The following is a 116854-nucleotide window of genomic DNA, read 5'->3' as shown; positions in this document are numbered from 1 at the left end:
GCAACCACCCCTCTATTGGAGGAAAATCGATACAGATGATTGGGAAAGACCCAATTAGTTGAAGCCAAGTTCAAGGCCCGCTCAAAAGCGCGCAAAGCCCTTTTCCGTATAAAAGGTATCCCCCAAGGGAGAAACGCTCTCCTTTTGCTTTGGCTCTCACCGAAGAGAGAGGCCTGCCTAGCAGCTGCACCAGACCAAGTAAGTCTCAAGTCAACGCACGCTACGAGATAGACGCTCCTAGTTGCTACCCTGTAACAGCTCAACCCAGCACCTCAGAACCGAGCAATGGCCATTGTTCCTCTGAATGAGTGGGTGCCCAAAGCTAAGTATAGGCTTTAGTAATAGTGGTAGTTTAGTTTGTAGAGTTTATGCATGAGTAGATTTGACTGTGTAAATAAATGAGCATTGCTTTTGAACTTACTAACTGGTGTATCGAGTCATTGATCAGTATTCGGTTCTGAACCTTGTGGCGGTGTCGAAAGATACCTGGCGACTCTTGAGCAAACATGATTAAATAGAGCCAAATTAAGAGCCAACCAAAAGTTAGCAACACCGGCTTTTAACTATGCCGGCTGCGAGTTTTGCACATGCGCATTGATGAGCGGGCACGCATGCGCAGTGCAGCCGCAATTTTTTATATGGTAAAAAGACCACTCGCATCCGGCATAGTTAAAAGCCGGCTGCTGCTGCTGTTGCTTGTGAATTTGCGCAATCGGGAGCACCGCGACGGACAGCTCTGCGACCCTGCCGACACATGCCCACGAGCCACCCGCGGGTCGCACCCCCAACTTTGAAGATCAGTGACCTAGCGGATGACCTTTGAAAGCAGAACCACAGAAAGTGTGGACTCTGTCCTTGTGTTGATGAACCCCACATGATAATGTTTAATGTTTGTAGCATTTCAACAAATACCTAGAAAGTTGTAATTGCTGTCACACTCCTCAGTTCTTGATCACTGGTCCGCTAAATTGACCAGAATTCTCCTGCCGTTGGGATTCTCTTTCCCCGCTGGCAGCACACCCCCGGTTTTCCGGCAGCGTGGGGTGGTTTCCATAGGAAATCCCATTGACAACCAGAGGGAAGAGAGATTCCCGCCATCAGAAAATGGTGCATTGCCAAGAAACATGCGGCTGGGGGGACTGGAGAATCTAGCCTAACATATAGTTCTAAACCTAATGTTGCCCATTCTGTGTATGAGGACTTCTGGGTAAGAATGGCTATCTGTTAGCCCGTATCTATTTCTTCAAAGCTAAGGTATAATATCCAAAATACTTATGCATTCTATCTATTTATTTGGTGTTTCTGTCACAGGGTAAATAGAACGCAGGTGCTGAAGGGTAGTGAAGATTTGGACTTAGTTTTGATGGAGGGTGGAGGACAAGATACTGGTGAGGATGATGTTGGATAAATTAAATCAGGGTGAATAAGTATAGATTATGATTTCAGTTGTGCTGGAAGCAAAATTCAAAAGAATATTGAATAATTCTGAAAGGAAATGTGAAAGAGTGTTATTATTATACATCTTATTTAAATCCATTGATGATGTCATCAGTGAGTGATGTGATGTCATTGGTTCTTGTTACCTGTGTATATTCATATTTAACTATCATTAGTTCTAATCCTATTTGGTTACTGTTATTTCAATGTTTAGCTTGCTGCTTTTGAGTCCATATCCATACTATATTTTAAATTGCATTATTTTTGGATATTAAAGATTAACTTTATTAACAACGCGTTTCGACTATCCTTTGTTGGTCAAGTTACCACAGAAATCTAATAAAGCGCAGCAAATAAAAAAAGTCGAGACAAGTATTCAGATGGATTTCTCAAACACCTTTGCTAAACAGGCTGCTTATAAATAATGTTCAGTGTTACAAGGTGTTGGTCCTGGGTACTGAACTTTAGAGTCCATTTAAAATTAGTAAATCCCCGGGTCCTGATGGACTTAATCCTAAAATCATAAAAGTGGCGAGTGAGATAGTTGATGTATTGGTTTTGTTATGGGCCAGGGTTTAGAGAACCCCAAAGTGTATCATGGAGTTGACCTGATCCACAACTTTTAATAGATTGTGGTATGGGGAGCACACGGCCCACTCTACAGGTGTGGTACAGCAAAATGGAAAAGTATTTTTTAAAGCAAAACAATGTTTATTCTACGAACTCAAGTTAACCTTTTTAAAACATACAGTGAACATCTTAGCAACCATCAATTCAAATACAACCCCCAAAGAATACAACACTAAGTAATCCTTAATAATTTCCCAAACAACATCCAGAAAAAAAAAAAAAAACCCTTCAAACAGAAGCACATCAGGTTAAAGTCACTACTGAGAGCAGTTATTAGTTTTAAATCACCAAAGGGTCGATTTACAGTCTTTAGATTACAGACGGAGACTCTAATACACCTTCTGGCTGTGACTGCAGCTATCCAGCTCTGAAAACGAAACTAAAACACACCCTGCAGCAAACAGCCTAAAACTAAAGTAAAAAGCTGACAGGCAGCCCTGCTTCACCCACTCTCTGACATCACTGCAGTAATAAACACCCATTTCTTAAAGGTACTCTCTCTACAGATCCTTACATACACACCCATTTATAAACACCCATTTCTTAAAGGTACTCTCACATGACACCTCCCCCCAAGAAAAAAAAACCATCAACTTCAAGATGGTTTCATTTTTCACCTTTTCACCATCCTTTAAGAAATGCACACAGTAAATATACTTTATTGTTATAAAAAAAACACACGCAAATAGGTATAATAATATAGTCCATTTTTTTTGTTCTTCTTCCTCCAACTGAAATCCTTCTTCATTGACAGTCTCTTTGAACAAGAAAATTATCAGGTCTTCGATGTATACCGCACAATTGGGTAATCCTGAAACGACCCGTCCATTTCTCTACGCCACGGCATTTCTCTTTAAAGTAAGATACTTTAGTTCAATCTGATCACAGTGTCCCTTGTAATTCTCCAACACATGAGCATTGGTTATCACAGCTTTCAGGCCGTCAAATGCCTGTTGAAACTCCGCTGTCCACACGCTTCTTGAGCAAGTCTGTCAGTGGAGCAATCACGCTACAAAAACTTTTCACCAATGTTCGAACAAATCCACTCATGCCAAGAAATCGCATTATTTCCCTTCGTCTTGAGGGTATCGGAAACTCCTCAATAACTAGGTTTCAAATCCCGTGTGACGATTCGACCCTGTCCAATTCTATGGCCAAGGAAAGTGACATGGGCTTTTCCAAATTCACTTTTGGCTAGGTTTATCACCAAAACCGCCTCCTGAAGTCGTTCGAATAACTTCATCAGATGTTTTAAATGTTCTTTCCATGTCTGGCTGAAAATTATCAGATCGTTGATGCACAATTGGGTAATCCTGAAACGACTTTGTTAGTTAACTGTTGAAATGTGGCTGGGGCGTTTTTCATACCAAATGGCATAACTTTGAATTGGTATATACCATCTGGAGTCACAAAAGCTGAAATCTCCTTCGCCTTTTCGGATAAAGGTACCTGCCAGTAATCTTTAAGTAAATCCAGTTTGGAAATAAAAACTGATTGTCCCACTTTCTCAATGCAATCCTCCAAACGTGGGATGGGACAAAAGTCTGTTCTTGTAACTGCATTAACCTTTTTATAGTCCACACACAACCGTTGGGTACCATCTGGTTTTGGTACCATCACTATGGGTGAGCTCCATTGCTGCAACCCACTTCAATTATGCAATTTTTAAGCATACTCTCAATCTCTTTGTTAACCTGTGCCAATTTTAACGGGTTAAGTCTGTATGGATTTTGTTTGATTGGAACATATCTACATCATGTATAGCCATTTTAAGGGCAGAACGGTGGCGTAGTGGGTTAGCCCTGCTGCCTCACGGCACCGAGGTCCCAGGTTCGATACGGGCTCTGGGTCACTGTCCGTGTGGAGTTTGCATATTCTCCCCTTTTTTGCATGGGTTTCGCCCCCACAACCTAAAGATGTGTAGGCGAGGTGGATTGGGCACACTAAATTGCCCCTAAAATTGGAAAAGAAATAATTGGGTACTCTAAAAAAAAATTTTTTTTTTTTAATGTATAGCCATTTTAGTACTTCCCAATTCATCTCTGCAAACTTGCCCACATGATATCAATAACTCTTTCAGGTCAGTCCATTTTTCCTCCGGAAGGTAACTCAACAATTTATCCCAAAGTCTTAAGAACATCCTCGTTTTCCAATTTAATTTGAGGCAGGTCAAATTCACTGTCATCTGGATTTGGTTCGTCACTTTGAGTTAGAATCATTAAAATCACCTCCTTTTTCTCTCCTTCCCTTTCAAAGTACATTTTAAGCATATCACATGACACACTCGGTGAGTCTACCTTCTATCTGGTGTTTTTATCACATAATTCACCTCACTTAATTTCCTTTCAATCTGATACGGTCCACAAAACCTAGCTTTTAAAGGCTCACCTACCACTGTAACAATACTAAAACTTTATCTCCACTGGCAAAACTACGAACTTTGGATTTCTTGTCCGCTACCCATTTCATCACATTTTGTGCAACTTTTAAATGTTGTCTAGCCAATTCACCTGCTCCGTTTAATCATTCCCTAAAATTTGACACATAATCCAATAATGTACTTTCCGATTTCTCACTCACCTATTTTTCTTTAATCAATTTAAGTGGTGCTCTTACCTCATGACCAAAAATTAGTTCAAAAGGATTAAATTTGGTTGACTCATTAGGTGCATCCCTAATTGCAAACAGTACGAATGGAATTCCTTTATCCCAATCCTCTGGATAATCGTGACAATAAGCCCTCAACATTATCTTTAATGTCTGATGCCACCTTTCTAATGCTCCCTGCGATTCTGGATGGTATGCAGTTGATTTAAATTGTTTTATTCCTAAGCTATCCATAACCTCTTTGAATAACCTTGAGGTAAAATTTGATCCTTGATCCGTTTGTATTTCTGTGGGTAGTCCATATCTCGTAAAGAATTTAAGTAACTCCTCCACAATCTTTTTAGCTGTAATATTACATACTGGAATGGCCTCTGGAAACCTAGTAGACACATTCATTATAGTCAAAAGATATTGATTGCCACTTTTTGGTTTTGGAAGTGGTCCTACACAATCAAATGCTGGAATGGGTATTAAGCGCATTGGTTTTGCCACTGCTTGAGGTTTCCCTATTACTTGACATATGTGACATGACTGACAAAATTTAACTACATCTTTATGTAGTCCAGGCCAATAAAAATGTTTCTGGATTTTAACTTGAGTTTTCCTTATTCCCAAATGACCTCCCACTGGTACCTCATGTGCAACTCACAACACCTCCTTTCTTTCCCATACCGGCAATACTACTTGATGAACTTCTGCCCACTTTTCATCCGCCTGCATATATTTCTCATCAAGTCATCACTTTTACGGTAATAACACTCTGGTATACACTCAGATTCCTCTTCTGTGTATGCTTTCTGATACATCTGTTTTATTTCTATATCTTTTTGTTATAACTCCACCAATTCTCCTGAACTAAAAATATCCGCCTCATCCACCACCTGTTCTTGTTCTTTTTCAACCATCTGATAAAAATCCTTTCTGATAATTGCACTTCCACTTCATCTTCACTCTTTGATTTATCCTCTTGTCTTAACCTGTGACTTTGTGACCTTGTTACTACACAATCCAGAAAAATCCCAGGATACTCGTGCTTCAACACTTCAGTTGTCTGATTTTCCACTGGCTTTTCAACCACAGTAGGCATCGCTCCCACCTGGGATCCAGCTATCTTATTATCCAAGATAAACTGTATTCCTGGACAAGATAGTTTCTCTATTACTCTTACGACCACTTCACCACTCTTCACTGGACTTTAAATTCTTTAAAGAGATCTGGCACCTTCTAATCAATCACCTCTTGATCAGGCTCTAGAATCTTTTGCACCTCCTTCGCTTCACTTGGGCTTTCCTTTACCACTTTAACAAACCCCACTGTCTTATCCTGTTTTACCACATCAGCCTTCCCAGTGCTTTTCTTCTTTTTTTTTTATTAAATATTTTATTGAAAATTTTTGGTCAACCAACACAGTACATTGTGCATCCTTTACACAATATTATAACAACACAAATAACAATGACCTATTTTATAAACAAAAAATGAATAAATAATAAATAACAAAAATGAAAACTAGCCCTAATTGGCAACTGCCTTGTCACAAGTAACACTCTCCAAAAATATAATTTAACAGTCCAATATATAATTATCTGTAGCAACGACCTATACATACTATACAGTATATATTAACAACCCTGAGAGTCCTTCTGGTTCCTCCTACCCCCCCCCCCACCCCTCCCCCCCCCCCCCCCCCCCCCCCCCCCCGATCCTGGGCTGCTGCTGCTGCCTTCTTTTTCCCATTCCGTCTATCTTTCTGCGAGGTATTCGACGAACGGTTGCCACCGCCTGGTGAACCCTTGAGCCGACCCCCTTAGGACGAACTTAATCCGCTCTAGCTTTATAAACCCCGCCATGTCATTTATCCAGGTCTCCACCCCCGGGGGCTTGGCTTCTTTCCACATTAGCAATATCCTGCGCCGGGCTACTAGGGACGCAAAGGCCAAAACATCGGCCTCTCTCGCCTCATGCACTCCCGGCTCTTGTGCAACCCCAAATATAGCCAACCCCCAGCTTGGTTCGACCCGGACTCCTACTACTTTTGAAAGCACCTTTGTCACCCCCATCCAAAACCCCTGTAGTGCCGGGCATGACCAAAACATATGGGTATGATTCGCTGGGCTTCTCGAGCACCTCGCACACCTATCCTCCACCCCAAAAAATTTACTGAGCCGTGCTCCAGTCATATGTGCCCTGTGTAATACCTTAAACTGAATCAGGCTTAGCCTGGCACACGAGGACGACGAGTTTACCCTGCTTAGGGCATCTGCCCACAGCCCCTCCTCGATCTCCTCCCCAGCTCTTCTTCCCATTTCCCTTTTAGTTCATCTACCATAGTCTCCCCTTCGTCCCTCATTTCCCTATATATATCTGACACCTTACCATCCCCCACCCATGTCTTTGAGATCACTCTGTCCTGCACCTCTTGTGTCGGGAGCTGCGGGAATTCCCTCACCTGTTGCCTCGCAAAAGCCCTCAGTTGCATATACCTGAATGCATTCCCTTGGGGCAACCCATATTTCTCGGTCAGGGCTCCCAGACTCGCGAACTTCCCATCCACAAACAGATCTTTCAGTTGCGTTATTCCTGCTCTTTGCCACATTCCATATCCCCCATCCATTCCCCCCGGGGCAAACCTATGGTTGTTTCTTATCGGGGACCCCCCCAAGGCTCCAGTCTTTCCCCTTTGCCGTCTCCACTGTCCCCAAATCTTCAGTGTAGCCACCACCACCGGGCTTGTGGTGTAGTTCCTCGGTGAGAACGGCAATGGGGCTGTCACCATAGCCTGTAGGCTAGTCCCCCTACAGGACGCCCTCTCTAATCTCTTCCATGCCGCTCCCTCCTCCTCTCCCATCCACTTACTCACCATTGAAATATTAGCGGCCCAATAATACTCACTTAGGCTCGGTAGTGCCAGCCCCCCCTATCCCTGCTACGCTGTAAGAATCCCTTCCTCACTCTCGGGGTCTTCCCGGCCCACACAAAACCCATGATGCTCTTTTCAATCCTTTTAAAAAAAGCCTTCGTGATCACCACCGGGAGGCACTGAAACACAAAGAGGAATCTCGGGAGGACCACCATCTTAACCGCCTGCACCCTCCCTGTCATTGACAGGGATACCATATCCCATCTCTTGAAATCCTCCTCCATCTGTTCTACCAACCGCGTTAAATTTAACCTATGCAATGTGCCCCAATTCTTAGCTATCTGGATCCCCAGGTAACGAAAGTCCCTTGTTACCTTCCTCAACAGTAGGTCCTCTATTTCTCTACTCTGCTCCCCTGGATGCACCACAAACAACTCACTTTTCCCCATGTTCAATTTATACCCTGAAAAATCCCCAAACTCCCCAAGTATCCGCATTATTTCTGGCATCCCCTCCGCCGGGTCCGCCACGTATAGTAGCAAATCGTCCGCATACAAAGATACCCGGTGCTCTTCTCCTCCCCTAAGTACTCCCCTCCACTTCTTGGAACCCCTCAACGCTATCGCCAGGGGCTCAATCGCCAGTGCAAACAATAATGGGGACAGAGGGCATCCCTGCCTTGTCCCTCTATGGAGCCGAAAATATGCAGATCCCCGTCCATTCGTGACCACGCTCGCCACTGGGGCCCTATACAACAGCTGCACCCATCTAACATACCCCTCTCCAAAACCAAATCTCCTCAACACCTCCCACAAATAATCCCACTCCACTCTATCAAATGCTTTCTCGGCATCCATCGCCACTACTATCTCCGTTTCTCCCTCTGGTGGGGCCATCATCATTACCCCTAACAACCTCCGTATATTCGTGTTCAGCTGTTTCCCCTTCACAAACCCAGTTTGGTCCTCGTGGACCACCCCCGGGACACATTCCTCTATTCTCATTGCCATTACCTTGGCCAGGACCTTGGCATCTACATTTAGGAGGGAAATAGGTCTATAGGACCCGCATTGTAGCGGGTCCTTTTCCTTCTTTAAGAGAAGCAATATCGTTGCTTCAGACATAGTCGGGGGCAGTTGTCCCCTTTCCTTTGCCTCATTAAAGGTCCTCGTCAGTACCGGGGCGAGCAAGTCCACATATTTTCTATAGAATTCGACTGGGAATCCATCCGGTCCCGGGGCCTTTCCCGCCTGCATGCTCCTAATTCCTTTCACCACTTCTTCTACCTCGATCTGTGCTCCCAGTCCCACCCTTTCCTGCTCTTCCACCTTGGGAAATTCCAGCCGATCCAAGAAGCCCATCATTCTCTCCCTCCCATCCGGGGGTTGAGCTTCATATAATTTTTTATAAAATGTCTTGAACACTCCATTCACTCTCTCCGCTCCCCGCTCCATCTCTCCTTCCTCATCCCTCACTCCCCCTATTTCCCTCGCTGCTCCCCTTTTCCTCAATTGGTGTGCCAGCAACCTGCTCGCCTTCTCCCCATATTCGTACTGTACACCCTGTGCCTTCCTCCATTGTGCCTCTGCAGTGCCTGTAGTCAGCAAGTCAAATTCTACATGTAGCCTTTGCCTTTCCCTGTACAGTCCCTCCTCCGGTGCTTCCGCATATTGTCTGTCCACCCTCAAAATTTCTTGCAGCAACCGCTCCCGTTCCTTACTCTCCTGCTTCCCTTTATGTGCCCTTATTGATATCAGCTCCCCTCTAACCACCGCCTTCAACGCCTCCCAGACCACTCCCACCTGGACCTCCCCATTATCATTGAGTTCCAAGTACTTTTCAATGCACCCCCTCACCCTTAGACACACCCCCTCATCTGCCATTAGTCCCATGTCCATTCTCCAGGGTGGGCGCCCTCCTGTTTCCTCCCCTATCTCCAAGTCCACCCAGTGTGGAGCGTGATCCGAAATGGCTATAGCCGTATACTCCGTTCCCCTCACCTTCGGGATCAATGCCCTACCCAGCACAAAAAAGTCTATTCGCGAGTAGACTTTATGGACATAGGAGAAAAACGAGAACTCCTTACTCCTAGGTCTGCTAAATCTCCACGGGTCTACACCTCCCATCTGCTCCATAAAATCTTTAAGTACCTTGGCTGCTGCCAGCCTCCCTCCAGTCCTGGACTTCGACCTGTCCAGCCCTGGTTCCAACACCGTATTAAAATCTCCCCCCATTATCAGCTTTCCCATCTCTAGGTCCGGAATGCGTCCTAGCATCCGCCTCATAAAATTGGCATCATCCCAGTTCGGGGCATATACGTTTACCAAAACCACCGTCTCCCCCTGTAGTTTGCCACTCACCATCACGTATCTGCCCCCGTTGTCCGCCACTATAGTCTTTGCCTCGAACATTACCCGCTTCCCCACTAATATAGCCACCCCCCTGTTTTTCGCATCTAGCCCCGAATGGAACACCTGCCCCACCCATCCTTTGCGTAGCCTAACTTGGTCTATCAGTTTCAGGTGCGTTTCCTGTAACATAACCACATCTGCCTTAAGTTTCTTAAGGTGTGCGAGTACCCGTGCCCTCTTTATCGGCCCGTTCAGCCCTCTCACGTTCCACGTGATCAGCCGAGTTGGGGGGCTTCCTACCCCCCCCCCCTTGTCGATTAGCCATCACCTTTTTCCAGCTCCTCACCCAGTTCCCACGCAGCTGTATCTCCCCCAGGCGGTGCCCCCCCGCCCATCCTCTCCCATACCAGCTCCCCCCTCTCCCCAGCAGCAGCAACCCAGTAATTCCCCCCTCCCACCCCCCCCCCCCCGCAAGATCCCCCGCTAGCGTAATTACTCCCCCCATGTTGCTCCCAGAAGTCAGCAAACTCTGGCTGACCTCGGCTTCCCCCCGTGACCTCGGCTCGCACCGTGCGACGCCCCCTCCTTCCTGCTTCTCTATTCCCGCCATGATTATCATAGCGCGGGAACCAAGCCCGCGCTTCTCCCTTGGCTCCGCCCCCAATGGCCAACGCCCCATCTCCTCCACCTCCCCTCCTCCCCCCATCACCACCTGTGGGAGAGAGAAAAGTTACCACATCGCAGGATTAGTACATAAAACCCCTCTTTGCCCCCCACATTCGCCCCACCACTTTGTTCGAACGTTCTTTTTAATAAACCGCTCATTCCAGTTTTTCTTCCACAATAAAAGTCCACGCTTCATCCGCCGTCTCAAAGTAGTGGTGCCTCCCTCGATATGTGACCCACAGTCTTGCCGGTTGCAGCATTCCAAATTTTATCTTCTTTTTATGAAGCACCGCCTTGGCCCGATTAAAGCTCGCCCTCCTTCTCGCCACCTCCGCACTCCAGTCTTGATAAACGCGGATCACCGCGTTCTCCCATTTACTGCTCCGAGTTTTCTTCGCCCATCTAAGGACCATTTCTCTATCCTTAAAATGGAGGAATCTCACCACTATGGCTCTGGGAATTTCTCCTGCTCTCGGTCCTCGCGCCATCACTCGGTATGCTCCCTCCACCTCCAACGGACCCGCCGGGGCCTCCGCTCCCATTAACGAGTGCAGCATCGTGCTCACATATGCCCCGACGTCCGCTCCCTCCACACCTTCAGGAAGACCAAGAATCCTCAGGTTGTTCCTCCTTGCGTTGTTTTCCAGTGCCTCCAACCTTTCCACACATCGTTTCTGATGTGCCTCCTGCGTCTCCGTCTTCACCACCAGGCCCTGTATATCGTCCTCATTCTCGGCTGCCTTTGCCTTCAAGACCCGAAGCTCCCGCTCCTGGGTCTTTTGTTCCTCCTTTAGCCCTTCGATCGCCTGTAGTATCGGGGCCAACAGCTCTTTCTTCATTTCCTTTTTTATCTCTTCCACACAGCATTTCAAGAACTCTTGTTGTTCAGGGCCCCATGTTAAACTGCCACCTTCCGACGCCATCTTGGTTTTTGCTTGCCTTCCTTGCCGCTGTTCTAAAGGATCCACTGCAATCTGGCCACTCTCTCCTCCTTTTTCCATCCGTATCCAGGGGGGATTCCCTTCTGGTTTACCGCACAGTGTTTTTAGCCGTCAAAATTGCCGTTGGGGCTCCTATCAAGAGCCCAAAAGTCCGTTTCACAGGGAGCTGCCGAAACGTGCGACTCAGCTGGCCATCGCCGCACCCGGAAGTCCCCAGTGCTTTTCTTCAACCACCAACACTGACTTTACATGGCCGAGTTTATTACAGTGAAAACATTTGAAATTTTTCACTTCTTTTCCACCCTCATGGATTTCTTTTTTAATCTGAGGTACACTCTCCTTATTATCTCCCATCAGATCACCTTTACCTTTACCACTTGAGTATTTCTCATGTCGCCAGTTTCTATCCATCACCGGCTGAAACTGATGTCGGAAACCAAGCTTTGATTTATGAACTAATTCATAATCATCGGCCATTTCTGCTGCTAATCTTGCAGTTTTAACCCTCTGCTCTTCCACATGAGTTCTCACTACATCAGGAATTGAACTTTTAAACTCCTCCAAAAGTATAATTTCTCTGAGAGCTTCATACGTTTGGTCTATTTTCAAAGCCCTTATCCACCTATCAAAATTACTCTTTGATCCTTTCAAACTCCATGTATGTTTGACCAAATTCTTTCCTTAAATTTCTAAACCTTTGTCCATAAGCTTCAGGCACTAGTTCATATGCACCTAAGATTTTTTCACCTCCTCATATGACCCAGATACCTCCTCTGGTAGTGATGCAATCACTTCATTAGCCCTACCTACCAGCTTTATTTGAATCAGTAATACCCACATGTCCTGTGGCCATTTCATTGTTCTCAAATGAAATGAAAAAGGCTTCCACCTCCTTCTCGCCAACCTTGGCAATGCTTGGACATATTTAAATAGATTCCTCTAAGCCTTCGACTTTGATGCTCTTTCTCACTATCCTTATCACTATCAACCAACTGTAGGTTTCCCTATACGTCTGCCAATTTTAACTGACTGTCATGTTTCATGGCCATTTTCTGAAGTTCAAACCCTCTCTCTTTATCTTTTTCCCTGATCTGTATCTCCCTTTCTCTTTCCTTTTGTTCTCCAGGGGCTATTCTTCCTGTTTTCCTTTCTTCATTCTCTTTTTCCTCTCTCTCTCTTACTCTTTCTTTTTCCTCTCTCTCTCTTTCGTATTCAAGCTGCTTTAATGCTTTCTCGTGTTCCATTTATTTCATTAGTAACTGAAGTTTTGCCATTTCCAATGAGACAAACTGTATCGCAGGCAAGTTTAAATGCTTAGCCACCACCATAATCACCTCATCTTTTCGCATTTTGTCAGGTAATGTTAACTGCAATGTTTTTTGCCAAATCTCACTGTCTGCTTTTAGTCTCTGTCCGTAAGGTACTGCGTGTGACCACCTCCATCCCCAAAATCTTCAGAGCCTCTGAAAGAGCCATTGTCCACAACACACTCCCTACTTAAACTAAAATACCACACCTGAAAAGCAACCACAACATGCTCACCCCTCACTGTCTTTAAGTTCACTAAGTCAATCCAATAGATAGACTTTTATCCCGGATGAGCCCCCAATTTGTTATGGGCCATGGTTTAGAGAACCACAAAGTGTATCATGGAGTTTACCTGACCCACAACTTTTAATATATTGTGGTATGGGGAGCACACGGCCCACTCTACAGGTGTGGTACAGCAGAAATGGAAAAGTATTTTTTAAAGCAAAACAATGTTTATTCTACAAACTCAAGTTCTCCTTTTTAAAACATACAGTGTACATCTTAGCAACCATCAATTCAAATTCAACCCCAAAGAATACAACACTGAGTAATCCTTAATAACTTCCCAAACAACATCCAGAAAAAAAAACCTTTAAACAGAAGCATATCAGGTTAAAGTCACTACTGCAAGCAGTTATTAGTTTTAAATCACCAAAGGATCGATTTACAGTCTTTAGATTACAGACGGAGACTCTAATACACCTTCTGGCTGCGAGAGCAGCTATCCAGCTCTGAAAATGAAACTAAAACACACCCTGCAGCAAACAGCCTAAAACTAAAGTAAAAAGCTGACAGACAGCCCAGCTCCACCCACTCTTTGACATCACTGCAGTAATAAACACCCATTTCTTAAGGGTACTCTCACTACGGGTACTGATATACACACTCATTTATAAACACCCATTTCTTAAAGGTACTCTCACATGACAGTTTTAATGTTCTAAAATTCGCCAGTGGGGGTGAGCAGGTGGTTAGAGTGTTGGGGGTGGGGGAGGCGGGTGTCCCCCAACCAGGCTGATCACATGGAGCATGAGAGGGCTGAATGGGCCAGTGAAGAGAGCTCGTGTGTTTGCGCATCTGAGAAACCTAAAGGCATTCTTACAGGAAACTCACCTGAAGATTGAGGACCGAACTAGGCTCAGGAAAGGGTGGGTAGGGCAGGTATTTCACTCAGGATTGGATTTGGAGATGAGGGTGTTAACAGTCTTGATAAATAAACGGGTAGCTTTTGAGTGGGGAACATAGTAGCAGACTCCGGGGGGGAGGTTCGTTCTGGTGAGTGGAAAATATGAGGGGGTGCCGGTGGTGTTTATGCCCCAAACTGGGATGATGTAGAGTTTATGAGGCGGGTGCTGGGGAAGATCCCGGACCTGGAATCGCACCGGTTGACAATGGCGGGGGGGTTTAAACACAGTTCTGGAGCCAAAATTGGATCGGTCGAGCCCGAGGTCAGGGAGAGTGTCGGTGGTGGTGAGGGAACCTAGGGGATTCATGAAACATATGGGGGGACCCGTGGAGGTTTGGTAGGCTGAGGACGAAGGAATTCTCATTTTTCTCCCATGTGCATGGAGTGTACTCCTGGGTCAAATGTTTTGTGTTGGACAGGATGTGGGGTTGGTGCGGAGTATTCGGCAATTGTGATTTCGGACTATGCGCTGAATTGGGTGGGCTTGCATGGTCACTCGGCCGTGGGGGGGGGGGGGGGGCATTGCCCGCAATGGAGGTTGGATGTGTGTGAGCTGAATGGCTCGGGTTAGGTTTCAGCCCCCACGTTGTGGGAGACACTGGCGGCAGTAGTAAGGAGGGAGTTTATTTCCATATGGGCGCACAGAGACAAGACGGAGAGGGCCGAGATGGCGAGGCTGGTGGATGAGATTTTGCAGGTGGATAATAGGTTTTCGGAGATCGGGAGGCGGGATTGTTGAGCGGACAGCAGAAGCTCCAGATGGAGTTTGGGCTGATACCCACAGATAATGCGGTGGGGCAGTTCAGGAGAGCTAAAGGAGTGGTCTATGAAAAAGGGGAAAAGGCGAGTAGGATGTTGGCACATCAATTGAGGAAGCAGGAGGCAGCGAGGGAGATAGGAAAGGTGAAGGATAGGGGAGGGAATACGATCTTAGACCCGGTGGGGGTGAATGTGGTGTTTGGGGATTTTTATAAGGGGTTGCATGAGTCGGAAACCCCAGCCGGGATGGAGGGAATGAGGCATTTCTTGGAGGGGTTGGAGTTCCCTAGGGTGGAGGAGGACCTAGTGAGGGATTGGGTGCCCCTATTGGGCTGGTGGAGATTGTGGAGGGTATGGGGATGAAGCAGGCGGGGAAGGCCCCAGACCTATATGGTTCCCAGTGGAATTCTGTAAACGTTTTAGGGGGACCTGGGGCCCCTGCTGGTAAGGGCGTTTAATGAGGCGAGGGAGCAGGGGATGCACCCCACTTCCGATGCTGTCGCAGGCCTCAATCTCCTTCATTTTAAAAAGGGATAAGCAGTGTGGGTCCTATAGACCAATTTCATTGTTAAATGTGGACGCTAAGTTGCTGGCCAAGATTTTGGCTTCAAGGATTGAAGACTCAGTGTGCCGGGGGTGATGGGCGAGGACCAGACAGAGTTTGTTGAGGGGAGGCAATTGTCGTCTAACGTTAGGCAGCTGTTAAATGTTACAATGATGCCCCCGGAGGGATGAAGTGTGGAGGTGGTGGTCACCATGGGCGAGGAGAAGGCCTTCAACCGGGTGGAATGGGACTATCTGTGGGAGGTGCTGGGACGGTCTGGGTTTGGGCAGGGTTTTGTGTATTGGGTCCTGCTGTTGTACAGGGCACGGGTAGCGAGTGTGGAATATTTCAGGCTGCATTGGGGGACAAGGCAGGGATATCCGCTCTCCCCACTGCTCTTTGCCTTGGCTTTAGTACCACTGTCAATGGTGCTGAGAGTGTCAAGGGACTGGCAGTGGATAGTACGGGGGGAGGGGAAGCATAGGGTCTCATTGTATGCGGAATATCTGTTGCTCTACATATCAAACCCTTTGGAAGGTTTTGGGGGGAATTCTGGGTATTTTGGAGGAATTCGGACGGTTCTCGTGATATAAATTGAATATGGGGAAGAGCGAGATTTTCCCTATCCAGGCGAGGGGGCAGAGAAGAGGCTGGGGGAGTTGCCGTTTAGAGTGGTGGAAGCGAACTTTCGGTATTTGGGTATCCAGGTGGTGCAGGGTTGGGAGCAGCTACAAAAGCTGAATCTGGCTCAGTTGGTGAAGCAGATGAAGGGGGATTTTAGGAGGTTGGGATGTGCTCCCGCTGTCACTGGCGGGACGGGTGCAATCGGTGAAGGTGACGGTTCGCACGAGGTTCTTGTTTGTGTTCCAGAATCTCCCAATCTGTATCCCTAAGGCTATTTTTAGGAGGGTGAATGCGCTGATTTCGGGGTTTGTTTGGGCAGGTAAAGCCCCGTGGGTGAAGAAAATGCTGCTGGAGTGGGGGCAAGGGGGGGTGGGTTGGCCCTTCCAAACGATGAATTATTACTGGGTGACGAATATAGCCATGGTTAGGAAGTGGGTAGTGGGGGAGGGATCGGTGTGGGAGCGGACGGAGGCAGCCTCGTGTAAAGACTCAAGTTTGCCGGCACTGTTGACGGTGCCTCTGCCATTCGCCAGTACTCTGCCAGTACTCCACAGGCCCGATAGTGGTGGCGGCCCTGAGGGTGTGGGTACAGTGGCGGCAGCACCGGAGGCTGGAGGGGGCCTCGGTTTGTCACCGATCTGTGGGAAGCATAGGTTTGCTCCGGGGGGGCTGGACCGGTTCTTTCAGGGGTGGCAACGGGCAAGGATTGAGCAGTTTGGGGATCTAGTCGTTGGGGGCAGCTACTCGAGCTTGGAGGGGTTGGTGGAGGAATTTGAATTGCCCGCCGGGAATGGGTTCCGGTATTTGCAGGCGAGGGATTTTGTTCGGAAGCAGGTATCGTCCTTTCCTCACCTGCCACCCCAGAGGCGGCAGGGCAAGCTGGTGTCAAAAACAGGGGTAGCGAAGGGGAGAGTGTCCGAAATTTACATGGAGTTGATGGATTGAGAGGGAGCCCTGATCGGGCTTGTGAAGCGGCCGGGGTGTGGGAGGAAGCTTTGAGGTGGGTTGAACGCATCCTCGTCGTGCGCTAGGCAAGCCTTCTTCAGTTTAAGGTGGTCCACAGGGCACATATGACTGTCGTCAGGATGAGCAGGTTCTTTGAAGGGGTGGAAGTTGGATGTGGACGGTGCGTGGGTGGGCCCGCAAATCATGTCCACGGGTTTTGAGCCTGTCTGAAGCTTGGGGGATTCTGGCGGGGGTTTGCCGCGTTATGTCGGAGGTCCTGAAGGTGAAGGTGGGCCCGAGTCCAGAGGTGGCGATCTTTGGTGTGTCAGAAGACCCGGGAGTCCAGGGGGGGCAAGAGAGGCCGATGTCTTGGCTAATAAGACAAATCTGATGAGAATGGAGCAACTCAAGGCCACCAAAACCGGGGTTGTGGGTGAGTGACCTGGCAGGGTTTCTTAGGCTGGAGAAGATAAAATTTGCCTTGAGAGGGTCTGTGGAGGGGTTTGCCCGCAGATGGCAGCCGTTCATCGACTTCTTTGAGAACAGATAAGATGTCAGCAGTGGCGTGGGGGTAAAAAAGAGGCAGGGGATTCGGGACGGTGGGGTGTTAGATATGTAGTTGGTTTGATTATTTCCAGCCCTGTTGGCTGGTTTTGTTTTATGTGTTTGATGTGTAAATATATAAATATATAAATGCCTCAATAAAATATTTCACTGACATGGGAAGGTTCCATTAGATTGGAAAATAAAAAACAAAGGGGGCTGGGGGTACAGAAAGCAGAAAACTACTGGCCAATTAGCTTAACATGTGTCATAAGATGTTATGTCATAAAGATGTTATGGCAGGGCACTTAAAGATTTCAGGTGTAACCTATTCTTATAATTGGATCCTGCGCTCATTCCTAACCAGTTCTCCAGTTACAGACAAGTACATTTTCATAATTTGCATTGTAATTTCAGGTATTTGGCTGCTGATAAGCTGGAACACGCGAGAGCTTCGATATTCAAATAAATGCATCTGTAATGACGTAAAGCTCATCCAGTCAGCAATTTTTCCAGCAGTTTTCCAAATGTGTACAAGCCTCCATGTGCTTTATGGGAAAAAGCAGGTCCTGCCAATATTGGCTCATTCAGATACCCACATGGGCGACTTCAACACTGACTGGGGTTATTGAGCACCAGATAGTGATGGTGAAAAGCTCCTAGAGTGGGCCTCCGGTAACAATGGAACTTCCGGAAAGCAGATTGGCCAAAATACCACAAGACCTTGGACCTCATCATTGTAACTGTACCTATTCATAACGTTTGACGCAGCATCAATTTCGAGAATGGCATAGGGGGAATAGTCATTCTCGGTGTGAAGCCTCAAATGGAGCAGTTGATGAGCTTCACCAGGGAGGAATTTCACCAGCAAAGAAAGGAGATGCACGACAACTGGATGAAAGGCGATTGAGGGAGCAAAGGCACCGCTGTGGGGATCATTGGACTAGGTGGAGAAGTGCCTCTTGGCACAAGGGGCGACAATACATGAGGCAGAGAAGGTGGTGTCCAGCCAGAGGGATGTGTCTTTGGAGGTGGAGGTGGAGATCATGGGCGATCTGTGCAAGTCGCTGCGGTGAAGCTGGATGAGCAGGAGAACGGGTCCAGATGGCAGAACTTGCGGATTGTGGTTCTGCCAGAGGGTGTGGAAGGAACGAGCGCCATGATGTGTGTTTCAAGGATGCTAGCCGGGTCAGTGCGGAGGAAGGTGCTGGAGAAAGCCCTGGAGGTGGATCGGGCCCATCGGTAGTGATTGTACGGTTGCACAAGTTTATGGACAAGAAGAAGATTCTGAGGTGGGCCAGGGCAAAACAAGTCGGCAAATGGGAGGGTAATCAAGTCCAGGACATTAGAGCTGGCGATGAGGTGCACGGGAGTCAACAAGGCCAAGCTGTGTTGTACTGACAGAAGATTGTTTTTTGGGTGGTGTATTCATTGAGACTTTGGGTTCTATTCAACGGCCGGGAGCATTTTGAGATGCCAGTGGAGGCAAACGACTTTATAAGGAACCAAATTTGAGGAGAACTGAGGGTTGATATGAGATGGAGGGATTAAGTCCATAAAAGTTGGGTGTATTGTTTACTGTTGCCGAAGGGGGGGGGGGGGGGGGGGGAACTTGGGGTGGAGTTTTGTCTTAGTTTTTTGGAGGAGGTTATTTGTGAATTTGGGTGCTTTCTTTTTCATGTAAGAGATGTGTATGACATGGCCCTTTGGGTGAGGTTAATTGGGTTTGTCAGTATTCAGGTGAGTAAGAGGCTGGTTGCTCAGGCTAAGGAGGGACTGGTGGGGGGAGGGGGGGAACTTTGTGCGCAAAGTTTTGCCACACTAGAAAGCAATGATAGTGAATGGAGGTGAGGTGGGGGAGGAGGGCGTGGTGGGATAGGAGATGTGTCAGTAGAGTTTTGGCAGTGCACTCTTGAGGTTGGCCTTGTTGAAGTCCCCGACCACAATGAACAAGGCCTCCAGGTGTTCTGTTTCATTGTTGTTTATAACTGTGTACGGTTCATCCAACAGAGGGCTCTGTTGCAGAGATAGAAAGGGGGTTGGGGCTCCCAAACCTGCTGCATTATTATTGGGTGGCGAATGTGGAGAAGGTGAAGTGATGGTGGGTGGGTGGGGGGAGCAGGGAGTGGAGTGGGTCAGGTTGGAAGAGGAACCTGCAGGGGATCCAGTCTGAGGACCATGGTGATGGCTCCGCGGCCGTTAGCTCCGGCGAGGTTTACTGGGAGCCCAGCGTTGCAATTGGCGGTCGGGGTTTGGAACCACTTGAGGAGGCATTTTAAGTAGGAAAGAATGTCGGTGCTGACGCCATTGTGTGGGAACCACACGTTCAAGCCGGGGAGATGGATTGGATGTATGGGAAGTGGAGGGAGGCGGGGCTGGTGTGGGTTAGGGACATGTTCTCGGGAGGGAAGTTTGCGGGACTAATCGAGCTATGGGAGAGGTTTGAGCTGCCAGGGGGGCAGTGAGTTTAGGTATATGCAGGTGCGGGACTTTGTGTGAAAGGGGTGGAGGTCATTCCCCAAGCTCCCAGAGTACACACTGTTGGAGCAACTGCTCCTTCCTGATTGGATTTAGGGAGGGCAGGATTGGAGATATATACAGGTGGTTGGGGGAGCAGGGCAAGTGGTGAGGATCAACAGTAAACAGTGTTGCTAACTTTCCGGTTGGTTCAATTGCTCTGTTTTATTACCTTTGCTCTCGAGTCGCCAGGTATCTGTATGATACCGCCACGAGGTTCAAGTCCAAGTAATGATTAATAACTCAATACACCGATTAGTAAGATTCAAACAAAGCACATTTATTATACACAGTAATCGCTACTCATCCACAAATTCTACGTCTAAGCTACTTTTACAACTAACAGGCCTATACTTAACTTCGGACTGGCCCACCAGGTCAGGGGAACAAATGGCCTTTCGTTCGGGTTCTGAGTCTGCGGGATTCGAAGTTGGTCCGGATTGGTAGCTAGGAGCGCCCATCTCGTAGCAAGCGTTGAATTAAGACTTACTTCTTTCGGTGGTCACTGCACCGGTCACGGTCAAGGTTGGTTCACGTTGCTGGGTGACCCGGGCAGGACGAAGAGAGCGAGTTGAACTTGGGGGCTTAACTTTATAGTCCCCAGGGGCTTCCCGCCTTTTGGGGAGGACCCTGTACCTGGTTCTAGGTGATTGGACTTCGTTCCAATCGCTTGGTTCGATTTCTCCAATACTGGAGCAGTTCCCTGATCGATGGGCAGTCTTGAGGTGTTCGTTAACCTCTTTTGTGTTGGCTCCTGCTGGCGCCGGTGAGTCTGGCTTAGTTTTGTGTGTCCCAAATGTTGCTATAGTTCCCGGGGATTGCTCATTAGTATGTAGATGGCTGCTAAATTATTATGCTGATGGTCGCTGGTATCGATGCTGTCTGGGCTTTGCAGAGTTAAATACACAGTAAACCTGCATCTGCTGGTTTCTGTCTGTGTTGGCTGAATTTCCCTTCAGTAATTGCCGTTCGCCATTTTAAATCGGGAGTTGGCCAATTTAGGTGGCTACACACCCTCCTTGTGATCCTAACACAAAGCGTGAAGGATCACATAGCTGCGTTGTTTTCATTCCCTGACCCGGTGAGCACTTCTTTCATGGCCTCTACACTGACCATAACTATGCAAAAAAATTTTAACTGACAATTCTAAGGGGCCCTATGTCAAACAGGGACATGCATTACAAAACAAGAAAATGGGAACCTCTAACTATCCTTAATACACTACACTCACTTAAACATTTCATCACTCTAACTTCCTCAACCATACAAACCAAATCATAGCAGTTTATACACATTTTTCCTGGCTTGGCGGTCAAGCTCAGGATCGTACAATTGCTCATGAACATTTCTTTATTTACAACAAAAACGCAAAGGAATGCTCTTTATTATAGATCGCGGGGGTCGGGGGTCTGGTCGTATCCGAAAATAGGGGATCTGATCCTCTATACCGGGGTTCGAGCGCAGTAGGCCCTCCTTCTCCATTTTCTCAGACGAATAGTCTGCACAATGCAGCAGAATATCGCCAATACTAGTAGGGAGTCTATCAAGTAGGACAGGGAGTACCAGGTTATAAACCTGGCACACCAAGATGGTGTGGTGTCGCTGGTGACTGGGCTCTGGGTACTGCGGGGAAGTGAATCATTAACGGCTGGGGGGCTTGAGGTCAGGGGGTTCGCGTTCGCACGCAACCAAATGTCTATTATAACGATGAACCACGCGGAGGATGTCCTCATGGTGCGTCTTCTTTCACTTCTCTGCTCTTCTCTTCTCTTGTCCTGGAGCTTCTGGAGTTCTGTGGAAACAAGCATAGTATCTGTTACTATCTTGGTTTAATATCTCGTATGATAGCCTGTCTGCCCTTTAGTGCCAATTACTCCCTTTATAATTGGTCACGTGTGACTCCCTCATTTCTTTTTTCAAGAAAAACAAATTTTAGGACAAGACACACGTATAAATAATGAACCAGTGCAAGCCGTCTCGCAGACTGTGCGATTTACCATCCCAAAGTTTCAGGATGTAAATAGCATGTGGTTGGCAACCTAAGGGTTACCTGAAACAAAACAGAACTTTTTGAACTAAAACTTTCCAAAATGAGGTGCGTATGGGCCGCGACGGGTAAGAGTTGGATGGAGTCCCCGGGTAGGACGGCGACCAATGCCGTGTGTGCCCTACCCGAGCGTAGCTGACCAGAGGGGGGGTTCCCAGGCAGGGCGGGTCCCAGTGCCGTTTCTCCACTGCCTCAGTAACCGACAAGAACGGGCAAAAAATGTAGTCATCGTGGGGGGCTGCCGTAGTGGTTCTTCCCTCGAACCAGAAGAGCAGTTATGAATGGGCGTCTGTCGACAGACAAATTCCTCTGAACTGGCGTCTGGGACAGTAGCAAGTCTCTGTGGGCAAGTCCTCAGAGGTTTCGGCCGAAAAGGCGTGGGGCTGTGGAAAAAAAAAATTCCGGTCTGACATACAACATGTAACAAAACACTACAAACAACATAAAACATGCTGCAGGTTCCATCAGAAAGGACACCGTTTTCTCCCAAGCAGTTCCTTTTAAAACATCATCTGGACACCTCAGTTATCGGTTGCGAACAGGGTCGCAAAGGGGTTCTCGCTTTGGGAGTCAGACTCAAGGTCGTCATCTTCTCCCGGATGCCAAACTCCCGAGTGTATCAGGGCTGATAGGGCTGCATGGTGTGATTTGGGATCCCTCTCGTCATTCCGGACGAGTCTGTACGAATTGTCTCGGTGCCAATAGGTGGTGTCTAGTTGTGTGGGGACGGAATCGGGGTCGTCATTGTGGGTCGGTGGTGGGGTTTGTTTAGGAAAGTGATCGTGAAGGGATCACTCGAATCGTGGTCGGATTCGCTGGGTGTGGGTCCTGTTGCATGGGGATAGTAGGGAGGCATGCTGTGGCTATCGTCCGAGTCATAGTCGCTGTCTCTGCTGCTGCAGTCTGTGGGCATTCCGGGGCGGAGTGTATATTTTGGGGGTGGAGTCGAGGTTGAGTCCGTGGCTGGGCTGGACGTGTTGGGAGATGGTAGGGTTACGTTGGCTGTGGGCGGGGCATGATCTGCTGCGTCGAGCATGACGTGGTGTGCGTGGTTAGATTGTGTTCCATATGCCTTCAGCTGGTTGATATGGAACCACGCAGTCTTTCCATTGGGATACTTTATTTTGTAGACGGAAGGGCTTACTTTGTCCGCAATGGAGTACGGACCCGAGTACTTTGGTGACAGGAATGTGCTGGGGTTGTATACGGAGAGCATGACTTGCTGTCCTACACTGTACTCAGTCGCATGCACTGTCTTATCGAAACAAGCCTTGCTCTGTTTCTTTCTTGTGCTTAATTTCACTGCGGCTGCTAGCTGAGCCGTTTTAACATTCTCCACTAATTGTTTTACTGCGTTCTCGTGTGTGAGGGCCGTCACTTCGGGGCTGGTCAAGTCCAAACCTAATAAAAGTTCTGTGCCTTTCATGGGGCGTCCGGTCATGAGAGTGTGTGGGGTGTAACCTGTGGAAGTTGAAACTGTATTGCGCACAAACATCAGCGCAAAGGGGAGGACTGAGTCCCTAAGTGGTGTTGTTTTGCTGGACCATTTTTCTGAGGGTGGATTTTAGGGTCCGATTCATGTGCTCCACGATACCACTCGACTGGGGGTGGTATGCTATGTGGAATTTTTGGGTAATGCCAAATATCGTGAGGACGTTCTGCATGACACGTCCCGTAAAATGGGAGCCTTGGTCTGATTCAATGCTGCGGGGGAGTCCCCATCTTGTAAAGATATGGTGGGTCAAAATCTTGGCTGTGGTCTTTGCCGTGTTAGTTCTGGATGGGAATGCTTCCACCCATTTTGTAAACGTGTCTATCACCATGAGTACATATTTATAACCATTCCTGCAAGGGGGCAATGGTCCTATAAAATCAATCTGGAGGTTAGTCCAGGGGCCATTAACGGGTCGGATGTGACTAAGCTCAGCCCTTTTGGCATATCTGTCCGGATTATTCTGGGCACAGATAAGACGATTCTCGATGTAGTGATTTGCATCGTCATTTAAATTCGGCCACCAACAAAACTGCCTGAGGTGGGCTGTAGTGGGATTGATTCCCTGATGTCCATGACCATCATAGAACAAACAAATGAGCTGATTCCTGTCCTGTTCAGGAACCACATAAAGGGCGTCTTTTAACACCACACCGTCATGTGTGGTCAGAGCATTTTTAAACCTCTCGTACGGTGCTGGATAGTTTCCTTTTAAAATCTCCCTGAGATTGCTGTCCTGCTTCTGGGCCTGCACTAGATCCTCGATCTTAGTCTGCGAGACCTGAACTGCATTCACTGGTGCGCTTTCGGGGGGTGTCCAAAAATATCCATGCCTGGAACCTGCTTTAGCCAGTGCGTCGGCCTTTACATTTCCAGGGGGGGAGGAACGATTGTGACTTCGAACTTTGACTATACCAAAAGTCCTGTTCTGTGCTCCCTCTAAAATGTGACGGAGTAATGGGGCTGAGGGGAGGGGTTTTCCGTCTGCGGAAACAAATCCTCTTGCTTTCCACAGTGTAGGAATCCTGTGAGGCTAATGCAGACATAGAGGCTGTCCGAGTATATGTCTGCTGGGCTGGGGAAGGAATCTGGGTGTTCCACTATATACACGATGGCTGCAAGTTCTGCTGCCTGCGCGCCTAAGTGTCCTGGAAGTTTTATTGCTATTTCTTCTAGGGCGCGTCCCTGCGCGTCCTCGACATAAATACCGCATCCTGTTATGCGCTTCCCTTCTAATATTGTGGAAGATCCATCCACATATATGTTAATGGGCTCGCACGTGTCTGTGTGCTGGGGGCTCTGGGTTGAACTACATATCTTTCTGGGGGGGGTGGGGGGTCGCAATAAAGGGGCCTGTGTTGTGGTGTGGAGAGATAATTTCAGATTCATGGGGGGTTCCGGGGCACTGTAGGCTGTCTGCTAAAAAGGTGTGGGTCTTTGTCCATTTCACAGTGATGTCCCGTCCCTGCAAAAGAAGGGTCCATCTGGCTGCTCTTATCTGACTAACTGTACCGACCTTGAATCGTCCGTCCAGTAAAAGTTGGGTGGGGGTGTGTTCTGTGAGGATTGTGATGAGGTTCAGTCCGGTAATGTACGAAAAATACTGAACTGCCCAAAATATTGCGAGCAGGTGCCTCTCACAGGCTGAAAATCCCTGCTCCACAGCATCTAAAAGTCTGGCGGCGTAAGCTACGGGCCTTAACTGTTCGTGCCATTCCTGGAGGAGCACGGCTGAAAGGGTGCGGTCTGTGGTTGCTACCTCTATAGCGTAAGGGGAAAGTGGGTCTGGAACTTGTAGTGCGGGGGGCTGCTATGGTCAACTTGGAAACGTTCTGGGGAAGGGGCAATTTAGCAATTGAGTCAATCCTTTTATGCTCAAGCTCGCGTTTACCATGCGTGATAATTGTTCCCAAATATATCACCTTTTCTTCCAAAATCTGGGCCTTTTTGGGGTTAACTTTACAACCAATTGAATGTAAAAGTTCCAGGAGTTCGGACAGAAGCTCAGTGTTCTCTTCCTTGGTGTCTGTCTGCAGTAGTAGGTCGTCTACGTACTGGACCAGACATTCGGGGCGAGAGAATTTGGCTAATCCATTTGCCAGCTGTCGGTGGTGTGAGAAACATCTCTCACTTGATAATAATTTACACTTAGCCAAATTCTGAGGAAGTATTTTATTCAGTCGATCTTGCAAGAACGGGTGCCGCCTGTCAACATTAGCAGCCACTCTGAACAAGCACAGCATTATTTTTTCATATACAATCTCTGAGAAACACACCCCGCCCTCTGCCTCGCCTAGCAGTTATTCCTTATTTAGACTTGTTATGTTCACTTTAGCTTCCGCATTGCTTTGCCTAGCAAGCAGTTATTCCTGTGAGCTCCTGGTACATCCTTGAACCGTCAGCTAAAATGATTTAGAATGAGGCCCCCATCCCCACCTGCAACGTGTTATTGCAAGTTCTGTTCATCCCGAAGGCCAGTCACGTACACAGTTACAAAACTTTGGCACTGCAGTTTGCACAAAACTCCACTTGACATCTTATTTCCCATCAAGCACTATTATGTGTGATTCATGTGAAAACAACATAAAATGCTCATTTCTCATAATTTCCCCTTTTTTTTCTTTTTACTCTTGTTGCTTTTTCACACACTGTCGCCCCTTTTAGCCTTCCCCATAATTGTCCAACATCCTCTCAACCTCTCTTTCTATGGGGTCGTCCTCCCCTTCAGTCTTCCCTCTTTCTAGTAGGCAAATTGTTTCCCGGCCTCCTTTACCCAGGGGTAATGGCATCTGCTTGGTCAAGGCTGTTTCGATGAGCCGCTGCACCAAGCCTCTTACGCACGGGATGATGCAACAGCCTATTGCCACCAATGCCCCTATCACCACGATGATGGAGGTGAGGATAGATACAATTAACCCTTTCCATTTCCCAAACATTGATTCAAGCCACCCAGTCATGGATGTGTCTGCCCCAGAGTTGTCTGCCATTTCCTCAGCCAGAGTGGTTAACCCTTGTAGCGCACGGGTAATCGATCCGTCGGGTGCCGTGTTGTTGGGGATAAATGTGCAACACTGTCCCTTGAGCATAACGCATACACCACCTTTCTCTGGCAAAATCATATCCAGAGCCAATCTATTCTCCCAGGCCATTCTACTGGTTGCGTCCAGTTGTCCCGCTATGCCCTTCACGGCGTCTCTGGTATAATTTATGAACCTTTGTTGATTATAGTATATATAGTTTATCCAATCCACATTCTTATTGATCGTAACCCACCAGAAGAGGGACTCGAACCCAGCTGCGATCTGATTTTGGGCTTTGAACTCGTCTGGTACTCCTCTGGAAATGCCAACGGAGTCCAGGTAAATTTTGTCATCAAATGAGGTGGGTATGCCCCGTTCAGATCGTTCCCCTTTTACACTCCCCCTCTCCTCTTGTCTTTCATAGGCTATGCTAAACAGTATGGCTAGCTGAACTAATGCGCATGTCCCTTTCCATTGGGGGGGCAGAGTGGGTCTTGGGATTTTTCCTCCGCAATACCACCATATATCTGCACGTGGTATTTTTAGTGATGAGTAATTGCCCTGGGTGGTCACGTTCTTAGTCTCAAGACTCGTCTTGAGTTCTCCCATGTCTTTACTTAGCCCCGTATCAGAACGACTTATACACGATTTATGATGCGTCACGGTAACCAAGGAGGGAGGGTTTGCTGATTGTTTCTGCTGAACAGGAGGAAACATCAGAGATAGGGCAGTGCAGGTCTTGTTGCCCCAGGCGTTCTCATCTTGGTACAAGGCCATCATACATTCCATGCTCCCTCTATTGTCTGTCCACCCCCAGTGGAAAGGGCTCCAGATGGGCCTGTGGTCTACCTGATGCACAAGTGTAACAATTGTCTTTCTCCAGCGACTGGGCCGAATACCTCACCCACTCAATCCACGCATTCTGTCCCTCATAGCCGGTCTCGATCTCAAAGGCTTTCTCTAAATCTTTTACTTCAATTATTTTGACTCCCTGTCCTCTTGTCGTTCCTAGCTCCATTAGTGGGAGTTGCCCACTGGTCTATTGAGATACGGAAGCAGCATTTAGTCGCGCTATTTCTCATTTTTACCCCGAATATCTCATTTCTTAGTGAACAATGCTTATTGCCTGCCTCGGTCCAGGCCGTGTGTTTCACGGTGATGTATACGGGGTTACAGGTTCCAGCCTTGCACGTTGAGGGGGAATTGGCACTAATCTGGTGAATGGATACGACCGGTGGTGCCCCTCTGCGATTGGGCGACTGGCACAACCTTTTCAGCCAACCCCCTCCCTCGGTAATCATCCCCCCTCGGTAATAATCAACTTGGGGGCTTAACTTTATAGTCCCCATGGGCTTCCCGCATTTTGGGGCGGACCCTGTACCTGGTTCTAGGTGATTGGACTTTGTTCCAATCGCTTGGTTCGATTTCACCAATACTGGAGCGGTTCCCTGATCGATGGGCGGTCTTGAGGTGTTCGTTAACCTCTTTTGTGTTGGCTCCTGCTGGCGCCGGGGAGTCTGTCTTAGTTTTGTGTGTCCCAAATGTTGCTATTGTTCACGGGGATTGCTCATTAGTATGTAGATGGCTGCTATATTATTATGCTGATGGTCGCTGGTATCGGTGCTGTCTGGGCTTTTGCAGAGTTAAATACACAGCAAACCTGCACCCGCTGGTTTCTGCCTGTGTTGGCTGAATTTCCCTTCAGCCTTTGCCGTTTGCCATTTTAAATCGGGAGTTGGCCAATTTAGGTGGCTACAACAGGAGGAGGAGTTGGGAGGGAAATAGGTTGGGGATTGTGGTGTGAGGCGATGCGGAGGGTGAACTCAACCTCCTCCTGCACGACGCTGAACTTGACTCAGTTCAAGGTGGTGCACAGGGTACACATGACTCAGGCGAGGATGATTGACTTCTTCCAGGGGGGTGGCCGATGGGTGTAAGAAGTGTAGGCGGGGGCCGGCCAACCATGCACCTATGTTTTGGGGCTGCAAGAAGCTGAAGAGCTACTGGGAGGCGGTGTTTGGAATACTGTCTAGGATGGTGAGGGTGATGGTCAGGCCAGACCCTATGGTGGGGTTTTTTGGGGTCTCGGAAGTGCCAGAGTCTCTGGAGTGGAAGAGGGCTGATGTTATGCCCGGCAAAGGATCCTGTTAAATTGGAGGTCGGACACGCCGCCGCGGTAGCAGATTGGCTGGGGTAGATCTACGACATTCTCCTGTTGGAGAAGATTAAGTTTGAGATGAAGGGGTCAGGTGAGGGCTTCGGGCTGCAGTGGGGGCTGTTCATTACACTATTTGATGAGTTATTCATCACGGGGGGAGGGGATAAAAGGGGAAAAGCATTGTGCCCAACCCGCTAATCACATTTCAATGCATGCCCCCGCCGGCAAAGGGCACAAACCTCCATATTTGCAGGTTGCCCGATTCTCCACCCAATCAGGATTCGCATTTCCGGCATCGCGGGGCAGAGAACCCAGCCCTAAATTTTATTTTGGACGGCAACCGCAGCATGATTCCCGCCGGGTGTTTGGGCGCGATCCAGATTGCAATGCACCCACACTTAGGGTGGGTTTTACCACCAACCCGCCGCGTGTTTCCCGGTGACGCGCCGTTCACTGACGGCGGGATTCTATCCTCCCCCCGCTTGTCAGTGGAATTTCCCATTGAACCCACCCCATGCCGTCAGGAAACCCGCGGGAAAAGGGAATCACGTCGCCGGAGAATCCCGGACAAGGTGATTGGCACAGTACTGGGTTTGAACAGATGATTAATAATTCCAATTTCACACAAAACTCTGAGATAACAATGGGACAACAATAACTTTTTCAAAAGAAGTCAAATAACACAATCGTTGCTAAGCAACAGACAAGTTTCTTGGAGGTTTACCTATTCTTATAATTGGATCCTGCGCTCATTCCTAACCAGTTCTCCAGTACAGTACATTTTCATAATTTGCATTGTAATTTCAGGTATTTGGCTGCTGATAAGCTGGAACACGCGAGAGCTTCGATATTCAAATAAATGCGTCTGTAATGACGTAAAGCTCATCCAGTCAGCAGTTTTTCCAGCAGTTTTCCAAATGTGTACAAGCCTCCATGTGCTTTATGGGAAAAAGCAAGTCCTGCCAATATTGGCTCATTCAGATACCCACATGGGCGACTTCAACACTGACTGGGGTTATTGAGCACCAGATAGTGATGGTGAAAAGCTCCTAGAGTGGGCCTCCGGTAACAATGGAACTTCCGGAAAGCAGATTGGCCAAAATACCACAAAACCTTGCACCTCATCATTGTCAGGGCAGCGCGATGTCCGTTCATTCGTTGACCCCACACCCCCACACCACCTCCAAACAACCGCGCAACCTCAAACGAACCATTGTTTGCAGCAAACTAACCAGCCTTCAGAACAGTGACCACAACACCACACAACCCTGCCATGGCAATCTCTGCAAGACGTGCCAGATCATCGACATGGATACCACCATTACACATGAGAACACCACCCACCAGGTACGCGGTACATACTCGTGTGACTCGGCCAACGTTGTCTACCTCATACGCTGCAGGAAAGGATGTCCCGAAGCGTGGTACATTGGCGAGACCATGCAGACGCTGCGACAACGAATGAACGGACATCGCGCAACAATCACCAGGCAGGAATGTTCCCTTCCAGTCGGGGAACACTTCAGCAGTCAAGGGCATTCAGCCTCTGATCTCCGGGTAAGCGTTCTCCAAGGCGGCCTTCAGGATGCACGACAACGCAGAATCGCCGAGCAGAAACTTATAGCCAAGTTCCGCACACATGAGTGCGGCCTCAACCGGGACCTGGGATTCATGTCACATTACATTCATCCCCCACCATCTGGCCTGGGCTTGCGAAATCCTACCAACTGTCCTGGCTTGAGACAATTCACACCTCTTTAACCTGGGGTTACCCCACCTATGGATCTGAAAAGTTTTAATCACCTGCAAATGCTCACATTCGAAGCATTGCCCCCACCCTAATTGCTGAGAGGCAGTTCTGGCAGTCCCCTGAGGCCTGTTAAGGGGCACAAAGGTACACATTGTATTCTTCTCTTTGAAGTTTTAGTGTGAGTCATCCTAAAGTCTGTATAAAAGACAGACAGAAAGCGCAGACAGTAAGCATTGCGCTGGTCAAGGAGACACAGCCTGAGTGAGTGAGACACAGACAGAGTGAGAATTTGGTAATTTGGTGCAGTGAGGTAATTCGGTGAAGAGTGGGAGAAGGTGCTTTTTCCTGACTGTTTTGTTCTCTCTCTTTCTTCGGACCTAATTTTGGGAGCCGTTCGGAGGAGGAGGAGCAGTCTCTGTGAGTATAAAAACCGAACGGTAACTTCCTGTTTTCCAGTTGTTGTTTTTTTCTCCAAAAGTGACATCAGAGGGCAGCTGTGATCTGATTGGTTGATAGCAAATCTGCCCCAAATTTAAAAATAAACACAGCTAAACTCGTAAACTTAAATTAAACTAATTAATTAATTAGTGATGGCTGGTCAGGTGATGTGCTTGAGCTGCTTGATGTCGGAGCTGGCAGATCCCATTGCGAGCTGCAGTGACCACATCTGCAGTAAGTGTTGGCTGCTCGAAGAGCTCCGGCTCAGAGTTGATGAGCTGGAGTCTGAGCTTCAAACACTGAGGCACATCCGGGAGGGGGAGACTTACCTGGACACTGTGTTTCAGGACGCAGTCACACCTGTTAGAGTAAGTAGTTTAAATCCTGCCAGTGGCCAGGGACAGCAGGGTGTGACTGCGAGTCAGGCAGGTAAAGGGAACCAGCAGTCAGGACCTCAGGAGCATCAGCCCTTGACTCTGTCCAACAGGTATGAGGCACTTGCTCCCTGTGTGGATGGCGAACAGGGTTGCAGGAAGGATGAGTCAGCTGACCAAGGCACCATGGTTCAGCAGGCCATTCAAGGGGAGGGAGTAAATAGGCAAGTTGTAGGGGATTCTATTATCAGGGGGATAGATAGTATCCTTTGTGAGCAGGATAAATAGTCCCGCATGGTATGTTGCCTGCCTGGTGCTAGGGTGCGGGACATCTCTGACCGGCTTGAAAGGATACTGGAGAGGGAGGGGGAGGATCCAGTTGTTGTGGTCCATGTCGGTACCAACAACATAGGCAAGTCTAGAAAAGAGGACATGTTTAGAGATTATAAAGAGCTAGGATTCAAATTATAAAACAGGCCCTCAAGGGTCATAATCTCCGGATTACTGCCCGAGCCACGTGCAAATTGGCATAGAGAGGCAAGAATAAGGGAAGTTAACACGTGGCTGAAAGAGTGGTGTGGGAAAGAGGGGTTCCTTTTCATGGGACACTGGCATCAGTTTTGGGACAGGGGGGACCTATACCGTTGGGATGGTCTCCACCTGAACCGAGCTGGGACCAGTGTTCTGGCGAAAAGAGTAAATAGGGTGGTCAATAGGACTTTAAACTAAAGATTGGGGGGGAAGGAAAGTCAGGGAACCAAGAGGTGAAGTAATCAGTGGGAAGCGTAGCTGCTTAGGAATACAAAAAAGCACGAAAAGACAGAACTCAGGAGAGGTTATGATAGTCCCCATCCCACAAAATATGACACAGTGTATGGAAAGGCTCAGTAAACCAAGGTCCACCACACTAAAAAAACAAAAAGGGACGGTCAATCGAGAATTAAAGGTGCTTTTTTTAAATGCACGCAGTGTACGGAACAAGGTAGATGATCTTGTGGCCCAGATTGTGACTGGCAGGTATGATGTGGTAGGCATCACAGAGACGTGGTTGCAGGGGGTTCAGGACTGGCATTTAAACATCCAGGGATTCACAACCTATCGAAAAGACAGAGAGGTGGGCAGAGGGGGCGGGGTTGCCTTGTTAATTAGGAATGAAATTAAATCAATAGCACTAAACGACATAGGGTCAGATGATGTGGCGTCTGTGTGGGTAGAGTTGAGGAACCACAAAGGCAAAAAAACCATAATGGGAGTTATGTACAGGCCTCCTAACAGTGGTCAGGACCGGGGGCACAAAATGCACCACGAAATAGAAAGTGCATGTCAGAAAGGCAAGGTCACAGTGATCATGGGGGACTTCAATATGCAGGTGGACTGGGTAAATAATGCTGCCAGTGGACCCAAGGAAAGGGAATTCATTGAATGTTTACAGGAGGGCTTTTTGGAACAGCTTGTGATGGAGCCCACGAGGAAACAGGCCATTCTGGACTTAGTGTTATGTAATGAGCCAGACTTGATTAAAGATCTTAAAGTAAGGGAACACTTAGGAGGCAGTGATCATAATATGGTAGAATTCAATCTCCAATTTGAAAGAAAGAAGGTAGAAACAGATGTAAAGGTGTTACAGTTAAATAAAGGTAACCACAGGGGCATGAGGGAGGAACTGACGAAAATCGACTGGGAGCAGAGCCTAGTGGGAAAGACAGTAGAACAGCAATGGCAGAAGTTTCTGGGAGTAATTGAGGACACAGTACAAAGGTTCATCCCAAAGAAAAGAAAGGTTATCAGAGGGGGGATTAGGCAGCCATGGCTGACAAAGGAAGTTAGGGAATGCATCAAAGCAAAAGAGAAAGCCTATAATGTGGCAAAGAGTAGTGGGAAGTCAGAAGATTGGGAAGGCTACAAAAACAAACAGAGGATAACAAAGAGAGAAATAAGGAAAGAGAGGATCAATTATGAAGGTAGGCTAGCCAGTAACATTAGGAATGATAGTAAAAGTTTCTTTAAATACATTAAAAACAAACGGGAGGCAAAAGTAGACATTGGGCCGCTCCAAAATGACGCTGGTAATCTAGTGATGGGAGACAAGGAAATAGCTGAGGAACTAAATAAGTACTTTGCGTCAGTCTTCACAGTAGAAGACATGAGTAATATCCCAACAATTCAGGAGAGTCAGAGGGCAGAGTTGAATATGGTAGCCATCACAAAGGAGAAAATGCTAGAGAAACTAAGAGGTCTAAAAATTGATAAACCTCCGGGCCCAGATGGGCTACATCCTCGAGTTCTAAAGGAGATAGCTGAAGAAATAGTGGAGGCGTTAGTTATGATCTTTCAAAAGTCACTGGAGTCAGGGAAAGTCCCAGAGGATGGAAAATCGCTGTTGTAACCCCTATGTTCAAGAAGGGAACAAGGAAAAAGATGGAAAATTATAGGCCAATTAGCCTAACCTCGGTTGTTGGCAAGATTCTAGAATCCATTGTTAAGGATGAGATTTCTAAATTCTTGAAAGTGCAGGGTCGGATTAGGACAAGTCAGCATGGATTTCGTCAGGGGAGGTCGTGCCTGACAAACCTGTTAGAGTTCTTTGAAGAGATAACAAATAGGTTAGACCAAGGAGAGCCAATGGATGTTATCTATCTTGACTTCCAAAAGGCCTTTGATAAGGTGCCTCACGGGAGACTGCTGAGTAAAATAAGGGCCCATGGTATTCGAGGCAAGGTACTAACATGGATTGACGATTGGCTGTCAGGCAGAAGGCAGAGAGTTGGGATAAAAGGTTCTTTTTCGGAATGGCAACCGGTGACGAGTGGTGTCCCGCAGGGTTCAATGTTGGGGCCACAGCTGTTCTCTTTATATATTAACGATCTAGATGACGGGACTGGGGGCATTCTGGCTACGTTTGCCGATGATACAAAGATAGGTGGAGGGGCAGGTAGTATGGAGGAGGTGGGGAGGCTGCAGAAAGATTTAGACAGTTTAGGAAAGTGGTCCAAGAAATGGCTGATGAAATTCAACGTGGGCAAGTGCGAGGTCTTGCACTTTGGAAAGAAGAATAGAGGCATGGACTATTTTCTAAACGGTGACAAAATTCATAATGCTGAAGTGCAAAGGGACTTGGGAGTCCTAGTCCAGGATTCTCTAAAGGTAAACTTGCAGGTTGAGTCCGTAATTAAGAAGGCAAATGCAATGTTATCATTTATCTCAAGAGGCTTGGAATATAAAAGCAGGGCTGTACTTCTGAAGCTTTATGAAGCATTAGTTAGGCCCCATTTAGAATACTGTGCGCAATTTTGGGCCCCACACCTCAGGAAGGACAAACTGGCACTGGAGCGGGTCCAGCGGAGATTCACACGGATGATCCCAGGAATGGTAGGCCTAACATACGATGAACGTCTGAGGATCCTGGGATTATATTCATTGGAGTGAAGGAGGTTGAGGGGAGATCTGATAGAAACTTACAAGATAATGAATGGCTTAGATAGAGTGGACGTAGGGAAGTTGTTTTCATTAGCAGGGGAGACTAGGACCCGGGGGCACAGCCTTAGAATAAAAGGGAGTCACTTTAGAACAGAGATGAGGAGAAATTTCTTCAGCCAGAGAGTGGTGGGTCTGTGGAATTCATTGCCACAGAGGGCGGTGGAGGCCGGGACGTTGAGTGTCTTTAAGACAGAAGTTGATAAATTCTTGATTTCTCGAGGAATTAAGGGCTATGGAGAGAGAGCGGGTAAATGGAGTTGAAATCAGCCATGATTGAATGGCGGAGTGGACTCGATGGGCCGAATGGCCTTACTTCCGCTCCTATGTCTTATGGTCTTATTGTCTTGCATCTTTGAATTTGTCTATATATATGTTTCTGGAACAGACCTCTTCATTCACCTGAGGAAGGAGCAGCGCTCCGAAAGCTAGTGACATCGAAACAAACCAGTTGGACTTTAACCTGGTGTTGTAAGACTGCTTACTGTGCTCACCCCAGTCCAACGCCGGCATCTCCACATCTTGTCTACAAGAGGCAGGGAAGTGAAGCGTCATTAATGACAAAAGCTCTGGTGTTTTCAACATTGACTTGTAAACGTGGCATTTCACCAAGGACATTCAAGATCACAGGGATTGTTCCAAACACACATTGTCCGAATTTAAAGGCAGTGGGCCAGATTATCCGTTTGGGAGACTAAGTTCTCCCGCCGGAGCTGAATTGCACTAGTTTTACGATCCCCTTGCAGTCTGAAAGCGGGATGCAATTCCGTGTTCCATCCCATGTAAATTTATCTCAATGACCCATTTGCATCCAGTTAGCAGGCCGGGCACCATACCCTCCGAGCCCACGTGAACCTCCTGTCCTCTGGGCTGCGGGTCACGTGGGTGAGGATCGCCACAGGACAAATGTGTACCTGGCGTGATGGATCTCACGGTGGGCCAAGGGGGTGACTCCTTAGTGACGTTGCTATCAAAATCCATCTGAGAGCCACCCTCTTCCCCACACAATGGAAGACCTGCACACCCCACACCCCGCCCCCACTAGCCGCCCGCACCACCCAACCAGAGACCCTCTAAACAAAGAGAGCACCCAGAAATCCACAGGCACTGTCTTGCCTTGACCCCGAACCCCCGGGGACTCCAATGGCCTCTGAGACCCCCAGCATGTGCTGCTGGCCCGATGAATCCCAGGAGTTTAATGACTCATTTACATATGCCGATAGATCCCGCCCAGCAAGGGATCGGCGCCTGGCACCAGGAAACCAAACCCTTTATGTTTAGAAAGTACAATTTTCTGAGATTAATTCCTTCTAGTTGCTGACTGTGTAAATTTATGGAATATTTACCCACATCACACTAATCAACCCAAGCCCCTCCACCTCAACAAAACCTCTTTCTCCACCTAAATATCTGGGATGCTGTGTCGAGCAAAGGTTTCTTTACAGGCACAAACGACTGCAGACGAGGTGAGGCCGTGCAACCGTATCACCTCCGGGTAATTCGAAAAGTAGTCCACGATCAGGACATAGTCTCTACCCAGCGCGTGGAACAGGCCGATGCCCACCTTGGTCCATGGTGACGTCACCAACTCATGGGGCTGCAGGGTCTCACGTGGTTGGGCCGGCTGGAAGTGCTGACAAGTGGGGCAGTTGAGCACTGTGTTGGCTATGTCCTCATTAATGCCGGGCCAGTACACTGCCTCTCGGGCCCGTCGGCGGCACTTTTCCACGCCAAGGTGGCCCTCGTGTAGCTGTTCCAGGACAAGCTGGCGCATGCTATGCGGGATGACAATGCGGTCCCGTTTTAGAAGAACCCCGTCTACTACCGACCAATCATCTCTGACATTATAGAACTGCGGGCATTGGCCCTTGAGCCACCCGTCCGTTAGGTGGCGCATGACACGCTGTAGCAAGGGGTCAGCCGCCATCTCGCGGCGAATTTGAACTAGGCGTTCATCCGAGGCAGGTAGATTGGAGGCCGCGAATGCCACATGGGCGTCAACCTGGCAGACAAATCCCACTGGGTCACATGGAGTGTTGACTGCCCTGGAGAGAGCGTCAGCAATGATGAGGTCCTTGCCTGGGGTGTATACCAGCTGGAAGTCGTATTGCCGGAGCTTGGGAAGAATACGCTGGAGGTGAGGAGTCATGTCGTTCAAGTCTTTCTGTATTATATTGACCAGCGGGCGATGGTCGGTCTCGACGGTGAATTGAGGAAGTCCGTAGACATAATTGTGAAACTTAACCACACCGGTCAGAAGGCCCAGGCACTCCTTTTCTATCTGCGCGTAGCGCTGCTCCGTGGGGGTCATCGCACGTGACGCATATGCAACGGTGGCCCATGATGAGGCCTCATCACGTTGAAGGAGCACTGCCCCAATGCCGGATTGACTGGCATCGGTCAAAATTTTGGTTTCCTTTGCTGGATCAAAGAAAGCTAAGACTGGGGCCGTGGTCAGTTTTGCCTTCAGTTCTCTCCATTCGCGCTCGTGGGCAGGGAGCCATTGGAAGTCTGTCGTCTTCCTGATCAGGTTCCTGAGAGCCGTGGTATGAGAGGCGAGGTTAGGGATACATTTCCCTAAAAAATTGACGATGCCCAGAAATCGGAGGACCGCCTTCTTGTCCTCTGGTGTTTTCATAGCTGTGATAGCAGCCACCTTGTCCGCATTCGGCTGCACACCCAACTGGGAGATGTGGTCCCCGAGGAACTTAAGTTCTGTCTGACCAAAAGAGCATTTGGCCCTGCGGAGGCCATGCTCATGTATATGTCTGAATACGCGCTGGAGGCGACTAACATGCTCCTGCGGGGTGGTGGACCAAATGATTATGTCAACGACATAGACGCGAACACCTTCAATACCTTCCATCATTTGTTCCATAATCCTATGGAACACTTCTGATGCAGAGATGATCCCAAACGGCATCCTGTTGTAACAATATCTCCCAAAGGGGGAGTTAAATGTGCAGAGTTTCCTGCTGGATTTATCGAGCTGGATTTGCCAGAATCCTTTTGAGGCGTCGAGTTTGGTAAAGAGCTTGGCGCGAGCCATCTCACATGTGAGCTCTTCGCGCTTGGGAATTGGATAATGCTCTCTCATAATATTGCGATTTAGATCCTTGGGATCAATGCAAATTCTCAATTCGCCGGAAGGCTTTTTTACACATACCATGGAGCTGACCCAGTCGGTCGGTTCCGTGACTTTGGAAATCACTCCTTGGTTCTGGAGGTCCTGCAGCTGCTGCTTGAGGCGGTCCTTAAGGGGTGCTGGGACCTTGCGAGGTGCGTGCACCACAGGCGTGGCATTCGGTTTTAATAAGATCTTGTAGGTGTACGGGAGCGTGCCCATGCCCTCGAAGACGTCGTGGTACTTGTTGATAATGGCGTCGAGCTGCGCCCTGAAGTCAGTGTCCTGAAAGGCAGACGCGTCAGCAAGAGAGAGAGAGTGGACTTTCTGAACTAGGTTCAACAGCTTGCATGCCTGCGCGCCAAGCAGGGAGGCTTTCGAGTAGCCCACGATTTCAAAGGGAAGGATGGCTTTGCGTGACCTGTGCGTCACTTCGAGCTGACACGAGCCGCTGGCAGCAACGGCATTGCCATTATAATCTAATAGCTGGCAAGCTGATGGCAGGATGGCTGGTTTGACACGAAGGCTTTGGAGGTCAGACCGCGCAATGAGATTGGCGGAGACACCGGTGTCCAGGCGGAATCGTATTTGGGACCGGTTGACCGTCAGGGTGGCACACCACTCATCATCCGGATCGATGCTGTATGCTGATAGAGGCTGGATTCTTTGCTTCGGGGACACCCTGTTTTTTGTAACGATACCGACTCGAAAAGGCGCCTTCGGGTCCTCGGTGTCAATATCGGGTAGCAGGTCCGCATCAAACTCGGTGACCGTGGGGTGAATGGCCCGGACATTCCTGCGGGGCTGGCTGGAGCGACGAGAGTTGGCAGGCTGAGCTGATCTGCATAAAGCAGCATAGTGGCCAAGTCTGCCACATCGCAGGCATCGTCGGGATTTGGCAGGACATTGCCGCTTTAAGTGGGCGGAGCCACAGTTGCCGCACGTTGTAGCGTCAGTACGTTCGCTGCACCACCACTCATGCGTGGTGCGGTCGTACGTGGTGTGCGCCTGCGCAGTAGGTTCAACGACGTCCCCTCGTTCGGTGCGCACAAACGCGGGAGTCCGCGAAAAGCGCACAAAATGGTCGCCCTCATCCAGGCTGAGGCCCTGGAGTTGCTCGATTGCTTTGGCCCGTTCTGCCTCGTGGGGACCTTGCCGCGCAGTTTCAGCCGCTTGGTTGTGGGAATACCGACTAGTGGCGTGTTCATGTAGCACGCAGGTCTCGGTGGCGGTCGCTAGGGTGAGCTGCTTTACTTTGAGGAGCTGCTGACGTAGGGGGTCCGACTGAACACCGAAAACGATCTGGTCGCGTATCATGGAGTCGGAGGTGGGCCCCTAATTACAGGACTGCGCAAGGATGCGGAGGTGGGTGAGAAAGGACTGGAAAGGTTCATCCTTATCCTGCAAACACTGTTGGAATACATAGCGCTCAAAATTTTCATTCACCTCGATGTCGCAGTGACTGTCAAACTTAAGGAGGACCATCTTGAATTTTGATTTATCTTCACCATCAGCAAAGATGAGAGAATTGAAAATGTGGATGGCATGTTCCCCGGCCGTGGATAGGAAGAGAGCGATCTTCCTGGTGTCCGAGGCAGCTTTCCGGTCTGTAGCTTCAAGGTAGAGCTGGAAGCGTTGTTTGAATATTTTCCAGTTGGCCCCCAGGTTAACGGTGATGCGGAGCGGCAACGGCGGGCGGACACTGTCCATTTTGCAGGATGGCTGTATGCTGGTTGAAGGCAGATCACTTGCAGGTAGGTCTAAGAAGTTCCAACATCCCTCAACTACTGGTACCATGATGTGTTGGGTGCTCTGGATCCGTGGAACACATACAGGCCACCAACACTTAAAATAGTGCAACACTATTTTATTAAGTTAGAAACTGTTGGACATACCTTCACTGTGGATTAACACGATGTTAGATTAAACTAAAGACCTATGCCTCTCCTAACCAGTCTATGCACTCAGCGCATGGTGAAGATCCGTGCTGTAATATGTAAGCTCTGTCCTTCTGAGAAGCTGCATCCCGAATGAGCGAGAACTCTGATGCCCTCTGTCTTTATAGTGCGTGTGCTCTAACTGGTGATTGGCTGCGGTGTTGTGTGTGTTGGTTGGTCCCGCTGTGTGTCCGTCAGTGTGTGTATCTGCACCATGATATACTGGTGTATATTATAACAATTGCCATGTGTGGTATACGCATGGGAGCAATGTCGATGACTCGCTGAACCTCGTGTATGACAGCATCTGTGTACGGCATTTTCACTCGATCTGCAATGAGTTTGCACTGAGTGCTGAATTTGGTGCTTTTTGAGTGCGATAGTGAGAGTTTGGTGACCGAGGGAGTATAAGGCTTCATTTTTATCTAAAGTTTAGTCTTTCTTTTATTTAGTTAATTAACTTAAAAGTTGCTGTTTGGTTTAGAAGAAGGTGAATTTTCAATCAGCTTTAAACAGGCTTCTACTTCTGGGCACTTGCAGCTGGAGCTTGTTAATTAGTTAATTGGATTAGGCCAGTTTTTCAGAGGCTAGATTCACAGTATAAAAGTGATCCCCTACAATGCAGACTTTGTTTGCACTGAGTGCTGAATTTGGTGCTTTTTGAGTGCGAGAGTGAGAGTTTGGTGACCGAGGGAGTGCTGAATTTGGTGCATTTGAGTGCTATAGTAAGAGTTTGGTGACCGAGGGAGTGCTGAATTTGGTGCTTTTTGAGTGCGATAGTGAGAGTTTGGTGACCGAGGGAGTTAGGTGAGGAGGGAGTAAGGTGCTCCTTTCATTTTGTTTCCGACATTTCCGCAAAGAGTGCGAAGAGAGCCAGGAGTTTACAGGAAGTGTAGCTGACTGGGAGCAGAGTCGGAGGGCGGAGATCTAGTTAGTCCACACAGCAGCTATATTCTGTAAGGTAAGAGGGGATGGAGGCTAGGCCAGTTACATGCTCCTCCTGTAGGATGTGGGTGGTGAGGGATACCACCGGTGTCCCCACTGACTATACCTGCGGGAAGTGCACCCAACTTCAGCTCCTCAAAGACCGTGTTAGGGAACTGGAGCTGAAGCTGGATGAACTTCGGATCATCCAGGAGGCAGAGGGGGTGATTGAGAAGAGTTACAGGGAGGTAACCACACCCAAGGTACTGGACAAGAATAGCTGGGTTACAGTCAGGGGGAAAAAAACAAACAGGCAGACAGTGCAGGGATCCCTCATGGCCGTTCCCCTTCAAAACAAGTATACCGTTTTGGATGCTGTTGGGGGGGATGACCTACCGGGGGAAGGCCCTAGCGGTCAGGTCTCTGGCACGGAGTCTGGCTCTGGGGCTCAGAAGGGAAGGGGGGAGAATAGAAAAGCAATAGTTGTAGGAGATTCAATGGTTAGGGGAATAGATAGGAGATTCTGTGGTCGCGAGCGAGACTCCCGGAAGGTATGTTGCCTCCCGGGTGCCAGGGCCAGGGATGTCTCGGATCGTGTCTTCAGGATCCTTAAGGGGGAGGGTGAGCAGCCAGAAGTCGTGGTGCACATTGGTACCAACGACATAGGTAGGAAAAGTGGTGTGGAGGTAATAAACAAGTTTAGGGAGTTAGGCTGGAAGTTGAAAGCCAGGACAGACAGAGTTGTCATCTCTGGTTTGTTGCCGGTGCCACGTGATAGCGAGGCTAGGAATAGGGAGAGAGTGCAGTTGAACACGTGGCTGCAGGAATGGTGTAGGAGGGAGGGCTTCAGGTATTTGGATAATTGGAGCGCATTCTGGGGAAGGTGGGACCTGTACAAGCAGGACGGGTTGCATCTGAACCAGAGGGGCACCAATATCCTGGGAGGGAGGTTTGCTAGTACTCTTCGGGAGGGTTTAAACTAATTTGGCAGGGGAATGGGAACCGGATTTGTAGTCCAGCAACTAAGGTAGCCGATATTCAGGACGCCAAAGCGTGTAATGAGGCAGTGGGGAAGGGAACACTGACAAAGGAGAGTATTTGCAGGCACGGAGATGGGTTGAAGTGTGTATACTTCAACGCAAGAAGCATCAGGAATAAGGTGGGTGAACTTAAGGCATGGATCGGTACTTGGGACTACGATGTGGTGGCCATCACGGAAACTTGGATAGAAGAGGGGCAGAAATGGTTGTTGGAGGTCCCTGGTTACAGATGTTTCAATAAGATTAGGGAGGGTGGTAAAAGAGGTGGGGGGGGTGGCATTATTAATTAGAGATAGTATAACAGCTGCAGAAAGGAAGTTCGAGGAGTATCACCCTATTGAGGTAGTATGGGTTGAAGTCAGAAATAGGAAAGGCGCAGTCACCTTGTTAGGAGTTTTCTATAGGCCCCCCAATAGTAGCAGAGATGTGGAGGAACAGATTGGGAAACAGATTTTGGAAAGGTGCAGAAGTCACAGGGTAGTAGTCATGGGTGACTTTAACTTCCCAAATATTGAGTGGAAACTCTTTAGATCAAATAGTTTGGATGGGGTGGTATTTGTGCAGTGTGTCCAGGAAGCTTTTCTAACACAGTATGTAGATTGTCCGACCAGAGGAGGGGCAATATTGGATTTAGTACTTGGTAATGAACCAGGGCAAGTGATAGATTTGTTAGTGGGGGAGCATTTTGGAGATAGTGACCACAATTCTGTGACTTTCACTTTAGTAATGGAGAGGGATAGGTACGTGCAACAGGGCAAGGTTTACAATTGGGGGAAGGGTAAATACGATGTTGTCAGACAAGAATTGAAGTGCATAAGTTGGGAACATAGGCTGGCAGGGAAGGACACAAGTGAAATGTGGAACTTGTTCAAGGAACAGGTGCTACGTGTCCTTGATATGTATGTCCCTGTCAGGCAGGGAAGAGATGGTCGAGTGAGGGAACCATGGTGGACAAGAGAGGTTGAATGTCTTGTTAAGAGGAAAAAGGTGACTTATGTAAGGCTGAGGAAACAAGGTTCAGACAGGGCATTGGAGGGATACAAGATAGCCAGGAGGGAACTGAAGAAAGGGATTAGGAGAGCTAAGAGAGGGCATGAACAATCTTTGGCGGGTAGGATCAAGGAAAACCCCAAGGCCTTTTACACATATGTGAGAAATATGAGAATGACTAGAGCGAGGGTAGGTCCGATCAAGGACAGTAGCGGGAGATTGTGTATTGAGTCTGAAGAGATAGGAGAGGTCTTGAATGAGTACTTTTCTTCTGTATTTACAAATGAGAGGGGCGATATTGTTGGAGAGGACAGTGTGAAACAGATTGGTAAGCTCGAGGAAATACTTGTTAGGAAGGAAGATGTGTTGGGCATTTTGAAAAACTTGAGGATAGACAAGTCCCCCGAGCCTGACGGGATATATCCAAGGATTCTATGGGAAGCAAGAGATGAAATTGCAGAGCCGTTGACAATTATCTTTTCATCCTCACTGTCAACAGGGGTGGTACCAGGGGATTGGAGAGTGGCGAATGTCGTGCCCCTGTTCAAAAAAGGAACTAGGGATAACCCTGGGAATTACAGGCCAGCTAGTCTTACTTCGGTGGTAGGCAAAGTAATGGAAAGGGTACTGAAGGATAGGATTTCTGAGCATCTGGAAAGACACTGCTTGATTAGGGATAGTCAGCACGGATTTGTGAGGGGTAGGTCTTGCCTAACAAATCTTATTGAATTCTTTGAGGAGGTGACCAAGCATGTGGATGAAGGTAAAGCAGTGGATGTAGTGTACATGGATTTTAGTAAGGCATTTGATAAAGTTCCCCATGGTAGGCTTATGCAGAAAGTAAGGAGGCATGGGGATAGTGGGAAATTTGGCCAGTTGGATAACAAACTGGCTAACCGATAGAAGTCAGAGAGTGGTGGTGGATGGCAAATATTCAGCCTGGATCCCAGTTACCAGTGGCGTACCACAGGGATCAGTTCTGGGTCCTCTGCTGTTTGTGATTTTCATTAATGACTTGGATGAGGGAGTTGAAGGGTGGGTCAGTAAATTTGCAGACGATACAAAGATTGGTGGAGTTGTGGATAGTAAGGAGGGCTGTTGTCGGCTGCAAAGAGACATAGATAGGATGCAGAGCTGGGCTGAGAAGTGGCAGATGGAGTTTAACCCTGAAAAGTGTGAGGTTGTCCATTTTGGAAGGACAAATATGAATGCGGAATACAGGGTTAACGGTAGAGTTCTTGGCAATGTGGAGGTGCAGAGAGATCTTGGGGTCTATGTTCATACATCTTTGAAAGTTGCCACTCAAGTGGATAGAGCTGTGAAGAAGGCCTATGGTGTGCTCGCGTTCATGAACAGAGGGATTGAATTTAAGAGCCGTGAGGTGATGATGCAGTTGTACAAAACTTTGGTAAGGCCACATTTGGAGTACTGTGTACAGTTCTGGTCGCCTCATTTTAGGAAGGATGTGGAAGCTCTGGAAAAGGTGCAAAGAAGATTTACCAGAATGTTGCCTGGAATGGAGAGTAGGTCTTACGAGGAAAGGTTGAGGGTGCTAGGCCTTTTCTCATTAGAGCGGAGAAGGATGAGGGGCGACTTGATAGAGGTTTATAAGATGATCAGGGGAATAGATAGAGTAGACAGTCAGAGACTTTTTCCCCGGGTGGAACACACCATTACAAGGGGACATAAATTTAAGGTGAAAGGTGGAAGATATAGGAGGGATATCAGAGGTAGGTTCTTTACCCAGAGAGTAGTGGGGGCATGGAATGCACTGCCTGTGGAAGTAGTTGAGTCGGAAACATTAGGGACCTTCAAGCAGCTATTGGATAGGTACATGGATTACGGTAAAATGATATAGTGTAGATTTATTTGTTCTTAAGGGCAGCACGGTAGCATTGTGCATAGCACAATTGCTTCACAGCTCCATGGTCCCAGGTTCGATTCCGGATTGGGTCATTGTCTGTGCGGAGTCTGCACGTCCTCCCCGTGTCTGCGTGGGTTTCCTCCGGGTGCTCCGGTTTCCTCCCACAGTCCAAAGATGTGCGGGCTAGGTGAATTGGCCAATGATAAATTGCCCTTAATGTCCAAATTGCCCTTGGTGTTGGGTGGAGGTGTTGAGTTTGGGTAGGGTGCTCTTTCCAAGAGCCGGTGCAGACTCAAAGGGCCGAATGGCCTCCTTCTGCACTGTAAATTCAATGATAATCTATGATTAATCTAGGACAAAGGTTTGGCACAACATCGTGGGCTGAAGGGCCTGTTCTGTGCTGTATTTTCTATGTTCTATGTTCTATAGCAGGCCTTCGAGAGGAGCCAATCACTTCACAAATCTCCTCATAAATTTTCTCTGAAAGGGAGGAACTGCAATTCAATCTTTAAAAATATATTTTGTTTACCAGCATCTCTTGGCTCCAGGCTGGGTCTATATTACATCGTTTGACTCCCTGTTCATAGGGAAGTCTCATCCAATCACAAGTACAGTGAGGAATGAGATCATATTTAAGCTGTTTGTTGGCTTTTCAGATTCAAAAGCTGGGAATGACCATTGGCCTTGTCCCAGCGTTAAGTACATCAGGTTTAGGTTTTGAAAGCCTTTAGGAGGAAGGGGAAATTGAGGGGCTAAGTAATTGCACTGATTTGAGGTGCTGTTTTGGTACATTAAAAGATATTGAGCTGGATAATCCGGTCGCTGGCGCCAAAATCGCGTTCGGCAATCGGCCAGAGAACCACCGTTCCCGACCAAATCGGGGGCAGCGCCGCTTTTGTGATGTTCTTCCCCCTCCAAAGCAGCGTACTCAGAGTACGCCGCCTGAGGCCTGCCCCCTGATGCTCCGTCCCCGAACGGCCATGTTCTCGACGCCGCCGGTTGCGTGTGGTTCCATTCTGTCGGCAACTTGGCGTGGCGGCTGCGGACTCAGTCCAGCGCCTCCAGTCGGGGGAGGGTTGATCCACAGGCAGGTGGGTCTTTATCGGGCTGGGGGCACTCTGGGGAGGGGTGGTCTGGGCACGCAAGCCAACCAAAAGGCGGGCGCTATTTCGCGGGCCAGGTCCACTTGCGGCTGCCACTATGCAGCATGGCATGGCGGCTGCAGGCCGCCACCGTGCGCATGCACGGCCACGGAACCGGCACTTCTCCAGGCCATATCAGCAGCTATGGCTGGCATGCTAGCCCCAGCCAAACAGAGGATCAGTGGCCGTTTTATGACATTTATTCGATCATAAAAGGCCATCCAGCCCATAGTTTGCTTTCCGGAAGTGTTTAAATGGGGTCAGAATTTCAGGGAAAGCCAGTCTTATGCAAGTGAGAATGCAGAGTGCTGGGTCACGCCCTTGAAATGGGCTTTTTGGTTTATGGGATTCTGTTTTTGAATTGGAACAGTTGAGGGGGAATTCATTAAGGGTTATACATAGATTACTGTAGCTGTGTGGGGTCTTTATGTTTGTAATGGATAAAAATTCTTCCTGTTTGTTCATATATAAATGTTAACTCAATTCTTAGAATAAAGCTTATTTTGATTAAAGTGTCTGGGAAGACTTGAATTACACCTCAAGCTCTTGTGCTCATCCTAGCCAAATTCAACAAAACGTTAGAGATCAGGTGACCTCCATAATACTTTGGAGTTTCTAAGCCCTGGCCCATAATACCCTGAAAACATCCCAAATCTCTTCAGCAGCCCTGTTAAACTCCCCACTGAAGAGCTCAGCTCCTAAGTACACAGCAGCAAATCATCTGCATATAAGGACACACTATGTCTCCCCCCCCCCCTCCCCCCCACTGTCTCCTTCCACAACCCCATGCTCCTTAGTGCAATAGCCAAGGGTTGTATAGCCAAAGCAAATTCTTTGTTCTTTCGGACCCAGGAAGTGTAGAAGATTGTAGTTTAGTCGGGCAGCATGGTCGGCACGGGCTTGGAGGGCTGAAGGGCCTGTTCCTGTGCTGTACGTTTCTTTTTTCTTTGTTCAAATGAAGAGGGGACATGGGGCATCCCTACCTCGTACCCCAGTTAATGCAAAATACCAGGGGCGTCATTCTCCGACCCCCCGCCGGGTCGGAGAATGGCCGTTGGCCGCCGTGAATCCCGCCCCCGCCCCCGCCGAAGTCTCCGCTCCCGGAGATCGGGCGGAGGCGGGAATCGGGCCGCGCCGGTTGGCGGGACCCCCCGCTGGATTCTCCGGCCCGGATGGGCCGAAGTCCCGCCCAGGAATTGCCTGTCCTGCCGACGTAAATCAAACCTGGTATTTACCGGCGGGACCAGGCGGCGTGGGCGGGCTCCGGGGTCCTGGGGGGGGGCGCGGGGCGATCTGACCCCGGGGGGTGCCCCCACGGTGGCCTGGCCCGCGATCGGGGCCCACCGATCCGCGGGCGGGCCTGTGCCGTGGGGGCACTCTTTCCCTTCCGCCTCCGCCACGGCCTCCACCATGGCGGAGGCGGAAGAGACTCTCCCCACTGCGCATGCGCGGGAAACTTTCAGTGGCCGCTGACGCTCCCGCGCATGCGCCGCATTTCCGCGCCAGCTGGCGGGGAAACAAACGCCATTTCCGCCAGCTGGCGGGGCGGAAATCCCTCCGGCGTCGGCCTAGCCCCTCAATGTTGGGGCTCGGCCCCCAAAGATGCGGAGCCTTCCGCACCTTTGGGCCGGCGCGATGCCCGTCTGATTGGCGCCGGCTTTGGCGCCAGTCGGCGGACATCCCGCCGTTGGGGGAGAATTTCGCCCCATGCGTTCATATTATTTGGCCGCACGCTCGCCATCGGCTCTTTATACAGCAGCTGCACTCACAACACAAACTTCGGCCCAATCCCAAATTTCTCCAATCTTGCCATCAAATTCCACTCCACCCGATCGACCACCTTCTCCACATCTAGTGCCACCACCACCTCCGTCGGCCTCTCCCCTGTCGGAGAAAGCACCATGTTAACAACCCCCTCACACTCAAGCACAATTGTCTTCCCTTTACTAACCCCGTCTGGTCCTCCCCAATCACTAGTCCAGAGACCTAGGCTAATCCTCTTGGGGCCTCAGTTCTGGCAGCTGGTGTAATTTAAATTCAATGAATTTTTAAAATCTGCAATTATAAACGAGTCCATGGTGACATGAAACTGTCATTGATTATCATAAAAACCCCTCTGGTTCACTAATGTCCTTTGGGAATTAAATCTGCCATCATCAGCTGGTCTGGCCTACATGTGACTCCAGATCCACAGAAATCCGGTTGACTCTCTGGCTCGGGAGCCAATCAGTTCAAAGGCAATTAGGGATTGGCAATAATTCAAAAAAGAATGAAAGCCTTCAGGAGAGATGGGACGTGAGAAGTTTCTGATGTCTCTATGATGCCAGGGCCACCCATCAGTAATTATACCATCAGAGGTTTCCAGTGGAACCATTTCTCTACGGGAACTTTACTAACTCCTATGCCAATCACTGGGTCACGTTACACAACTGGCTCCAGTAGCACTCCTGTCAAATCAATGGGAAATGAATATGTTTTTGTAGTAATGGAAAAAAACATGTCCAGTGTATAAATGAGGCTAGATTACTAATCTCGCCCTCTTCAGCCTCTCCGTCAAGGGATGATAGAAATCTAATAGGGCTTGAGACTTACTGTTGGAAAGTAGAGGCCCATCTTCGTGAGAGGTCTTCGAATGTCAGAGTTTTGGAGTCTTTGCCAACTTATACTAGTTTCCTAGGGTAACAGATGCAGGATATGAAACAAGACAGACGTAGAAACACCACAGGGTGGCTCCACCATTGGTTCAGACTTTCCCGAGCTGTATCAAAGTCTGAAGAGGAACTCCCCTTTGACAATCACGGAACAAATTGCTTCATTTCCCAATCAAATGTGATTGAAGGACGATTTGCTGCTCTGTAAGGTTTTTATTCTGAAAACTCCTGGCTTTGCTGTTTATAGTGTACATTGAACTTAGTTTTAATCAAGTGAAAGTTACTTTCTTGTTGTTCTGCCGCAGCAGACAGTGATTCAAGTCTCGCTATTAAATCACAGTATTTACTGCTGTTGTTGCTGGAACCTCCCTGCATTCCTAACCCTCCCACCATGGATTTAAGCAACCCAGAAACAACTTTACTTGTTGCTTGTCTAAGTGTTCTGCTTATTGTGTGGTTCCTTAAAAACAAACAGCCTCAGAAAGGCAGGCTTCCCCCAGGGCCTCCTGCCCTCCCACTTCTTGGAAACATATTTCAAATGGATATGAAAGCACCTCACAAATCTCTGATCAAGGTAAGAAAAACTTCTGTTTCTTTAAATAAATAATTCAAACTAATCTTCCTCCTTGACTCACCCGGAAGTAAAAAGAATAATAATCTTTATTAGTGTCATAAATAGGCTTACATTTTTTTTTAGAAAATATTTTATTGAAACATTTGTAATTTTCACAGTTCAACACATTAACATTTCTTAAACAACCGCGCGGGCCGTCACACGCAAAACGCCTACAAAACAGTAAACAACGTCCCCTGCTACCCCCACCCTATCCCCTAATTACCCATACACTACGTTCCCTGTCCTTATCTAACATTGCCATGCCTCCTGTTTTCCCCTCTCCCCCCTTACTGCTGACTGACGTTCAATTTTCTTTGACGAAGCCAATGAACGGTTGCCATCTCCGGGCGACCCCCTGAATTGATCCTCTCAAAGCGAACTTGATTTTTTTTCCCGACTGAGAAACCCTGCCATATCGCTGAGCCACACTCCTGATTTTGGGGGTTCCGAGTCCCTCCATCCCAGCAAAATCCGTCTGCTGGCCACCAAGGAGGACAAGGCCAGGACATCGGCCTCCCTCCCCACTTTGGCCCCCGGATCTTCCGATACCCCAAATATTGCCAGTTCTGGTCTCGGAGTTACCCTCCCTTCCAGGACTTCTGACATAACGTCCGCAAATCCCTACCAGAATCCCCTCAATTTCAGACATCCCTAAAACATATGTACATGGTTCGCCGGGCTACCCCCACACCGCCCACATCTGTCCTCCACCTCCTCAATAATCCTGCTCATCCGGACTACCGTCACGTGGGCCCTGTGGACCACCTTGAACTGGATCAAACTAAGCCTGGCACACGACGAGGATGAATTGACTCTCTTCAAGGCTTTTCCCCACATTTCCATTTCCAGCTCTCCTCCCAGCTCCTCTTCCAACTTCCGCTTCACCTCTCTGATAGGGGCCCCTTCCCACTCCATCAACTCCTTGTATGTCTCCAAAACCCTCCCCTCTCCAACCCCTATTTTTGACATCACCTTACCCTTGTCCCCACAGAGGGAGGCGAGGGAAGGGTGGAACCTGCCTCCGTACAAAGTCCCGCACCTGAAGGTAACGAAACCCGTTCCCACCGGCAACTCAAACTCCTCTTCTCGTGCCTCCAAGGTCGGAAAGCCCTCCTAGATGAATAGGTCCCCAAATCTGTCAATCCCTCCCCGCTGCCATCTCTTAAAGCCCCCATCCAGCCCCTCCGGGGCAATCCGGTAGTTGTCACAGATCAATGGCCACACTGACGCCCCCTCCAGTCTCATATGCTGCCTCCATTGCCCCCACACCCTAGGGGTGCCACCACCACAGGAGTTGGAGAGTACCGAGCCGGCAAGAACGGCAGAGGCGCCGTTAGTAAAGCCTCCAAACTCGTACCCTTGCAGGATGCCGCTTCCACTCACTCCCAAACCGACCCCTCCTCCACTACCCACTTCCTGACCATCGATATGTTGGCCGCCCAGTAATAGTAAATAAAGCTTGGGAGGGCTAAGCCCCCATCTCCGCGACCCCATTACAGGAGTGCCTTCTTTAAAGTGGGCTGACATTAACACTGCAATGAAGTTACTGTGAAAATCCCCTAGTCGCCACATTCCGGCGCCTGTTCGGGCACACGGAGGAAGAATTCAGAATGTCCAATTCACCTAACCTGCACGTCTCTTGGGACTTATGCCTCTTTAGGGGCAGCACGGTAGCATTGTGGATAGCACAATTGCTTCACAGCTCCAGGGTCCCAGGTTCGATTCCGGCTTGGGTCACTGTCTGTGCGGAGTCTGTACATCCTCCTCGTGTGTGCGTGGGTTTCCTCCGGGTGCTCCGGTTTCCTCCCACAGTCCAAAGATGTGCAGGTTAGGTGGATTGGCCATGAAAAATTGCCCTTAGTGTCCAAAATTGCCCTTAGTGTTGGGTGGGGTTACTGGGTTACTGGGGATAGGGTGGAGGTGTTGACCTTGTGTAGGGTGCTCTTTCCAAGAGCCGGTAAAGACTCGATGGGCCGAATGGCCTCCTTCTGCACTGTAAATTCTATGTCTATGTCTATGGGAGGAAACCGGAGCATCCGGAGGAAACCCACGCAGACATGGGGGGAATGTGCAGACTCCGCACAGACAGTGACCTAAGCCGGGAATCAAACTCGCGTCCCTGGCGCTGGGAAGCAACAGTGCTAACCACAGGGGCAAGCCACCAGAGTAAACCTGCAAGCTTGTGTAAGTGATTGTGATTTTTAAAAGGGCGGCGCATTGGGGGTGCTGTGGTGTTACAGACAAACCCAGTATTGGGCCGTTTTAATGGAGTTGGGAGACTCCATGGAGGTGTGAGAATGTTTGCTGGGAACCGATTCCGCAATTCATGATGTCATTCCCAATTTTCACCTGTGCTGTTTTAAGAGTGGGTTTTAGTGGGTCAGCAGCCCACACCTGGCACCCCAGGTCCATTGCGGGCTTTGGGATGTCCCAGTTCTCCACTAAACATAGAGTTGGGCCAACTTTTAAAGGGCCCCTCAGAGTTGTTATGAAATACAGTCTGGATAGACAGGGGGCGAGATTCTCTGACCCCCCGCCGTCGGAGAATCGCCGGGGGCTGGCGTGAACCCCGCCCCCGCCGGTTGCCGAATTCTCCACCACCGGAGATTCGGCGGGGGCGGGAATCGCGCCGCGCCGGTTGGCGGGCCCCCCCCCCCCCCCGCGATTCTCATGGCCAATGGGCCGAAGTCCCGCTGCTAGGATGCCTGTCCCGCCGGCGTGGATTAAACCACCTCTCTTACCGGCGGGACAAGGCGGCGCGGGCGGGCTCCAGGGTCCTGGGGAGGGCGATCTGGCCCCGGGTGGTGCCCCCACGGTGTCCTGGCCCGCGATCAGGGCCCACCTATCCGCGGGCTGGCCTGTGCCGTGGGGGCACTCTTTTCCTTCCGCCTTCGCCACGGTCTCCACCATCGCGGAGGCGGAAGAGACTCCCTCCACAGCGCATGCGCAGGGATGCCGTGAGCGGCCGCTAACGCTCCCGCGCATGCGCCGCCCGGAGATGTCATTTCCGCGCCAGCTGGCGGGGCACCAAAGGCCTTTCCGCCAGCTGGCGGGGCGGAAATTAGTCCGGCGCGGGCCTAGCCCCTCCAGGTTGGGGCTGGGCCCCCCAAGATGCGGAGGATTCCGCACCTTTGGGGCGGCACGATGCCCGACTGATTTGCGCCGTTTTTGGCGCCAGTTGGCGGACATCGCGCCGATACCGGAGAATTTCACCCCATATTCATAAGACCATAAGAATTAGAATATGGCTAGCCCAATTCAGTTTTTGTTCAATGGTAACCACCAAGGATATTGGTAGCTGGGGATTCAGTGATGTTAATGCCATTGAATGTCAAGGGGTGATGGTTAAAGTTTCTCTTTTTGCAGCTGGTTTGTGCCTGGCACTTGTGTGGCACAAATGTTACTTCAGTATACTAACAGATTAGCTGATGTGCACAGAATGTTGGACCTTTCGGGTTCTGTGTGACGCAGTATCACAGATCACTGTTGTCAGTAAGCCCTACAAATATTTATTTTCTCTGATTCGCCAAACAGGTTCACAGTAATAAAGACAATTCAACAGACAAAATCTCGGCAGGTATTTGGTAAAATAACCTTTCACCCATGGTTTCAAATCTAGCCTTGGATGATGCAGGTAGGATTCATTGTGTCCAAAGAGAAAATGCTGGAAAATCTCAGCAGGTCTGGCAGCATCTGTAGAGAGAGAAAAGAGCTAATGTTTCGAGTCCCTGGGGCGAAATTCTCCGTTATCGGCGGAAAGTCCGCCGATTGGCGCAAAAAACGGCGCAAATCCGACTTGCGTCACGTCGGAAAAATGGGTCGAAAGTCTCCGGCCCAAAATGAGCTAGCAGCGACGTAACGGGATCCGCGCTTGCGCAGTGGTTCACGCCGTGCAGCGTCATACGCGCCGCACTGCGTGACGGCTCATAAGGCCGCGCTGCTCCCCCCCACCCGACCGGAACACCCAACCGCAACACCCGACTGGATGGCTGGCCGCCGCTCAGCCCCGAGGTTCGAGTCACGCGATGTGGTGGCGCTCCTGGACGCGGTGGAGCAGAGGAGGGACGCCCTGTATCCCGGGCAAGGCGGCAGAGTTGCCCCACGCCACAGCCGGTGTCTGTGGAGGGAAGTGGCAGAGGCCGTCACCGCTGTGGCCCTAACACCACGGACAGGCACCCAGTGCCACAAGAAGGTGAACGACCTCGTCAGAGCAGGCAGGGTGAGCCTCCCCCATATCCCCCCTCCCCCATATCAACCCCTCCCCCATATCCCCCCTCCCCATATCCCCCCTCCCCATATCCCCCCTCCCCCATATCCCCCCTCCTCCATATCCCCCCTTCCCCCATATCCCCCTCCCACATATCCCCCTCCCCCATATCCCCCCTTCCCCCATATCCCCCCTCCCCCATATCCCCCCTCCCCCATATCCCCCATATCCTTCATCCCCCATATCCCCCATATCCCCCATATCCTTCATCCCCCATATCCCCCATATCCCCCTCCCCTATATCCCCCCTCCCCCATATCCCCCCTTTCCCATATCCCCCCTCCCCATATCCCCCCCCTCCCCCATATCCCCCCTTCCCCCATATCCCCCCTCCCCCATATCCCCCTCCCCATATCCCCCTCCCCCATATCCCCCCTCCCCCATATCCCCCATATTCCCCCCTCCCCCATATCCCCCTCCCCATATCCCCCTCCCCATATCCCCCCTCCCCCATATCCCCCCTCCCCATATCCCCCTCCCCATATCCCCCCTCCCCATATCCCCCATATCCCCCCTCCCCATATCCCCCATAATCCCCCCTCCCCATATCCCCATATTCCCCCCTCCCCCATATCCCCCCTCCCCCTTATCCCCCCTCCCCCATATCCCCACTCCCCCATATCCCCCTCCCCCATATCCCCCCTCCCCCATATCCCCCATATCCCCCCTCCCCCATATCCCCCCCTCCCCCATATCCCCCGTATCCCCAAGTGAATCCAGCCCTAACCTTAACCTCTGCAATGCACGCGCAACCGATGGCGTGCATTGATATACCTGCCTAACACTGTTGCCTTTTACCCCTGCCACCACCACCCCCCCACCCCCCCCCAGGAGAAGCGCGCACACAACAATAGGGAGCATGTGAGGACTGGAGGAGGCCCCGCTGATGAGAGGCCACTGACCGAACACGAGGAAAGGGCCATGGAACTGGCTGGCGGACCTGACGACCGGGAGGTTGCTGATGCAGAGGTCGGGGGCGTAGTAGCAAGTGAGCCACCCACAGCCCGTCCCCATATCCCCCCTCCCCTATATCCCCCTCCCCCATATCACCCGATCACTGCCTGATGTCTAACCATGCATGCTTCATTGTGTATCGCAGGACCAAACGTCCAGGCACCCATCCCCGCAGATGCAGACCGCCCGCAGGATGCCCCTCGGAGGCCACGGGAGACGGAGAGACCCGGACCCTCCAGCATGCGACGCCCGCAGGATGCCCCTCGGAGGCCACGGGAGACGGAGAGACCCGGACCCTCCAGCATGCGACGCCCGCAGGATGCCCCTCGGAGGCCACGGGAGACGGAGAGACCCGGACCCTCCAGCATGCAACGCCCGCAGGATGCCCCTCGGAGGCCACGGGAGACGGAGAGACCCGGACCCTCCAGCATGCGACGCCCGCAGGATGCCCCTCGCACACCACGGGAGACGAAGAGACCTGGAGCAACAGGGAGACGACACCCCCGTCACGTGCGGGAGCGACCACCCAGCAACGAGGGGGGCAGCCACAGGCCCCCGTCACATCCGAGCCAGGACACCACTACCCAGGACACCACTACCCAGGACACCACTACCTAGGACACCACTACCCGGGACACCACTACCCGGGACACCACTACCCGGGACAGCACTGCCCAGGACACTCCTACCCGGGACAGCACTACCCAGGAAGACGAAATACCGGACAGTGACTCAGAGTAGATGGGTGGAGACAAACCCCCACCCCAAAGTGCCATGGACTCAGAGTGGGACGAAGAGCACGACACAACGCCACTGCTGTCACCAACACCCTCCACCATCGCAGAAACACTCACCTCGGTTGGGCACTTTAGTGATGAGGCGTCTGGTACACTCACTGGTGCGCACAACACAGCCATCCCGGTACAGCAGGTGGAGGTAGGAGCAGCAGAGGGGCCGGGCGGTCGGAGGGCAGCCCAGCCCAAGCGAACATCTGCCGCCCAGGTGGATCCCGGGTTCCTGGAGTTACCATACCCACACATAGATCCTATGCAACCACCGACCCGGAGACGAGCGAAGAGGGTGACGGGCGGCTTGCGGCGGCTGCAGTCGCAGGTGGGGGAGTCCACCCGCGTCCAGGAGCTGGGAGTGGTGCCGGTCATGCGTGCCACCCAAGCTGACACCGCACGGGTGGCGTCCGCGGTGGAGGCAATGGGTGCGACGGTGTCAGACATGGGGAACGGTTTGCGAGGCCTGGGGCTTTCCGTGCAGGCGGCGTCTGTGGCCCAGGAAATGGCTGCCCTCTCACAGGAGGCCATGAGCCAGTGCCAGCGCCAGATGGCAGAGGCGCTCAACACCATAGCCCAGTCTCTGCAGGCCATGGCCCAGTCTCAGCAGGCCATAGCCCAGTCTCTGCAGGCCATGGCCCAGTCTCAGCAGGCCATGGCCCAGTCTCTGCAGGCCATCGCTGAGGGCATCGGCGCCAGTGGCCATGTGCGAGCCGGCGTCGCACTGTCACAGACAGGGTTTGCCAACCCCCTGGGCTCCATGGCTGCAAACCTGCAGACCCCTGTCGATACCAGCACGGGCCTCCAGGACTGGCAGCGCCAGATGTCGGGGGGGCGTCGGATGGCCAGTCCGTCCGCATCCCCCACCCATGTAGAGGCCTGGGGGCCATCGGGCACCCCGAGGGAGGAGGAGGTGGTGTGGTCCGTCCCGGCTCCCCCTGCAGTGGAGGTCCCGGTACACCGCGACACCTCGGACTCCCCCCCCTTCCGTCCCAGGTGCATCGGGTGGGCAACGGGCAGGACAGGCTGGCAGCTCGCCATCCCAGTCGCCCGGGCCGCAGCCTGGCCCACCTGGGCCAGGACGCCCCAGGAAACGGCCGCCAAAGGGATCCAGTGTCAGAGGGCAGGAATCACAGGAGTCAACCTCAGGTTCTGCTGTACCGTCTGGGGAACCACATAGACGTAGTCAAAGGGCCCGTAAGGCCAAACAATTAGACACTGAGTAAGTTGGCACGGGTGCAGGGCACAGATGAGTTTTAGGGGCTAGGGCACGTGCATGAACTCCTTTGGTTATTAAAGTCAATGTTACACCTACAGAAGCTGCCTTTGTGCTCTGTCCAAAGTGTGCGGGGGTGTCATGTACGTTGAGCGCAAGTGTGTGTGTGACGGGTGGTCTTACCTCAACCCCAGGTGAGTCTGCCCCCTTCCCCCTGGGCCGCCATCAACATCCCCCGGGCAGAGGACGGGACCGTGCGCTGCAGTGTCACAGCCACATGCAGGGATGGTCCGGGTGGATGGTGGTACTGTGGCCATGGGTCAGACATAGTCCAACGATGTAGAGCCAGGAGCTCACCGCAGGGCGGGTTGTCATCATCCTCCATGGCCTGCAATAGACACGCGTCCACCCGCAACTGTGTGAGCCCGGCCCGTTGTGCCGCAGGTGGATCGGCAATGGGGGGGGGGTGTGGTGTGCATGCGGGTGTGGTGGGTGGGGTTGGGGAGGGGGGTGAGGGTGCTGGGTGGGTGGATGGGTGGGGGTTGTGGGTGGTCGGCTGTTGCCATGGTGTGCGGTCTGTGGCCATACTACCCGATTCCCATGCCCATCTAGTCAGTGAAGCGGGCGGCTATCAGTCTGTCCCGTGCCCGCTGGGCCAGCCGGTAACGGTGGACAGCCACCCGCCTGTGTCTACCCCGTCTGCCCTGACCATTACCCCCATCCCCCTCATCTGGGGAGGACTGCGCCTCTTCCTGCTGCTCCTCCACTCCGCCCTCCTCTGCCTGCGGCACATCGCCCCTCTGCTGGGCTATGTTGTGCAGGACGCAGCACACCACAATGATGCGGCCGACCCTATCTGACCGATACTGGAGGGCGCCCCCAGAGAGGTCCAGGCACCTGAAACGCATTTTCAGCATGCCAAAGCACCTCTCTATCACTCCCCTTGTCGCTACATGGGCATCATTGTAGCGGTTCTCCGCCTCATTGCGTGGCCTCCGTATAGGCGTCATCAGCCACGATCGCAATGGGTAGCCCCTGTCGCCCAGCAACCAGCCCCTCAGCCGGGGATGGCGTCCCTCGTACATGCCGGGGATGGATGACCGCGACAACACGTATGAGTCGTGTACACTGCCTGGGTAACGGGCGCAGACGTGCAGGATCATCATGCGGTGGTCACAGACCACCTGTATGTTCATCGAATAGGTCCCCTTCCTATTGGTGAACACGGCCCTGTTATCTGCAGGTGGCCGCACGGCGACGTGCATCCCATCGATCGCGCCCTGGACCATGGGGAACCCGGCCACGGCAGAGAAGCCCACGGCCCGGGCATCTTGGCTGGCCCGGTCCACGGGGAAGCAGATGTAGCGGTGCGCCATGGCATATTGGGCATCTGTCACTGCCCGGATGCACCGATGCACCGATGTCTGCGATATGCCGGACAGGTCCCCACTCGGTGCCTGGAATGACCCCGTTGCAAAAAAGTTCAGGGCCCCATCCCCCTCCCCGGCACGGACCACCCCCCGCATCCCCCTCCCCGGCACAGACCCCCCCCCCCCCCCATCCCCCTCCCCGGCATGGATCCCCCCCATCCCCCTACCCGGCACGGACACCACCCATCCCCCTCCCCAGCACGGACCCCCCCCCAACCTCCACCCTAGCACGGATCCCCCCCCCCCAACCTCCACCCCGGCACGGACCCCCCATCCCCCTCCCCGGCATGGACTCCCCCCATCCCCCTCCCCGGCACGGACCCCCCCCCCCGTCCCCCTCCCCGGCACGGACCCCCCATCCCCCTCCCCGGCACGGATCCCCCTCCCAACCTCCACCCCGGCACGGACCCACCCCCCAACCTCCACCCCGGCACGGACCCCTCCCCCTAACCTCCAACCCGGCACGGACCCCCCCCCAACCTCCACCCCGGCACGGACCCCCCCCAACCTCCACCCCGGCACGGACCCCCATACCCCTCCCCGGCACGGACACCCCCCATCCCCTTCCCCGGCACGGACCCCCTTCATCCCCCTCCCCGGCACGGGCCCCCCCCCATCCCCCTCCCCGGCACGGACCCCCCCCAACCTCCACCCAGGCACGGACCCCCCCCCCCCCCAACCTCCACCCCGGCACGGACCCCCTATTCCACTCCCCGGCACGGACGCCCCCCCCAACCTCAACAACGGCACGGACCCCCCATCCCCCTCCCCGGCACGGACCCCCCCCCAACCTCCACCCCGGCACGGACCCCCCCAACCTCCACCCCGGCACGGACCCCCCCCCAACCTCCACCCCGGCACGGACCCCCATACCCCTCCCCGGCATGGACACCCCCCATTCCCCTTCCCCGGCACGGACCCCCTTCATCCCCCTCCCCGGCACGGACCCCCCCATCCCCCTCCCCGGCACGGACCCACCCCAACCTCCACCCCGGCACGGACCCCCATACCCCTCCCCGGCACGGACACCCCCCATCCCCTTCCCCGGCACGGACCCCCTTCATCCCCCTCCCCGGCACGGACCCCCCCCATCCCCCTCCCCGGCACGGACCCCCCCCAACCTCCACCCCGGCACGGACCCCTCCCCCAACCTCCACCCCGGCACGGACCCCCTATTCCACTCACCGGCACGGACCCCCCCCCAACCTCCACACCGGCACGGACCCCCCATCCCCCTCCCCGGCACGGACCCCCCCCCAACCTCCACCCCGGCACGGACCCCCCCAACCTCCACCCCGGCACGGACCCCCCCCAACCTCCACCCCGGCACGGACCCCCATACCCCTCCCCGGCACGGGCACCCCCCATCCCCTTCCCCGGCACGGACCCCCTTCATCCCCCTCCCCGGCACGGACCCCCCCCATCCCCCTCCCCGGCACGGACCCCCCCCCCAACCTCCACCCCGGCACGGACCCCCCCAACCTCCACCCCGGCACGGACCCCCCCCAACCTCCACCCCGGCACGGACCCCCATACCCCTCCCCGGCACGGACACCCCCCATCCCCTTCCCCGACACGGACCCCCTTCATCCCCCTCCCCGGCACGGACCCCCCCATCCCCCTCCCCGGCACGGACCCCCCCCAACCTCCACCCCGGCACGGACCCCCCCCCCCAACCTCCACCCCGGCACGGACCCCTATTCCACTCCCCGGCACGGACCCCCCCCCCAACCTCCACACCGGCACGGACCCCCCATCCCCCTCCCCGGCACAGACCCCCCCCCCAACCTCCACCCCGGCACGGACCACCCCAACATCCACCCCGGCACGGACCCCCCCCCAACCTCCACCCCGGCACGGACCCCCATACCCCTCCCCGGCATGGACACCCCCCATCCCCTTCCCCGGCACGGACCCCCTTCATCCCCCTCCCCGGCACGGACCCCCCCCATCCCCCTCCCCGGCACGGACACCCCCAACCTCCACCCCGGCACGGATCCCCATACCCCTCCCCGGTACGGACACCCCCCATCCCCTTCCCCGGCACGGACCCCCTTCATCCCCCTCCCCAGCACGGACCCTCCCCATCCCCCTCCCTGGCACGGACCCCCCCCCAACCTCCACCCCGGCACGGACCCCCCCCCCCAACCTCCACCCCGGCACGGACCCCCCCCCCAACCTCCACCCCGGCACGGACCCCCTATTCCACTCCCCGGCACGGACCCCCCCCCCAACCTCCACACCGGCACGGACCCCCATCCCCCTCCCCGGCACGGACCCCCCCCCCCCACAACCTCCACCCCGGCACGGACCCCCCCAACCTCAACCCCGGCACGGACCCCCCCCAACCTCCACCCCGGCACGGACCCCCATCCCCCTCCCCGGCACGGACCCCCCCCCATCCCCCTCCCCGGCACGGACCCCCCCCCAACCTCCACCCCGGCACGGACCCCCCCCCAACCTCCACCCCGGCACGGACCCCCCATCCCCCTCCCAGGCACGGACCCCCCCCAACCTCCACCCTGGCACAGACCCCCCATCCCCCTCCCCGGCACGGACCCCCCCCCAACCTCCACCCCAGCACGGACCCACCCCAACCTCCACCCCGGCACGGACCCCCCCCAACCTCCACCCCGGCACGGACCCCCCATACCCCTCCCCGGCACGGACACCCCCATCCCCCTCCCCGGCACGGACCCCCCCATCCCCCTCCCCGGCACGGACCCCCCCCATCCCCTTCCCCGGCACGGACCCCCTCCCGGCACTCCCTCGGAGCCCAGCCTACTCTAACCACCCCCCCCCCCCCGCCGCACACACACACACACAACCCGAGACACACCTCTCCTCACCGCATTCAGACTGCGGCCACGCCATCGCCTGCCCAGAGCCAACCCCCCCAGGCCGTCACTCACCTCCACGCTGGTCGGCGTGAACCTGGAGCACAGGGTCACGCCGATGAAAAGGAGGTTTGATTGACGTCGACGTGAACGGTCATCACGTCGACGGGACTTCGGCCCATCCGGAAGGGAGAATATCGGCAGGCCGAAAATCGGCTGCCTTGCGCAGACCCGTGACATTCTCCGCGGCAGCGGCGACATTAACGCCCCGCCGACTTTTCTCCCTTCGGAGACTTCGGCAACCGGCGGGGGCGGGATTCACGGCGGCCAACGGCCATTCTCCGACCCTCTGGGGGGTCGGAGAATGACGCCCCAGATTACCATTTGTCAAAGATTAATTGTGTGCTCGTTCTAAATGTCCCATGTTGAGTAAGTAGGCAGTCGGAAGCTTCTTTCCAATAGGATCAAGACAATAAGTAGAAGTTGTATTTACATAGCACATTTAGTTTAGCAAAAGTTCTAAGTTCCTTTTTTATAATTTTTTTAAAAATTTAGAGTACCCAATTATTTTTTACAATTCTTGGGCGACATTCTCCGACCCCCCGCCGGGTTGGAGAATCGCTGGGGGCTGCCGTGAATCGCGCCCCCGCCGGTTGTCGAAGTCTCCTACACCGGAAATTCGGCGGGGGCGGGAATCGGGCCGCGCCGGTTGACGGGCCCCCCCGCTGGATTCTCCGGCCCGGATGGGCCGAAGTCCCGCCGATAAATTTCCTGTCCCGCCGGCGTAGATTAAACCACCTACCTTACCGGCGGGACAAGGCAGCGCGGGCGGGCTCCGGGGTCCTGGGAGGGGCGCGGGGCGATCTGGCCCCGGGGGTGCCCCCACGGTGGCCTGGCCCGCGATCGGGGCCCACCGATCCGCGGGCGGGCCTGTGCCGTGGGGGCACTCTTTCCCTTCCGCCTCCGCCACGGTCTCCACCATGGCGGAGGCGGAAGAGACTCCCTCCACTGCGCATGCGTGGGAAACTGTCAGCGGCCGTTGACGCTCCCGCGCATGCGCCGCCCCGACATGTCATTTCCGCGCCAGCTGGCGGGGCAACAAAGGCTGTTTCCGCCAGCTGGCGGGCGGAAATTCCTCCGGCGCTGGCCTAGCCCCTCAATGTTGGGGCTCGGCCCCCAAAGATGCGGAGCATTCCGCACCTTTGGGGCGGCGCGATGGCCGTCTGATTGGCGCCGTTTTGGGCGCCAGTCGGCGGACATCGCGCCGTTTCGGGAGAATTTCGCCCAAGGTCTTTGGGTTGTGGGGGTGAGACCCACACAGACACGGGAAGAATGTGCAAACTCCACACATACAGTGGCCCGGGGCCTGGATCACAACCGGTTCCTCAGTGCCGTGAGGCAGCAGTGCTAACCACTACACCGCCGTGCTGCCCAAGTTCTAAGTTCCTTAAGTCCCAGCAAAATGCCTTCCCAGTTGTTGACCTAACAAGTTAAGACAAGGGGGTCGAAATTCTCCCGAAACGTCGCGATGTCAGCCGGCTGGCGCCCAAAACGGCGCCAATCAGACGGGCATCCCGCCGCCCCAAAGGTGCGGGATGCTCCACATCTTTGGGGGCTGAGCCCCAACATTGAGGAGCTAGGCCAGCGCCGGAGGAATTTCCGCCGCGCCAGCCGGCGGAAACGGCCTTTGTTGCCCCACCAGCTGGCGCGGAAATGACATCTCGGGGCGGCGCATGCGCGGGAGCGTTAGTGGCCACTGACGGCATTCCCGCGCATGCGCAGTGGAGGGAGTCTCTTCCGCCTCCGCCATGGTGGAGACCGTGGCGGAGGCAGAAGGGAAAGAGTGCCCCCACGGCACAGGCCCGCCCGCGGATCGGTGGGCCCCGATCGCGGGCCAGGCCACCGTGCGGGCACCCCCCGGGGCCAGATCGCCCCGCGCCCCCCCCCCCAGGACCCCGGAGCCCGCCCACGCCGCCTTGCCCCGTCGTTCAAAAGGTGGTTTAATCCACGCCGGCGGGACAGGCAATTTATCGGCGGGACTTCGGCCCGTCCGGGCCGGAGAATCCAGCGGGGGGGCCCGCCAACCGGCGCGGCCCGATTCCCGCCCCCGCCGAATTTCCGGTGCCAGAGACTTCGGCAACCGGCGGGGGCGGGATTCACGGCAGCCCCCGGCGATTCTCCAACCCGGCGGGGGGTCGGAGAATGACGCCCAAGTTTACTTACCAGTTGCTGCTGTTTGCACCAGAAGGGCACGTCGGAGGGTAGTGCAGGCAGCACAAATCCTGAAGTTAAAACTGGATACATGAAATTAAATATTCCATTCCCTAACACTAACATCCCCCATGTTAATGAGCATAAAATTCACCCCAAAGAAATATGAAATAACCACTCCTCCAAGTGCCCGATTTCTAAGTGTCCGGAGCAGAGTTGGGCATATCAGGGAGACCCCAGGCGTAATGTCGAGTGGCCAGATCTCTGACTGGTTTCAGTGACCTGGGTTAGGAAAGAAGGAACGGACAATGCAGGTAGATTGTTATTTAGTGGCCCAGGCTGGAAAAAGGCATTTGTTTGAATGCTGGGCAACACCAGGATAGGGTTTAATTATGAGGCTTCCCGCAATTAAAAAGTCAACTTTTCCTGTATAAACTTTGCTGTAAATCTTTCTTTGCCTCCAACACTTTGGCTGATAACAGTGGTGTTCGCAGACATTTTGATGTTGTCCAGGGCGCAGAACCTTCTTTAACAGTTGTTATTTATTTATTGTGTTTCCACAGCTGAGTGAGCAGTATGGCCCCCTATACACAGTCTGGTTTGGTAGATTCCCTGCAGTGGTGCTGTGTGGCTTTGAGACTATGAAGGAAGGGTTAATTGAGCGAGGGTACGATTTCAGCGGCAGGTATCTCCTCCCAGCCTTCAAAAAAGTTTCAAACGGCTACGGTAAGAAATCTTTAACTCCCTGTTCAACTTACTTGCCCTCATGTCATCTGAGCATTTACAATTATAGAACGTGCAGAACAGGAGGTGGTCATTTGACACATTGAGTGTTAGATCTTCAGATGGAGTTACCTACCGATTCTAGATATCCTTTTAAAATACATTTATTTTAACTTCTCCCTCATTCTCTCTACATCTATGGGCCCTTGTTTCTCAGAACAAGGCCACTCCAGCCTTGGCTGTGAGAAGCTCATAGATTTGTGGAAGCTCCTTTTACAAAGCACATTTTCCATTCCCATGCCACAGAAAATATCTTCGCACCCAGTGAAGCACTCTGGAACTATATATTCACTACTGTTATTCTGGAAAATGTGACAGTCATTAAGCAATAAGTTAAACGATCAGATAAGAACAGTTTTGGTGACGTTAGTTAAGGGGGATAAATATTGGGAAGGCCACTGGAAAAACCCACCTGTTCTTCTCTGAAGAATTCAAATGGATCTTTCTCAGGTAGATGTGTCCTGGCTTGACATCTTACCTAAAGGACAGAACGGCCTCTTTACTGCACTGAAACATAGATACATATATAGAATATAGAAGCAGGAGGAGGCCATTCGGCCCTTCGAGCCTGCTCCGCCATTCATTATGATCATGGCTGATCATCAATACCTCGATCCCACTTTCCTCCCATATCCCAACTCCAAGAACTATATCAAATTCCTTCTTGAAATGACACATTTTCATCTCAACTACTTTCTACGGTAGTGAATTCCACAGTTTCACCACTCACTGGGTGAAGAAATTTCTCCTCACCTCAGTCCTAAAAGGTTCACTCCTTATCCTCAAACTATGACCCCTAGTTCTGGATCCTTCACCATCGGGAACATTCTTTCTGAATCTACCCTGTCTAATCCTGTTAGAATTTTGTAAGTTTCTATGAGGTCCCCTCTCACTCTTCTTAACTCTAATGAATATAATCCTAACCAATTTAGTCTCTCCTCTTATAACAGTCCCGCCATCCCAGGAATCAGCCTGGTAAACCTTCGCTGCTCTCCCTTCATAGCAAGAACATCCTTCCTCAGATAAGGACACCAAAACTGCCCACAATACTCCAGGTGTGGCCTCGCCAATGCCCAATACAATTGCAGTAAAACATTCCTATTCCTATACTCAAATCCTCTCGCTATGAATGCTAGCATACCATTTGTTGTACCTGCTCGCTTACTTTCAGCGACTGATGCATGAGGACACCAAGGTCTCGCTGAGTTTACACCTCTCTCAGTTACACCAATTCAAGTAATAATCTGCCTTCTTATTTTTGCTACCAAAGTAGATAACCTCACATTTATCCACATTATACTGCATCTGACATGCATGTGCCCCGTGAAGTGTCAGTCTAGAATTTATGCTCAAATCCTGCAGTGGGAACTGAACTCCCTACTCTATTCCTAAAACAATTTATCAGATGGAATCTTGATTTAATATCTCATCGCGAAGATAATGCAAAATTCTCACAGTACTGCACTGAGGTGTCAGACTAGATTAAATCAGAGTGTTGAGTTGGTCTTCAACCCATAAACCTTTCACTCAGAGACCATAGACTATGTTAATCAGTGGCTGGAAAAGACTGAGGGGTTCAACAATTGTCATCAAGACCAAGTGGTGAAAAGGGAGTGTGAAATCAGCATAAATTTGCTTAATGATCAGACTCAGCTCTGATTCTCCAATGGTCACAGAGCCTTATAGTACACACCAACAAAGCTTAAAGATGAAGAATTGAAGAATGTCTCAAATACTACCCTTCAAACCATGCCTCAGTCAATGGGCTGAATTCTCCGATTTTGAGGCTATGCCCGGAGAATGTATCTAGTCTTCCAATGAAAAAGTTGTCTCCGCCCTGCACATATGCTCCGCCCAGTGGGGGGCTAGCATCCACGCCACGTAAAACCCCCAGCGTTCCCGACAGAAACGACCGGAGAATTGCACGGCGACGACCTGCAGCGGTTGCACCATACAACATGGCACCGGCAGCGTGCGGACCCGGCCTGCCAGATAGTGCCCCCCGTAACCTCCCTCGCCACCTCCGGACTACTCCTGACCAGTCCTCCCAGCCCCCGATGAAGCCCCCGGCCAGCGGAAGGCCCCCCCTCCCCCCCCGACTGTGGCGGCGCTGGGCACAGTCCCAGCTGCCACGCGATTGACTGAAGTTCCAAAACAGGATTTGACTTGACAATAGTTGGGTTATTGGTCTAGGACTATAACTACTAGGCTGCTGAACCATATTAACCAAGTCACCATTATTCACAAGTGTTGATCGGCCAGTCTACAGTTGGACAACACAGTCAAACTCAAACCTGTCTTTAGCAGCCATCCACTGGAAGATTCCTTCCCTGGGAGACCATGGATCAAGGGTGCAGCAGGAATTGAGGCTGATTTATCCCCTCCCAATCAGGAACTCTGAGGCCACCTCCCAGCTAGAAGAACAACCATTTGTTGAGGTAGTTTGAGTCTCCTGGTTGCTGTTGAAAAGGAGGAGAAATAAATTGAAAACAATTCGGTACATTATATTCAGTCAATTGAAAATTACATCCCGGGTAATTTCCACACTTATAAATATTTCTCCTGCAGGAGTTGCCTTCAGTAATGGGGAGAGATGGAAACAGCTTCGGAGATTTTCTCTCAGCACCTTGAGGAATTTTGGAATGGGGAAAAGAAGCATTGAAGAGCGGATCCAAGAAGAAGCAACGTTACTGGTTACAGCTATCAGGAATAAAAAAGGTTTCTGACAAAAGCATTAGAATGATGAGGTAGTGTTGCCTCCTTTACCAGGCAGCCAGTGGCCCAGTGGTATTGCCACTGGATTAGTAATCCAGGGTATGCCCTGGGGTCCCGCGTTCGAATCCCACCATGGCAGATAGTGACATTTGAAAACAAAATCTGGAATTAAGTCTAATTATGACCATGAAATCATTGCCGATTATCCGGGAAGGAAATCTGTAGTTCTTACCCATGTGACTCCAGGCCCACGCAGCGATGCGGTTGACTCTGGACTGCCCCCCCACTGAAATGGTCTAACAAGCCACTCAGTTCAAGGGGAATTAGGGATGGGCAACAAATGCTGGCTCACCCATTACCCAAGGACTAACAACATTTACTGATGTCTGATGGGGAATGTTCATAATCCAATATCTAGTTTGGCTATCCATCTGACGGCCTCCTGACATCATGACTAGAGTAGTGTGGTGTTGCTAATTGTGTTTCTCTTAATTTGGCTCTGAAGATGGCGGCCAATAATTACGTTCGCTCTAGAGTCGCCAGGTATCTTACAATCCCGCCACAAGGTTCAAAACCGAATACTGATCAAAGACTCGATACACGTTAATAAGTTCGAACTCAATGCTCATTTATTTACATGATGTGGAAATGCCGGCGTTGGACTGGGGTCTGGGGTGAGCACAGTAAGAAGTCTTACAACACCAGGTTAAAGTCCAACAGGTTTGTTTCGAATCACTAGCTTTCGGAGCGCTGCTCCTGCCTCAGGTGAGCGAGGTGAGTTTATTTACACACAGTCAAATATACTCATGCATAAAACTCTACAAACTAAACTACCACTACTGCTAAAAGTCTATACTTAGCTTCGGGCGCCCACTCAGTCAGAGGAACAGTGGCCGTTGTTCGGTGCTGGGGTCAAATTGGTACGGAATAACAGCTAGAAGCGTCTGTCTCGTAGCGTGCGTTGACCTTGGACTTACTTGTTCTGATGTTGCTGTTGGGCAGGTCTCTTCTTGGTGAGAGCCGGGGCCGCAAGAGGGCGATTCTCTCTTGGGGGATTCTTCTTATACCCAAAAGGGGCTTTGCGCGCTATTGGGCGGGCCTTGAATTTGGCCCCAATTAATTGGGCCGTTTCCCAATCGTTCTCATCGATTTCCTCCAACAGAGGGGTGGGTGCTCTGATTGCTGGGCGTGCCCTAGGCGGTTGTTGGCCGGCTTTATTCTGGTTTCCTCTGGCGCCGGGGTGTCTGTCTTGGTATTGTTTACTTAAATGTTACCTTTTTGTTCCCGGGGATGGCTCATTAGTATTGAACTGCTGTTGCTCCAATCAACAGACACACCTTGCACCTGCTTGCTTTCTTAGTATTGTCCGTTTTCCCTGCAATCTTTGCAGAGTGTCCATTTTGTAGTCGGGAAGTGGCCATCCCAGGTGGCTACTGTGGTACCTCCTGTAATAGACCTTACTGGGGATGTTGATGTGGTGTGTTTTGTGGTCTGGGCCTCATGGCCAAAATCATACTCACGGTTGTCCCTCACTGCATATATAGTGTACGGTGTCCATGCTCTGTGCAGATTTGGCTGAATGCTGTCCCACTGTCTTTGAGAGAGGCCAAGGCCAGAGGTCGCTGATGTTGGATCAGTGATGAGTAGCGCAGGGTCAGTTATGGACCATTTATAACTCCTCAACCTTATTCTGTCATTCACTGAGCTCATGGATGATCTGTGGCCTAACTCCAGATACCTGCCTTTGAGCTGTTAGTTCTTTATGCTGCATTCCTCCAGCAATTCCATCCATCTGGGTGGCTTGGTGCCAGCTGTATGAATATTAGCTGCAGTTTCCCAGATGGCTGGTGTGCTTTTTGCAGGTGAGGGACAGGCCAAGTGTGATGCCTGGATAGACTGGATGAGCATCATGTTTGACAGGTTTACCATTTAAAGTGATAATGTAGGTTCGTTCCAGCCACTTGACATTTTGCAGAAAGCAGAAGGCAGAAGATGAAATCTCTACAGTACTCGGTTCAGATGCCATTCTGGGTGGTGCTCCAAATAGATTTCAATCCTTAGTCAACATGGTCACAAGTTTGTGCAGCAAAGACACTTCCAGCAGCTTGGATGGATTACTGTGATCTACTCATGAGTGATTTATTTGTGTGCAAATTGAAAAGATTGGTGCTTGTACAGAAGAGAAACATATTTCCATTTTTTAAAGTAATTTGGTGTCTATTCATAATTTTTTTTCAATGACTTGAATTTTAATGTTGCCTTTCACAAACTCAGCATGTCCCAAAGTGTTTTCAGCTAATGAAGCAATTTTGAAGTGTAGCAAGTGAATGCCCCATTGTTGCCAATTTAATGGAATACTATCCCACCAGCGTCACCGATAATGTTGCTCTTAATATGATGCTGAGACTGTTTTCATGATATCTGATGTTATGTCCCAACAGCGTCGCCAATACTGTGGGTGTTTCTATTTCTCTTACTGAACCACAAGGCTTTCCCGTATATCGGTCAAATGACCACACAACCAGTTAGTCAGTTCAAGTTCAAAGATGGTTCATTTTCACACAAGGGTTATTTTGACATGCAAGCACAATATACTTCAAGTTAAACTACACCTTTCAACTACAATAACCTATACTTAACTTCAGGCGACCAGCACTGTGCAAGTGGATAAGGCCTTTCATCTTGATCTCACGTGGCTGGTTTGAAGAAGTGGCTCTGTCTCTGCTGGGCTCATCCATCAGGTAGCGATCGTTGGTCTTGAACTTGGCTGTCTGGTCGTTATGCTGCAGTTGGGCTGGCACAGGCCGGATTTAAAGGAGGCTGGCACAGGCCAGGTCCAAAAGAGACTGAACACATGGCTGTGTCCCCTTTTATCCCTCTGGGGTTTTGCGCTCTTTGGGATGGTCCTTAATCTTGGACCCAATAATTCGACAGGCTTCGATCACTGCCTTCGATTTTGGCCAATAAAGGGACGGGGGCCTTGGTGGCTGGGCAGGTCCTTAGCGGTCATTGACCTTGGCGGTTGGGCTCTCTGAGTAAAAGGAGGTGGCGCCGATCAGTCTGTGTCTGTTTCAGTTTCTTGATTGCAGTCCTCTCGTTCTGGGGAAATGGGCCATTAGAATGCAAACAAGCAAGGTTTCGATCAAGTCTAGCTCTCTGAGTTGCAAATACACACAAGCTCTGTATCTGTCTGAGTCCTGGGTTGGCCATAATTCCCATGGTCCTTTGTAGGTGGCCATCGGGGCAGCACAGTGGCATTGTAGATAGCACAATTGCTTCACACCTCCAGGGTCCCAGGTTCGATTCCGGCTTGGGTCACTGTCTGTGTGGAGTCTGCACATCCTCCCCGTGTGTGCGTGGGTTTCCTCCGGTGCTCCGGTTTCCTCCCACAGTCCCAAGATGTGCAGGTTAGGTGGATTGGCCATGATAGATTGCCCTTAGTGTCCAAAATTGCCCATAGTGTTGGGTGGGATTACTGGGTTATGGGATAGGGTGGAGGTGTTGACCTTGGGTAGGGTGCTCTTTCCAAGAGCTGGTGCAGACTCGATGGGCCGAATGGCCCCCTTCTGCACTGTAAATTCTATGAATTCTATGAATCTCCGATGGCTACACCATTCTAAAAGAAACTATTCATTTCAAAACCAAAAAGGTGGGGCCTTAATTGAAGGTATAGTGTGTGGTAAAGAGAGAGACACATTTTTATTGGACCTTATCACATGAACCAAGGTACATCGTACAAATTGCAATCAGTATTGTTACACTGGCAAACACAGAAGCACTTCTTTTTTTTCCTTTTAAAATAAATTTAGAGTACTCAATTATTTGTTTTTTGTCCAATTAAGGAGCAATTTAGCGTGGCCAATCCACCTAACCTGCACATATTTGGGTTGTGGGGGTGAAACCCACGCAGACACGGGGAGAATGTGCAAACTCCACACGGACAGTGACCCAGGGCCGGGATTTGACACCGGGAGTCCCAGGATACTCAACACCGTAGTCCCAGTGCTAACCACTGCGCCACCGTGCTACCCCCCACAGCTGCACACAGAAAATTCTCACAAACTGTGCAAAACGTATAAGAGTTCAGTGAGTGCAGATGGCCAAAGCATCGCAGGTATCTGTTTAAACACATATTGGCGAGTGAAAATAGAGATTTCTGCAGGTAATTTGCTGTGAGGAAAGAGATGGCAGATCTCAGCCAGTGTTCCAAAAGTTAAAGATAACAATTAAACTTTGCATCATGCAAGTTGCAGTTATGTTATCATCTGCTGGGGGTTGTCGGAATGACAACAGCTTGTATTAATTCGAACTCCTCACCTCAGGAAAGCCTGAATAAGACAATAAAGGCATGCTTGTGAAAAGGGTTTGAATGAGTATTTGTGAAGCAACTGCGCACCGAAGCTCCATCGTGCAGTGGATCAGAATTCCCTGGCTGCTCGGTGTATTGATAATCATGAATAACTGAGCAATAAAGACCAGGAAAGTCCCCGGCTCAATTCTCCGAACTCCAGCTAGTGTGTCCTGGGCACTACCGTGTGCTTCAACCTTGGATTGGAAAGGAAAAAAACAATTCTTGGTCCCACCTGTGACTCAGTGACCGCTTCCTCCACTGGATTCCTTTTACTGGATGAAGACAGAATTGGATTCAGGTGTGATGTTCGTGTAATCAAACAGCTAACTGATTCCTGTTTTAAACAGGAACTTCTTATTTTTAATATCTAGAAATTGTTTATATGTGCCTCTAGATTGTTTGTACCCTCTAACTGGTCTTCTCTTTCAATGGTAACAGAGATGCCATTCAACCTCGATACTCCAGTAAGGTGTGCAGTGTCAAATATCATCTGTTCCATTGTCTTGGGAGAACGGTTTGAATATGAAGATGAAACATTTCTCACGTTGATGGAGAATATTGCAGTAATTAGCAACGGTTTGAGCAGCCCCTCAGTGCAGGTATTTTCTTTTTTTTACATTCAAGCACGCGATTCATCGACCTTGTTGCGCCCGGCTTGGTGACACGCCGAGGCTGTTGAATCTTGCAAGACGTCGTGATTTGGGTCTGTCCCACACTGGCCGAGATCCACGTCAGCATATTTTAGTGAATTAGGTTAATTTAAATGTGTCTGTGCCAGATTCTCCTGGTCCCTGGGATCTAACGGCCACGCCTGGGAGACCTTGCCAGGGTGCCGTTTAGCACTGATTTCCACAAATGTGGACCAGGCGTAACAGCACATGGGCGGGCGGATCAATATGGACCCTCGGGTAATCGGGGACAAGGCAGGGTAGTACCCTGGGACTCCTCCTGGCACCAGGCACCCTGGCACTTCCAGGGTTCCAGACTGGTATTGCCAAGATGCCTGGGTGCCAGGTTGCCCATGCCAGAGGTCGGGCCCCTTGATTCTCTGCCCATCAGAGATTGCAGGGGGGGAGGGGGCTCGAGGACCCATAAGAGGTAAGCTAGATGCAGTGGGGGATCTGGAGGCTGTGGTGCGGTCGCTGAGGGGGATTTGAAACATTGGGGCTGCCTTTAAAAAGGCTGCCCCAGGGCAGCACAGTGACACAGTGGTTACCATCGCCGCCTACGGTGCTGAGGACCCAGGTTCGAATCCCGGCCCTGGGTCACTGGCCGTGTGGAGTTTGCACTTTCTCCCCCGTGTCTGCGTGTGTTTCGCCCCAACAACCCAAAAGATGTGGAGGGTAGGTAGATTGGCCATGCCAGATTGCCCCTTAATTGAAAAAAAATTAATTGGATACTCTAAATTTATTTTTTAAAAGGCTGCCCCGATCTGAGGGTGGTCTTCCTGAATTGATGAGCTGAGCTCATTAGTACAGGAAATGATGTAAGTGCAGCCTTGACAGGGCACCCACGGCCGGAGCCAACGGCAAAGTGCCGATGAATACCGGGGTCTTTCTCGGCATTGTAGGGGCTAAGGAACAGCCTGTTAAACGCTCCCCAAATGGGACTCTGCTTTTGCCCCGTTGAATTGCGCCCCTTAATGTTGCAGCTAATCAGGTTTCCAGATCATTTTCAAATATTGTGATTAGTAGAGAAATGGCCGAGTCCGATGTTCGAGAAAGGGTGTAGACGGGATAGGAATGAAAATTTGAATGGAAGATTGACATGATGCCGTGCCGATTATTTACTGCACCAGTAATCCTGACCTGGCCTAATCCACAGAGACAAATCAAATCTCACAATGGCAGCTTGTGAATTTTGAATTCAATTAAGTAAATAAATATAGAATAGAAAGCTTGCATTAGTAATGATGACTATGAAATCTATTGGTTTGTGAATATCCTTCAGGGAAGAACCTGCCAACATTACCAGTTCTGGGCCTATATCTGAATCCACAGCAATGTGGTTCATTTTTAACTACTCTCTCAAATGGTATAGCAAGTCACTCAGTTATATAAAACAGCTACCAAAAAAAAGTGCAATAAGTATAAAGTAAGATTTGTGCCGCACAAGTGTCTAGCAATGACCGTAGAGCCATACAATCACTACAGTGCAAAAGGACACCATTCAGCCCATTGAGTCAGCACTAACCCTCTGAAAGAGCACCCCAGCCAGCCCCACTCCCCCGTAGCCCCACCTAATCGTTGGACACAAAGGGTCAATTTAGCACAGCCAATCCACCTAACCTTCACATCTTTGGACTGTGGGAGGAAACCGGAGCATCCGGATGAAACCCACGCAGACACGGGGAGAAAGTGCAGACTCCGCACAGACTGTCACCCAAGGTCAGAATCAAATGCAGATCCCTGGTGCTGTGAGGCAGCAGCGCTAACCACTGTGCACCGCCCCATCTCCAGTAATAAAGAATCTAACCATCACCCCTTGACATTCAATGGCCATTACCAGTGTTGGATCCCCCACTATCAACATCTTGGGGTTTTCCATTGACCAGAAAATGAACTGGACTCGCCATATAAATACTGCGGCTACAAGAGTAGGGTCAGTGCCTGAAATCAAAAACAGAAATTACTGGACAATCTCAGCAGGTCGGACAGCATCTGTGGAGAGAGAAGGGAGCTGACGTTTTGGGTCTGGATGACTCTGTGTCAAAGCTTGGAAAAATTAGCTCCCTTCTCCCTCCACAGATGCTGTCAGACCTGCTGAGATTGTCTAATATTTTATGTTTTTGTTTCAGATTCCAGCAGCATCCACAATAATTTGCTTTTATCAGAGGATAGGAATCCTGTAGCGAGTAACTTGTCACCTGAATCCCCAAATACTGTCCACCATCAACAAGGCACAAGTCAGGAGTGTAATAGAACGCACTCCACTTGCCTGGGTGAGTGCAGCTCCAACAACACTCGAGAATCTCAACACCATCCAGGACAAAGTAGCCCCGCTTGATTGGCACCCCGTCCACAAACATTTCCTCTTTCCACCACCGATGAACAGTGGACGCCATGTGCACCATCTACAGGGTGCACTGCAGCAAATCACCTGGCAGCACCTTCCAAACCCACCACCGCTAGCGTCTAGGACAAGGGCCACAACCACCACCTGGAGCTTCCCCTCCAAGACATTTACCACCCTGACTTGGAAATATATTCTTCGCTGTCGCTGGTTCAAAATCCTGGAATTCCCTCCCTAACAGCACTGTGGTGTAGCTACATCTCGCACTGCAGCGGTTCAAGAAGGCAGCCCACAACAACCTTTCAAGGGCATGGGCAATGAATGCCTAACCAGCGACACCTACATTCTGTCAATGAATTTTTTACAATGGCCAGGTCACCTCACATTGATTTGGAGATGACAAGCACATGTCTTCAATACCAACACCCAGTAAACTCTGCAAATTTCTCCTTGCTAACAGCTGCAAACCTGCCAAAATAGGGACCACCGTCCCATAGAGCAGATAAGCAACCACCTTACACAGTCATACTCATGGAATTCTATCTATGTGTGAATGTCCTCCACTCCTCCAGCACCATCCCTGCCTTTGATGCCGTGAGGCAGACCCACTGTGGTGGTGACACAGTGGGATACAGTTAGACCATAAGACATAGGAGTAGATTTAGGCCACTCGGCCCATCGAGTCTGCTCCACCATTCAATCATGGCTGATATTTTCTCATCCCCATTCTCCTGCCTTCTCCCCATAACCCCTGATCCCCTTATTAATCAAGAACCTATCTATCTCTGTCTTAAAGATACTCAGTGATTTGGCAGAGTAACCCTGGAAGTCCTCAGCATTGCCACTGGGCCTCATTGCATCATGATCAAGGAATCTTTCTGTTGATTACCACATACTGCCCTTCATTGATGAACGGATACTCCTCCGTGTTCAACTCCATAATCTATACCCTCATGGCCTGATTTATCCCTCACTTAACACCCTTAACACCAAGCAAGGAGGTCAAGCCTGGTTCAGAGAGGAATATAGAAGAGGCAGCACCAGGCAGGCAGACCCAATAATGAGGAGCCAACCTACTGAAGCTACAGCACAGGACTAAATGTGTGCTCTCCAGCTGAAGAGATAGATAAATGATCACTGAACCAATGGACCAGATCAAAGGTCTGCAGCCCTGCCATATCCAGTTGTGGGCATTAAAATAACCAACATGAGGAGGTGGCACCATGTACATTCCCAATGATGTCGAAACCCAGTGCGTGTGTGAGTGTAAGACATGTTTCAGCGTTCCTAACCATCTTTATCCAGAAGTGCTGAGTGTCACACTGGCATCCGCTCATTGTGCGAATTTCCTCCTGTACGATGTATTCCTTTTGTTACAGTGAAGTCTTGTATCATGACTTTTTTAAGCAGTTTGAGGAAGGTTACCCACTTAAGCCTTTCTTCCTAACTTTCCCCAGCTTGCAATCAGGGATCAAATCCCAGACATTTGGGGCAGAATTGTCCGTACCTGTTCCACGCTAACCTTCTGATGCCTGCCAGCCAGAAGCACTACTTGTTAATGAAAATATTGTTTGCTTTGCAGCTGTACAATAACTTCCCAAAGATCATGGATTTCCTGCCCGGGCCGCACAAAAGGATGTTTAAAAATACGGCAGATTTGAAACATTTTCTAAATAAAAAGATTCAAAGTCATAAAGAAACTTTCCAGAAAGAATTCCCCAGGGATTATATTGACAGTTTCCTCATCAACATGGAGGAGGTACTGGGAGTATTTTCGGTTCTATGTTGATATGTTTCCAATTTTCTTGCCTGCTTTCGTGATGGGTTTCCCTGGACACTGATCAAAAGTAGGAGGGCAGGATTCTCCGTTAGCCGACGCTCAAATCGGGGCGTGCAATCGTACAGAAATTAACTCCTAATGCCAAAATCGCGGCAGGCAGCAGTCTGACTCCGAATCGCAATGCTCCGCCTCCTCGAAACTGGCGTCAATGTGACACACGCCGCGCGTACTCTAATCACTGTTTGCATATCATTTGTGGGCCCACAAGCAGGGGCAAGGGCTGTGGGGACTGGTGGGGAGTGGTCCAGAGGTGGCGAGGGGGTTACAGGGGGAAGTGTTTGGCAGGCCGGGTCCACGCGCGGCTGGCGCCATGTTGTGCGGCGCGGCTGACCTGCGCATGTGCGGCCATGGACCCAGCCGTTGTACATCCATATCTGCAGGTAAAGCTGGGGGTTTTACATGGTGCGGCTGCTAGCCCCCCCCCCCACTGGTGGAGCATCGGTGCGGGGGCGTCACTGACTCTTTGGTCGTAAGACCAGGTGCTTCCTCCGGACATAGCCGCAAAATCGGACAATCCAGCCCTTAAGAACATAAGAACTAGGAGCAGGAGTCGGCCATCTGGCCCCTCGAGCCTGCTCCGCCATTCAATGAGATCATGGCTGATCTTTGTGGACTCAGCTCCACTCTCCGGCACGTACACCATATCCCCGAATCCCTCTATTCTTCAAAAAACTATCTATCTTTATCTTAAAAACATTTAATGAAGGAGCCTCTACTGCTTCACTGGGCAAGGAATTCCATAGATTCACAACCCTGTGGGTGAAGAAGTTCCTCCTAAACTCAGTCCTAAATCTACTTCCCCTTATTTTGAGGCTATGCCCCCTAGTTCTGCTTTCACCCGCCAGTGGAAACAACCTGCCCGCATCTATCCTATCTATTCCCTTCATAATTTTATATGTTTCTATAAGATTCCCCCCTCATCCTTCGAAATTCCAATGAGTACAGTCCCAGTCTACTCAACATCTCCTCGTAATCCAACCCCTTCAGCTCTGGGATTAACCTAGTGAATCTCCTCTGCACACCCTCCAGTGCCAGTACGTCCTTTCTCAAGTAAGGAGACCAAAACTGAACACAATACTCCAGGTGTGGCCTCACTAACACCTTATACAATTGCAGTATAACCTCCCTAGTCTTAAACTCCATCCCTCTAGCAATGAAGGACAAAATTCCATTTGCCTTCTTAATCACCTGTTGCACCTGTAAACCACCCTTTTGCGACTCATAAATTGTGATTGCTCCCGGCTAAGCAAGACCCACTTTGTGGAAACTGTTATCATCAACTCTTCATTGTGCATTAATAGTTTAGTGGGTAAAAAAAATGCATTTAGGTTAACGGCATAACTTAAATTTGAGAAAACTGTAACTAAGGATGGCCTCCTTCTGCACTGTAAATTCTATGAATGAACTACAGGTTTGAAAGTAGGTTTGATTTGCTTTGCTTCAGGAGAAACACAATCCTGACTCCGAATTCGTTGATGAGAACCTGTTGATGTCGGTGCTGAATTTATTTATGGCTGGAACTGAAACAAGCAGCACAACGCTGCGATGGGCTATTCAGATCCTGGTGAAGTATCCACAGATTCAGGGTAAGCAATACTAGCCTGTGAATATATTAGCCTGTTTAGTGATGGAGAATGGAGCACGTTTCCGTTGCAGACATCACGATGTAAACACCGAGCACACAACCAGAGTACCGACCTGGTTGCTGACTAAAGCTCCCTGTGCTCTGTTCGTACAATGTGTCGGCCCCAGAAGACTATTTCCCACCCCACTCAGCCTGAGCCAGATTGCTACATTAGGGTCAGATCACTATCTTCTCTAATCTCAGATGGAAAATCCTCTATTGCTGAAGCTACCTCAAAGAGACTATTAATGTCTTCTCTGTTATCAAATACTCCTTTTCTTCTCACCAACTTTGCAAAATTTAAAGTTGAACTAGACGCCCGCTCTTAAATCAGCCGAGACGCTTCTAGCTTCTCCCTCACAACATTCACAAAAAAGTGATGGACCGTGCTCTCTCATCCTGAGCTTTAAACCTCCTCATAATTTACTGTCTGCTCTATGTTATCAAGGCTTCTCGGGTCATTGCTGCTGTGAACTTTACCTTTCTCCTCTTCTACCGAGCATATACCCAATCCGCGTACTTTCCTCTCTTGGATCTTCACTATATTTCATTCTTTGATAGCACCGCAAATCAGTACAATTACTTAGCCCCTGAAAAGTGGTTAGCACTGTTGCTTCACAGCACCAGGGTCCCAGGTTCGATTCCCGCTTGTGTCATTGTCTGTGTGGAGTCAGCACGTTCTCCCCGTGTCTGCGTGGGTTTCCTCCGGGCGCTCCGGTTTCCTCCCACAAGTCCCGAAAGACGTGCTGTTAGGTGAATTGGTGAATTGGACATTCTGAATTCTCCCTCCGTGTACCCGAACAGGCGCCGGAGTGTGGCGACTAGCGGCTTTTCACAGTAACTTCATTGCAGTGTTAATGTAAGCCTACTTGTGACAATAAAGATTATTAAATTTCCCCTTTCTCCTAAAGGCTTTCAAAACCTAAACCTGATGTACTTAACGCTGGGACAAGGCCAATGGTCATTCCCAGCTTTTGAATCTGAAATGCCAACAAGCAGCTTAAATATGATCTCATTCCTCACTGTACTTGTGATTGGATGAGACTTCCCTATGTACAGGGAGTCAAATGATGTAATATAGACCCAGCCTGGAGCCAAGAGATGCTTGTAAACAAAATATATTTTTAAAGATTGAATTGCAATTCCTCCCTTTCAGAGAAAATTTATGAGGAGATTTGTGAAGTGATTGGCTCCTCTCGAAGGCCTGCTATTGCAGATCGAGTGAAAATGCCGTACACAGATGCTGTCATACACGAGGTTCAGCGAGTCATCGACATTGCTCCCATGAGTATACCACACATGACGATGAGTGATATAGAATTCAGAGGGTATCTGATTCCTCAGGTCAGAATCAAACCCCTGCAGTAACAGTCATAATCTTTCATCTTGGGATGTCAGACCATCACATGAGAAATTACTTCAGAAAAGTTGCTATTTGTATTGAGGGAAATGTGGCCTTCACTCTGCACCAGTATCAGCCGCCAAAACACAGTGAGGTGAAAGTCCAGTTGTTTTGTTTTCGGTTCTTGGGCTGAAGAACAAACATTGGCCAAGACATCAGGAGGAGGCCTTCCTTCCAGTTGAACATTACCACAGGACCTTGAATACTAACCTAATCCAAAGGAAGAGATAGTGGCTGTGATTCAGCAGACAAAAGTTAAAAGTCCACTTTTGGGTGCGTGTGCCTTGGTGGCTGCAGCGCCAAGATTCACCCCGCTATTCACCGCCACTTGGTTAGGATTCTTGGGCCTCGGGAAGTGTCTCCCCGCCAAGGCCACACTCAGAGAAATTTGATCTCGCCAGCAGGAACGCTGCTCGCAGACCAGGGCACCATCTCCACCCCCTCCCTCCTTCAGGCCATGCCCACCCAGCTTTATTGACCCCCCTGACCCCTTTACCTCCCCAACCTTGTTGGCCCCCGGGGGGTGGGAGATCCAGATCACACCGGGTGGAGCGAGTCGAGTGACATGCGATTGGCCCAGCACGGAGCCAGATTTGGGGCTCTCCTGGGATTCACCCGGAGCACCCGGATCCGTGCCGGGTGCAACCCGATCACTGAATCGCGCCCAATGACTTTGGTTTAGATTCCCTGTGGTCGTTAGCAGATTAGGATGTCATTCTAGACGGAACTGTGACCAAATTTGTGTTACTTTGCAAATTCTGCTTGTTTCCTCGTCTGAACTTGTAATAATAATTCTATTTTAGGGCACATTTGTGATTCCCCTGCTTTCCTCTGTTTTGAAAGCCACCAGCCAATGGGAGACTCCAGATTCATTTAACCCAAACCACTTCCTGGATGAAAATGGCAACTTCAAAAAGAGTGATAGTTTTGTGGCATTTTCTGCAGGTACGGTCTCCTCTCTTTTATAGAATAAAGTTCCCTCTGCCACAACTCATCGAACGTCAGCAGATTAATCCAGTTACATACTTGATATTCCCAATTCCAATACAGACAAAGTGGGGATCTCTGTGATAATCCCAGATATTTAGATGGAGAAAGAGGTTTGGTTGAGGTGTGTAATGTGGGTAAATATTCCATAAATTTACACAGTCAGCAACTAGAAGGAATTAATCTCAGAAAATTGTACTTTCTAAACATAAAGGGTTTGGTTTCCTGGGTGTGTTGTGCCAGGCGCCGATCCCACTATTCCTGGTCAATACCAGGAGAATCCAAAAATGGATTTTGAGCGTCGAAACGATCGTGATGCTCCCAATCCACAGCCCCTGGTGCGATCTGGTTAATGCCCTTGCTGGGCGGGATCGATCTGCATATGTAAATGAGTCATTAAACCCCCGGGATTCACCAGCTCAGCAGCACAGCAAGATTCCAAAAAATGGAAACCAGACATGACGGCCATGCTGGGGGTCCCAGATGCCATTGGAGCCTCTGGGTGCTCAGAGACAGGGCACGGCAGTGCCCGGGTGCGAGGATATTTCTGGGGGCCTCTTTGATTAGAGGGTCCCTGGGGGGGGGGGGGGGGGGGGGAACTGGTGGTGGGGTGGGCAGGTCTTCCATTGTGTGGGGAAGAGGGTGGCTCTCAGATGGATTTTGATAGCAACGTCACTAAGGAGTCACACCCTTGGCCCACCGTGAGATCCATCACGCCAGGTACACGTTTGTCCTGTGGTGATCCTCACCCACGTGACTCACAGCCCAGAGGACAGGAGGTTCACGTGGGCTCGGAGGATATGCAAATGTTCATTGAGATAAATTTGCATGGGATGGAACACGGAATTGCATCCCGCTTTCAGACTGCAAGGGGATCGTAAAACTAGTGCAATTCAGCTCCGGCGGGAGAACTTAGTCTCCCAAACAGATAATCCGGCCCACTGCCTTTAAATCCGGACAATGTGTGTTTGGAACAATCCCTGTGACCTTGAATGTCCTTGGTGAAATGCCACTTTTACAAGTCAGTGTTGAAAACACCAGAGCTATTGTCATTAATGACGCTCCACTTCCCTGCCTCTTGTAGACAAATTATGTTGATGGGAGTGTTGAGCATCAAGACATCCAAAAAGGTTTTGCTGGGAGGCTGAAAGGTTCTCAAAGTTAAGACGTAAGATTTGGAGAGCAGGAGAGCATGCCCTATTGACATAAAGCCAGAAGGCTGCTCAATGTCGAGACTGGTCATTCTGGGGAGATTGGGATTCTGTAAAATGACTCTTTTGGAGTCCTTTAATTTTCTCTCAGAATTCAGTTTGCTGGTAGGATCATTAGCTTCCCCAGGTGCGCCTGATGGGTGTGCGACATGAATACTGAGTCATTGTCTTGTCACCCAACAGTCCATCAACTTAATTTGCCTACAAGAGACAAACATTGGAACTGAAGAAGCCAGTGTCTATTACATCAAAGGCTTTGACCTACTCGCCTCTTGCCATGCCATCTGTGTCCAAGTGCCGACACCATGTCGTCAACTACGCTCAGTGACACAATTCGGGTGATTAGTTTCCATATTGCAAATGTGTGCAAGCCTCCATGTGCTATCTGGGAACAGCAAGCACGTAGATGGCGAGGAAATCTCGAAGGGTGGTTGTGCAAGAAGCTATGTGAATGGCATCACAGAAGTGCTTATATGACTCTTCCACAGGATTATTATAATAGGTACGGTTACAATGATTTTCTAAAAATAAATTTAGAGTACCCAATTCATTTTTTCCAATTAAGGGGCAATTTAGCGTGTCCAGTCCACCTACCCTGCACATCTTTTGGTTGTGGGGGCGAAACCCACACAGACACGGGGAGAATGTGCAAACTCCACACGGACAGTGACCCAGAGCCGGGATCGAACCTGAGACCTCAGCGCCGTGAGGCAGCAGTGCTAACCACTGCACCACCGTGCTGCCCTGACAATGATGAGGTGCAAGGTTTTGTGGTATTTTGGCCAATCTGCTTTCCGGAAGTTCCATTGTTACCGGAGGCCCACTCTAGGAGCTTTTCACCATCACTATCTGGTGCTCAATAACCCCAGTCAGTGTTGAAGTCGCCCATGTGGGTATCTGAATGAGCCAATATTGGCAGGACCTGCTTTTTCCCATAAAGCACATGGAGGCTTGTACACATTTGGAAAACTGCTGGAAAAACTGCTGACTGGATGAGCTTTACGTCATTACAGACGCATTTATTTGAATATCGAAGCTCTCGCGTGTTCCAGCTTATCAGCAGCCAAATACCTGAAATTACAATGCAAATTATGAAAATGTACTGTACTGGAGAACTGGTTAGGAATGAGCGCAGGATCCAATTATAAGAATAGGTAAACCTCCAAGAAACTTGTCTGTTGCTTAGCAACAATTGTGTTATTTGACTTCTTTTGAAAAAGTTATTGTTGTCCCATTGTTATCTCAGAGTTTTGTGTGAAATTGCAATTATTAATCATCTGTTCAAACCCAGTACTGTGCCAATCACCTTGTCCGGGATTCTCCGGCGACGTGATTCCCTTTTCCCGCGGCAGCGGGTTTCCTGACGGCATGGGGTGGGTTCAATGGGAAATTCCACTGACAAGCGGGGGGAGTATAGAATCCCGCCGTCAGTGAACGGCGCGTCACTGGGAAACATGCGGCGGGGGAACCAGAGAATCCAGCCCCTCATCTATTTTGACATAGAGTTGTTAAAGTCTGTAAGCTGTAATTGCAGCAGTGTTTCTATTGAAAATAATTTCTCTTTAGAACCATCAATATATTCCCCAGAACAGCCAATTTGCACATCTTTCTGAATCAACATTTGAAACTTCTGAAAAAGGTCCTGATTAATTGCAATACAAGATTCTGCTGTTGGTTCAGAAAATATTTTCAGTAATGAGTTAAAATGTATTGTTACAAATATGACCCTTCTTCAAGTCTTTGGAAAAGAGTTTGAAATTGTTAAAGATAGAAATTTTCAGAAATGTTTAAATGGTTCAAAAGTATTTAAAATCATTATAAAATCCTCAGCTGCCTTTTGAGCTGACGAATGACCTCAAGGTCTTCAGCCCATGATATCTCTGGGCATGTGTTTGTCGGCAGTCTGCCTCAGTGCTCAGCATTTCACATCTTTCTCATGTTGGAACAAGCTGCTGCCAGAGGTACAGGTTGTCCCTGAGCCAACGGAGCATGTCAGTGTAGTCAGGGGGTGAACACTGTGAGCACGGCCACTTCGGTGAAACCTGCCCAGAAAGTTCTTCCGAGGCTTGACACGGTACATGCTGGGGAACTATTTCTCCTGACTGGTGAATCTAGAACACAGGGTCACAGTCTCAGAATAAGGGCTTGGCCATTTAGGATCGTGACACAGAGAAATTCCTTCAAAGGATCATGAATCTTTGGAATTTTCTACCTCACAGAGCCGTGGACGTGGAAATTAAGGGATATAGGGATAGTGCAGGACGGTCGAGTTGGAATCAGAGATCAGCTGATCTTGTTGAATGGCAGAGCACGCTTCAGGGGTCAAATGACCCTTGAGGTGGCACAGTGGTTAGCACTGCTGCCTCACAGCGGCAGGGACCTGGGTTCAATTTCAGCCGCGGGTCACTGTCTGTGTGGAGTTTGCACGTTCTCCCCGTGTCTGCGTGGGTTTCCTCCGGGCGCTCCGGTTTCCTCCCACAGTCCAAAGATGTGCAGGTTAGATGGATTGGCTAGGCTAAATTGCCCCTTAGTGTCCAAAAAAGGCTCGGTGGGGTTACTGGGTTACGGGGATGGGGTGGAGGTGTTGACATTGGGTAGGGTGCTCTTTTCAAGAGCCGGTGCAGATTCGATGGGCCAAATGGCCTCCTTCTACACTGTAAATTCTATGAAATGGCCTACTCCATTTCCTACTTCTGATGTTCTTACAGAAGCATTGTGCTGACTTATCGTGACTCACAGGAATGTAACATACTTTCCTGGGTACAAATTTTATTGCAGAAGTTAAAGAAGCGAATCTAACACAATATTCATGAATGGAATAAATATAAGGTAAAGTCGCCATAGTTCCAGATGACGATAGTCTGCTTTTCCCTTTGAGGGAGGGAGCTGACTGGTGGGATTTAAGCTGAGGATCACCACACCTCAGGCGAGGGGCAAGGTTGAGCAGGTGGGGCTTTTATGAATAACCTCAGCCGGTACGGGAATTGAACCCGCGCTGCTGGCCTCGCTCGGCATCATGAACCAGCCGTGCAAGTGGTGAACCACAATGGCTAAACCTTCTAAACTGGCTAAACTAGGCTAAACATGGAATGTATTCATAACCAATCTACATTTGAATGTTGCAGACAAATTTCAGAGCTTTTTGTTTAATACCATCTCTGCGATTTACAGGAAAGAGAATGTGTCTGGGAGAATCCTTGGCTCGGATGGAACTCTTCCTTTTTTTGACCACTCTGCTTCAGAGCTTTGTCTTCAACTCCGTTATTGACCACAAGGATATTGACATCTCACCGGCTACTTCTGGGATTCTGGTTCAACCCAGGATGTACAAATTCTGGGCTATTTCTCGCTAAATCAATCGGGTGTTAATCGTGAATTTTAGCAGGTGATGTTAGAACCTTTATTCTTTGATCGAAGATTTCTAAATCCATCTTTAAAATCAGAGTCTATGAATTTCAAATTTATATGAATTAGGCGCAGGAATAGGCCACTTGCTTGCTCCGGCATTCAATAAGATCACAGCTGTTTTGAGTATAACCTCCCTCCTGCCCTTGTTAACCTTTCACCTGGTTGTTTATCAAGAATCTACCTAATTACATGCTATATACCTGTACACTAGCCTCTTGTGATTCATGCACTCAGACACCCAGATCCATCCACACCTCAGAACTCTGCAATCTCCCACATTTTCAATAATATGCTCGTTTAAAATTCTTGCTGCCAATATAGACAGTTTCCCATCTTCCCAAGTTATACGACATTTGATAGATCTCTGCCCATTCCACTCACTTAACCTATCTATGTCCATTTGTAGCCTCCATGTGTCCTCTTCGCAACTTATTTTCCTACCTATCTTTGTATCATCAGCAAATTTAGAAAGCATAACTTTTGAGCCTTCAACCAAGTCATTTATATAAATTGTAAAAAGTTGAGGTCTCTGTGATATGTGTACATGCATAATTGTATATAACTGTACAAATGTATAAAGCCGTTTATCAATGTATGTAATTACAGGTATGACCTCCTGCCAATGGGTGGTGGCAGATATGCAACACGTGACTGGTGCGACTCGGCAATTGGTGGTCGTACGGATAATAGTACAGTCACACTCAGTATAGCTCCCTAGGAACTTGAGTAAATTTGTTAGTTACAGATCTGTTAGTTATCTTCCCACATGTTAACAATAAATCATTGTTCTAATATAAAACATTTATTTTCTGTGTGTGTCTTCATCATCGGGGAACCACGGAACGCAACAGTCCCAGAACTGGGGCGAAATTCTCCGGTATCGGCGCGATGTCCGCCGACCGGCGCCAAAAATGGCGCAAATCAGTCGGGCATCGTGCCGCCCCAAAGGTGCGGAATCCTCCGCATCTTGGGGGGCCGAGCCCCAACCTTGAGGGGCTAGGCCCACGCCGGACTAATTTCCACCCCGCCAGCTGGCGGAAAAGGCCTTTGGTGCCCCAACAGCTGGTGCGGAAATGACATATCCGGGCGGCGCATGCGCGGGAGCGTTAGCGGCCGCTCACGGCATCCCCACGCATGCGCTGTGGAGGGAGTCTCTTCCGCCTCCGCCATGGTGGAGATCGTGGCGAAGGCGGAAGGAAAAGAGTGCCCCCATGGCACAGGCCCGCCCGCGGTTGGTGGGCCCCGATCGCGGGCCAGGCCACCGTGGGGGCACCCTCTGGGGCCAGATCGCCCCATGCCCCCCCCCCCCCAGGACCCCAGAGCCCGCACGCACCGCCTTGTCCCGCCGGTAAGAGAGGTGGTTTAATCCACGCCGGCGGGACAGGCATCCTAGCAGCGGGACTTCGGCCCATCCGGGCCGGAGAATCGCGGGGGGGGGGCCCGCCAACCGGCGCAGCGTGATTCCCGCCACCGCCGAATCTCCGGTGCAGGAGAATTCGGCAACCGGCGGGGGCGGGATTCACGTAGCCCCTGGCGATTCTCCGACCCGGCGGGTGGTCGGAGAATCTCGCCCCTGATCCCTGTGGCATATCACTCATTACATCCCACCGACCAGAAAAATATCCATTTACACCTACATTCTGATTGCTGTGAGCTAGCTAATCTTTGATCTACGCCAATAAATTATCTCCTACTCCATCAGTTTTTATTTTTTGCAATAACCTCTGATGTGGCACCTTATCAAATATTTTCTGGAAATCTAAGTATAGTACATCCACCGGTTCCCCTTTATCCACAGCACATTTGATTTCTTGAATGAACTCCAGTAAATTGGTTAAACATGATTCTCCTTTCACAAAACCATGTTGACTCTGCCTGATTGCCTGGAATCTTTAAGTCCTGCCATAACATCAGGACCCGAGGATTTACTCATTTTAAATGGACCCTAAAGTTCAGTACCCAGGACCAGCACCTTGTAATAGTGAACATTATTTTTAAGCAACATGTTTAATAAAGGTGTTTGAGAAATTCATCTGTATACTTCTCTCGAAGTTTTTGTTTGCTGGATTTTATTAGATTTCTGTGGTAACTTGACCACCAAAAGGTAGTCAAAAGACTTTGTTAATAAAGTTCATCTTCTTTAATATTTAAGAATAATGCAATTTAAATTACAGTATGGACTCAAAAGCAGCAAGCTAAACATCGAAACAAAAGTAACAGAATAGAATTAGAACTAATGACAGTTGAATACGAATATACACAGGTAACAACTAATGATATCACAGCACTCACTGATGACATCAGCAATGGATTTAAATAAGAAGATGTATAATAATAACACTCTTTCACATTTCCTGTCAGCTTTATTCAATATTCTTTTGAATTTTGCTTCCAGCACAACTGAAATCATAATCCATACTTATTCACCCCTGATTTAATTCATCCAACATCATCCCCACCAGCATCTCATCCTCCACCCTCCTTCAAGACCTGAGACCAAATCTGCACTACCCTTCAGCACTTATGTTCTAATAACCCCAAATGATGGAAACACCCAAATAAATAGGTAGAATGCATAAGTATTTTGGATATTATATTTTAGATTTGAGGAAATAGATACAGGCTAACAGATAGCCATTTTTACCCAGAAGCCTTCATACACAGAATGGGCAACACTAGATTTAGAAGTTGATGATAGGCTGGATTCTCCGGTCCCCCAATCCGCATGTTTCTTGCCGGCGCACCATTTGCTGGTGGCACGATTTTATACTCCCACCCTTGTCAATGGGAGTTCCTGCGGAAGCCACCCCATGCCTCTTTCCGCTTTTGGATATAGAGATAAATTGAATTCACTAGAAAAGTAAAGTTAGGGAAGATTAATGTTGACATGGCCTGTTATTACAGCCATTATCTACGAAGAGTACACCCCTTGAGCTTAGCTCTGCAAATCAGGACTGCACACAATTATAGGAATCCAGCTCTAGTGTGAGCTGGAGAAAAAAAATCACTTTTTAAAAAATCTCTATTTCTCTTTTAAAAGTTTAAAAATCACTTCATGAAAATATGGAGGCAAGAAATCAGGAGTGATACTGGAACATATAACACGTTAGGGGAGGCGGTGGTACGGTGATATTGCCACTGGATTAGTAAACCAGGAATCCAGAGTAATGCTCTGGGGACCTGGTTTCGAATCCTGCCACTGCAGATGGTGAAATTTGAATTCAATAAAAATCTGGAATTAAGTGTTTAATGATGACGGTGAAACCTTTTTTGATTGTTGAAAAAATTCATCTGGTTCATTAATGTCCTTTAGGGGCAGGAAATCTGTGTCCTGGCCTACATGTGACTCCAGACCCACAGCAGTGTGGCTGCCTCTTAACGGCCCCCTCCAGGGTAATTTGGGACAGACAAATGGCCTCACACAACACAATCGTGGAAATCCTCGGAAGCTGTTGAGGTCGGTGGGGGGAAGAGGCAATTGCAATTTAGGCAAGAGCATTAATAAGAAATCGCAATTTAGAAAGTCTGATTGGGAAGATTGATGGCAAAAGAAATTGGGGTAGACAAAGAAATGGCTTTCTGTAGAGCCTCGCAGACTTCATGAATGTACCACCGGTACATGAGCCACGTCTTCTGAGCAAGATTAACATGGAGGTCCATGGTCACCAGTGTCCTCAGAGGGCATGGTATGATGTGTCTGGACCAGAATCCCAATTTTGGTTAAGATCCGGGATTATAATCCAACTATTTTCATTTGGTACGCCTGTGAGGAAACGTTACAGCACTGTAGGAATGATAGCACTGACCAGTAGACAGCTTTTATATTAAAACACTGTATTGAACACATTAGCAAGAAAGAAATAGCTTTACAGTTAACAGGTACAACATCTTAAATTACTTCCTGAAGCCTGCCTCTACATTCCAATTAAGCAACCCATACATTTCATATCCCACTTTATAACAAGCAGGTTTTACTTGCTTATCTTGGTGCAGAGTGCTTGGAGAGGGGAAACCTTTTTTTTTAGGGACAAGCTGAAAATTTCTGCTCAGCTTGGAGCCCTGGAAGCAACTCCCTTATCCAGACAGACCTGGCCCCTCCCTTTATCTACACCAGCTGCACCCAAAGCAGGCAGCATTCTTTTATTTCTTGTATTTGTTTTGCCAGGCTCAAATTGTTACAACATTATATTAGCTCTCTTTCTGCAAACAGGGAAATGGATTGTAATACATGTTAGCAAAACACGTCCACTGCAATATCTCTGATTACCTCACTTTTAATCACAGCTCTAGCGGACACACTGGGCTGGATTCTCTGGTCCTCCACCCGCGTGTTTCTCAGTAGTGCACAATTCGCTGGCATCGGGAATCTTTTTCCCGCTGGTTGTCAATGGGATTTCCTGTGGAAGCCACCTCAAGCTGCCGGGAAACCCATGGGCAGCGGAGAAAGAGAATCTCAACGGCCGGAGAATTCCGGCCAAATTAACGGACTCGTGATCAGGAACTGAGGAGTGTGACAGCAATTACAACTTTCTAGATATTTCCTGAAAACTAATTTTGTTATCTTTTGAAATGCTATAAATATTAAACATTATTGTGTGGGGTTCATCAACATGAGGACAGGGTCCACACTGTTTGTGGTTCTGCTTGCAAAGCTCATTCGCTGGATCACTGATCTGCTACTTGAATAGCAAAACACTGCTAATTTTCATATTCAGTTCCTTTAAACTAATTCCTCTGAGCTATGGAGAGGGAGTGTTCCAATTCCTCAGGGTATATGATCACATGGTTACAAGACAATGATCAAGGTTTTTCTGGGTTGCCAGATGTTTGGAGCCTGTGTAATTTCTTGCTAGTTTTCTAGGTTGGCACATACACCTTCTGAAACGAAACAGACGTGCAAACACCGCAACCTGTCTCAGAGCCTCGCTAATATTAGACTGTGTGCCGTCAACACAGGAGGTGCAGCAGTGCCGTTGAAGACAGCCGTCGATAGCCAGCAACTGTTTCCCCAGTGAGACAGCACTCCGAGTATTGGGGACCAGATCGCTGAAATGTTTCTGTATTCCTTAGCCGCCGCCATGGGTTTAAATGGTCCAGGCACAACTCTACTTTTTGTTTTGCTAAGTGTTCTGTTCATTAAGTGGTTTCTTAAACCCAAACAGCCATGGAAAGGAAGGCTCCCCCCAGGCCCTTCTGCCCTCCCAATTCTTGGCAACCTATTCCACTTGAATAGAAGAGGACCTAACAAGTCTCTCATCATGGTAAGCTGCTGACTACTGCAATAACTCACCAAGGTTCCTTAGACAACACCTTTCAAACCCACAACCATTACCACCTAGAAGGACAAGAGTAGCAGATACCTGGGAACCCCACCACCAGGAGGTTCCCTTCCAAGCTGGGGCTGGTTTAGCACCGTGGGCTAAACAGCTGGCTTGTAATGCAGAACAAGGCCAGCAGCACGGGTAAAGTTCCCGTACCAGCATCCCCGAGCAGGCACCGGAATGTGGCGACTAGGGGCTTTTCACAGTAACTTCATTGGAAGCCTACTTGTGACAATAAGCGATTTTCATTTCAAGTCATTGACCACCCTGACTTGGAAATATATCGCCGTTCCTTCACTGTCGCTGGGGCAACATCCTGGAACTCCCTCCCTAACAGCACAGTGGGTGTACCTGCACCTCGAGGACTGCAGTGGTTCAAGAAGGCAACTCGCCGCCACCTTTCGAAGGGTATCTAGGGATGGACATTAAATGCTGGGCCTAACCAGCGACACCCACATCCTGTAAATGAATTTTTAAAAATTCAACCACACACCACCTCCACAGGGTACGATAGTAGGTGCCGAGAACAAGAGGGTTTGGGCTGGAAATTGCTCCCTCAGGGACAGCGGAGCTGTCTCAGGAAGTTGCTAACCTGAGAAATTCAATACCAATGGGAAAACTAGGCCATGAGCGTTCGGGCAGCACAATCGTACACGGACTCATCCGTTAATTTTATTTGATCCCTGGCGTATCATCCCGCCCTGGGTCGAGGTTGATGATTAAACATAAAGGCCGCCGTGTCAATTGGCAGACGGGCAACATAAAACTTTGGTCAATTGGTGTCCAATTAATTCAAATTGGCTTCTTGCTTGTTGGTGGCTGCATCGGGAAGCAGGGCCAACATCATTTGATGCAGCTGGGTGGATCGCCTGGGAGGTGTTGGGTACTCTGATACACAGATGAACCAACACGGTTGTGAATGGTACAACACAGTTTTATTTCAATCATCTATTTACAGTGGTAAACTGTTTACTGAGGTTCGATCATGACCCTTGATTCTGTGGACCTATTCCTAATTCTATCTTGTAGTGGCACTCAGCACATGGTGGATGTCTGAGTGGCTTGTAATGAGCTCTGTGCCCTGAATTGTCTCCTGCTCGAGTGCCCAGGAAGTGTCGTGTTCCCTGTTTTGTACTGTGTATGTTCTTGCCTGTGATTGGCTGTCGTGTTGATTGGTCCGTTGATCTGTCCATCAGTATGTATGTATGTATGTGCTATGATGTGTACCTGAATATCATGACAGCCTGCACACCAAACGTAAAATTCTGCCCGCGTATTATCAGGGGAACAAACCTTGGTGGGAAAAGTGAAGAGAGCGCAAGGGTAATTTAATAAAATGCTAATGCAAGTAACAAAACCAGTCCAGAGAGCATGGAAGGGTCCCTCAAACACCTTTATTATACAGGCCGCTTCAAAACACATTCACCAACATTTCTCGAGGAGCATAACAAATAATATAAAACAGCACATGACATTATTATACAATTTCAAAGCAAGCGATGGTAACTTTATATTTACATTTGTATTATATTCATGAGCTCATCATTCATTTAAATACAATGGGTGCCGTGGCTTTTCGCATCAGTTCTATTCCCGCTGCTGTTAGGGCGTTCCGCGCCGATCCGGAAAACCGGGGCCGGCGAACGGGATAATCCCACCTGGAGACTTTTCAATATATTTAAACAGTAATGTTGGCATAGTTCTTGTCAATTTTTCCAATATAAACTCCTATTTCCACATGTAACTTATTGGGTATTATGAAGTGGCTCATTGCTTCAGTATCTACATTGCATCAGTGTCTACTATGTACGTATTGTGTGCGTTCCTCGGCCGCAGAAAAATACTTTTCACTGGACTTCGGTACATGTGACAATAAATCAAATCAAATCAAAATGAAATCCTAATGACGTTTGTGTTTTTAAATTCAAAATACTGCAGATGCTGGAAAATGGAAATAAAAACAAAAAAAATGCAGGTCTGGGTGGCATGGTAGGACAGTGGTTAGCATTGTTGCTTCACAGCAGCAGTGTCCCGGTTTGATTTCCGGCTTGGCTCACTGTCTGTGCGGAGTCTGCACGTTCTCCCCGTGTCCGCGTGGGTTTCCTCCGGGTGCTCCGGTTTCCACCCACAAGTCCCGAAAGACGTGCTGTTAGGTGAATTGGACATTCTGAATTCTCCCTCTGTGTACCCGAACAGGCGCCGGAATGTGGCAACTAGGAGCGTTTCACAGTAACTTCATTGCAGTGTTAATGTAAGCCTACTTGTGACAATAATAAAGATTATTATTGTGTGCAGAGAAAAACGGAGTCGATGTTACATGTGGAAAATTGGGTGAAAGTAAGGTGTTCCCGATTAAAAAGGGGACATAAAGGACTTCCGGTGACATCTTGTAAGCGGAAGACGCGGGTGGGGAAGATCTTATCCGAAGTTTTAGTTTTTCGATTTTTACAGCTCGTTCCCTGGGGCAATTTCTGCACTAATCTGTTTTGTAAGACTTTACATTGGGGAGCGATGTCAAAGGCCCAGATGAAGAACGGCGCAAAGAAGGGGTGACTGGAAATTCGTGGTCGATTGAGTCAATGTTTCAGGCGGGAAAAAAAATGTCGGGGGAAGGAGCACAATGTAGCTCCGCTCCCCTTACGGCGGACTCTCGAATTGAAGTGATGTCCGGGGAATTTGAAAGGCTGCTCACCAGACATATGGAGGCGATGAGAAGAGAAATGGTGAGAACGTGGGTGGAGGAGGCCGTGCTCCGGTAAAGGCACTGTGAATAATGCGGCCAAGATAGGAGAGCACGGAGACCCTTTCAACCTATGTCGCAGCACAGCGACCAGATCACTTCGGTAGGTGAAGAGCTGCGGAGCGTGGCTGAGGCGAATAAAGGACTCAAAGCTAAGGTGGAGGACCTGGAGAACAGGTCAAGTAGGCAAAACCTTTGGCTCGTGGGTCTGCCGGAGGGGGTGGAGGGCCCGATGCCAACCGAATACTTTGCAAACATGCTGGCGAGGCTTAGGAAGGGCTGGGTGAGTCAAGTTTTCCACTCGGGGTTTGACAGTAGGGCTCGGGGTGTGGTGGTACTGTTAGGCAAGAGGGCACGGTTCCAGAGGGAGATGGTAGTGGCGCACCAGGGGGGCAGGTGCGTAGTAGTGACAGGTACGCTGGAGGGTAAGTTGGTGGCATTAGTGAGCACATACTGCCCCACCTGGGACGACGCGTGGTTTGCAAAGAAGGTGATGGGTGCTTTCCCAGATCTGGAAACCCATGAGCTGATCGGGAGATTGGAACACAGTGTTGGACCCGAAGGTGGACAATCCCAGCCGCGCTCACTGTCCCAATCTGGGGGGGGCGAAAGCGTTGGCTGGGCTTATGGGGAGCTAGGAGGAGTAGAGCCATGGAGGTTCCTACATCCAGAGGTATGGGAGTATTCTTTTTTTCTCCCTGGTGCACAAGATGTATTCAAGAATTGATTTCTTCTTAGTGAGAACGGCGCTATTGGCTGGGATTCAGAGACCGGAGTACTCAGCAATCGTGATGTCGGATCATGCCCTGTACTGAATGGGTGTGGTACTGGAAAAGGGGTGGAGAATGAATGTGGGGTTACTCGCAGACCGGAGCTTCTGTGAGAAGATTGGGAAGGTGATCGAGGAGTATTGATGTTTAATTCTATGGGGGAGGTCTTGCAATCAGTGCTCTGGGAGGCGTTGAAGGCGGTAGTAAGGGGGGAAGAGATCTTGTTCAAGGTCATGGAAGTTATCGCGGAGAGGGAAGAATGTTATAGACTGATAGAGGAGATTTTGGAAGTAGATGGGAAGCTCGCTGATGACACGGACCCGGGTCTCCTGGTTAAGAGGAAGGAGCTACAAGCGAGGTTCAATTAGCTGTCCATGGGGAAATCGGTACGTCAGCTAGCAAAGGTGAAAGGGGTGGTATCGGAGTATGTTGGCCGGCCAACTCCAAAGGGAGGCAGCAGAGAGGGAGATAGTCCGGATACGGAATAAGGTGGGGAGGATGGTGGTGGCTCCGGAGCAGATTAATGAAGATTTTGTAGACTTTCATAGAGACCTAGAGAGGTCGGAGCCTCCAGGGCAGGATCGGGAGATGAGGGGTTTGTTGGATGTGATGGCGTCTCCGAGGTTGGCGGAGGAGGATAGGGTGGGCTTGGAGGAGCCGGTGAGGGTGCAAGTGATGAAGGAGGCAATTGGGAGGATGCAGGCGGGGAGAAGGGGAAGGCGAGGGGGCCCCTACGGGTTCCCAGCTGAATTCTATAAGAAATTTAAAACCAAGCTAGCTCCACTGATGGTGGGCATGTTTGAGGACGCGATGGACAGGGCGTCCCTCCACAATCGATGGGGCAGGCTTCCATCTCGTTACTGCTCATGAAAGATAAGGTCCCAGTGGAATGTGGGTCGTATAGACCCATCTCACGGCCGAAGGGAGATGTTAGGTGTTTGCGTTTAGGCTGAGGGGTGTCTCCTGAAGGTGATCGGGAAGGACCAGGTGGGATTCGCTAAGGGAAGGCAGATGTTTTCGAAGGTGAGGAGGTTGCTGAATGTGGGCCTCTCTCCGGCAGATGGAAGTGATGGTGGTTCTGGATACGGAGAGGGAATTCCAGCAGGTAGAATGTGGTAATCTGATGGCAGTACTGGAGAGGTTTGGGATGGGGTCACAGTTTGGGGCAGGGTACTTCCGCTATATAAAGAACCAAAGGCAAGTTTGCGTACGAATAATTTGAACTCAAGATATTTTTCTTTGTATCAGGGTTCGAGGATGGATCCCTATGTTCCCCCCCCCCCCCCTGCCGGGTCGGAGAATCACCGGGGGCTGGCGTGAATCAGGGGCGTCATTCTCCGCCGGCGGGAGTCTCCGTTTTGCCGGCGCCCAGGGGTTTCCCGACGGCGTGGGGCTGCCCCACAATGGGAAACCCCATTGACCGGCCAGTGTTACGGAGACTCCCGCCGGCCGGTCGGGGCAGAAATGTGCGGGGCGGGTAGGAGAATTTCGCCCCCCGTCCCCGCCGGTTGCCGAATTCTCTGGCACCGGATATTCGGCGGGGGTGGGAATCGCGCCGCGCCAGTTGGCGCCCCCCCCCCGGCGATTCTCCGGCCGTGATGGGCCGAAGTCCCGCTGCTGGAATGCCTGCCCCGCCGGCGAGAATCAAACAACCTCTCTTACCGGCAGGACAGGGGGGCGCGGGCGGGCTCCGGGGTCCTGGGGGGGGGGGGGGGGCGCGGGGCGACCTGGCCCCGGAGGGTGCCCCCACGGTGGCCTGGCCCGCGATCAGGGCCCACCGATCCGCGGGCGGGCCTGTGCCGTGGGGGCACTCTTTTCCTTCCGCCTTCGCCACGGTCTCCACCATGGCGGAGGCGGAAGAGACCCCCTCCACTGCGCATGCGCGGGGATGCCTTGAGCGGCCGCTGACGCTCCCGTGCATGCGCCGCCCGGCAATGTCATTTCCGCGCCAGCTGGCGGGGCAGAAATCAGTCCGGCGCGGGCCTAGCCCCTCAAGGTGAGGGCTCGGCCCCTCAAGTTGCGGAGAATTCCGCACCTTTGGGGCGGCGCAATGCCGGACTGATTCGCGCCGTTTTTGGCGCCGGTCGGCGGACATCGCACCGATATCGGAGAATCCCGCCCAGGGTGGCCCGAGATGCAGAGAATCTGCTTCTATGCGCCTCGGAGCCAAAGGTATCGATGGGGGGGATAATGCAGCTGCTTCAGAGGTTTGGGAAGTTGTCGAGGTACAGGTTATACCTCGGGAAAAGTGAGGTTTTCATGGTTTCCACACTCGGAGAGGGAATAAGAGTGAGAACGTTACCATTCGGCTTCGTCACGTCTCACTTTAAGTATCTGGGGGTGCAGGTGGCTTGGGACTGGGCAGGGCTCCAGATGTTTAATTTACCTGTATGGTGGGGAGGGCGAAGGCTGATTTGGGAAGGTGGCAAATCTCCCTTCGTCATCGGCAGGCCGGGTACAGGCTGTCAAAATGAAGGTGTTGCCTCGGTTCCTGCTCCTGTTCCAGTGTCTGCCGATCTTTCTTCCCAAACCGTTCTTCAAGGAGGTGGATAAGCTGATCTCATTCATTTGGGGACAAGGTTCCCAGGATTAGGAAGGTGTTATGACAGAGGGGAAGGCGAAAGGGGGGAACTAGGCCTTGTGGCAAAGGATGGAGGCGGGGGCTCTGTGGGTGGGGATGGGGGTGGGGGCTCTGTGGGTGAGGGTGGAGGCGGGGGCTCTGTGGGTGGGGATGGAGGCGGGGGCTCTGTGGGTGGGGGTGGAGGCGGGGGCTCTGTGGGTGAGGATGGAGGTGGGGGCTCTGTGGGTGGGGATGGAGGCGGGGGCTCTGTGGGTGGGGATGGAGGCGGGGGCTCTGTGGGTGGGGATGGGGGCGGGGCTCTGTGGGTGGGGATGGAGTCGGGGGCTCTGTGGGTGGGGATGGAGGCGGGGGCTCTGTGGGTGAGGGTGGAGGCGGGGGCTCTGTGTGTGAGGGTGGAGGCGGGGGCTCTGTGGGTGGGGATGGGGGTGGGGGCTCTGTGGGTGGGGATGGGGGTGAGGGCTCTGTGGGTGGGGATGGAGGCGGGGGCACTGTGGGTGGGGATGGAGGCGGGGGCTCTGTGGGTGGGGATGGGGGCGGGGGCTCTGTGGGTGGGGATGGAGATGGGGGCTCTGTGGGTGGGGGTGGAGGCGGGGGCTCTGTGGGTGAGGGTGCGGGTGAGGGCTCTGTGGGTGGGGATGGAGGCGGGGCCTCTGTGGGTGGGGATGGAGGCGGGGGCTCTGTGGGTGGGGATGGAGGCGGGGGCTCTGTGGGTGGGGATGGGGGCGGGGGCTCTGTGGGTGGGGGTGGAGGCGGGGGCTCTGTGGGTGGACATGGAGGCGGGGGCTCTGTGGGTGGACATGGAGGCGGGGGCTCTGTGGGTGAGGGTGGGGGCTCTGTGGGTGGGGATGGAGGCGGGAGCTCTGTGGGTGGGGATGGAGGCGGGGCTCTGTGGGTGGGGATGGGGGTGAGGGCTCTGTGGGTGAGGGTGGGGGCTCTGTGGGTGGGGATGGGGGTGGGGGCTCTGTGGGTGAGGGTGGAGGCGGGGCTCTGTGGGTGGACATGGAGGCGGGGGCTCTGTGGGTGAGGGTGGGGGCTCTGTGGGTGGGGATGGGGGTGGGGGCTCTGTGGGTGGGGATGGGGGCGGGGGCTCTGTGGGTGGGGATGGGGGTGGGGGCTCTGTGGGTGGGGATGGGGGTGGGGGCTCTGTGGGTGGGGATGGGGGTGGGGGCTCTGTGGGTGGGGATGGGGGTGGGGGCTCTGTGGGTGAGGGTGGAGGCGGGGGCTCTGTGGGTGGGGATGGGGGTGGGGGCTCTGTGGGTGGGGATGGGGGCGGGGGCTCTGTGGGTGGGATGGAGGCGGGGGCTCTGTGGGTGGGGATGGGGGTAGGGGCTCTGTGGGTGGGGATGGGGGTGGGGGCTCTGTGGGTGAGGGTGGAGGCGGGGGCTCTGTGGGTGAGGATGGAGGCGGGGGCTCTGTGGGTGGGGATGGGGGTGGGGGCTCTGTGGGTGGGGATGGGGGTGGGGGCTCTGTGGGTGGGGATGGAGGCGGGGGCTCTGTGGGTGGGGATGGGGGTGGGGGCTCTGTGGGTGAGGATGGAGGCGGGGCCTCTGTGGGTGGGGATGGGGGTGGGGGCTCTGTGGGTGGGGATGGAGGCGGGGGCTCTGTGGGTGGGGATGGGGGCGGGGGCTCTGTGGGTGGGGATGGGGGTGGGGGCTCTGTTGGTGAGGGTGGAGGCGGGGGCTCTGTGGGTGGGGATGGGGGTGGGGGCTCTGTGGGTGAGGGTGGAGGCGGGGGCTCTGTGGGTGGGGATGGAGGCGGGAGCTCTGTGGGTGGGGATGGGGGTGGGGGCTCTGTGGGTGAGGGTGGAGGCGGGGGCTCTGTGGGTGAGGGTGGAGGCGGGGGCTCTGTGGGTGAGGGTGGAGGCGGGGGCTCTGTGGGTGGGGATGGGGGTGGGGGCTCTGTGGGCGAGGGTGGAGGCGGGGGCTCTGTGGGTGAGGGTGGAGGCGGGGGCTCTGTGGGCGAGGATGGAGGCGGGGCTCTGTGGGTGGGGATGGAGGCGGGGGCTCTGTGGGTGAGGGTGGAGGCGGGGGCTCTGTGGGTGGGGATGGAGGCGGGGGCTCTGTGGGTGGGGATGGGAGTGAGGGCTCTGTGGGTGAGGGTGGAGGCGGGGGCTCTGTGGGTGAGGGTGGAGGCGGGGGCTCTGTGGGTGAGGGTGGAGGCGGGGGCTCTGTGGGTGGGGATGGGGGTGGGGGCTCTGTGGGTGAGGGTAGAGGCGGGGGCTCTGTGGGTGGGGATGGGGGCTCTGTGGGTGAGGGTGGAGGCGGGGGCTCTGTGGGTGGGGATGGGGGTGGGGGCTCTGTGGGTGGGGATGGGGGTGGGGGCTCTGTGGGTGGGGATGGAGGCGGGGGCTCTGTGGGTGGGGATGGAGGCGGGGGCTCTGTGTGTGGGGATGGGGGTGGGGGCTCTGTGGGTGAGGGTGGAGGCGGGGGCTCTGTGGGTGGGGATGGGGGTGGGGGCTCTGTGGGTGAGGGTAGAGGCGGGGGCTCTGTGGGTGAGGGTGGAGGCGGGGGCTCTGTGGGTGGGGATGGGGGTGGGGGCTCTGTGGGTGGGGATGGAGGCGGGGGCTCTGTGGGTGGGGATGGAGGCGGGGGCTCTGTGTGTGGGGATGGGGGTGGGGGCTCTGTGGGTGAGGGTGGAGGCGGGGGCTCTGTGGGTGGGGATGGGGGTGGGGGCTCTGTGGGTGAGGGTAGAGGCGGGGGCTCTGTGGGTGGGGATGGAGGCGGGGGCTCTGTGGGTGGGGATGGAGGCGGGGGCTCTGTGGGTGGGGATGGAGGCGGGGGCTCTGTGGGTGGGGATGGAGACGGGGGCTCTGTGGGTGGGGATGGGGGTGGGGGCTCTGTGGGTGGGGATGGGGGTGGGGGCTCTGTGGGTGAGGATGGAGGCGGGGGCTCTGTGGGTGGGGATGGAGGCGGGGCTCTGTGGGTGGGGATGGGGGTGGGGGCTCTGTGGGTGGGGATGGGGGCGGGGCTCTGTGGGTGGGGATGGGGGTGGGGGCTCTGTGGGTGAGGATGGAGGCGGGGGCTCTGTGGGTGGGGATGGAGGCGGGGGCTCTGTGGGTGGGGATGGGGGTGGGGGCTCTGTGGGTGAGGGTGGAGGCGGGGGTTCTGTGGGTGGGGATGGGGGTGGGGGCTCTGTGGGTGGGGATGGAGGCGGGGGCTCTGTGGGTGGGGATGGAGGCGGGGGCTCTGTGGGTGGGGATGGGGGCGGGGGCTCTGTGTGTTGGGATGGGGGTGGGGGCTCTGTGGGTGAGGATGGAGGCGGGGGCTCTGTGGGTGGGGATGGGGGCGGGGGCTCTGTTGGTGGGGATGGGGGTGGGGGCTCTGTGGGTGAGGGTGGAGGCGGGGCCTCTGTGGGTGAGGGTGGAGGCGTGGGCTCTGTGGGTGGGGATGGAGGCGGGGGCTCTGTGGGTGAGGGTGGAGGCGGGGCCTCTGTGGGTGAGGGTGGAGGCGGGGCCTCTGTGGGTGAGGGTGGGGGTGGGGGCTCTGTGGGTGGGGATGGGGGTGGGGGCTCTGTCGGTGAGGGTGGAGGCGGGGGCTCTGTGGGTGGGGATGGAGGCGGGGGCTCTGTGGGTGGGGATGGAGGCGGGGGCTCTGTGGGTGGGGATGGAGGCGGGGGCTCTGTGGGTGGGGATGGGGGTGGGGGCTCTGTGGGTAGGGATGGAGGCGGGGGCTCTGTGGGTGAGGGTGGAGGCGGGGCCTCTGTGGGTGGGGATGGAGGCGGGGGCTCTGTGGGTGAGGGTGGAGGCGGGGCCTCTGTGGGTGAGGGTGGGGGTGGGGGCTCTGTGGGTGGGGATGGGGGTGGGGGCTCTGTGGGTGAGGGTGGAGGCGGGGGCTCTGTGGGTGGGGATGGAGGCGGGGGCTCTGTGGGTGGGGCTGGGGGTGGGGGCTCTGTGGGTGAGGGTGGAGGCGGGGGCTCTGTGGGTGGATGGAGGCGGGGGCTCTGTGGGTGGGGATGGAGGCGGGGGCTCTGTGGGTGGGGATGGGGGTGGGGGCTCTGTGGGTGAGGGTGGAGGCGGGGCCTCTGTGGGTGGGGATGGAGGCGGGGGCTCTGTGGGTGGGGATGGAGGCGGGGGCTCTGTGGGTGAGGGTGGAGGCGGGGGCTCTGTGGGTGGGGATGGGGGTGGGGGCTCTGTGGGTGGGGATGGAGGCGGGGGCTCTGTGGGTTAGGATGGGGGTGGGGGCTCTGTGGGTGGGGATGGGGGTGGGGGCTCTGTGGGTGGGGATGGAGGTGGGGGCTCTGTGGGTGAGGATGGGGGTGGGGGCTCTGTGGGTGAGGGTGGAGGTGGGGGCTCTGTGGGTGGGGATGGGGGTGGGGGCTCTGTGGGTGAGGATGGAGGTGGGGGCTCTGTGGGTGGGGCTGGGGGTGGGGGCTCTGTGGGTGAGGATGGAGGTGGGGGCTCTGTGGGTGAGGATGGGGGTGGGGGCTCTGTGGGTGAGGGTGGAGGTGGGGGCTCTGTGGGTGGGGATGGAGGCGGGGGCTCTGTGGGTGGGGATGGAGGTGGGGGCTCTGTGGGTGAGGATGGAGGCGGGGGCTCTGTGGGTGAGGATGGAGGTGGGGGCTCTGTGGGTGGGGATGGGGGTGGGGGCTCTGTGGGTGGGGATGGGGGTGGGGGCACTGTGGGTGGGGATGGAGGCGGGGGCTCTGTGGGTGAGGGTGGGGGCGGGGGCTCTGTGGGTGGGGATGGGGGTGGGGGCTCTGTGGGTGGGGGTGGAGGCGGGGGCTCTGAGGGTGAGGATGGAGGCGGGGCTCTGTGGGTGGGGATGGAGGCGGGGGCTCTGTGGGTGAGGGTGGGGGCGGGGGCTCTGTGGGTGGGGATGGGGGTGGGGGCTCTGTGGGTGGGGATGGAGGCGGGGGCTCTGTGGGTGGGGATGGGGGCGGGGGCTCTGTGGGTGAGGGTGGAGGCGGGGGCTCTGTGGGTGGGGATGGGGGCGGGGGCTCTGTGGGTGAGGGTGGAGGCGGGGGCTCTGTGTGTGAGGGTGGAGGTGGGGGCTCTGTGGGTGAGGATGGAGGCGGGGGCTCTGTGGGTGGGGAGGAGGCGGGGGCTCTGTGGGTGGGGATGGGGGCGGGGGCTCTGTGGGTGGGGATGGAGGCGGGGGCTCTGTGGGTGAGGATGGAGGTGGGGGCTCTGTGGGTGGGGATGGGGGCGGGGGCTCTGTGTGTGAGGGTGGAGGTGGGGGCTCTGTGGGTGAGGATGGAGGCGGGGGCTCTGTGGGTGGGGATGGAGTCGGGGCCTCTGTGGGTGAGGATGGGGGTGGGGGCTCTGTGGGTGGGGATGGGGGTGAGGGCTCTGTGGGTGGGATGGAGTCGGGGCCTCTGTGGGTGAGGATGGGGGTGGGGGCTCTGTGGGTGGGGATGGGGGCGGGGGCTCTGTGGGTGAGGGTGGGGGTGGGGGCTCTGTGGGTGGGGATGGGGGCGGGGGCTCTGTGGGTGGGGATGGAGGCGGGGGCTCTGTGGGTGGACATGGAGGTGGGGGCTCTGTGGGTGGGGATGGAGGCGGGGGCTCTGTGGGTGAGGGTGGAGGCGGGGGCTCTGTGGGTGGACATGGAGGCGGGGCTCTGTGGGTGAGGGTGGGGGCTCTGTGGGTGGGGATGGAGGCGGGGCTCTGTGGGCGAGGATGGAGGCGGGGCTCTGTGGGTGAGGGTGGAGGCGGGGGCTCTGTGGGTGGGGATGGAGGCGGGGGCTCTGTGGGTGAGGGTGGAGGCGGGGGCTCTGTGGGTGGACATGGAGGCGGGGGCTCTGTGGGTGAGGGTGGGGGCTCTGTGGGTGGGGATGGAGGCGGGGGCTCTGTGGGTGAGGGTGGAGGCGGGGGCTCCGTGTGTGAGGGTGGGGGTGGGGGCTCTGTGGGTGGGGATGGGGGCGGGGGCTCTGTGGGTGGGATGGAGGCGGGGGCTCTGTGGGTGAGGGTGGAGGCGGGGGCTCTGTGTGTGAGGGTGGGGGTGGGGGCTCTGTGGGTGGGGATGGGGGTGGGGGCTCTGTGGGTGAGGGTGGAGGCGGGGGCTCTGTGGGTGAGGATGGAGGCGGGGCCTCTGTGGGTGGGGATGGGGGTGGGGGCTCTGTGGGTGGGGATGGGGGTGGGGGCTCTGTGGGTGGGGATGGAGGCGGGGGCTCTGTGGGTGGGGATGGGGGTGGGGGCTCTGTGGGTGAGGATGGAGGCGGGGCCTCTGCGGGTGGGGATGGGGGTGGGGGCTCTGTGGGTGGGGATGGAGGCGGGGGGCTCTGTGGGTGGGAATGGGGGCGGGGGCTCTGTGGGTGGGGATGGGGGTGGGGGCTCTGTTGGTGCGGGTGGAGGCGGGGGCTCTGTGGGTGGGGATGGGGGTGGGGGCTCTGTGGGTGAGGGTGGAGGCGGGGGCTCTGTGGGTGGGGATGGAGGCGGGAGCTCTGTGGGTGGGGATGGGGGTGGGGGCTCTGTGGGTGAGGGTGGAGGCGGGGGCTCTGTGGGTGAGGGTGGAGGCGGGGGCTCTGTGGGTGAGGGTGGAGGCGGGGGCTCTGTGGGTGGGGATGGGGGTGGGGGCTCTGTGGGCGAGGGTGGAGGCGGGGGCTCTGTGGGTGAGGGTGGAGGCGGGGGCTCTGTGGGCGAGGATGGAGGCGGGGCTCTGTGGGTGGGGATGGAGGCGGGGGCTCTGTGGGTGAGGGTGGAGGCGGGGGCTCTGTGGGTGGGGATGGAGGCGGGGGCTCTGTGGGTGGCGATGGGAGTGAGGGCTCTGTGGGTGAGGGTGGAGGCGGGGGCTCTGTGGGTGAGGGTGGAGGCGGGGGCTCTGTGGGTGAGGGTGGAGGCGGGGGCTCTGTGGGTGGGGATGGGGGTGGGGGCTCTGTGGGTGAGGGTAGAGGCGGGGGCTCTGTGGGTGGGGATGGGGGCTCTGTGGGTGAGGGTGGAGGCGGGGGCTCTGTGGGTGGGGATGGGGGTGGGGGCTCTGTGGGTGGGGATGGGGGTGGGGGCTCTGTGGGTGGGGATGGAGGCGGGGGCTCTGTGGGTGGGGATGGAGGCGGGGGCTCTGTGTGTGGGGATGGGGGTGGGGGCTCTGTGGGTGAGGGTGGAGGCGGGGGCTCTGTGGGTGGGGATGGGGGTGGGGGCTCTGTGGGTGAGGGTAGAGGCGGGGGCTCTGTGGGTGAGGGTGGAGGCGGGGGCTCTGTGGGTGGGGATGGGGGTGGGGGCTCTGTGGGTGGGGATGGAGGCGGGGGCTCTGTGGGTGGGGATGGAGGCGGGGGCTCTGTGTGTGGGGATGGGGGTGGGGGCTCTGTGGGTGAGGGTGGAGGCGGGGGCTCTGTGGGTGGGGATGGGGGTGGGGGCTCTGTGGGTGAGGGTAGAGGCGGGGGCTCTGTGGGTGGGGATGGAGGCGGGGGCTCTGTGGGTGGGGATGGAGGCGGGGGCTCTGTGGTTGGGGATGGAGGCGGGGGCTCTGTGGGTGGGGATGGAGACGGGGGCTCTGTGGGTGGGGATGGGGGTGGGGGCTCTGTGGGTGGGGATGGGGGTGGGGGCTCTGTGGGTGAGGATGGAGGCGGGGGCTCTGTGGGTGGGGATGGAGGCGGGGCTCTGTGGGTGGGGATGGGGGTGGGGGCTCTGTGGGTGGGGATGGGGGCGGGGCTCTGTGGGTGGGGATGGGGGTGGGGGCTCTGTGGGTGAGGATGGAGGCGGGGGCTCTGTGGGTGGGGATGGAGGCGGGGGCTCTGTGGGTGGGGATGGGGGTGGGGGCTCTGTGGGTGAGGGTGGAGGCGGGGGTTCTGTGGGTGGGGATGGGGGTGGGGGCTCTGTGGGTGGGGATGGAGGCGGGGGCTCTGTGGGTGGGGATGGAGGCGGGGGCTCTGTGGGTGGGGATGGGGGCGGGGGCTCTGTGGGTTGGGATGGGGGTGGGGGCTCTGTGGGTGAGGATGGAGGCGGGGGCTCTGTGGGTGGGGATGGGGGCGGGGGCTCTGTTGGTGGGGATGGGGGTGGGGGCTCTGTGGGTGAGGGTGGAGGCGGGGCCTCTGTGGGTGAGGGTGGAGGCGTGGGCTCTGTGGGTGGGGATGGAGGCGGGGGCTCTGTGGGTGAGGGTGGAGGCGGGGCCTCTGTGGGTGAGGGTGGAGGCGGAGCCTCTGTGGGTGAGGGTGGGGGTGGGGGCTCTGTGGGTGGGGATGGGGGTGGGGGCTCTGTCGGTGAGGGTGGAGGCGGGGGCTCTGTGGGTGGGGATGGAGGCGGGGGCTCTGTGGGTGGGGATGGGTGCGGGGGCTCTGTGGGTGGGGATGGAGGCGGGGGCTCTGTGGGTGGGGATGGAGGCGGGGGCTCTGTGGGTGGGGATGGGGGTGGGGGCTCTGTGGGTGGGGATGGAGGCGGGGGCTCTGTGGGTGGGGATGGAGGCGGGGGCTCTGTGGGTGGGGATGGGGGTGGGGGCTCTGTGGGTGAGGGTGGAGGCGGGGGCTCTGTGGGTGGATGGAGGCGGGGGCTCTGTGGGTGGGGATGGAGGCGGGGGCTCTGTGGGTGGGGATGGGGGTGGGGGCTCTGTGGGTGAGGGTGGAGGCGGGGCCTCTGTGGGTGGGGATGGAGGCGGGGGCTCTGTGGGTGGGGATGGAGGCGGGGGCTCTGTGGGTGAGGGTGGAGGCGGGGGCTCTGTGGGTGGGGATGGGGGTGGGGGCTCTGTGGGTGGGGATGGAGGCGGGGGCTCTGTGGGTGAGGATGGGGGTGGGGGCTCTGTGGGTGGGGATGGGGGTGGGGGCTCTGTGGGTGGGGATGGGGGTGGGGGCTCTGTGGGTGAGGATGGAGGTGGGGGCTCTGTGGGTGGGGCTGGGGGTGGGGGCTCTGTGGGTGAGGATGGAGGTGGGGGCTCTGTGGGTGAGGATGGGGGTGGGGGCTCTGTGGGTGAGGGTGGAGGTGGGGGCTCTGTGGGTGGGGATGGAGGCGGGGGCTCTGTGGGTGGGGATGGAGGTGGGGGCTCGGTGGGTGAGGATGGAGGCGGGGGCTCTGTGGGTGAGGATGGAGGTGGGGGCTCTGTGGGTGGGGATGGGGGTGGGGGCTCTGTGGGTGGGGATGGGGGTGGGGGCACTGTGGGTGGGGATGGAGGCGGGGGCTCTGTGGGTGAGGGTGGGGGCGGGGGCTCTGTGGGTGGGGATGGGGGTGGGGGCTCTGTGGGTGGGGGTGGAGGCGGGGGCTCTGAGGGTGAGGATGGAGGCGGGGCTCTGTGGGTGGGGATGGAGGCGGGGGCTCTGTGGGTGAGGGTGGGGGCGGGGGCTCTGTGGGTGGGGATGGGGGTGGGGGCTCTGTGGGTGGGGATGGAGGCGGGGGCTCTGTGGGTGGGGATGGGGGCGGGGGCTCTGTGGGTGAGGGTGGAGGCGGGGGCTCTGTGGGTGGGGATGGGGGCGGGGGCTCTGTGGGTGAGGGTGGAGGCGGGGGCTCTGTGTGTGAGGGTGGAGGTGGGGGCTCTGTGGGTGAGGATGGAGGCGGGGGCTCTGTGGGTGGGGATGGAGGCGGGGGCTCTGTGGGTGGGGATGGGGGCGGGGGCTCTGTGGGTGGGGATGGAGGCGGGGGCTCTGTGGGTGAGGATGGAGGTGGGGGCTCTGTGGGTGGGGATGGGGCGGGGGCTCTGTGTGTGAGGGTGGAGGTGGGGGCTCTGTGGGTGAGGATGGAGGCGGGGGCTCTGTGGGTGGGGATGGAGTCGGGGCCTCTGTGGGTGAGGATGGGGTGGGGGCTCTGTGGGTGGGGATGGGGGTGAGGGCTCTGTGGGTGGGATGGAGTCGGGGCCTCTGTGGGTGAGGATGGGGGTGGGGTCTCTGTGGGTGGGGATGGGGGCGGGGGCTCTGTGGGTGAGGGTGGGGGTGGGGGCTCTGTGGGTGGGGATGGGGGCGGGGGCTCTGTGGGTGGGGATGGAGGCGGGGGCTCTGTGTGTGGGGATGGAGGCGGGGGCTCTGTGGGTGGACATGGAGGTGGGGGCTCTGTGGGTGGGGATGGAGGCGGGGGCTCTGTGGGTGAGGGTGGAGGCGGGGGCTCTGTGGGTGGACATGGAGGCGGGGCTCTGTGGGTGAGGGTGGGGGCTCTGTGGGTGGGGATGGAGGCGGGGCTCTGTGGGCGAGGATGGAGGCGGGGCTCTGTGGGTGAGGGTGGAGGCGGGGGCTCTGTGGGTGGGGATGGAGGCGGGGGCTCTGTGGGTGAGGGTGGAGGCGGGGGCTCTGTGGGTGGACATGGAGGCGGGGGCTCTGTGGGTGAGGGTGGGGGCTCTGTGGGTGGGGATGGAGGCGGGGGCTCTGTGGGTGAGGGTGGGGGCTCTGTGGGTGGGGATGGAGGCGGGGGCTCTGTGTGTGAGGGTGGGGGTGGGGGCTCTGTGGGTGAGGATGGAGGTGGGGGCTCTGTGGGTGGGGATGGGGGCGAGGGCTCTGTGGGTGGGATGGAGGCGGGGGCTCTGTGGGTGAGGGTGGAGGCGGGGGCTCTGTGTGTGAGGGTGGGGGTGGGGGCTCTGTGGGTGGGGATGGGGGTGGGGGCTCTGTGGGTGAGGGTGGAGGCGGGGGCTCTGTGGGTGAGGATGGAGGCGGGGCCTATGTGGGTGGGGATGGGGGTGGGGGCTCTGTGGGTGGGGATGGGGGTGAGGGCTCTGTGGGTGGGGATGGGGGTGAGGGCTCTGTGGGTGAGGATGGAGGCGGGGCCTCTGTGGGTGGGGATGGGGGTGGGGGCTCTGTGGGTGGGGATGGAGGCGGGGGCTCTGTGGGTGGGGATGGGGGCGGGGGCTCTGTGGGTGAGGATGGAGGCGGGGGCTCTGTGGGTGGGGATGGGGGTGGGGGCTCTGTGGGTGAGGGTGGAGGCGGGGGCTCTGTGGGTGAGGATGGAGGCGGGGCCTCTGTGGGTGGGGATGGGGGTGGGGGCTCTGTGGGTGAGGGTGGAGGCGGGGGCTCTGTGGGTGAGGATGGAGGCGGGGCCTCTGTGGGTGGGGATGGGGGTGGGGGCTCTGTGGGTGAGGGTGGAGGCGGGGGCTCTGTGGGTGAGGATGGAGGCGGGGGCTCTGTGGGTGGGGATGGGGGTGGGGGCTCTGTGGGTGAGGGTGGAGGCGGGGGCTCTGTGGGTGAGGATGGAGGCGGGGGCTCTGTGGGTGGGGATGGGGGTGGGGGCTCTGTGGGTGGGGATGGGGGTGGGGGCTCTGTGGGTGGGGATGGAGGCGGGGGCTCTGTGGGTGGGGATGGGGGCGGGGGCTCTGTGGGTGGGGATGGGGGTGGGGGCTCTGTGGGTGAGGGTGGAGGCGGGGGCTCTGTGGGTGAGGATGGAGGCGGGGCCTCTGTGGGTGGGGATGGGGGTGGGGGCTCTGTGGGTGAGGGTGGAGGCGGGGGCTCTGTGGGTGAGGATGGAGGCGGGGCCTCTGTGGGTGGGGATGGGGGTGGGGGCTCTGTGGGTGAGGGTGGAGGCGGGGGCTCTGTGGGTGAGGATGGAGGCGGGGGCTCTGTGGGTGGGGGTGGGGGTGGGGGCTCTGTGGGTGGGGATGGGGGTGGGGGCTCTGTGGGTGGGGATGGGGGCGGGGGCTCTGTGGGTGGGGATGGGGGCGGGGGCTCTGTGGGTGAGGGTGGAGGCGGGGCCTCTGTGGGTGGGGATGGGGGTGGGGGCTCTCTGGGTGAGGATGGAGGCGGGGCCTCTGTGGGTGGGGATGGAGGCGGGGGCTCTGTGGGTGAGGGTGGAGGCGGGGGCTCTGTGGGTGGGGATGGAGGCGGGGGCTCTGTGGGTGGGGATGGGAGTGAGGGCTCTGTGGGTGAGGGTGGAGGCGGGGGCTCTGTGGGTGGGGATGGGGGTGGGGGCTCTGTGGGTGGGGATGGGAGTGAGGGCTCTGTGGGTGAGGGTGGAGGCGGGGCCTCTGTGGGTGGGGATGGAATCGGGGGCTCTGTGGGTGGGGATGGAGGCGGGGGCTCTGTGGGTGAGGATGGAGGCGGGGGCTCTGTGGGTGGGGATGGGGTTGGGGGCTCTGTGGGTGGGGATGGAGGCGGGGGCTCTGTGGGTGGGGATGTGGGTGGGGGCTCTGTGGGTGGGGATGGAGGTGGGGGCTCTGTGGGTGGGGATGGAGGCGGGGGCTCTGTGGGTGGGGATGGAGGCGGGGGCTCTGTGGGTGGGGATGGGAGTGAGGGCTCTGTGGGTGAGGGTGGAGGCGGGGGCTCTGTGGGTGAGGGTGGAGGCGGGGGCTCTGTGGGTGAGGGTGGAGGCGGGGGCTCTGTGGGTGGGGATGGGGGTGGGGGCTCTGTGGGCGAGGGTGGAGGCGGGGGCTCTGTGGGTGGGGATGGAGGCGGGGGCTCTGTGGGTGGGGATGGAGGCGGGGGCTCTTTGGGTGGGGATGGGGGTGGGGGCTCTGTGGGTGAGGGTAGAGGCGGGGGCTCTGTGGGTGAGGGTGGAGGCGGGGGCTCTGTGGGTGGGGATGGAGGCGGGGGCTCTGTGGGTGGGGATGGGGGTGGGGCTCTGTGGGTGAGGGTAGAGGCGGGGGCTCTGTGGGTGGGGATGGGGGTGGGGGCTCTGTGGGTGAGGGTAGAGGCGGGGGCTCTGTGGGTGAGGGTGGAGGCGGGGGCTCTGTGGGTGGGGATGGAGGCGGGGGCTCTGTGGGTGGGGATGGAGGCGGGGGCTCTGTGGGTGGGGATGGGGGTGGGGGCTCTGTGGGTGGGGATGGAGGCGGGGGCTCTGTGGGTGGGGATGGGGGTGGGGGCTCTGTGGGTGAGGATGGAGGCGGGGGCTCTGTGGGTGGGGATGGAGGCGGGGGCTCTGTGGGTGGGGATGGGGGTGGGGGCTCTGTGGGTGAGGGTGGAGGCGGGGGTTCTGTGGGTGGGGATGGGGGTGGGGGCTCTGTGGGTGAGGATGGAGGCGGGGGCTCTGTGGGTGAGGGTGGAGGCGGGGGCTCTGTGGGTGGGGATGGGGGCGGGGGCTCTGTGGGTGAGGGTGGAGGCGGGGGCTCTGTGGGTGAGGGTGGAGGCGGGGGCTCTGTGGGTGGGGATGGGGGCGGGGGCTCTGTGGGTGGGGATGGAGGCGGGGGCTCTGTGGGTGGGGATGGAGGCGGGGGCTCTGTGGGTGAGGGTGGAGGCGGGGCTCTGTGGGTGGGGATGGAGGCGGGGGCTCTGTGGGTGGGGATGGGGGTGGGGGCTCTGTGGGTGAGGGTGGAGGCGGGGCCTCTGTGGGTGGGGATGGAGGCGGGGGCTCTGTGGGTGGGGATGGAGGCGGGGGCTCTGTGGGTGAGGGTGGAGGCGGGGCCTCTGTGGGTGAGGGTGGAGGTGGGGGCTCTGTGGGTGGGGATGGGGGTGGGGGCTCTGTGGGTGGGGATGGGGGTGGGGGCTCTGTGGGTGAGGATGGAGGCGGGGGCTCTGTGGGTGGGGATGGGGGTGGGGGCTCTGTGGGTGGGGATGGAGGCGGGGGCTCTGTGGGTGAGGATGGGGGTGGGGGCTCTGTGGGTGGGGATGGGGTTGGGGGCTCTGTGGGCGAGGGTGGAGGCGGGGGCTCTGTGGGTGGGGATGGGGGTGGGGGCTCTGTGGGCGAGGGTGGAGGCGGGGGCTCTGTGGGTGGGGATGGAGGCGGGGGCTCTGTGGGTGAGGATGGAGGCGGGGGCTCTGTGGGTGGGGATGGGGGTGGGGGCTCTGTGGGTGGGGATGGAGGCGGGGGCTCTGTGGGTGGGGATGTGGGTGGGGGCTCTGTGGGTGGGGATGGAGGTGGGGGCTCTGTGGGTGGGGATGGAGGCGGGGGCTCTGTGGGTGGGGATGGAGGCGGGGGCTCTGTGGGTGGGGATGGGAGTGAGGGCTCTGTGGGTGAGGGTGGAGGCGGGGGCTCTGTGGGTGAGGGTGGAGGCGGGGGCTCTGTGGGTGAGGGTGGAGGCGGGGGCTCTGTGGGTGGGGATGGGGGTGGGGGCTCTGTGGGTGGGGATGGGGGTGGGGGCTCTGTGGGTGAGGATGGAGGCGGGGGCTCTGTGGGTGGGGATGGGGGTGGGGGCTCTGTGGGTGTGGATGGAGGCGGGGGTTCTGTGGGTGAGGATGGGGGTGGGGGCTCTGTGGGTGGGGATGGGGGTGGGGGCTCTGTGGGCGAGGGTGGAGGCGGGGGCTCTGTGGGTGGTGATGGGGGTGGGGGCTCTGTGGGCGAGGGTGGAGGCGGGGGCTCTGTGGGTGGGGATGGAGGCGGAGGCTCTGTGGGTGAGGATGGAAGCGGGGGCTCTGTGGGTGGGGATGGGGGTGGGGGCTCTGTGGGTGGGGATGGAGGCGGGGGCTCTGTGGGTGGGGATGTGGGTGGGGGCTCTGTGGGTGGGGATGGAGGTGGGGGCTCTGTGGGTGGGGATGGAGGCGGGGGCTCTGTGGGTGGGGATGGAGGCGGGGGCTCTGTGGGTGGGGATGGGAGTGAGGGCTCTGTGGGTGAGGGTGGAGGCGGGGGCTCTGTGGGTGAGGGTGGAGGCGGGGGCTCTGTGGGTGAGGGTGGAGGCGGGGGCTCTGTGGGTGGGGATGGGGGTGGGGGCTCTGTGGGCGAGGGTGGAGGCGGGGGCTCTGTGGGTGGGGATGGAGGCGGGGGCTCTGTGGGTGGGGATGGAGGCGGGGGCTCTTTGGGTGGGGATGGGGGTGGGGGCTCTGTGGGTGAGGGTAGAGGCGGGGGCTCTGTGGGTGAGGGTGGAGGCGGGGGCTCTGTGGGTGGGGATGGAGGCGGGGGCTCTGTGGGTGGGGATGGGGGTGGGGGCTCTGTGGGTGAGGGTAGAGGCGGGGGCTCTGTGGGTGGGGATGGGGGTGGGGGCTCTGTGGGTGATGGTAGAGGCGGGGGCTCTGTGGGTGAGGGTGGAGGCGGGGGCTCTGTGGGTGGGGATGGAGGCGGGGGCTCTGTGGGTGGGGATGGAGGCGGGGGCTCTGTGGGTGGGGATGGGGGTGGGGGCTCTGTGGGTGGGGATGGAGGCGGGGGCTCTGTGGGTGGGGATGGGGTGGGGGCTCTGTGGGTGAGGATGGAGGCGGGGGCTCTGTGGGTGGGGATGGAGGCGGGGGCTCTGTGGGTGGGGATGGGGGTGGGGGCTCTGTGGGTGAGGGTGGAGGCGGGGGTTCTGTGGGTGGGGATGGGGGTGGGGGCTCTGTGGGTGAGGATGGAGGCGGGGGCTCTGTGGGTGAGGGTGGAGGCGGGGGCTCTGTGGGTGGGGATGGGGGCGGGGGCTCTGTGGGTGAGGGTGAAGGCGGGGGCTCTGTGGGTGAGGGTGGAGGCGGGGGCTCTGTGGGTGGGGATGGGGGCGGGGGCTCTGTGGGTGGGGATGGAGGCGGGGGCTCTGTGGGTGGGGATGGAGGCGGGGGCTCTGTGGGTGAGGGTGGAGGCGGGGGCTCTGTGGGTGGGGATGGAGGCGGGGGGCTCTGTGGGTGGGGATGGGGGGTGGGGGCTCTGTGGGTGAGGGTGGAGGCGGGGCCTCTGTGGGTGGGGATGGAGGCGGGGGCTCTGTGGGTGGGGATGGAGGCGGGGGCTCTGTGGGTGAGGGTGGAGGCGGGGCCTCTGTGGGTGAGGGTGGAGGTGGGGGCTCTGTGGGTGGGGATGGGGGTGGGGGCTCTGTGGGTGGGGATGGGGGTGGGGGCTCTGTGGGTGAGGATGGAGGTGGGGGCTCTGTGGGTGGGGATGGGGGTGGGGGGCTCTGTGGGTGGGGATGGGGGTGGGGGCTCTGTGGGTGGGGATGGAGGCTGGGGCTCTGTGGGTGAGGATGGGGGTGGGGGCTCTGTGGGTGGGGATGGGGGTGGGGGCTCTGTGGGTGGGGATGGAGGTGGGGGCTCTGTGGGTGAGGATGGGGGTGGGGGCTCTGTGGGTGAGGGTGGAGGTGGGGGCTCTGTGGGTGGGGATGGGGGTGGGGCTCTGTGGGTGAGGATGGAGGTGGGGGCTCTGTGGGTGGGGATGGGGGTCGGGGCTCTGTGGGTGAGGATGGATGTGGGGGCTCTGTGGGTGAGGATGGGGGTGGGGGCTCTGTGGGTGAGGGTGGAGGTGGGGGCTCTGTGGGTGGGGATGGAGGCGGGGGCTCTGTGGGTGGGGATGGAGGTGGGGGCTCTGTGGGTGGGGATGGAGGTGGGGGCTCTGTGGGTGAGGATGGAGGCGGGGGCTCTGTGGGTGAGGATGGAGGTGGGGGCTCTGTGGGTGGGGATGGGGGTGGGGGCTCTGTGGGTGGGGATGGGGGTGGGGGCTCTGTGGGTGGGGATGGAGGCGGGGGCTCTGTGGGTGGTGGGTTGGGGGCGGGGGCTCTGTGGGTGTGGATGGGGGTGGGGGCTCTGTGGGTGGGGATGGAGGCGGGGGCTCTGTGGGTGAGGATGGAGGCGGGGCTCTGTGGGTGGGGATGGAGGCGGGGGCTCTGTGGGTGAGGGTGGGGGCGGGGGCTCTGTGGGTGGGGATGGGGGTGGGGGCTCTGTGGGTGGGGATGGAGGCGGGGGCTCTGTGGGTGGGGATGGGGGCGGGGGCTCTGTGGGTGAGGGTGGAGGCGGGGGCTCTGTGGGTGAGGATGGAGGCGGGGGGCTCTGTGGGTGGGGATGGAGGCGGGGGCTCTGTGGGTGGGGATGGGGGCGGGGGCTCTGTGGGTGAGGGTGGAGGCGGGGGCTCTGTGGGTGAGGATGGAGGCGGGGGCTCTGTGGGTGGGGATGGGGGCGGGGGCTCTGTGGGTGGGGATGGAGGCGGGGGCTCTGTGGGTGAGGATGGAGGTGGGGGCTCTGTGGGTGGGGATGGGGGCGGGGGCTCTGTGTGTGAGGGTGGAGGTGGGGGCTCTGTGGGTGAGGATGGAGGTGGGGGCTCTGTGGGTGGGGATGGAGGCGGGGGCTCTGTGGGTGGGGATGGAGGCGGGGGCTCTGTGGGGTGGGGATGGAGGCGGGGGCTCTGTGGGTGAGGGTGGGGGTGGGGGCTCTGTGGGTGGGGATGGGGGCGGTGGCTCTGTGGGTGGGGATGGAGGCGGGGGCTCTGTGGGTGGGGATGGGGGCGGGGGCTCTGTGGGTGGGGGTGGAGGTGGGGGCTCTGTGGGTGGGGATGGGGGTGGGGGCTCTGTGGGTGGGGATGGAGGCGGGGGCTCTGTGGGTGGGGATGGAGGCGGGGCTCTGTGGGTGGACATGGAGGTGGGGGGCTCTGTGGGTGGGGATGGAGGCGGGGGCTCTGTGGGTGAGGGTGGAGGCGGGGGCTCTGTGGGTGGACATGGAGGCGGGGCTCTGTGGGTGAGGGTGGGGGCTCTGTGGGTGGGGATGGAGGCGGGGCTCTGTGGGCGAGGATGGGGGTGGGGGCTCTGTGGGTGGGGATGGAGGCGGGGGCTCTGTGGGTGGGGATGGAGGCGGGGGGCTCTGTGGGTGGGGATGGAGGCGGGGGCTCTGTGGGTGAGGGTGGAGGCGGGGGCTCTGTGGGTGGGGATGGGGGCGGGGGCTCTGTGGGTGGACATGGATGTGGGGGCTCTGTGGGTGAGGGTGGAGGCGGGGGCTCTGTGGGTGGACATGGAGGCGGGGGCTCTGTGGGTGAGGGTGGGGGCTCTGTGGGTGGGGACGGAGGCGGGGGCTCTGTGGGTGAGGGTGGGGGCTCTGTGGGTGGGGATGGAGGCGGGGGCTCTGTGGGTGAGGGTGGAGGCGGGGGCTCTGTGGGTGAGGATGGAGGTGGGGGCTCTGTGGGTGGGGATGGGGGCGGGGGCTCTGTGGGTGGGATGGAGGCGGGGGCTCTGTGTGTGAGGGTGGGGGTGGGGGCTCTGTGGGTGGGGATGGGGGTGGGGGCTCTGTGGGTGAGGGTGGAGGCGGGGGCTCTGTGGGTGAGGATGGAGGCGGGGCCTCTGTGTGTGGGGATGGGGGAGGGGGCTCTGTGGGTGGGGATGGGGGTGAGGGCTCTGTGGGTGAGGATGGAGGCGGGGCCTCTGTGGGTGGGGATGGGGGTGGGGGCTCTGTGGGTGGGGATGGAGGCGGGGGCTCTGTGGGTGGGGATGGGGGCGGGGGCTCTGTGGGTGGGGATGGGGGTGGGGGCTCTGTGGGTGAGGGTGGAGGCGGAGCCTCTGTGGGTGGGGATGGGGGTGGGGGCTCTGTGGGTGGGGATGGAGGCGGGGCCTCTGTGGGTGGGGGTGGGGGTGGGGGCTCTGTGGGTGAGGGTGGAGGCGGGGGCTCTGTGGGTGAGGGTGGGGGTGGGGGCTCGGTGGGTGGGGATGGAGGCGGGGGCTCTGTGGGTGAGGATGGAGACGGGGGCTCTGTGGGTGGGGATGGGGGTGGGGGCTCTGTGGGTGGGGATGGAGGCGGGGGCTCTGTGGGTGAGGATGGAGGTGGGGGCTCTGTGGGTGAGGGTGGGGGTGGGGGGCTCTGTGGGTGGAGGGTGGAGGCGGGGGCTCTGTGGGTGGGGATGGAGGCGGGGGCTCTGTGGGTGAGGGTGGAGGCGGGGGCTCTGTGGGTGGGGATGGAGTCGGGGCCTCTGTGGGTGGGGATGGAGGTGGGGGCTCTGTGGGTGGGGATGGAGGCGGGGGCTCTGTGGGTGGGGATGGAGGTGGGGGCTCTGTGGGTGAGGGTGGAGGCGGGGGCTCTGTGGGTGGGGATGGGGATGGGGGCTCTGTGGGTGAGGGTAGAGGCGGGGGCTCTGTGGGCGAGGGTGGAGGCGGGGGCTCTGTGGGTGGGGATGGGGGTGGGGGCTCTGTGGGTGAGGGTAGAGGCGGGGGCTCTGTGGGTGAGGGTGGAGGCGGGGGCTCTGTGGGTGGGAATGGGGGTGGGGGCTCTGTGGGTGAGGGTAGAGGCGGGGGCTCTGTGGGTGGGGATGGAGGCGGGGCTCTGTGGGTGGGGATGGAGGCGGGGGCTCTGTGTGTGGGGATGGGGGTGGGGGCTCTGTGGGTGAGGGTGGAGGCGGGGCTCTGTGGGTGGGGATGGGGGTGGGGGCTCTGTGTGTGGGGATGGGGGTGGGGGCTCTGTGGGTGGGGATGGGGGTGGGGGCTCTGTGGGTGAGGATGGAGGCGGGGGCTCTGTGGGTGGGGATGGAGGCGGGGGCTCTGTGTGTGGGGATGGGGGTGGGGGCTCTGTGGGTGGGGATGGGGGTGGGGGCTCTGTGGGTGCGGATGGAGGCGGGGCTCTGTGGGTGGGGATGGAGGCGGGGGCTCTGTGGGTGGGGATGGGGGGTGGGGGCTCTGTGGGTGAGGATGGAGGCGGGGCCTCTGTGGGTGAGGGTGGAGGCGTGGGCTCTGTGGGTGGGGATGGGGGCTCTGTGGGTGGGGATGGCGGTGGGGGCTCTGTGGGTGAGGGTGGAGGCGGGGGCTCTGTGGGTGGGGATGGAGGCGGGGGCTCTGTGGGTGGGGATGGGGGTGGGGGCTCTGTGGGTGAGGATGGAGGCGGGGGCTCTGTGGGTGGGATGGAGGCGGGGGCTCTGTGGGTGGGGATGGGGGTGGGGGCTCTGTGGGTGAGGGTGGAGGGCGGGGCCTCTGTGGGTGAGGATGGAGGCGGGGCCTCTGTGGGTGAGGGTGGAGGCGGGGGCTCTGTGGGTGGGGATGGAGGCGGGGGCTCTGTGGGGTGAGGGTGGAGGCGGGGCCTCTGTGGGTGAGGGTGGAGGCGGGGGCTCTGTGGTGGGGATGGGGGTGGGGGCTCTGTGGGTGGGGATGGAGGTGGGGGCTCTGTGGGTGAGGATGGGGGTGGGGGCTCTGTGGGTGACGATGGAGGCGGGGGCTCTGTGGGTGGGGATGGAGGCGGGGGCTCTGTGGGTGAGGATGGGGTGGGGGCTCTGTGGGTGGGATGGGGGTGGGGGCTCTGTGGGTGAGGATGGGGGTGGGGGCTCTGTGGGTGAGGGTGGAGGTGGGGGCTCTGTGGGTGGGGATGGAGGCGGGGGCTCTGTGGGTGAGAGTGGGGTCGGGGGCTCTGTGGGTGGGGATGGGGGTGGGGGCTCTGTGGGTGGGGATGGAGGCGGGGGGCTCTGTGGGTGGGGATTGGAGGCGGGGGCTCTGTGGGTGAGGGTGGGGGCGGGGGCTCTGTGGGTGGGGATGGGGGTGGGGGGCTCTGTGGGTGGGGATGGAGGCGGGGGCTCTGTGGGTGGGGATGGGGGCGGGGGCTCTGTGGGTGGGATGGAGGCGGGGGGCTCTGTGGGTGGGGATGGGGGTGGGGGCTCTGTGGGTGGGGATGGGGGTTGGGGCTCTGTGGGTGAGGGTGGAGGCGGGGCCTCTGTGGGTGGGGATGGAGGCGGGGGGCTCTGTGGGTGAGGATGGAGGTGGGGGCTCTGTGGGTGGGATGGAGGCGGGGGCTCTGTGGGTGGGGATGGGGGCGGGGGCTCTGTGGGTGAGGGTGGAGGCGGGGGCTCTGTGGGTGGGGATGGGGGCGGGGGCTCTGTGGGTGAGGATGGGGGTGGGGGCTCTGTGGGTGAGGGTGGAGGCGGGGGCTCTGTGGGTGGGGATGGAGGCGGGGGCTCTGTGGGTGGGGATGGAGGCGGGGGCTCTGTGGGTGGGGATGGGGGCGGGGGCTCTGTGGGTGAGGGTGGAGGCGGGGGCTCTGTGGGTGGGGATGGAGGCGGGGCCTCTGTGGGTGGGGATGGAGGCGGTGCCTCTGTGGGGTGGGATGGAGGCGGGGCCTCTGTGGGTGGGGATGGAGGCGGGGCCTCTGTGGGTGGGGGTGGAGGCGGGGCCTCTGTGGGTGGGGATGGGGGCGGGGGCTCTGTGGGTGGGGATGGAGGTGGGGGCTCTGTGGGTGAGGGTGGAGGCGGGGGCTCTGTGGGTGGGGATGGAGGCGGGGGCTCTGTGTGTGGGGATGGAGGCGGGGGCTCTGTGGGTGGGGATGGAGACGGGGGCTCTGTGGGTGGGGATGGAGGCGGGGGCTCTGTGGGTGGGGATGGAGGCGGGGGCTCTGTGGGTGGGGATGGAGACGGGGGCTCTGTGGGTGGGGATGGAGGCGGGGGCTCTGTGGGTGGGGATGGAGGCGGGGGCTCTGTGGGTGGGGATGGAGGCGGGGGCTCTGTGGGTGGGGATGGAGGCGGGGGCAGAGTCGGGGAGTGAGAATTTAGAATGCCGGCCCTTTTTGGTCTAGGGGGAATTCGAAGAATAGCGGTGAGTTTGCATAAACAAGGCTTTTACAGGGGGCAGGATTGCCGGTGTTGACAATGGCACCGCTCCCACTGGTCCCAGGAAAGTATTCGGGGAGTCAGACTGACGGTTTGGAGGCAGTTTAGGCTCACTCTCCTGCGGCTCGGCTGGCGGGGAGTGGGGGGCCGGGGGGGGGGGGGGATCTACTGGAGTTTGTGACCCTGGAGAAGGTAAGGTTCGAACTGAGAGGCTGAAGGAGGGTTTCTACAATTGCTGGGGTTTGTTTATCATGCATTTTCAGGAATTGGTAACCGTTGACTGTTTGGGAGGGGGGGGTGGGGGGGGGGGGTCTTGTTTGTTTGTTTGGTTGAGGGTTGCTTGGATGTTGTATTCTGAAAATGTTCAAAATTTGTTGAATAAAAATACTTTTTAAAAAGGGGCCAGAAAGCGAAAAACCTGGGGCGAAATTCTCCGTTATCGGCGGAAACTCCGCCGATCGGCGCACAAAACGGCGCAAATCCCACTTGCGTCACGTCATAAAAATGGGCCGATAGTCTGCGGC

The 116854-nt window shown here is 54.3% G+C and overlaps 1 protein-coding gene and 1 long non-coding RNA gene across 4 annotated transcripts; one reads left to right on the top strand and one right to left on the bottom strand.

The window, feature by feature from the left end:
- Nucleotides 1-20215: 20215 nt before the first annotated feature.
- Nucleotides 20216-48382, bottom strand: LOC140402297 (uncharacterized). Its single transcript, XR_011938116.1, has 3 exons — nt 48288-48382; nt 47465-47579; nt 20216-21713 (listed from the first exon to the last, which is right to left on the bottom strand). It is a non-coding gene; the product is annotated as an uncharacterized lncRNA (long non-coding RNA).
- Nucleotides 48383-48447: 65 nt separating this feature from the next.
- LOC140402294 (cytochrome P450 2C20-like) lies at nt 48448-86027 on the top strand. Of its 3 annotated transcripts, XM_072489963.1 has the most exons (10): nt 48519-48920; nt 63226-63388; nt 66014-66163; nt 70950-71110; nt 75106-75282; nt 76808-76949; nt 78144-78331; nt 79193-79334; nt 83759-83972; nt 84602-86027. In XM_072489963.1, the coding sequence occupies exons 1-9, from the start codon at nt 48738-48740 to the stop codon at nt 83938-83940; spliced, it is 1488 nt and encodes a 495-aa protein (XP_072346064.1). In that variant the 5' UTR covers nt 48519-48737; the 3' UTR covers nt 83941-83972; nt 84602-86027. The 3 variants fall into 3 exon arrangements, with proteins under 3 accessions (XP_072346065.1, XP_072346064.1, XP_072346063.1); XM_072489964.1 differs by having other exon boundaries at nt 48448-48550; nt 83759-86027; XM_072489962.1 differs by having other exon boundaries at nt 83759-86027.
- Nucleotides 86028-116854: the final 30827 nt, after the last annotated feature.

Source organism: Scyliorhinus torazame, chromosome 25 (genome assembly GCF_047496885.1).
Source record: "Scyliorhinus torazame isolate Kashiwa2021f chromosome 25, sScyTor2.1, whole genome shotgun sequence".
NCBI lineage: Eukaryota > Metazoa > Chordata > Chondrichthyes > Carcharhiniformes > Scyliorhinidae > Scyliorhinus > Scyliorhinus torazame.
This window is presented reverse-complemented; position numbering and strand designations above follow the sequence as displayed.

Bases quoted from the DNA above. Each gene is read 5' to 3' on its own strand.
- LOC140402294 (XM_072489963.1), top strand. From the start codon at position 48,738: ATGGATTTAAGCAACCCAGAAACAACTTTACTTGTTGCTTGTCTAAGT. The intron at 48,921-63,225 runs GTAAGAAAAACT...GTGTTTCCACAG, and splicing joins CTCACAAATCTCTGATCAAG to CTGAGTGAGCAGTATGGCCC. The intron at 76,950-78,143 runs GTAAGCAATACT...CCTCCCTTTCAG, and splicing joins GAAGTATCCACAGATTCAGG to AGAAAATTTATGAGGAGATT.